This window comes from Stegodyphus dumicola, chromosome 3, assembly GCF_044657685.1.
Source record: "Stegodyphus dumicola isolate Sdum_Otavi_A_Nest chromosome 3, ASM4465768v1".
NCBI classification, from domain to species: Eukaryota; Metazoa; Arthropoda; class Arachnida; order Araneae; family Eresidae; genus Stegodyphus; species Stegodyphus dumicola.
Genome location: NC_140770.1, coordinates 233524020 through 233626279, shown reverse-complemented (window position 1 = coordinate 233626279; position 102260 = coordinate 233524020). Strand labels below are relative to the sequence as shown.

General features: G+C 34.9%; 1 protein-coding gene across 4 annotated transcripts; it reads right to left on the bottom strand.

Annotated features, from left to right (window-relative positions):
* Positions 1 to 349: 349 nt before the first annotated feature.
* Positions 350 to 82269, bottom strand: LOC118193092 (clavesin-2-like). 4 transcript variants are annotated; one of them, XM_085813911.1, is made up of 6 exons: positions 82244 to 82269; positions 40349 to 40441; positions 37223 to 37465; positions 15751 to 15947; positions 13503 to 13613; positions 350 to 810 (listed from the first exon to the last, which is right to left on the bottom strand). In XM_085813911.1, the coding sequence occupies exons 2-6, from the start codon at positions 40383 to 40385 to the stop codon at positions 634 to 636; spliced, it is 765 nt and encodes a 254-aa protein (XP_085670037.1). In that variant the 5' UTR covers positions 40386 to 40441; positions 82244 to 82269; the 3' UTR covers positions 350 to 633. The 4 variants fall into 4 exon arrangements, with proteins under 4 accessions (XP_085670037.1, XP_085670038.1, XP_035220021.2 ...); XM_085813912.1 differs by lacking the exon at positions 37223 to 37465 and having other exon boundaries at positions 82244 to 82262; XM_035364130.2 differs by lacking the exon at positions 82244 to 82269 and having other exon boundaries at positions 40349 to 40498.
* Between the last annotated feature and the right edge of the window lie 19991 nt (positions 82270 to 102260).

Here is a 102260-nt window from a genome sequence, read left to right as displayed (position 1 = left end):
CGAACTTCTGCAGTTCATGGTATATTAACTAAAGCATAAGGCTTACGGACTTGATGAGAAAAATTTATTTTAAGGTTAATTTTTCGACTGCTATGTCGAAAATCACCTGTTATTTTAAGGTCTATGCATGTTTGAATGTTAAATGATTTTCTTCAGACCTTTCTACTAAAACAATTATTTTAGTGCATTTCATAAACGACTACACTGATTTTCATAAAATAACGTGTTGCAATGAAGCAGAATGAGTAGAGAATTAGTATTCATAACATTTGATTTATTGTTGTTACTATCCTTACTATTACAGTTATTATTAATATTACAAATTACTTTTAATACATTAAACGTTAAATTTTGTTGGAGACAAATTAAATTTTTATTTATGAATCAGAGGTACAGATTTAAAAATATGATTTTTTAAAAAAATAATTCTAATTTCCTGAAAAATCACTCATCTTTCCAATTTTCCTGAAAAGGGCATCCAGAATTTTTCAGATAAAGAAACCCATTAAAATTATCTGGAAACTGCACCATGCTAATTTCTTCAAAACTAGCAACAGGATTTAAGATGAGTAGTAATCAGAAAAATGATAAATACAGAATTATAGTAAGCTTTAAAGCATTTCAACGTAGATTTCAGTTATCGCTGAAGCCATACTGATTCAGTTTTTGTATGTAAGCTTCTTGACTGAGGATGAAAGCCTGATACTTAGAGGGATTGATAGGTTCTGCTGTTCCACCGAGTTCTTCAGGAAGGACCTCTGGATTAATATATCGATGCAGAGATTTTACATCATCCCCGTGAATATGAAACTGAAATATAAAAACAATCACAATTAAATTCAAAATTACTGCCTTTAAAATGCTGAGTTAAAAGTTTAAATACCTTAAGAGTCACTATTAAACTTTAAATTTTGTTAAATATTATTATTTTGTAAAATGATTGTTGTTTTGCTTAATATTATTATAGCTGTTGATATTAGAAATTGAAGTTACAATAAGATACTTTATTTAAACCACGGATAAAAGGTCATACTTTTAAATTATTTACATTAATAATTACGTATTTATTACTAAAAATTGTCTATGTTAATACATAATTATGAACACATGTTGCTGAAACAATTAAAAATTACATTACCAGTATTAGATTTATCGATTTTTAATATTATTATGTACAGTCATTAGGTTATTTTGAAACAAGAGATGTGAAAAATGTGCAGTGCTCTCGCAGGGACTCGAACCTGGACCTTTCGAATACACTGCGAACATTACACCACGAAGGCACACGGAAGCGAGGGAGAAAATCCCCTTTTAAACGGCTACTGAGGATTAGGGAACGCAATCGCCAAATCCTGGTGGTGACGAATTATCGTCCACCATCTTTTAGTTCGGGCGCCAGTGTAGAGTCATTAGTTTCCATGAAGCAGGAGACATGAAAAATGAGAAATGCCTTCGCCGAGGCTTGAACCTAGACCTCTCGAATGCGCCCCGAGTGTGCTACCGTTACACTACGAAGGCATGTGGAAAGGAGGGAGAACTTACCTTGTAATTAAATTAAAAGTAAATTAATATTTGAGTTTTAGAAAAATCTAACCATCATCATTAAAATGAATACACTTTTACTATGAAAATGCAAAGCGAATAATTAGACATTTTCGAGAAGACTAATGTTTAAAGTATTCCGTATTAGCCTACCTGCCCAATAAAATCAACAAAATATGTAAGGAGTAAAATCAATAACCACACATTTAAGTGAAATGTTTATCCCACTGCTAAACAACATTTATAAATGTAAACAATGTTTTTTTCAAAGTTATTGTTGAAAACTCTTGACAGAAATTTAAATTTCAAAATTATCAATCTTAATTTTATAAATATCATAAAATACACTTATAACTTCATAAAATATACCCTTATAACTTCATAAAATACCCTTATCCAAAAAATTATTATTCATATATAACAATGTGCTCAAATATTCGTTTACTGCTCATCAAACATAAATGAATGTCTTATCATAAGCTTTTCTTTAAACTGAATTCTTCTAATTTTAATCTTAACACAACATTAAACAATACTCATAACACTTAACTCCTTCCTTTCAGTTAAATAATCATTCTATTTTATTCATATTTATTTCTTTTATTTCAAGAATAATCTTTCAAAACATTCATTAAAGCAAATAAATTAGTGAAATTTCGTTAATGCACAAAAACAAAAACAAAAAAAAAAAGTAAAAGATAACAAAGAAAGAAAAGAAGGAAAAACAAAATCTGAAAGGTTTCAGATTTTAAATTACGCCCAAAAGGGCGTTTTTTTAACGTTTTATGTGTTACTTTATTTATTAAATATCATGTTCTTTGCACTTAAACCATAAAATTCAGTTCAACAGCAATGTCGCAAAATAATTTTAAAATGAGCCTATCTTTAGACTTTCCAATACACAGTTCCGCGCTGGAGATAAGAAGGTTTGCCATTGCTCGCTTTTAAATCGTTGCGTTTGTTAATTAAAAATTCGTTAAAGCTTTACAAAATATGAAATCGATAATGAAGCAAATTCCACAATTCAAATTAGGGCTTTCTGATGCCCATATTCGCAATAGGATTACGTCATTCAAAATTGGATGGCTCTACAAGTAGGTACCGTTGTTTTATAACAATGAGAGAAACATACATACATTTATGCAGATTCTTCAAATATAATACAGGGCGATAGTATTTGGTGGCAACGATTTGAAAAGTAATACGCCGTTTATAGGGTTCCGACGCAAAATCGCAAAACGAAAACAATAGTCCTTCAGGCACAAAAGCCCCTTTGGACTTAAATAACAATAATAATAATAAAACTGAAAAGTTTCAGATTTTAAATTACGTCCAAAGGGGCATTTTTTTAACGTTTTGTGTGTTACCTTTATTTATTAAATATCATGCTCTTTGCACTTCAACCATAAAATTCAGTTCAGTAGCAATGTCGCAAAATAATTTTAAAATGAGCCTGTCTTTAGAATTTCCGATACACAGTTCCACGCCCGCTGGAGATAAAAAAGGTTTCTTTTTTACCCGTAGAGTGTTGCCATTGCTCGCTTTTAAATCGCTGAGTTTGTTACTCAAAAATTCGTTAAAGTTTTACAAAATATGAAACCGATAATAAAACAAATTCTAAATTTCAAATTTGGTCTTCCGCATGCCCATATTCGTAGGGAGATAACGTCATTCAAAATTCGATGGCTCTATGTACCGTTGTTTTATCACAATGAGAGAAATATACATACATGTATGCAGATTTTTCATTATTTACTTTCTTCAAATATAATGCAGGACTTTAACATTTGGTGGCAACAGTTTGAAAAGTGAAACGGACATTTACAGTGATTCAACGCAAAATCTCAAAACGAAAAAAATAGTCCCTTAAGAAAAAAAAAAAAAAAAAAAAAGGGGGGGAAGAAAGAAAAGTGGGACTGTTCCTATATCTCCTGTTACACTCAGCGGATTGACGAAATTTAACTTGCATTTATCATGTCTCGAAAGCGCGCCTTAGGGTATGTAATAGATTTATATATAACATTGTTCTAACACTGGTATTTTAACACAAAATCAGAATGTTTCTATCATCACATATTTGATTCACATCACATATAGATATTTTGATTCTACAACTCAAATTATGCCTAAATATTAAATTTTGTAAAATTTGATGAAAAACGTAACGAGAATTTTAAAATTTTATCTAGGCGCACTTTTTCCAGATTGTGCGAAGAACAACTAATTCATTTGACGAAATTCTTGATTTACATTAACCTATTTTTCTTTTCCTTTTTTTCATTGTGCAAGAGCGGGAAAAAATGCATCGTTCAATCTTCAAACAATTTTAACAAAGTGTGTAAAACACATTTGGCGTCATTATCGCCTATAACAAATATGTCAAATTTCAGAACGCGTCAGTGTATAAATTTACGATATCTTTGGAAATTTTGAAAAAAGTTTTTGCAGGTATACTTAGAAATACATCTACATCTACACTGGTGTGCAAAAATTAAGGACGAGACGGTTTTTTTCAATATAACTTTGTACAAAAGCTTTCCAAATCAACACATTAATACCGTAAGATCCCCAATACGTAAGGACATGAGTAATGTAAGCAACACTTACTAAAAGAGAAATCAGAGGGATAAAAAGAAGCTTTATTGAAAAAGTAGCATGGAGCGCAATGCGACTGAAGGCCGAAACATCCCTGTGATGGGTGTCCAGCAAGAAACATCCGATCTTTAATAGGGGATATGATCTCCCCTGACTGCTAGGCAGGTTTCACAGCGTCTGCCCATGCTGAGAATGAGGGTGTCAATGAGTTGTTGAGGCATTGCTGCCCATTCGTCTTGCAGCACCAATCGAAGCTCCGGAATCGTTACTGGTGGTAAGGTACGAGCTGCCAAGCGTCTGCCTAGAAAATCCCATACATGCTCGATGGGATTGAGATCCGGAGATCGTGCCGGCCAATCCATACGTTCAATATCCTCACTCTCTAAGAGCTGTTCGGCAGCTACTGTGCGATGACATGGTGCATTGTCGTCCATGAAAAGGAACTGCGGTTCCATAGCGCCTCTAAAAAGACGCACATATGGAAGAAGAATCACATTACAATAACGGGTCCCGTTGACTGAACCTGCGTCGAAGATGTGAAGGTCTGTACGACTACCAAGCATGATGCCTCCCCAAACGAGAACACCGCCACCTCCATACCTGTCCCTTTCAATGATGTTCGAGGGATGATTGCGGTTTCCCCGCTCTCTCCAGATGAGTATGCGATCAGAATCGCTACTCAGACTGAATCTGCTCTCATCTGTAAAGAGTACTCGTCCCCATTCATTGTCTCTCCAATTCCGGTGTTCCCGGCACCACAGAGAACGCCTGTCTCCGATGGGCAGGCGTTAGAGGTACACACCGTACAGGGCGTCGTGCAAACAGACCACCACCGTGTAGTCTTCTGGCCACGGTAAAACGCGATATCAGTTGTCCAGTCGCCTGTGTCGTGTGTCTAGCGATTTCTCCTGCTGTCTGCCGCCTGTTTCTTCTGGCCTGTAAGGCAATATACCAGTCATCTGCGGGTGTGGTTCCTCGTGAACGACCACTACTAAACTCCCGGATAGCTGTTCCTGTAGTTTGAAATTGTCTCCAAAGTCGTGAAACGATGCTGTGAGCAATTCCGAACTCTGCAGCCACACTTGTCACACTGCGGCCTTCCTCCAACTTCCCAATGATTCGACCTCGGGTAAAAGCATCCAGATGTCGTCTAACAGATTGATTATTCGCCATTTCTCGCTGAGGCAGCAACTCGGTGTGATTTTAACTGCTATACGGCGTGCAATCTCTTTGCCAGAAATACTGATCTTACACCGACAACATGCTTTATACTACTCAGACACTCCCCCATTACGTCTACCTGCATATCTGCGCATGTGCTACCGTACATCACCTTACTTAATCTCCTGATTGGTCTTTCTGTCCGCTCTGCCTCTTTTCAGCTGATATGCTAATTTTTCGACTTCGTCCTTAATTTTTGCACACCAGTGTACATCAAGATAATAGCAAAAATTTTACAGGATTTATTTTAGCAAAAATTATTAAATCCAAAACTGTTCCGAAAAATTTATAAATTTTTTTAAAAATACAAATTTAAAAAACAAATTAGAAAGTATCTGCGAATTTTATTCGAATTGAATCTAAATTTCGGATTGTGAAAGAAGGAATCAAGTACGTTTAATAAGAAAAGAGATATTAATAAATATATACTTAATTCAATTAACACTGAAGAGCTAAAATTTTGAGAGCTAATATTTTTAAAAACTACTCTCGCGATTTTTACGAATTTTGGCATTTTGGTATAATGAGTCGTAGAATCGTTAGACAGGAAAAAAAAAAAAAAAAAACTCGGTATGTAACTTCAGAAGTAAAAAAAAACAACATGTAAGGAGTAAAATATAGGTTCTCTTGAGCCAAAAGAGCTTTGACTCGAGAAGACAACGAGATGTTATTTAGAGTATCCCATATCTAATGCCTTAACTACACCGAACATTCTTTCGTTTCTGTAAACTTCGTTGTTGGGGAGATATTGTGCATACCTTTCCTAAAAGTGTAAAACACACGCGCTCGTTTGGATCCAATGTTCGGTGAACTTGTGTTGCTTTCAAAATGAACAGCAGTTGTTTGGGTTTTCTTTAGATCATTTCTTCTTAAAAATGTAAACACAAGTCTTATTGAAAGCATTTTCTATTTAATAAACACCTTTACTAAAGCATATACTTTTCATAAATATATCACATTTGATCATGTAGGACCATATGTGATCATAATGTAATATTCAAGTTAGAACCCCTATTATCTTGAATATTATTATCAATAATATTCAAGATGTTAGAACCCCTTTAAGCATTTAAGATAATATTACCCAAACCAACATACACCCTCAGTCCCTCTAGTGCTGCCTACAACATACTTGGTGAAGGGAAATCCTTGGATTTGCATTGCCTGTCCAATTCTTTGCGTCCAAAATCTGGATTCTTCTAACAGTGACATCAGTGACAGAATTAAATGTGACAACTATAGTCTAATATTTAACCGCTAACAGCATAAGCGCAGGAATAGATTTGTGCTTGCAGAGATGTATGCAACATGAATATGATTAACCTGTGTTAGGACATGTTGAATCCATCATCAGGATTGAAATTATTGGCAATATCAATCACAATATCCCTTCTGGAGCTGCAAACGACTTGAAATAACCTTCTGCGTCCTTCAGCATCAAGGAGATGTGGTAAGTTTTCAGCTTGTCAACTGACTTCTGTCTTGACACTGTCTTTGATAATTTGGGTTGCTACAGGGTAGGCTTACAGGGTACGCTTGAATGCTTACAGTGTCTCTGTATAGAGAATGCACTTGCTAAGATATTTTGTCATGATGATTTGGTGTTTCCCGAAATGAAATAAATCCTTCATTTTTCCATGTGTGGACAAAAAGCTTCGATCCAAGAGCTAAACACATTATTCGTGAAATTCTCACATGCGTTTTTCAATTGTGAGATTAGATAAAAGGAATTTTTGTAATGTTTGGATAAATGTCTGGTTAGAGGAAACTTTTCTTTATATGAACTAGGTCTCCAGCTACTAAATAATGAAATGCTAATTACTTACCTCTTCAATATTCATTTATGAAACAAAAAGAAACTGGAGGCATTTCTAAACGTATATAATTTTATATATCTCTAACAGCTGCTTTTTGTGTCCAATAAGAAGATTTCCTGTCTTGGTAAAACAAAAATAATACTGTCATTTGAATGAAATATTTTTTTCAAACTTTGTGTGCAAGTGATCTACTGAAATTAAATGCGCAGTTAGTGTCATAAGTCTTTTCATTATTAAACAGGAAGTCTCTAAAACGCGTTAATTTATGAGGAATTATGTACATAGTTTAACTGTTTTCATACCACTTTGCATTACCGTTTTTAACAGCTCGTTCCTGAATATACGATTTTAATGGTATATTCTATAATCTTAATCTGAAAGATTTATTCTTAAACTAGAAGGCTGTATCTGCAAAAAGAGGTGCAACCCCGGAGTACCTAGCTGGATCAACTCACCTCCATTAAAAACACTATTCTTCCGAATCTATTACCTAGAACTGAGATAAGGTGCTGAACAAGTAAACAGTTCTTTTATAAGATTTTAGGTATTGACAAAAAATACATTATATGCAGATTTACAACATAGGTTTCGACATGCCGAGCATAAAGAGACACAGCTAAACTAAGTGCTGAATATACTACTAAAAATGCAGGTGAAAGGAGGTATGAAAATAATCCCGCAATACGTTTGCAAGAATTAAAAAAAAAAAAAATCTGAAATGTTTCAGATTTTAAATTACGTCCAAAGGGGCGTTTTTTAACATTTTGTGTGTTACCTTTCTTTATTAAATATCATGTTCCTCGCACTTAAACCATAAGATCCAGTGCAACAGCAATATCGCAAAATAGTTTTAAAACGAGCATATCTTTAGAATTTCCGATACAGAGACTCACGCCCTGGAGATAAAAATGTTTTTTCTGCACAACGTTGCCATTGCTCGCTTTGAAATCCTTGAGTTTGTTAATCAAAAATTCGTCAAAGTTTTCAAAAATAGGAAATCGATCATAAAACAAATTTCAAATTTCAAATTTCAAATTTGGTCTTCCACATGCTCATATTCGTTGGAGGATTACGTTATTCAAAATTCGATGACTCTATGTACCGTTGTTTTATCACAATACGAGAAATATACATACATTTATGCAGATTTTTCATTATTTAATTTCTTCAAATATAATGCAGGACTCTAACATTTTGTGGCAACAGTTTGAAAAGTGAACCGACATTTATGAGTCTGACGCAAAATGCCAAAACGAAACTAATAGTCCTTCGGGATTCAAATCCCTTTGGACTAAAAAAAACCAACATGGGGAAAAAATACAAGAAACCGATTACACACTTAAATAGAAGTATTACATATTATTCGAAGCTAGCAGATTAATTAATCACACGTGGAAAAGCACACAAATCTCAACAATTCTGATATCGATTTCCATGTAAGTTGTTGTTATTTGAAATGTCGTCGAAAATAGTGAACACAACAAAAGGTGTGGTAGTGAAGGTGGCTCACTGCGAATTTCATTGGCACTTCCCGAGAAAGTCCAAATAATATCAAGGATGGAAAAATTTGCGATAGTATTATTTATTTCTTTGAAAATCTCTGAAAAGTTTTTCTTATGAACTCATTATTTTCCCCCATAATCAGTTTCGAACATTTTCGAAACTGACTTAGAGGGACTTCTAAAGATCTAAACATTTTAAACCATAACTAGCAATCTTAAACAATAAGGCGATATCTTTATCATCAGAATTATTACTAAATGGTTTCGCAGCAGTAAGACAAGAATTTCCAAAAGAAGCATGATTTGCCCGAACATCAATTTACAAAACTTATTAGAATCTTCAGTAGGTTTTACGCAGAAGCAATCTGTTTTTCTTACAGCTTCAGGTGAATCTCTCGGTCTACGGTTACGTATAGTTGTTATTGACGTATTGTTAAGAGGATTCCTGAAGATTCGCCGAGAGTTCCAACTTGTGAGCGAAATCAGTCTCGTCATATTTTTTTCTCTGAAGCAGTCCATCAATAATTCCATCCAGTTTGAAATTCAAAATCCACTTCCGAATCATATTCACAATTCTAAATGCACACGAGATTATAAGCCATAGAACAAAACCACCAGTCACCAAGTATACATCAAAGAGCCAACAATATTCAAGAGCACGTTTTCGGAAGTAGAGTGCAGATTACACGCGGGTGAGGGGAAAATTCAGCCTTTGCAGTCTTTCACGACTTTATGTGTTGTTTGAACTTTTAGTATTATTATTTATATTGTAGAGACATTAGGTATTTTTTGAAAGCAGGAGGAGGGGAAAATGAGCAAGCCCTCGTCGGGAATCGTACAACGGACATCTGGAATACGCGCCCAGCGTGCAGACCACTACACTACGAAAGCATGCTAGAAGGAGGGAGAAATATCTTATATACTCCCCCTTTTAAAGGGCGACTGGGGTTTTAAGGGACCCAGTCGCCAAATCTAGGAGTGGAGAATCATCACCCACCAACCTTTTAGCTCGGGCGCCACTGTAGAGATATTAGGTATTTTTTTAAAGCAGAAGATGAGAAAAATTAGCATTGCCCTCGCCGGAAATCGAGCCACGGACCTCTGGAATACGCGCCCAGAGTGCTAACCACTACACTACGAAGGCATGCTAAGGAAGCAGGAGAAATACCTTATAATATGACTGCATTTTAATCTTTTATATGTTATTGTATTATTCTTCGTATCGTCTATGTATGATTATATTACATATTGATGTATCATTTTTCCTTTGCATCAATATTATTTTTAAGTATCATTTCATTTTTATTATTATTGTATTATTATTAAGTTGGTTTATTTTATTTTGAAGGAGTAGTAACATAGTTTAATTATTCGTGGTACATTTTAGTATTTTTTTATATATTTTTCTTGGATATCTCCAGGCATAGATATTATGCTTTTATTGTTGAATTGTATCTTCTTGTGTTACGAGTTATTTACTTAAATCTGTAAGCCTCCTGGAATACTTCGTGGAACACGCGGAGTTTTATATTTGCTTTCTTAAAAACAAAGCCTGGAGTTAATAACAAAGCAAAATGAAAATAAAAAAAAGAGCACAAAGGAAGTATGTCATCAAGGCAGCATCCGTATGGAGAAATGTGAAAAACTAGAAGATGTTTAGTAACTGCTTAACATAAAATACTTTCAGGTATTATACTGAAATCTGCCTACCTAATTCAGATTTTAATTTCTTTTTAATCTTATAATTTTTATATTTTCATTTATTGAAGTATATTTTGAATTTTTTAATATGAATATTAAATTTTTCGAACTGCTAGAATGTTTAGGTTTAAATTTTCCGACTGCATATTTCACTTTTATCCTTTAAAAATTCGTTGGCCATATAAAAAGAGGTATTATTTCATACTCATAGTAATAATTATTCACGCATAATTTCACTGCAAATTTATTCACTTACACCTGTGCCTAAAGCATTTCTTTCTATTTAAGTTTAAACCATATTTTAATATCTTGTACACTTGAAACTATCATAATGATTGTAAAAAATATTCTTTCTTATATTTATAAATTTTGGAACTAAAGATTTAAATTGATTTTAAGTGCAAGAATGATTCGTTTTGCGATTTTGCATTGAATCACTATAAATGTCCGTTTCAGTTTTCAAACTGTTGCCACCAAATGTTAGAGTCTTGCATTATATTTGAAGAAATTAAATAATGAAAAATCTGCATAAATGTATGCATATTTCTTACAGTGTGATAAAACAGCGGTACATAGAGACATCGAATTTGGAATGATGTAATCCTACTGCGAATATGGACATGTGGAAGCACAAATTGAAATTTGGAACTTGTTTAATTATTAATTTCATACTTTAACGATTTTTCGGTTCACAAACTCAAGAATTTCAAAGCGAGCAATCGCAACGTTGCACAGAAAAAATATTTTTATCTCTCGAGCGTGAGACCGTGTATCGGAAATTCTAAAGGATATGCTCAATTTAAAGCTATTTTGCGATATTGCTCTTGAACTTAATTTTATAGTTTAAGTGAGAAGAACGTGATTTTTAATAAATAAAGATAATAGACAAAATGTTTAAAAAACGCCCTGTACTATTCGGTTTCGAGGACCGTAAAAAATCGCCAAACTATTTGTTGATGCCAATGCTGCCAAAAATAATTGCGGCAAGAAAGGAAGTATAATAGTAAATAACTATCTAAGATTGATGTTTTAATTTAGATGAAAGGTTAATTTCATATAATACTTTTTTATTATTATAATTTATATGAAAAAGGCTAAACATGACTGAATGGAAGCATAAGAGTAAATAATTATTTCAGATCATTATTATAATTTATATAAAAATTGCTAAATATAACTGAATGGATGCCTGCATCGCTATTTCCCTACCGACTTATCGCTAAAGCATAATTTCATCTCGTTGGTTGTTCAAACGTAATTTTCCATAATGAATGATGTCTTTTCTTTGAAAATATTCTCGGTAAAGTGCAGAATCGCTCACGTATTTGTTTGCCGCTTTTTACAAGGGTAAAAACAATTGAATTTTTGTCAATTTTCTTTTACTTTTTGAGTGAAAATAGGTCGATGTGTACATAGATAAAGTCAAGGGTGTGCGCAGTGCCATTTTTGTGCAATTCTAGGATTTTTTTTAAGTGAAAATAGGTCGATGTGCACATGGATACCGAGTATGTGGAATTCTTAAAAACGCGTCAAGCAGTGGATGATTCTGCAGTTTACCCAAAATTCTACTGCCGACGTTTCGTCATGGGCAATTCCCAAATTGTTAAATCCATAGGATATCAAAAAAGGATTTAAAATTAAAAAAAGGATTTAAAAATTAAACTAGTTTGTCAATGGCGTCTTAAGAAATATAGAACTAATATAAACTTACACAATTTGAAATCAACGCTTACGCTAGATTTGGGCCGCTGTTTAAATGCGCGCGTTTGCTAGATTTGGCGCTTTTGCGCATACATTTTCGCTGCAATTTTTTTACGGCCCTCAAAACCGAATAGTACCAACGCCCCTTTGAATGTAATTTAAATATTAAAATTGAACGTAATAAAATAAAAAAGATAAAAGTCTGAAAGGTTTCAGATTTTATCTTTTTTATTTTATAATTTTTATACATACATTATTTTATCACATTAGCTTTTATTTACTCACATTATTTTAGGTACTTTTCCGTTTCGCCGGCGCAAATCTCGCCAAGCAGACTTTATTGGCGACAACACACATACGCTTAACACAAGTTAGTTCTAAGATATTTTTATTTTGAAGGTATGAACATTTTAATATGGCTTAAAATTTTGTAAAAAGACATTAATTTAAGAATTTTCTACGCTTTCATGGAGCAACGCCCTGATTAGCAGTTTCTTATCATGTGACTCTAAGGGATCTCATCTCACGTAAACTCCGCTACAAAAAATCTAATTCTCTCAGTAATTATCTACATTAATTTCAAGTTATATCTTAATTTGGAATACAAGTTTAAATTGAAGAATTATTTCAATTCGTACGAATAGCTTACTCCGAAATTATGTAGGGCCCACCAGCGGCCGAGCGGTAAAGTCGCTGAACACTGGTAGTTCGGTCCGAGGTTCGAATCCCGCGAACGGGCTGGCTGCATGGGCGTTTTCGTGGTTTTCCCCATGTGTAACGTGTATACGAGCCAGTTTCCCTTAGAAAGTCCTCCACGAAAGGCATCCCTCCCCTTAGGCAGATAGCCCTCGTGTGCTTTGCCATAATTAAATACACACCGAAATTATGTAACACCGCAGTGCTTTACTTCGCTAGTGCAATCTCATTAGAATGGATGAATTTAACCCTTAACTTTGCCTTTTCTATATTTTCGCCTTCTGGTGAGTGGTGTGATTGCATCCTAATTGACTTAATTACCGCGAATGGCCTTAGGGTATAAAATTGAACTATCTGGGTTAAAATTCTATGTAATTGTATGCCAGTATTGAAAGAAACAATCAATCTGATAAGAAATTGCTGCGAATTGTTTTGAAAATGAGGCGTAAAAGATTACCAGCGAGGATATTTCGTTTGGTAACGGTTGTATCATTTTTGGCGACTTTATTGCTTGCGCCGGCAAAATGGAAAAGTACCTTATTTTATTGCATTATCTTTTTTTCACCTACATTATTTCGTTGTGCATGATTATCGCGCCTTCAAAATCATAAAGGTCATAAAATTATTTTCCATTTACTGCTATTATAAGCAATGGAGGAAAATTCAATAAATAAGCAAATCGCTGTTAACAGGAAGGTGTTTTCATTTTGCACATAAAACCACTTACCCTTTGCTTCATCTTCTTCGATAAGAAAGTGCACATAATGAAGCATAAATAGTGCACAGATGATGGCTCATTAATTACATGCAAGCCTTTGACCCTGCATGGCCAACATTCCTAAATATAGGAAAAAAGGAATTTGATTAAAATATGTATGAAAATCTGCTTATATGTTTTAAATAAATAAAAAACTGAAGTTACGAATTTGGTTCTCATTATACTTTGGAGATAATCTTTCAAACAAAACAAAAAATATTGTTATTTTTTATCTGTAAATTTATACCAGAGAGTATTTAAAAAAAGTTAAAATTACCTAAGAAGCGTTTTTCAACAATCGATTGCATCTCGGTCCGAGATATCAGGAATGAAATTTTGGTTTTTCCTCTCAGTATATTGGGAATGTTTTTTATTTTCTTTGACATCAGGATCGAGGCAGCGACTTGATATAAATCGAGACATTTAAAATTGTTCCGTTGTAATAAGGAATAATAGAGAAGTTAGTAAAACTTTGATTTAAAGGAATAATTACGGTTCAGTAATATCGGAAGTCTATTAATTCGTGAATTATATTATGAGCAATATTTAAAATAGAGTATTAAACTTGAAATGTTTTTGTATAATCTAAATGTAAAATATTTTAAGTATATATTTAGTAACAAATGTGTTCTTATAGTTTCATTTTAAAAGCTGGAAAAGATCCTCAAACATCAGTTTCTTGACAGTTTAATGTTATTTCTAATTAATGAAAGATCTAAACTGCCTCTTAAAGATCTAATTTGTGATCTTCAGATTCTAAATTGTTGGCTGATTTTATGACCTAAGTTCTTCAGAATACCAGTCAACACTTCCGGATCTGAAGCTCCTTCGATATGTGCAAAGCTCTTGTCTGTATCGCTTCATAGCCCTAAAAATTAGGACGAGACATCGATTATTCTTCCTTGTCATCAGTGTCGTCCTTTCCATTATCCTTCATAACATTTTCCATGATCTCCTTCTGATTAGGAATCTGGCAACATGAATCACCCTCATTTTTAGGATACTGTTCAATAACATCTTCACTGCCATTTTTTCCAGACTTCAATGCAGTTTCATGACGATTAGGGATTACAAAACTCTTGAAATCAACTTCTCCTTTCTGGAGAAAAATGGGGCGAAAGGAAGTCTGTCGAAAAAAACCACCTTCGTATAAATTTTCGCAATTGTTCTGAATTTCGTGTGTTTCCTATCTTCGACTTCAGAATCACTCTTCGAGCTATCTTCGAGCTCTTAGTTAACCAAAAGCTGATGAAAGTTTTGTTTTTTTATTATTATTATTATTATTTTTATTCTTATAAATCCGAAATAGTTCGTTTCTTCCCACGACAGAGTTTACAAGTATCAGCAGCTGGCGCGTCTTCTTCTAACTTAAAAATTAGCTTTAGTTTGTTTGTGAGTTATTGCTCAAGGTCTCACGCTTTTTTAACTCTAGACATTATCAGCTTCAAATCTAGATATTATTAGCTCAGATTCTGTTATTCTCATGTTAAAATAATATTTTATTACCCTGTAAATAAGTATATGTATTCAAATGCATTAGAATACTTCAGATATCTATAACATACGGTAACGCATCAACGCACGCGAAAAATCTGATCGGAATGGATAATTAAAGCTGCATATGTGCACAAATCATCACAAATGGAACCGAAATTCGGATTCGAACAACCAGCAGTGGTGGCACTCTTGTTCTATGCACGAAGACTATGATACTACAATCACATTCGTCGCGCATCTTATAAATATCTGGTCAAAGTTTTTGCTTAAGCATTTTTCCTAACTTCAGTACATTTGCTAGATTAACCAAATTCTATCCATTAAATCGGAAGTCTGTTGATTCGAGATAAATCAAAAGTTTATTATCTTGGACTTAAGACAAGAAACAACAGACTATTCTTCCTCGTCATCATCGTCGCCCTTTTCATCATCCTTCATAACATTAACTGTACTGATAATTAAGGATTTAAAAAATTATTATTTATTATTATTATTATTTATTTTAAAGAAAAGGATATATGTAAACTTAAAAATTTTGTGGATCAAGTTACAAAATGTCTAGTTACCATGTTGAAACCTAAAATAATTATTTACAGCTAATTTTTAATAGCAATAATTATTTACATCGTTTTGAATATACCAGTATTTGATTAGATATACAATATTATAATAATGTTTTAAGAGAGGCATATTTAGAATTTTTCTTTTTCTTTGTCCTTACCTGTAAGTATCTGCTATACCTTTTTACAAATCGTATGGATGAAAGGTGATACAATTGCTGAAAAGTACAATCTTTAAAGTCGAAAATAGCGTGAGCTCCGTGAATTTGTGCAGATTCCAGCTGCAAATCTATTTCTCCACTGATTAATGCAAAAGCACCAATATCATCAATTGTGCTTTTTGATGAGTCGAACTGGCCTGAATAATAAAGAGCAGAAATTTAAAAATTCATTTTAAAAATCAAATTAAATTCATTTAAAAATCAAATGAATAAATTTCCATTTTACGAATGCAGTAGAAATCTGTCTAATTGGTACCAGAGGCCATTCTGATAATTGAGATATCTTCTTTACAAAACATGTATTTAGCATCACGCGATAATGAAAGTTAAAGATTTATAACTTTTATTGCGTTTTTTAAAATAAATATTATATTTAAAATAATGCAATGAAATTATTTTTTTTCAAAAGGATTCGAAAATCAAACATAAAATATGACACTTTATGCTGTGAAAATGGCAATTGTTTCTCAAAGATTAAAATGTCACATACACAGAATAATGAGATATACGCCAAAAGGCTAATTAAAAGTAACTGACTGTAATTCAGCTTCATATTGCTTCTTAAAAAATATTGATGAAACATAACAACATCCGCTTAATCTATTTTTAGGAAAGAAGCACTTATTCTCCGTGAGCAATGGCTCACTAAGTAAACACGGAACAGTTAAGGGTTATTGTCCAGTTGCCTTTTCGGAAGAATTTTCTAGTTTACATACTTGCCGAACAATGGAGCTCAATTTACATTTCGGTGACATTCCTATAATTTAAATGAATTCTTTCTTTACTTTTGCATGCTACGAATTCGTAGAGATCTCTTTAAGTCGGGTAGATGAATAGTAAAATTCAGCCTGAAGTTTGGTTACGGTTATAAAGATAATTCTTATTAAGAAGGTGAAGTGCTATGAATAGCTCAAGGATAACACAGAGACATTCCGGAGTGCACTTTTACATTTAAGGAATATCGCAAGCTACCAAAGTCACTCTCAAGTAAGTCTCCACCAGTGTGCTTTCACCAAGAGTATGTTTCGTCGTAGCGCAGTTGACTCTGAACTAAACTAAGGCTCACTTTTACAATGAAATAAAAATAGCATTGCCAAACATTAAATATATTATTTCCGATTGCAAAAATTCGTGGGAAGGCATTCGAACTATTCCAAACTTCGTACGACTTTAATCCGCCGAGGTATTAATCAAAAACTCTAAAAAGACTAATTTTCGCAATCATTTTTCCGAGTGGCAACAGTCTCGCGCGTTGGAGACAAAAATGCTTTAGTTCGATAAGTGTTGCTACTGTTGGCTTCCAAATCGTAGAGTTTGGTAATCAAAAATTTATTAGTTTTACAAAATCTATATATAGAGAGAATACCTGTTTGTGCATTTGTTTGTTCGCGTTATTGATTTCTGATGAATTATGATAAATATTTTGCCACATTTAATCAATTAAAATTGAATATAGGTGAAATATTGGACGGAACTTGAGCTTCTACGACTATTTGATTAGGAAGACGAAAATCATTAAAAACTGCGTGCCATTGTTCTGATATAATGAGAGAGAATTAGTTTATTTTTCTATCGAAATGTTTTATGCGGGTTCCATATCGCATCAGCCTGAAAAATGTATGATTATGAATCGTAGTTTTCGCATTTGATATTGAAGAAGGATTATAAGCGGTATCGGTCTCTCTGTTGTTAAATACATTACTCTCTATCTAATTTAACTGGCATCGGGTACTTCCGCTAATCTTAAATAAAATACTAAATAAACTGACTTGAAGTTACCACACAAAATGCACCAAATAACTAAATAATTAAATAAAACAAATGCACAACATATTAGAAATACATAAAGTTCAATTGTCAAAAAAGCTTTATAAATATTTATAAAAATTTCCAGGATGTATATTTTCTTATCAAAAAATTTTAAAACGTATAAATAATTCAATAAGAAGCTTCATTTAACTTGGACTAGAAAGAGAAACAAGTCACCATATTCTCTGGAATCTAGGGTAACTGGAAACAGTTATCGTAAGAGTATATGTGTAATATAATCAGGAGGAATTTTGATTGCGTAAAAGTGTTGATACATAATGACAAGGAATTTGGAGGCGAAGGCAGATTAAATCTTCAGTTTTATTTTCAGCAACATGTTACGCTACACATAAGTCGGCTCATTAAATGGGCCTGTTCCAAAAGGCTTACACTTTTTATAACTCCGTAGCAAGAAAGCAGCAGCAGACAGATAGCAGTGTAGCTAGGCCAAAGCGTGGAAAGCAAGTGCGTTATGTTCAGGATGAAATCTTAAATCAGACTGAATTAGTTTTGGTTCTCAAAGCATTCTGAATGGACAATTAATATTGCTGTAAAATTACTATTGGCTGGTTGAGTTTTAGTTCCATTTACATCATCATGATTACGTAAGAATCATAATACATAGAATAGTCTCGAAATGAAGCAGTGCAGAGAGGGGTTACTATTTTTAGAATAGAGAAGGGAAATTAATTTACGCTGCTAATTTAATATTTTGCGTATTCTTTATTTTTCTTACATACATACATATAGAAGTCGTAAAACAGTAGTTCACTATTTGAATGCTAGACATTTTATGAATTTACACGATGTAAAGTTGTAATTTTGACCAATGATTTCATGAGACTTAGCATACTAGCTAAAGGCATTTATAAGCTAATAAGAATTTATACAGTTTCTTACAAATTACGAAATGTTTTGTAAGGTATATTTTAATCTAATAACAGTTATTTTAATTTTAAAGTCTTTTTCCTATCCTTGTTTCCATTTACAACTCCCTATAAGAATGAGTTTTTAGATTCGCATCGAATGCAAATGAGTTAGGAGAAGTATTTGAGGACGATTCAACTTACTTCGTGAAAGAAACTGAACAAGAAGGGACTCATTTACCTCTCCGTTATCAGACCAGTCATGACTTACACTTCACCGGTGTGCACAATTATCTCCGATAAGGGTCTTAAAAAACTTCACACGGTGCAAAGCAGATACCTCCGCATCATTACAAATGCCCATTTCTATGTACGTAACAAATGCATTCACGACGCCCTCAAGATCGAACCGTCGGCGAAGTTTCTCCAGAAAATGAATGCTTTTTATCAGGAAGCACAGTAATGTAATATGATTAACTTCTCTGAACTTTTCAGCTTCGAGATTCTTCAAGAGGATCGCCATCTGCGCCCATTTTCGGCTTTCATGCCCAGCGATAACCAAAATTGTTCTACATAAAGCTTAAATGTGCTTTCACATCTGCAATGTCCAAAATCTCAGCTGGACCTGTGCATATAGCATGATTGTGTTCTCATTTTATGAAAAGCAAATGGTTGTAAAATAGTGTGTATATAGTTTTCCAGTTTATGAGAAAAATTTGTATTTTTATGTATTATATCTTGTTTCCAGGACTCTCTTAGTCATTTCTGTCCTAGCATCGCTCCATGAAGCAGCCAACTGAAAGTAGCCGGTATACAGCTTGTACCTTTAACAAGCTAAACGCGGCCGACAATGGCAAACGGAACGGAACTTCGGGAAAGAGAGCTAGGAATTCTGAATATTGCGTGTTTGCCTTCGCGCTAACCCTCTTTTGAAGCTGTAACGCTCGGCCGTATTGTTACGTGTCTTTTGATATTCGCCGGCCAGTTTAAATTAAGGAACAATTAAATATGTTAAATACTTGTGTTTAGCTTCGTCTAAGTCTCCTTTAGCTAGTTATAGTTCTGTAGCTAATTTAGTTCCTTATTTCTTATTCTGAGTTCAAGCCGGAGCAGAGGCTTTGTTGTAAGCCCGAGAAAGGAGCCGACTGTAAATTTTATTTTGAGTAAATAAAAGAGTATTTATCTCTCCTTGAGTCTACATCTTTAGTTGTTTGAACTCAGCGATAAGTCGCTAAACAGTTCACTGGGTTCCTCAAAGTTCATTTGAGATAAAAATGAGTGAAGAATTCTACTCTTAATTATTCATGTCATTTACAGTGATTACGCGCTTTGCTGAAAATCGTGTTCTACACAGAATCCTCTATTATCCATGATAAGGATGGATACACTGCTTGCAGATATGATGGTACTGCAGTACATGCTAATTTAAGACATTTTTCTTAACGAAATAATTTTGGTTCCTCAGTAAAAATGCCCAATACGAAAATTTTGTAATCTGATTAGAAATCAGCAGGGTAAAAAAAAAATCTAATGTTTCGCATTTGAAGTCTATGTCATGTGAATTAGATAACTTTTAATCCACCAGCCGAACACACACACATTCGTCATTCAAGCGTCTCATCACGAAAACGCTTTCTAAAATGTATTACAGAAAGTTACCGATATTGTACTCGCGGAGAAGAAAGAGACAACATGCACAAAACTAAGCCTCAGACAAAAGTATAGCCTACAACTTTATTTTTGAGCTCACAGTCAACCTTCGTTAACGATTATACCGTTCATAGCGGTCGTGAAATGTTGTTGTTCAATGTTATCAGTAGAGTGAAATCTGGAGAGAGAAGTTTGGAGAGCACACTGTAGTAATTTGTTCTTCATCTAGATGAGAATTAGGCTTTATGAGGTACGAAACAGCAATTCTGTTTCTATTTGAATGCAATACTTTAGATTGAAACATGATTCTTGTTAATATTTGATCTTTAAAAAAAAAATAACAGATGCGAAATTCCGCGATATTTGAGGTGCAGTGAATAACAGCAAGTTAAAGTCATCCGAATGAGAATGGTTTCATAAATGCTCTAATTTTTTTCCGCAACTGATACAATAACGAGGCATGAAGTTAACAGTTATATCTGCTACCAGTTATTTTCTTAATGTTACCTTTTAGCGAGTCTTTTCTAGTTACTACGTGCAGGGCGGCAATTTCGAAGTGAGACTGTTAAATAAAAATGGTGCAATAATGAAATAAATTTGAAGAATATATCTTTTGTAATCTGTATATTGCTTTTCATGATAGTATCCAAGAATGATTGTTGGCAAGCAGTTAGAGGAAAGCTATTTGAAAGCTATTTAAATTCCTGCTTGCAGTTTACTGGATGTATACAAGATCACAGAATATCATATTTTAAATGATGCTTTGAATTTCGGAATTAGAAACAAGGTTAAGCTTAGCAAATGTGTAGGGCATGCAAAATAAAAATAAAAAAAAGTGTTTTAAGGCTCAAAGTATTTAAGGCATTAGACCGAAACAACTATAATGCACTTTGTCATAAGTGTATTAGAGTAAAAAAAAAAAAAAAATTGTAGTCTTACGATATTCTAGTCGCATATGATGTATCCACTGACACAGACATTTCAGATAATCTGTACAAAATAAGTAATTAACACTTGTAGACTACATCCATACGCAAGTAGTGTAAAAGTGGGGGTTCTGCCCCAGAGGACCTGTATAGTTGTGAACGTGATAGTGATGTCACACAACCGGCTAGATTAACGACGTCACAGGCGCAACATCATGGACCTTATAAGAAATAGACCAACTCAAATGGGTTTTCTTCCTTGCACTGCCAGATTCTCGGCTGTCACCTTGACCACATCTGGAGGAGTAACTTGCAGAAATTTGACAATAGTTGGCTATTGCAGCGCGTATAATTTTCAAGAAAAAGCTAGTGATAGCGCCTCATTTCACAAATTAGAATTTTTAGATATTTTTATTTTTGAAACTGAGATTAATTTTTAAAAATTTAGCATGTTTATCAAGCATAATTAATTTTCAGGTCTGGATTATTTTCTTAGATTTTCCTATGCTGTAAGGAAATTTTTATCGACTTCTTTAAAAATACTCTTTTAAATCTGAACTAATAGAAAAATTCAAACAAACAATTTTCTCTTACAATTTTTATACTTTCTATTGGTGTAAATAAGTAGAAAATACAAAAATGCTAAAAATGGATTTTTAAAAGTTTTTGTTTAAAATTCTTAATTGTACTGCTTTTTTAACATTATATCTGAATATTATAGCATAATATTCTATAAAGGAGCTTTATTTTAATAATATGTCGTAATACATCATAGTGATAAATACTTTAATAATTTTTATGCATTTATTCTAATGTTAAAAATTTTATTAACTGTAATAACTAATTGTGCTAGTATTTTATAGTGATTATTTTTTTTAAATTTATTTCTAGTTCTGCATTCGTTTTCTTATTTATTATGAATTTATTTTATTGGCCCAAAGGGGCGGCAGCTCAGAAAAACTATTAGTTTCGAAACAGCATTTTGCTTTGTTTCACTTACATCTTTAAAAATGTAAGTTTCACTTTGCAAACTGTTGGCACCAAATATTATCGCCTTGTGTTATATTTAAGGAAATTAAATAATGAAGAATCTGCATGAATGCATGTATGTTTCTTTCGCATCGTGAAAAAAACAACGGAATTTAGAGACATCAAATTTTGAATAACGTAATCCTCCACCCGAACATGGGCATCTGGACGGCCTAATTTCGAATTTGTTTTAATCCATTTCATATTTTGTAACTCTAACGAAGTTTTGATTAACAAACTCAACGAGTTCAAAACAATCAATGGCAACCCTGTACATAAAATAACATTTTTATCTCCAGCGCGGAAATTCTAAAGATATGCCATTTTCAAATATTTTGTGATATTGCTCTTGAATTGAATTTTATGTGGTTTACTTACGAAGAACAACATATTTAATAAATAAAGTTAACACACAAAACGTTACAAAAAACGCTTCTTTGGGCGTAATATAAAATCAAATCTGAGTGCTTCCAGAGTTTATCTACTGCCTGGAAATGGTTATAAAATCAAAGAAAATTATCAGATCTTGTTTAATTTTACCTTATTTGTTTCAAAGCATCATGTGCTATCAATAAAATTTAATTTTACTTTATTTGTACACAAAAATAAGTTCATAAGTTTCGCGTTTAGAATTTTTACCGTTTTACTAAAGTAAAGAAATTTATGCAAGAATTAGCTTGAAAAAAAATGCGCAAAATGCAGTAAAAAGTTCTTTTATGAGATATATTAAATCTTATTTGCAAAACATGTGACTTTCGTAATCTTATCAATTATACAACGTATCACATTTAACAATTGAAAACAGTTATGTGATACAAAAGCTATGGTTTCCGTGTTAAAGTAAGCCAGATCGTCGATACTCTTTCTTGTGGACATGTGGGTGATGCACGCTCCGCCCACTGCTGGGTTAGTCTATATCTTATAAGGTTCATGCGCACAGAACGGAGGGCGTATCCAATGACGTCACGAGTGAGGCGAGTTGTTTTAGGTTGCTGATTTAGTTGTATGTCTTCATTGAATTTAGGTTTTTCAAAATAGGCAACGATCGGAATTTCGCTGCATCTTAATTCTATGGATATGCTCATGCTGCCCTCTGTTGACGGAAAAAAAATTGTACATTTTAGTATTTTTTAAGTCTCTCATTAAACCCACTAATTGGAGGTCTCTGAAAACAATGTACATTATGAGATAAAAAAGTAATAAAAAGAATTTGCTGCTAAAGGCAATTCATCATCTCAACAATGAAACTGCATCATTTATTTTTTTAATTTATTATTCTGCTAAATTTTATTTTCAAATTTTTCTTCTTTCTAGTTTCCCATGAACTTTTAATTTAACTTATTTCTTACATAATAACATATTTATTAGCTGTACTTTTTTTAATACCTAACGTTTCAAATTTATAGTATTTTATTTAATTTTACACAGTTTTTTTTTTCATATCTTACATGATTTTCAACATACTCTGAATATACCATACATAATTTTAAGCATAGTCTGATTTTTAACTTATATTTTATAAACGTAATTGTTCACAGATATGCTGTTTATTTGTTATATTGCTTCATTTTATATGCAATTTTGCATCTTTGTATTTTTAACGTTGTAGTTTTCAACATATTCTAAACTTATATTTTGCATTTTCCCGTCATATATACGTGCTGCCATTATGTTGTTCATCGCAAATTCTTGCTTTAAAAAAATGATTACTATTTATTGTAAGGTTTACCTTAGTTTGAATAACCAATTATTTTAATTTTGTTAGCTTTTCTGAGCGTATTTCCCCTCGCATTTTCTCGCCCAGGATGCAAATTAAGTTAAGTGAAAAGAGAATTTAAAAAAACACTAAACGAGTACGTTAGACAGAGCGTGATTAGGCTAGTGTAGAGCCCGTTTGCTATTTTTTCCTCCAGCTGTTAATCTCAATTGCAGCTACGCATTCTGGCTGTTTATTAAGTCTATAGCCGGTGTAGGTTGCTGAGTCAGCCAGTTAGCCTTAAGTAAATTGTATAGTCTAGCGCTACTATTTATCTTTTTTTTTTTTTTTTTTTTGAATTTATTGTTAAATTATCCTTAAGTTCCCCCCCCCCTCCTTTGCAAGAAGTCGGTGTTATTGTGAGCACGAAATACGTCCCTTTTCGTTAAAGAATTTGAGTTAAAGAGTTTCAATGACAGCAGATTAAACTACTGATGCGTTATCCATTTCACAAATGTTTGTCGTTTTTCTATACATTTTAAATAACGGGAAACCGGTTGAGAGATTCTGGGAAATCACAAATCCACCTGTCCATGATACAAAATCTTTATCTGAATGTATCCAAGCAAGTTTGGGAAAATATAATAGACAAATTCGAGAAACTACTATCGCAGAGCTACGACGGTGCAAGCCTCATGAGTGGTCGTGACGCTGGTGCTCAAGCTTTTATTCAACATGCCTACAAGCATGCACACTTTAAGCAATGCTACGCACAGCAGCTCAGTTTGATTGTTGGGCAAGCAACCAGTCAGAATCACCACGCTCGAGTATTGTTTTCCAACCTGAGTAATATAACTAAATTTTTCAATAACTCTCTACAGAGAATTGATTCAAAATGGAACTGTTAGAAAAAAGAATACCTCATGGTTCAGCAACTAGACAAAATTTTAAGAGGTCGAAATATCAATAAAGTGCATGAATATACGGAACAGTTGATTGAATGCATGGAAAATAAATAGATTCAACATCTAAACAAGCTGTAGCAATAAATTAAGCAGGGGCTATTCGCCATACGTTAGAAGACTCGGAATTTGTGCTTTGGCTTACATAGTTTCACAATATTATGCCACATGTCCATGTGCTATATATCCAGCTTCCGATAATTCTAATTAATGCCATATCTCGTTAGAAAGCAAGTAAACATTTTCCAGCAATCTTTAGAGAAAGAAAGGAAGATAGTGAACACACGGACAGAGGCGATATTCGAATCATATGAAACTTCAAGGAAAAGGAAAGGAGAAAATATTCATATAAATAGAACTGTAGCAGCTAAAGATAGATGTGATGTTATCACGAATTAAGTAAAAGATAGATTTTGTTTTATTTCTCATTCTGCTGCTTCTTTCCTGGAAGTTCCAAAATTCCAGAAGTACGAGAAAAGGTTTCCAACTCGGATTCTTGACCAAATTAGAACCACCATTCCATTTATTTTCAGTTCTGTTGCAAAACGTCAGCCTCCGAATTTCACCAAATCATGTATACAGTTGTAGGACTAATCTTGTATTATATGACACGGCGAAGGTTTGGTACCGAAAGTTCAAAATCTCGACATTCAAGAAGCAAAGCTCTCTGGCCGATTTACTAATGTTGATGAGGCCCGCTTGCAAGATATTTTGGAAGATCAGTGTGCAATCACTCCAGAGCTAAGGAGTTAGACGTTAGTGCCATGTTCATTAGTCCCACTATGCATAAGATAAGCTTGAAATACAAATTATGGGTGTATTTAATTGCTGGGTGCCGCATTAGTTGACTCAAGCAAATAAGGACAGGCGTGTTCAAGCCTGCACTAATTTGCTCGAATACCAAAGCAAGGACAAAATTCTGGACCAGAGCGTCTCTTGTGATGAAACGTGGACTTATTTCAACAACACAGGCCGAAAAAGGGGTTGGTCTGCGCCCGGTGTGCCCTTCGGCAGCGTCGCAAAGCATAATTTCACTAACAAAAAGATTATATTTTTTAATCTGGTGGGATTGCCGTTGATCTGTTTTTGAAACTTCTTTATCGTAATTTCTTCCCCTTTTTTTTTTTTTTTTTTTTTTAATTTTTAAAGTCTTAATGAACTTTTGGCTCAACTGGATATATATATATGTACCTGGAATGTGAAGATACTTTAGAGCTATAGCAACTGTCTTATTGAAGGCAAAAGTAGTCATTAAATAGGTCATTAAATAGTTTAATTACGAAAACACACGAACACAACAGATGTTATTATCAAAAAGATGATACATAAAAATAAAAAGGAATAAAAACAGTACGCAGAAAGGGAATAAGAAATGGAATATCATCATAATAATCATTCAGTATTTTTCCTTCAAACTTTATCATTGCTGATGTCTGGCGTTGCTCCGGGAAGTGATCACGTGATTTTGCGTTTCTTCGCTGGTGAGCACGTTACCATTATTTTAGGTTAAAAGAAGCATATCACCTCACACACACACACACACACACACAGATTGTAAAATTTTCTCACTTAACAAATATATGTATTTATTATCCCTGTCATTGGAGTGGCAACGCCATATTTTTGTATCGTGTAACCGTTCAGCAACGTCAGAAAATGTTATTCCGGAAGATTACCATTTTGCAGATGAGCGTAAATTTATTAAGAAAATGTAGTAGTGAGCTGGAGTGTGATGCTGTAGCGGAAAGAATTGTATTTTAAATTATCTACCTCCGTGAACTGAGAATAAAATCTATATTTTACTTAGAAGCTCATCGGTTATTTTCGTTAAATGCTGCAGGAAACGTTACAATTTAATATATAATTATTAGTTAAATCTTTGCAGCTAAGACGCAGGATTACAAAATAGTCCTACTTTCCTTTTCTTTATGTTATTATATATATATATAATTACAAAACAATTTTTTGAAACAAAACATAAATATGCCTAGTATTTTGGCGCTTTAAGCTGATGAAAATTATCAATAAAGACATAAAGTAACTAAATTTAGAACTAATGTTTCACAAAGGCTAATTTTTTTTTAAATCGTAATAAATAAATTTCAAATAACCCTCTAAATGCAACAAAGATTTTAATAAATGCTAAAAAGAAAACTTTTAAACAAGCAATACCCCAATTCAAAAAAATTTTAATGAAATTTAAAGGTAAAAGAACAAAACAGAAGGGGAATTCAATCAACTTTAGTGCTACTGCATCAGGGATAAGGAACATTGAAATCAATTGAAATCTCTCTTCTACAAAAATCCTTGCTTTTCTGTATCCAGAATTAGCCGATGATCCATATCAATGCATTTTAATTATAATAGTTAGTTCACTCGAAAATTTTGTTCCTTCTCCAAAGCAAGGAAAAAGCACAGTAAATTAATTCTAATTAGAATTTTGTGCCATAAATAAAGAGAATTCTGTTTTGTTAAAAGAATTGAAACCGAAAGTGAAAAATTAAAATACTTCAGTAAAAAATATAAATCAAAATTTTTACCTTTAAACAATAGCATATAATCCAAAGAATTTAAAACTTTAGTAAAACTATAAAACTTATGTGAAAAGACTTTTTTTAAAAAATTGGTCTTTGTAAAACATTAGTTCTAAATTTCTTTACTTAATATTGTTACGAATTTGGTATTTAAAAAGCTAATGTTAGTTCAATTATAAATTAAATGGTTTTATTTCTCGCGCAGTGCAGCGCGTGACGAATATTAAAAGAAAGCTAAGCCGGAAAATTGAAAATACAAGAGCGCGTGCATTAAATAAATAAATATCTCTCTTTGATTTCGAGAAAGTACTGGAAAATTCTAGCGCGTGATTTTAAAATCTTATAAAAGGAGGAAAACATCTCAGTTTGTAGTAGTTGCTTAGTTTGTTGTTGTTTAGAAAACTGCTCTTGTTGATTGTATCGAATTCGCGGATTAGCGTTCTTTAGCTGTTTTGAATTACGTTCTATTGGACATTTGAGTAGTTAAAAGATAACTACTGTGAGATATTGTAATACTGCATGATAATTTGAGAAAATTTAAGCATTTATTGTTGTGATAATAATAAATTTTTGTTCATTTTTCATCGGACTTGTGCATTCATTTCCTAACGAACCCGTACGCACGCAATTTTGGTGTCAGAAGTGGGATTTGTATGACAATAACAAGAGCGATGGAAGAACAATTCAGGCAAATGATGACTGCATTTGCTGCTTTCGAAGAAAAGATGCAAGGAGCCGTCAACTCCGTTAAAGAAGAAACGAAATTTCGCCAGGAATCCCTTAAGGAAGAAATGAAAACGGCACAGGAACAGATGAAATTGGGCCAGGAATCCGTTAAGGAAGAAATGAAAACGGGACAAGAAGAAATGAAAGAAAAGATGGAAGCTAGTCAGAAAAAAATGGAAGAATCCGTTAGAAGAGAGATGAAATCTATTAAAGAGGAAATGAAAGTAGGTCAGGAGGAACTGAAGAGAGAAATTACTTGCATAATAGAAAACAAGTTCGAAGCTATGGAAGGAAGAATGGATACAGTTGAAGACAAAGTTGGAGAAATTCAAGAAAGAGTTTTTGCGGTAGAGCAACAAATTGAGGAAAGGGTTTCTGCTGCTGTTGCCAAAGAAGTTGACATTTTAAAGAAGAGCATAGCGACAGAAGGAAGCAATTCTGAGGGTTTTAAATTCTTACCAATGCCTGCTCGTCCATCTATGAAGTTATCCACATATGATGGAAAGACATCCTGGCAAGTGTATAAGACCCAGTTTTCTATCGTTGCGGATGCGAATGGATGGGACTCCCAAGCTAAGGCCTGTCATCTCGCCACTTCTCTGAGAGCAGACGCAGCGGATATCCTGCAGACGCTTCCCGAAAATCAAAGGCTAGATTTCGAAGCTCTATCCGGCGCTTTGGAGCTGCGCTTCGGCGAGAAATGTTTAAAAGACTACAGCAATATCCAATTAAAATCCCGTCAACAGAAGCTCACCGAAACACTTCAGGAGCTCGCCACGGATGTTGAAAGGCTGTCACATCACGCCTTTTCGGAGTGCCCGACAGAAACAAGGGAAATCCTGTTCCTGCAATATTTCATCGATGGCATCCGAGACCATGAAATATAGAAAGCACTGCGAATGGCGGATGTTAAAGATCTGAAAAGCGCTCTGTTGTACGCCATGAAGTTCGAGGCAGCCCAGCAAGCAACTAGTAGAGATCGCTACCCAGTTAGAGCTGTGCGAGTCCATGAGCCAGTAGATCAACTGATGGCTCGTTTAGATGATTTAGCCAGACAAGTCGACGCTTTGATACGGAGTAGGAGCGAGAAGAAAGTGGCTCTAAGGTGTTGGATATGTGGTAGTGAAGGTCACCTAAGACGGAATTGCAGAACACCCCAGGGTACGGAATATAAAGCAGATGATTTTACCAGACAAGTCAGTGGCTTGAGACGGAACAGAAGTGAAAAGAAACTAATTCTAAAGTGCTGGAACTGTGGAGTTGAAGGTCACATACGAAGAAATTGCAATACACCCCGAGGTACGGAAAATAAGACCATTTCCCAGCAACGACGCAGTAAACAAATTAGTGATCATATCGAGGAACGGAGGTTGCCAGATAATGAAAAACCTTGTTTTAAAGCGCTTAAAATTTATACAGTGAGTGGCAACAGTAACGGAATGTCCATTAATGGGAATATCGATGGAGTTCCTTGCAATATGATCATTGACACAGGAGCTAATGTTACCATCATTAGGAAAGATTTAGCTGAACAGTTTAAAGATAAACTTATTTGGACGCCATCCTGTGTTACCCTTCAGACTGCGTCTGGTGATAAGATCGACATAACTGGGAAGTTAAACGTAAGCATCACGTTTGGAAGTGCCGCCTACCATCACACGGCTTATGTGGCGGATATCACAGATCCATGCATACTCGGATTGGACTTTTTAAGGAAATACAATTTTTCCTTAGACTTGAAAAACAACAAACTGCTTTCAACATCTGATGGCATGACTATCCATCCTCAAAAGGGATCCTCGCATGGAAATGTCGACGCTAGGGTTGAAAAGAAAAGCAAGACTACTAGCTATTCTCCATCTCGGATTCTCTTCGGTCGAGACCTTGTGACCGCCTTGGTCGGCCTTGTGACCGCCTGTTTGATCGCCATACGGATGCGCCTTCATCGCCTGAGGAACACATCCAAGATGTCCAGGCCCGTTTTGAAGTGATGCACCGTTCCGTACTAAAGCGAGTGAACTTGGTCACGGAGAAAGTGAAGACCAGATACAACACGAGAGCTACTGGACATAGATCCAACAAAGGAGACAAGGTGTGGTTGTGGAACCCGATTCAACGAAAAGGACTCAGGTCGAAATTACAGTCACCTTGGGATGGTCACCACTCAGTCCTAAACAGGCTGAATGACCTCGTAGTTCGGATCAGTAAGTCTTCTAACTCTGATCCTAGAGTCGTTCTCTACGACAGGTTAGGTTAGCTCATTACTATAGCCATAGTACGTAATGTAAATAATTGTAAATAGTATAAGACCATGGTCCTTTTTATTTTTAAATGTGTATTTGATTTGATTTGTATTTAGTAGTTGATTTGCATTTAGTATTTGATTTGTATTTAGTATTTGTTTTATATTTAGTATTTGCTAGCATTTGATTTGTTTAAGTTAGTTATTGCATTTATTTTTCATGTTGTTTGATATTGTAATGTAATGTTTATGCCTCAGTTGCATTTATGCCACAGTTGTAAGTTTAGCTTCCTGTCCAGGGATTGTACTGCCCGGGACGTGCAGTCCTTGGGAAGGGGGCAGTGTTACGAATTTGGTATTTAAAAAGCTAATGTTAGTTCAATTATAAATTAAATGGTTTTATTTCTCGCGCAGTGCAGCGCGTGACGAATATTAAAAGAAAGCTAAGCCGGAAAATTGAAAATACAAGAGCGCGTGCATTAAATAAATAAATATCTCTTTTTGATTTCGAGAAAGTACTGGAAAATTCTAGCGCGTGATTTTAAAATCTTATAAAAGGAGGAAAACATCTCAGTTTGTACGAGTTGCTTAGTTTGTTGTTGTTTAGAAAACTGCTCTTGTTGATTGTAGCGAATTCGCGGATTAACGTTCTTTAGCTGTTTTGAATTACGTTCTATTGGACATTTGAGTAGTTAAAAGATAACTACTGTGAGATATAGTAATACTGCATGATAATTTGAGAAAATTTAAGCATTTTTTGTTGTGATAATAATAAATTTTTGTTCATTTTTCATCGGACTTGTGCATTCATTTCCTAACGAACCCGTACGCACGCAACAATATATATATATATATATGTGTGTGTGTGTGTGTGTGTCTGTAGTACCTATATCCTCTTGAGACCCAAGCTCATATTTGTTAACGGAGTTTTACCAAACTTGAGATTAACTACTTTATTAGAACTGCTAAACACCACATATAGTCAATTTTCAAGAAAATTAAAAACATATATATATTTTGGAATGTCCAATATACGTTTGGTGCAGCCAATTGCAACCAAAAACGCAGGTGCACGACTAGATGTTAGAGCAGTCTCACATACAAAATTTCAACATTCTAAGGCTACTCGCTTTTCGGGTCATGCGAAATACATATATACCTAGGTACGTACGTACAAGACGCCACGAAAAAAATCTCTTCTGAATACATTTCACTATCCCTTTCAGAAAAAAGAGTCCTTTATTGTGTCCGTACGTACAAATGTTACGCAAAAACATCGTTTAAATGAATTCGGAAAAGGTCAAAATCGATATTTAAGGTGAAATTTGATATCCGAAGTTTTTCGCGATTGCACTCTTCTTTTACTTCATACAAGGATGTAAAAAGGGGTTCGGTTTATTTAAACATGGAAAAACACTCCAGGGCTATCTGCATGAGGAATGCCTTCGTAGAGGATAAGGAAAACTGGCTTGTTTACACATTAGCCATGGGGAAAACCACTAAAACACCCATGCAGCCAGCCCATTCACCAGCATTCGAAACCCGCCTCGAACTGCCAGTGTTCAGCGACTTTACCGCTCGGCCTATGGAGAGACTTCCTCAGGGAAGCTCGGGGCGGAATCTATAGGTTCATAAAAATGACAACACTAGGTGAAAGTTTGTTTCAAAACTGAATAATTCTGTTCGAATTTTTGATTTAAAAAAAAAAAATAGACGTATGAGCAATGCTCGTGCCAGAACTCGAACCACGGACCTCTCGTACGTCGAGCGTGCTGACCACTGCATCACGAAGGCATACTAAGAAGGCAGGAGATATACCTTATATACTCCCCCTCTTAAAGGGCAAATCCTGGTGGCGGATAATCATCATCCACCACTATTTTTAGTTCGGGCGCCACTGTCGAGACATCAGGATTTTTTTGGAAGCAGGAAATTGAAGAAACTAGCAATACCGTCACCGGGACTCGAACCACAGACCTCTTAAATACGCGTCAAGCATGCTGACCACTGCACAGTGAAGGCATCCTAAGTAGGCGGGAGAAATACCTTATAACCCTAGGAGGTTTCATTGCACCCCTGTGTACATTAAGAATGAAATGTTAGTTCCTAGGTAACCCGCTTTGGAGGGGGATGATTAGTATTTCTTAAAGCGTTACTTTTCTAAGACCTTCCACAAGATAAAATTTTTCGAAACAATGGATGATCGTCGTAGCAGGATTTCAGTATATTTATCGACATTTAAATTTAATACCACATATTTGTGATATGTGTATATGTAATAAGGTTTTTTCAATCTTTTCGGAAACGATTCAATTCATTTTGGGAGAAAACTGGGGACGAAAGCGCCCCATGTTTCTTTTTCAATGCGCAAGCTTCTTTTTCAGTGTACCTTATTTCGAAACTCAGTTTCATAACTGTTGTGTAATTTTGCTAAATATCATTCATGCTCATTTATCTATTCAATTAAGATCTGGATTTAGATCTTTAATTTTAATGTTAATACGGTAATTATAACACATCCATAATGGATACATTAAGGCTGTTCCTTGCTCCATAGCGGTTCATAAGAGCCCCGAACCGTTTTACTGCCATTATGAAACTTCTATCTTACCTTGCGGTTCCTCTCACTTTTAGAAGGCAGCAGTTTTCTAGCAATGTGACCTTGAAATTCATGCTTCTAAAATATGTTCCTAATCTTTACAGATTTTGACTCTAACAGAGGTAGTTTTCAACTACAAGAGCTGATTGGACAATTCTAATCTTGGGATTCATAGCGATATTCTTTATTAATCATATTTGTTCACAGTAAGTCCAAGCAATTGGTTACCCAAGCAGATCTCTCTCTCTCTCTCTCTATTTTCTTCTCATAGAACTCGTTTTATGATACCTAAAAATTATAATAAACGCAGTTAATTTCCTAAATTTTCAGATTTACTTAGTTTGCGAAGCAATGTTCTATTTTTAAAGTAACCCTCCATCAGTTGTTTCAGGCCGCTGTAAATCTGCAGTGCCTTCCCACAGGTCCTGAATTAAAATGAAAAAAAAAAAAAAAAATACGAAATTTAATGTATAAGCTTCTTTAATTTTAATAACACCCTCCGATCTTTGAATTTTTTTCTATTCTTCTAAGTACCTTAATGCATTTTGTATTAAGAGTTTGTTTCATTAAAGGATGAAATAATCATGCACTTTTACAGTGTACAGACACTAAGATCTTTTAAATTCATTTAGTATGCTATACACTGAAAGTGTTGCCTAAAAATGAGGAAACGCTAACCATTTGCTGAAAAGGACACCCATTGCACCTTTGTTCGCAACAGGAAGATTTATCATGTATGCACGTTAGTTGTATCCGATAAAACTTCAGAATGCTCTTCTTATAAAAAATCAAAACAATGTATACCATTTCTATCTTAATTTCTAATAATCTATTCAAATTAAGGTCTGATATGATAATCTTTTCTTTTAAAAAAAAACTGCTTAATGCAGATGCCCAGATGCCTCTCAAACTTCTCGGAAATGGGTGTTTATTGTCATTGACCGAGATCGTCTATGCAATGATGAAACTGAAAGCAGCCTGCGTAGAAATCCTAAAGAAGTCGTGAGAAATTATCTTTTCCGACCTTGAAATTACGATGACGCAAACTTGTTCTGTTCATGAAGTTTCTTTCTATTTGATGTTTTGTTGAGTCAGAAAGAAATAACATTTTAAAACTTTCAAGGATGATAATTTTGCTGTGTACATTTTGCCTGAAGGGAAAACTGAATTTATTAGATAAGACATTCTCTGTTTTTTGGAATGAAAAAGTTATTAGAAAGCGATATTCAGATTGCATATTAGATCTACAGATCTTTAACCGATGGGAAAATACTTGAGCATTATCAGCCACAGCGGATAGGGCAGTCTCATTGAAAACTTTCCAGGGGAAAACTGTTTCCTAGATAGTATGTTATCAAGGGAAAAAAAACTAAAAAAAAAAAAAAAAAAGTTTCATTGATTTCAGATTTTAACGGTCGCCCAGAAGGGTTTGTTATGTTTCTTTACTCTCTCGCTGAGCTGGCCAGTCTGCAGTTATACTAACTCCTACTAACCCTTTGTTTTTTGTCTTTTTAGCTTTATTATCAAGCATCATGTTCTTCGCACTTATGCCATATAAAATTGAACAAAAAAATTACAAAAATTCTAAAAGCAGCATAGCAGTATATGTTTAGAATTCCCGATGTTGCATTAAGTGTTGGCATACATTTTTCTCTTTTCTTCAGTGTTTTCTCAGCTCATCATACTGTTAAAGATTGTCAAAAGGTGTGTGTTTCTCTTTCATTCTGCAGGATGGTTCGTTGTATTTAATAAATTTGTTTATTACTACACTAAATACATAAATATTTACGTATAGCTGTAAGTTGAGAAATCCTGGTCATATTGCTCGCATTTTCTAGACTTTAGATTACTTTTTTTACTATCGTGCGCCCTCTAACCGTGTCTTTTCTACAACGCCATTTATCGGCGGATTACAATACCAATGTTCAGTTTTCTTACTATGATGACTTATTTTCGTCTTTTTATTATTAAAATTTTGAGTGTTTGCTTTATTTATTAAATATCATGTTATTGACACTTAGGCCACATAAAATTCGATTCAACAGCAAAATCACAAAATATTTAAAAACAGCGTATACTTAGAATTTACGACAGACAGTCTCTCGCGCTGCAGATAAATTTCTTTTTCTGTACAGTGTTACCACTGCTCGCCCCGAAATCATTGAGATTGTTAACCAAAAATTCGTTAAAATTTTACAAAATGTGAAACAGATAATAAAATAAATTAGAAATTCAAAATTAGGGCTTTCAGGTGCCCATGCTCGAATGGAGGACTATGTTATTCAAAATTTAATTGCTCTAGGTACCTTTTTTTTTTTTTTTTTTTTTTTTTTTTTACAATGCGAGAAACATACATATATTCTTGCAGATTCTTCATTATTTTGTTGTTTCTTTAAATGTAGACACTTAAATAAATAAATAAATAAATAAATATAAAAGCTTTAAATATAGAAGAGAAGGAATTAAATAAAATTTGACGTGGACACCACATGACTTCTTTGTACATCCTATTAAATTATACACATTTTTTGCTGCATTTCGTTTAAACCAATTTCCCCGAATTTAATTAGAGATATGGTTCTCACTCAATTAATTCATTTGTCACTTCACGGCAAAACAAAAATAAATAAAATTTTAAAACATCTTCATTAAAAATTGTAAAATGCAGAGAAAAATAAAAAAACAAATACAGTCTGAAACAGTTAAAAAAATTATTTTTTCAATTAAAATTAAAGTTTCTTAGCAAAAAGGCACTGAAGGTGCACAAACTTATTTAATTCACTATTCTACTAAAGAGTTTTAAATGTGAGCAAATCGCAGCTACGTTTTGCTTAGTAGCCTTTAAAAAAACTTTTAAATTGTTGATAATTCTACAACTATTGCATGCACATTAACTAAAGGCATAAACAACTTAACCGGAATATAGAAACAACATAATTTAATCACTTTTAAAGGGGAAAAAATGAACAATTTAACAACATAGAAGCATTAAAAACTCAGCACAGAGCGGGTAACAGAGTGAGTATACATATATATTGTAACCGATTGTAACCAAAAGAGAGATGCGCAACTACATGTTATAGCAGACCCCATGTACAAAATGTTAACGTTCTGGAGCTACTCGTTTTTGAGTTATGCGAGATATATACATACGTACGTACGTACAGACGTTACGAAAAAGTCCCTCTTCAATCCATTTTAAATCCATTTTACAATCTGTTTGTGGAAAAAAAGTCCTTTATTACCGTATGTACTGTATTTACCGTACGTACTGGTGTTACTCAAAAACATTGCTCAAATGCATTCAGAAGCGGTCAAAATGGATATTTTCGTTGAACTATGATACTCGAAAGTTTTTTCGATTACATTACTTCCTTTACTTCGTACAAGGAAGGGAAAAAAAAAAAAAAAAATTGAAGAAATTTCATTGTCATGACATCATGAATTGCCATTAGCTGCAAGTTCTTTTTGTTACTTTTTTCTCTCGTACTGTACATTATTCTCAGAAAAGCCCATTTAATTGTTTTAACGACAGATTTAAAAATGAAATTCTAAACTATACAATTATCTTTTTTACCAACATAGGGCAGTATGAGCATATCTATAAAATTAAAATGCAAGGAAATTCCCATTCGTTGCCATACTAAATTCACCGAAGATAACCAGCAATCTAAAACAACTCACCTCCGCTCTTGATGCCATTGGATACGCCCTCTGTTGTGATATCATTGGTGACGCTGCACATTGCACCTGCTACGTCACTGGTGTCACTTGTCACGTCCTTTGTGGGATGTGACTACCACGCCCTCATCTACATAACTCCTTTTTGAGGCAGAACCTCCAATTCATACTACTTATGCATAAACCTTTGGCAGGCTTAAAACATAATGATGTTTGTTTGATTTTCGATTTAAAAAGATAAATGATTTTAGTTTTCAGAAAATTTTCCTATTTCTAGTCAGCATTTTTTCGCTTTTATTCATGTTCATATTAGGATATCCACGTCTTAACTCCTGTAGTGATATTATTAAAGAACTATGGGCTCTTGTAATGGCAGCATTCATACATTCATGCCATTTGAGGACTCAACACTGTCCATATCAGTTTTAGCTTCAAAATCGTTGATTACAAATATGATCCTAGAATCAAATGTTTATGATAAAAGCCTCTTTTAAATTCTTAGCTGATTATGAGAGCGTCTTATATAATAAATCTTGTTTTCAAATTGCTACGCTATACATTACATTACATTTACGCTAAAATTTCTTATAAAAGAAAAGCTTTACTTAAAATTGAAAAAACAACAATGAATAGTTAAAGAAAGTATGCATGCATAGTGAAATATATAAAAAATAATATTTTTAAAAATTTACTCAATCTCGCCCAGTATATTGTGGGTCCAAAGGAAGGTGTTTTCGGCAAAATATATATCATGTTCATTTCCAGGATCGCTTTCTTTTCCGATGGCAAGAAATCTGTATATAATTTGGAATACTGCTTCTTGACTGTATAATACTTTATTATTCTCTTTAATGTTTTCTGCACATCAAATTTTCGAACTCGAAGAAATTTGATCAAAAAATCATCTTCCAGCAGTGGATGCAATTTAGGAACTCCTGAAAAGATGATGAACTGATGAATATATCGATAAACACAAAATCTTCTGGATCATGAGATATTTCCAGGAAACGAAAACTTGTGGAAAAGAATTATATCATTCATATAATTTGAAACACAAATCATCTTATTTTCAAATGACGGTGAATTCTCGAAGTCGACGAAAGTTCCAAAATCTTCACTCAGTTTAAAATTAAGGAACTTCAAAGGAAAGGAGCTGTGTTAATGATTCCACAGTTCCGAACGCAAAGAAATTTCAATTCTAAAATTCCAGAAATTTGAAAACTTTTTGCACATAGCTTTTTTTTAATAATGGATAAGCACTCGGTAGTTATTGAATTAAGGGAGGCCGCCATGATGGATTTTATAAGCATATTGCCTTCAGATTACACACGTGAAACACAATTAAGAGACTCCTACAAACAGCCTCCTTGTTGCGAATGGAATCCAGATTCAAGTACTGGTATTTGTCAATGGTTTTATCCATTCAGAAAATAGCAAGCTGTCGCGAAATACAGGAATCTTATATAGTAGGCTTTTGCATAAAATGCCTACACGCTTTATTTTTTTAAATATTGAATGAAATAAATATATTGAATAATCATGTTTCTCCAAATAGGGTATAGAATTTTATGCAATCAGTTTCAGGATTGAACTAGCAGAGACCTTTAACTCTAATTACTAAATATTCATTTCATCGTTATGAGTCAAAATTCCACTTATTCTGATGCTCATTGTTTGTTAATGCATTAAACATAAAATCTTGGATTCGTATACTCATGAAATTCAATAATATAACAATAAGTAATAGTTTAATCAAGCCAACTGCAAAGTTAATAGCACGTGACCTTTTAACCAATATAGAACATTTAATAGCGAACACAGCAACTTATGTTTTGTAACTATTTTCTAAACTTAATTAAATGCCGCAGTATTTCGATCTGTGATAGACACTTAAAGTAATCTGAGTCAGTAATCGTTATGGAATGCTTAAGCATCCCTTTTTTAAGTTAAGAAATATTTTGTATTTGGCTAATTAAAGCAATATGCATATTGTTATAGGCAATATGCAATTAGAATCTGTTTCATGAAGACCATAAAAATTAGATCTTCTAATTTCAGAACCTTTCCTAGCGTTGAAATTTTTATATAAAAACTATCTATCTTATTTTCAAGAGCTTTTTATCTGACAACGCATGTCATTCATATTTAAATAACGAATGAGTGTTTTTTAGACATCCTAAATTAGGAGTGTTTCCAGAAATGTAATATACCTAGTAAACTTTAAAAATACGTGGTTTGTCAACAATAAAAGATGACGATTCTGATTCAAGACAGCAATTATTTGTAAAATGATTCATCCAATTATAACCTTCTTTTAATAAATGAGTTTTATGCTATAGAAATTAAAATAAAAACGGATCAGTGCGTCTTTGTTCTTAAAACTAAACTAATATCTATCGATGAAGTTTCCTCGGAGACCAAAGTATTACATAAAATAAAAAATCTGATGTGTACACCACATGACTTCCTTGTACGGAATATTAAATTATACGCATTTTTTCTTGCATTTCATTTAAACTTATTGAATTGAATTAAATCTACTTCATCGACAGCGCATAAACCACAATAGAATAAATGCACTCTTTAAAATTCACTATATATTTTTATCACAGCGACGCTCTGGCGCTAGGTTCATTTAACAGCGTTATATTTCGTTCATACTATAATTCACAATGCATAAAATTTATATCATTTGAAGAATTATCTAATCGTTGCCACATGTTCTATTCAAATACCATAATAAAGCTAGAACGAAGTATAAAAGAAATTAAGTAAACAAAACAAAAAAGAAACAGTTTTTTACAGACGATTTGGTATTTCTCATTCAATTACTTCAGTTCACACTTCGCAACAAGGCAAAAACACTTTAAAACTCAAAATATCTATATTAAAAATTACGAAGTAAATTTTAAACACTCATTTCCTCGAAAAAATTCTAGAAAGTATTGAGCATGATTTAATTCGCAATAATAAAGGAAGGCGTTATCTTTGTTGTTGCGAAGCTTAGCCCACCATGTTATGTAAAGATTAGGTAGGCTTAACCGCACTTAAACAGCCTTTAAATTGTTGATTAATTGTACAAATATTGCTTCCATATTTACGAAAGGCATAAAAACCTTAACCGGAAGATAAGAACAACATAATTCAATCATTTTTAAAGCAAAAAATGTACAATTTACAAACATATAAGAGTAAAGAAACTGAGATAACTGAGCCGGGTAACAGAGTGGATATATATAAATATATTTATATACATTTGGTGCGGCCGATTGCAACCAACCAAAATACGAGGTGCACATCTAAATGTTATAGGAGTCCTACATACAAAATTTCAACGTTCTGAGGCTACTCGTTTTTGAGTTATGCGAGATACGTAGGTACATACGTACAGACGCCACAAAAAATTCTCTTCAGTATTAATTTTAAAGCAGCTTTATAATTATTTGGGAGGAAAAGAGTCTTTTATTCTGTCCTTACGTACTGATGTCACGCAAAAATATCGTTAAATTGCATTCGATAGCGGTCAAAATGGTTATTTTCGTTGAAATATGCTGCCTGAAACTTTTCGCGATTACAATACTTCCTTTTTACTTCGTACAAGGAAGTAAAAAGAAGAAATCTGGATCTATTTTCTATCGCATAGCACTTTTTAGAATAGCTATTAAGTCAAAAAAATTTTTATTTATTGCAAAATTCTAATTACACGTCTATTAATTTTATATTACAAATGATATAAAATTTTAATTATTTTTTTTATTCAATCATAAATCATATTCTAATACTTAATGGGCCCTACAATACTGAAAGTTTTTACTAACTTCCAATCAATATCTTTAGTTCTTCCAATGACTTCATTTTGATATCAGCCGTCTCCCCAAGCTCTAATCTGGCTTCTATCTCCGGGCTAAGATCTGCAGAAGAGAGAGAAAAGAATTGCATGTTGCTTCAAACTCTCAGCACAAACTATATAAAACTGGTTATAGCCTTCCTCCTTAGCAAGCGTCACTTAACAAAAAATGTGCGCACGAATTAACTCAGAATTTATGTCACGTTTCTCGCAAGAAATAAAGCAGCAGCTGGATCGAATGAATAATTTGATTCTTTGCACAATCAAAAATGGGGTTTAAAAAATAACTTCTGTTTCTGATTACTACTGATTTCGATAAATGGTCATAAGGAAGTGCTTCAACAGTAATGGCACTGAAGTAATGATCGGATCAACAGAAAAAACTTTCTTCACAATTGCTAATTTTTCTTCCTTCGCTTCCTCATCTTCTAATACGAGACGGAGAGTATTTTACACTGATCACATATTGAATAGCCAAAGTAGCCGAAGCTAACATATTTCTAAACTAGTTGGCCCGTAATATTAACTTAGCCAGCGAAGCTAGAGGCACGTAATACGGCCGAACGTTGTAACAGTTAGAGAGACGTAGCCGAACGGCAACCACGCACTATTTAGGAATCTTAACTCTCTCTCTCCTGAAGTTGGTGGAACTTAAATACTTTCTACTTTTCATTTGCATTTAACGCGATTCTAAAACCTCATTCTAGTAAGGAATTGTAAGCTGAAGCTAGAAAAGATAGGAAAGGTGAACTAAATTAAAATAACAGTTATAAAATTAGAATTTACCTTACAATGTGATAGCTCATATTTTTTCTCAGCAATGGTTTAAGATGTACTCAGTTTTTCAGAAGTAAGGTAAAATATTTCAAACACTGAAATACTTTCCGAGTGTTTTACGCAATAGTTCTTGTGCGTAGTAAGCATAAGCATAATAAGAAACGAGATATGCGTTTATTACTGATAGCGTTTAATTATTTATTCTAAAAAAAAAATAAACAGTTATTATAGCTAGTGCATTTTATAAAGAAGAATTCTTCGCGGCTTGGAATATGCCAATCGCGAATTATCAAAAACTAAACTTTTACATTATTTTCATGTTGCGAGATTTTACATCTAATAGATTAAGATAATAAATCCACAATAACAAAAATGCGACGGGAAAATCTTCCGTTGGCCGAAAGATAATGTTACAAGCACGGAACATCCCGCCCCGAGTTAAATATTACATTATTTCAAATTTAAATTAAAAAAAGTATGGATAAAAACTTATCATGTTACAACTTATAACAAATATACCAATTAATAATTCAATAAGAAAATAAATTATCATACATTAAAAATACCGTTATCCATAATGGGTTGTAAAGTTGCGCACTTCCAACCTGCACGCAACAAAGTGGTGACTGCTGAAAACTGGAAATTAGACAGAGTCTTGAGAAGGGTTTAAGTCTCTTTTTATTCAACTTTACAAGTTACAAATGCGTGCTCTTGACGCTCACAAACTACGCCGACCCGGCGGTAAAATAAAAATAAGAAACTAAAAAGAGATACTAACAAGTAACTAACTACGAGGCTCTCTAAACGTAACTAACCTCACCGCGTTTTACAATATCGCTGATAATTCAGCAAACTCTGAATATTACGTTGAAAGATTAACAATTTGCCGAGGCAAGCACACAGGCCGAAACGCGTGGTTCTTCAATTTCTAACTAGCCACTTCCCCACTCGTGAAGCAAGAAAGCGCACTTCGAACTCGTTTCCTTTCTATTTAACTCAGAATACTTCCGCTGATAATTTGAATCCTTGCGCGTTCTACTAAAATTTACATACTCTGGCATTGGCAGTTCCAGGGAAAAGTAAGGCTTGACAGGAAAGATAGTTTAAACTTAAAATAAATGTTAGTTAAAATAAATATAAACCCTACAGGGTAAAATACAAAATTTTAGTCCTCTTTGGCGTGCTTACATCTGCAACTCTGACATTTCCGTCAGAGCCTGAAATCACCTTAATAATTCGAGCCAAAACCAATTGAAGATGGTAAGTTGAGAGTGCTTCAATAAAATTAGCATGCCAGGAGTTATATTTGGCCTTTTAACAACCTACTTAGAGCCCTGTTTTGCCAGTGTTGCTAAATGTTTTGAACTAATTTTTGAGTCCTCTGCCACCTGCTTAGAAGATTACCTCTTTTATCAATTAAGTCTGCTTCTCGGATGGCATTTATCGGTTTTCCTATCAGAAAATTTCCAGGAGTTAATGCTTCAAAATCATCTGTATCAGTAGATAAGGGTGAGAGTGGCCGCGGATTGAAGATGCACTCGATTTGAATTATTACGGTCAAAAATTCTTCTAGATTTAGCTTGGAAGAGCCTACCACTCTCTTTAAGTGGTACTTGAAGGTCTTTACACCCGCCTCCCAAAGGCCGCCGAAAGTGGGTGCCCTATGAGGCAAAAATTTCTACCTGATACATTCTGAGACTAACCGGTTCAAAATGTCTTCCCTGTCTAACATTAATTTACGCAAACGTGCAGAAACTCTGCAGAAAACTTTGCCTCTGGATGACCTCCTTACTTCGGAATATAACAAAAGCGTTTCATGTTCACTGCCCATCTTTTGGCATAAAACAGTAAATATTCTTCAATTTAAAGCTCGGCTTTTTAATAATATTAACAATTTTCACAACTTGATTTAAAACGATTTTCAAACTTTCAGGGATTGTTTTGGCTACTAAAGCTTTACGACGTATGGAGCAGTGAGTAAATTTAGTTTCAGGTACGACTTTCTTTATTTGAGAAATCACTCCTAAATGTTTTCCTGTTAAAGCCCGAATTACTTTGAAAATTTTACTAGCAGTTGCTCTATCATGAAGAGATGCACAAAATAAATACTCTTCAGCAATTAGTTTATCTTCTTCGAAACGTATGTAAACTAATAATTGAGTTCGTTATATCAATTCTTACATCCAATTGCAATGCGAAATACTCACTGTGTTTCATTTTTTGAATAAGTTTCTCTTTTATGGAATTTGCCATTTCATGAATTCGTCGACTTACTGTATCATTTGATAACGGAATATTGTTAAGTTCAATAGCCGCTTTGTCTTTGAATAATGACAATATCTTTAGCTGTTGGTAATATAAGGTTTTCTCCAATAGTGTGAGCCTGTTCAGTCTTAGCAATTTTTAGGCTTACCGGGCTTATTCTTAGGCTTACCAGTGAAAAAGATTCGGAAGCTTTTTCACTTGAAGTAACAAAACCTTTCATTACTTGTCTATTATTTTTGAATTTCGATAATTTCCTTTTAAAATATTCTTCAGATTTATCCTTTAAATTGGCTTGCTTAGGTTCAAGGTTCAAAAAACGATGTTTTCATACATTGATTGGATAATAATTCACCGCAAATAACACTGTAGGGTTTATATTTATTTTAACTAACATTTATTTTAAGTTTAAACTATCTTTCCTGTCAAGCCTTACTTTCCCCTGGAACTGCCAATGCCAGAATATGTAAATTTGAGTAGAACGCGCAAGCATTCAAATTATCAGCGGAAGTATTCTGATTTAAATAGAAGGAAACGAGTTCGGTGTGTGATATTCTTACTTAGCGAGCGCGGAGGTAGTTAGCGAGAATTTGAAGGACCCCGCGTTGCGGCCTATGTGCTTGGCGGGAAGTAGTGTTAATCGTTCCAGTGAGCTTCAAGTCTGCTGAATTAGCAGCGGTATTGTAAAACGCGGTGAGTTAGTTATTTTAGGGAGCCTCGTAGTTAGAATCTTGTCTTTAGTTTCTTTTCAGGTTATTATTTTTATTTGACTGCCGAGTTGGCACCGTCTGTAAGCGTCAAGAGGACGCAATTGTAATTTATTACGTTGAATAAAAAGGGACTTAAACCCTTTACAAGACTCTGTGTTTTATACAGCTTTCACAGTCACCTCTTGGTTGCGTGCAAGTTGGAGGCGCGCAACGTTATAACACATTGAGGTTGAGGGTCCATTTTTTCTCTATTCCAAGTAAATCCAAATGATAAATAACTTTCATTATATTTTCTGGAAACAATTTTTTTTTTCCTTTCAATATTCTTAGTACTAATAGATTTTCCTGGATCCATGAACTGTGAAACGTCACTTTTACGCTTAATCCATTTTTCCTAACCATTTCATCCTAGCCATTTTTCCATTTTGAAAAATCTACGTTTGTTTTATTATTTTTTCACAAATATTTAAATGCACAATATTTTACGAGTGCTTCAAAAACAGACGACGATATTCTCAAATCGCGTAGAAAAGTAAGGAATAGAAAGCAACAAGAAGACAAAATACCTATTGTTAGAGACAGCAAACCGATGTAAAAAAAATGATTCTCATTGAAAAGGGAGAAATAAGGCGTCATAAAATTGCTGACATGCTAATAAATCGATAAACTCTAAGAGAATTAATGAGATACTCTACGGCTACGGCTAAACCACTACGGCTAAAAGCTGTGGAAATGTTGTGTAGTGGTGGGTGATGGAGTGCTCAATTAGTATAATTAGGCCCCCTCCTGGCACTGGCTGGTTCTTGCTCGATCAAGTCCGTACGAACAGTAATTAGCAACACTGAAGGTGTTATGTAAACTAAACTTGTGTTCCCGTAAGAGAAGAATATCGAAATGAAGCTCATTTATAAAGATACGAAGTTCATCAATTTTATGGAGTAAGCCGTTGGCGTTCCATGTCACAATTTTAAGACCATTATCCATAAATTAATTCTTATTAGATAACCCGTGAATTTCCTCAAGAATGAGGTGTAACATTTGTATTTTATCAATTATGTTATCACATTTTCTTAACTCAGGAATTTTGCTTTTGTATATATATGTAATGAAACTGTGGTTCGATGACACGACATTAATGATTTGATCGTGAATGTGGTACAAACTTGCTTTAAAATTTCCGATGGAACAGGACTTTTCCCATGATTCACTGTGAACATAGCTTAACAAACTCGTGTATAATTTTTCAGAATCGTGTTGAACTGGCCGAAGAATGTAATGACAGAACACCTTTGGAGGCACTGACATACGAACGCTGAGACGTAGATGAGTAGAAATACTAATTGCGTAGATACTTGATGCTTAGAGCGTCCATTCATTTTTGAAGAAGAAGCAGTCGAGCCGGATTAAATTCCTTTTATTTAAATTCCCATTTTGTGGCCACAATTCACTTGGCACTCTACTCGTGTCTATTAAAGAAAATTTACTGTTTTATTATTGCCATAGAAGCGAATATAGCAGGACACACATGATTGCAGAAAGACGTCTGGCCAAGAGGAAAATACAAGGAAAAAGTGACGCATCAGTTCATAGAAAGAAGGGAGGGAGTCAAAAGTTTCAGTTTTTAATTTTGGTTTACAATTTGGTGATTGGTCAAGAGGCATCTGCATTAAGGATTACGCAAGATCGCATGATTAATTACAATGATGCAGTTGTGACTTACAACGCTATTTTTAGGACAGATGGATAAAGTTCCCAAATGAAATAAAAAATAAAAGACATTATAGTGAATTAAATTTAAAAGTTTGCTTTTACATTTTTTATCTTACATATATATATATATAATTTTATGGCAGTAATCTGCCGCACTCTTATTAAATACATTGTAAATATTTCAGTATGTTTACAGAAGATGTAAAATTTAATCTGCATGGAATACAACGTATTACAATAAGACTCTAGATACAAAATTTAAACTTTTTTATTTTCCTATTGTCTAAAATTTTGCATGCAGCTGCGAAGCGTACATATATAGGACGTTCGAAGCATCATGGGATATAGAGGTGCAAGCTGAACTGATTTTCAACCGATTAACAGTCTTTTCTAATTCTTCTGTTATCTCTAAAACTTCACACTACTTTTATATAGCTTAATGTTTCGTTATTTGCATATCCTACCGAAAAAAGATGTTTGGATTTTGGAATCATTTCTCCAAAACCGTATAAGGATACTCTGTGCAAGTATTATCATTTACTACATTATTATTATAACTTATAAGCGACTGAATCAAAATCTCTTTCAAAATAGCTTTATGAAACTGATTAAAAACTTATTTTATAATTGTTCGCATAACTGAGACAACAGTAGTGAACATCTATGTGGCAAATCATGATTAATTTGAATAAGGCAGTTTAGACTACAGCGCTGTTTTTAGGACAGGTAAATTAAGTTCCCAAATGAAACAAAAAATAAAAGAGGTGTTTTAAATTTAGAAGTTTTATGATTCTTTCATATTTTTTATCTTACACATAAAAAATAAAAGAAGTTATAGTGAATTAAATTTATAAGTTTACTTTCATATTTTTTATCTTACACACACACACACACACACACACATATATATATATATATATATATAACACGGATAATATTACAGCCAAAAATATTCTCTATCTCCTTCATAACTTTTAGTAGCTCAAAAAAATCATTGGTATTACTATTATTAGAATTTTTATGAGAATTTTGATTAACATTAGATATACTGTAGTTACTATTAGAAACATTTTACATATTTAAGTTCGCGGCAGCAGCAGGGACTTTGGGGGCAAACGCAAGATTTTGCGCGACTTTGTTTACATTGGTAGTTGGTTGCAGAGCTTGAGCAAAACTGATTCCTGACTTGATGGCTGAATATTTTTTGTACGTCGGGAATTTCGGACAACCCCTGTATGATGCTACATGAGCCCCGAAGCAGTTGGCACATTTTGGAGTGTCTATGTGACCTTGATGGTATTTGGTTAACTGAACTACGTTGTGAACATTATATCCCAGTGCACGTAAAGATTCCGTGATGATTTAACGTCTGTATCAGATAGTAAACCTCTTAATAATACTTTTACTGGTTTCTTGTGACGTGAATTTACTATATAATGTTCAATAGAATTATTTAAGAAGAAGTTGCTCAGAATTCTATGATCGTCATAGATCGTCTTTTGGCTTTACTTTTAAGATTTCGACGTTAAGGCGGCCGAAGAACTTGCTATCAGGTAGTTTGTCCGTTAAGGACTTTAGAAATCCATGGGAAGAAATGCCCTCCCTGGGCCTGATCATGATTGGGGGAGGTTTGATTGTCGAACAGCGGGTGCCTCATACCTCCACCTTGGGGGTTTGCACGCTGGACCTTTTTCCATCATTTCAACTCGTTTTGTATGTATGCCTCACTCCTGCTTTCCCCCTTCTTGTTTTGAACCAAGTCGTTTTATTCAAGGTAAGTATTTCTTATCATAGATCATTTATATGTATTCGATGTTATTATTTAGTCTATTTTTATTATATGTTTATATTTAGTTTATTTTTATTAGATGTTTATATTTAGTTTACTTTTATTAAATGTTAATGTAGTTTATTTGTTTTTATTAGATATTAATATTCACTTTTATTACAGTAGAATATTGTCTATTTCTTGCATGGTTTTATAATTTTCTTCTTTATTTTTGTTTCACATTTTTCTTATGGATCACTTACTTGAACTCATTTCGTTTTAAAGTAAGTAAGTAATTTTTTATACCTTTCATACATGAATTTGATTATATATATTTTTCGCTATTCTTTATCGATTACATTTATCGAGATTTTAACCTAGCAAAATAGGATACCTAATGCAAATAATTCCTAGTTAAGCAATTTTAACTTACCGATAGTCTATGGTTTCATGTAAATATTATCGTATATCTTAAATTATCTGGAGCATGTTTTCTTTCTTCAATTGATTTTTATTTCATATTTTACTGTTATCGATCGCGCATTTCTTAAATTATTTGTAGCATGCTTTCTTTTTACTGATGTAAATTTTCTTAGATAAATATTTTCCCAATAGTTTTGTTTTAATATTACCCATCGCACATTTCTAGGCTGTTCCCTTTTTACTAGATAAAATCTTCTTAATTAACTATTGTTTTTTAATATTTCGTGTTTTGATGCTACTGGTCGCGCATTTCTTAAATTATCTGTAGCATGCTTTCTAATGTAAATTTTCTTAGTTAATGTTTTTTCACTATTTTGTGTTTTAATATTACCGTCGCACATTTCTTAAATTCTCTCAGGCATGTTTCCTTTTTACTAATGTAAATCTTCTTAGTACTTAAATATTTTTTCAGTTGATCAAAATATGAAAATTTGCATATTTCTTGCATAGTTTTTAGCTTGAATTTATATTTTTCAGATGGATTTGGAGCACCAAAGGATTTTTCAGCAAAATGAGATACTCCAAATACCCGAGGAAAGTATGTTTCAAAAATTCATCGGTTGAATACCAAGAACGCATTTAAGGTAAACAGCAAAGCAGGTGAGAAAATTCTTTAAGGAGATCTGATTTAAAATTTGTGATAGTCAAGCAGAAGCAATGACAAAGAAAAAACTCGAAATTGATTAGAAATGTGAACCTGAAGTACGCAAAAGTAGAAGAAATGGAAAAGAGAAAATTAAATTAGAAGAGTGCTAGCAGGATAAGAGTATTTTTTCCAGTGAGAAAGGACTGTGTTTTTGATTGCAGATAATTGGATTTTGATGATGTTTGCCTGAAAGGTAGAACTTAATGGCGCTGTTTCTAATTAAGTCATTGATATATTGAATTTTAAGTTCGTGATGGATGTCAGATTTCCTCATATAACAAAGGGCGTTAACAATCATTCGGAGAGTCTTGGCTTGAAGAATCCGCAGGCCTCAAAAAGATGCGTAGAGGAGAGCAGGACGAAGGAGAGACTTGTACATTATAGCATTGTTTTTGATGGAAAGCTTGCTGTGGCGTCCAGGAAGATGGAACATGTTACAAATAGTATAATTAAACTTTTCATGAACTTTCTTGAAATGATTTTTGAAAATAAGCTTGCTCTTGAGATTTACTCCAACGTAGCTAATGTTGCAAATCCATTCTATTGGTTCACTAGAGAGGATGATAGCATCTAGAGTTCTACTGGAATTTCCTTTTCGGAAGATAACTGCGACAGATTTTTCTGTGTTAACAGCAATGCGCCATTTGGTATACCAGTGGTCAAGAGTAAGAAGGTAGCTTTGGAAGAGATTTCTAACGTATTTGAAATTGGCAGTTTGTGTCGAGATGGTAGTATCAGCCACAAAAAGAGCGAGTTGAATCATGAGATATTGTGAGGGATGTCAGGAGTGTATGGATTGAAAAGGATGGGCCCAAGCACACTTCCCTGTGGAATAATAGCTTGAATGCGGCGGTTAGGAGAGAAGGTACTCCTCATTTGTACCTTGAAACTCCGGCTGGTGAAGAAGGAGGCGATGAAGCGGATGAATTAAGTTGGATAAGTTTATTAAAGAGACCCTGGTGCCAGACCCGTCAAACGCCTTTGCGATGTCAAGGAAGACGGCCCAGTGTAGATCTTGGCATTCAAACCCTCGGTGATAGTTTTGACCACTCTAAGGAGTTAAATGATAGGAAAAGGTTCAACGTCTCTCTATATCTTGGTCGCGATCCCCGTGAACTGATCAGATAGCATTGTGGGTATCTGATCAGTTCACGGGGTTTACAAATTCTAGCTTACAAATGCATGGCATTTCTATTCTAGCAGCCGTTGCTGACCTATAAAGAATGCACCAGAGAACTGTAGCATGTGTCTGCATGTTGCAATCACGTTGCGGGTTTGGCATGACGTCTGAGCAGCAGGCAGTCCTGCGTCAATAGATAAGCATGGACATGAAACCGTATTAAGTCACAAACAGGATGAAACCTGTAGTTGAGGTAGCAACAGCAACATAACCCGGGAGGATAATGCCTAATGACGTGAACCCTTCTAAACAGGATGTAACGCGTCCGTGGTTGAAGGCGTATAACATCACGTGCTCCTCAGAAGATTACCCCTATTGCCCAGCGTCACATGTTCCAGAATCAACGATCACCTACATATGCTTATTATAGGCAACGCATGGGAAGTGGTCTTCCAAAATACTATTAGAATTGCTTTAGAAAATGTGGTTTTTTGCTTAGAAGCCACAGAGAAATTGCAAGCTGTTTCTGATATTTCGGACATCATTGAGGAAAATTAAAAAAATTCATTTTTAGAATAAGTTGCAATTAATGATAATATTGAGACCGCATGTGAAAATACTAAATACGATATTATATAACAGGGGTCGGTAAACTATTGATTATCAACGGCACAAAATAAAATTTTAAATTATTATAGGGTGTCAACCGTTCAGATTTCATTATCAAACATCAAACGTCATATTGCAAACTAGTTTTGTTTAAAAGATGTAATTTGAACTAAATAACAAATATTTATAATTTATACTCTTTAAATAATTTTTATATGCCATTGTGAAATTCTTCCGTTAACTTATTATAATTGGAAACATAATTTGAGTTGTATGCTCTTAAACAATTATCTAAGTGTTAATCAGTAAGTTTTGAACACACTTCAAATAACTCATATTTGAAAACAACGTCTCACAATTATACGTACTTGAACAATACGTACATGACTTTAAGATAGGACTCTAATTTCTGTTTACCAAGCTTCAAAATATGTTATTATTTTCCTATGATATTAAAATAACATCATTTTGCTAGCTTACTATTTCTAAGTTTTCTATATTGTTAAGATGAAAATACATAGACAACAATTGCTGTAGCCGTGTTTTCTCATGGGTAATATTAAAGGACTTTATGAAGAGTTTTAAAATATGCTCTAAATTCGCAAAATCAACAAATAAAATTCAGTTTGCAATAGAGACCAAATTTAATTCATTAAGTTTCAATGTTAAATCGGTCCAAAAAGGCCAAAGTTGTTAACCACTTTTTGTGTCCCAGCTGTTCGTAGGTTTTTCCTTGGGATGTTAAAAATTCTTTTATTTATGGTAACAAATTGATAAATCGCTCAAGCATGTTTCCCTTTCTGAGCCAGCGAATCTCTGTGCGCAAAAGAAAATCGGTAAACTGTGTATCTTCTTCTTTTTCCAAAAGCAGTTTAAAAATAGCCTGTGTTGCCTTGTCTTCATTATTGAACTGATTATATTTGTAACAACACCAATTACATTTGGAATTCAATGAATTTTGCGCAAAATGATTGATGATGTGTAATGTAGTTATATGCAGTAAATTTTGGGAAAAAAGAATCTTGTTGGAATTAAACAATGAATCCAATATTCTTCCCTGTCATGGCTTGCGCACTGTCAGTTATTATTGATGATAATTTCTCAATCGGTATCTTAGCGTCAATCAAAAACGTTTTTATAGCACACAATAAAACCTTTCCTCGTGTGCGCTCTTTAAGCGATTTAGAAACTCTCCTTTTATTGTAAACTCGTTAAAGGCTATCTTGAAATTTATTGCCAATTGTGCTATATCTGTTATATCTTTCGATTCGTCCATTTGTAAGGAAAAAATGCACGTATCTTTTATCAACGGAGTTTCTAAGTGGCCTGCGATTGTTTCAATATTCTCCTTGTAACAGTTCTATCTTACACATGCATGGCATTTTATGGCCGAAAAAGTTTCTTTTTTATTTCTAAAATCTGCAAAACATACGTCTGCAGATTTCAACATTCCTTCTTTTATTATTGCTTCATCCGTATATGGCCTTTTTTTTCCTTAGTAACTATATGCAGAACTAATCAATGCGATTGTTGCTGCCTTCGATTTCCAAAGGTTTGGTAAAAGTAGATTGTTCTTCGAAATCAGTGACTTTAATGATAAAATATAAAATTTTATATTCTTCGAAGTTCTTCGAAGTTCAGAAAGTTCAGGATACTCTAAGTCAAACTTCGGATGCACTGTTTTTGTTGATGCCAATGCCAATGATTATAAGTTACGGAGTGCCTATGGTTCAAAACCATGCACCTCCACATCAGAAAAATATCTAAGTAGTGAGCAGAAATAGGAAAATTGGATAATTGGTTATCATGATGCACACTAGAGGGAGCTACATTAGGTCGAGAAAGTTCAGGGATAGAAAAAATTAAGTTTTGATTTTTTTGGAAGTTTTATGATTTAAAACTTTTTTTTTTTTGTATTTTTTAATTATATATATATATTTGGGTATTTTTTTTATAAATTTTATAACACATAAATACGACACTAAAGCAAAAAGCGGAAAGGAACGATTTTACAGATTAATAGGCTCATTGGCATATGATACAAATCATAGTGAAATAAAGATTAAATCTTCGCGACGAAATATCCAGGTAAAAATTTATTTCTGCGGGCATGATGTGATTAAATAGTGAACAGATTGATAAGAATGCAGAGGTGGCCACTTTTCAGTAATATTGGAGTAGGAGAAAGCAATTATGGCAGAGCAATTACATGGCCGTTTTTGTTGAGATATTTGTAATCGCATTTTAATTGGTTAAAAAAAGAATTATATGATTTGTTAAAACATGATCTGCTGTAAAGTTATATATATAACCTCTGTAAACTTTTTCTCAGCGCATCTGGCATGAGGGGCTCATCTTCAAGCTGATCAATTTTGGACTTCCTAGAGAACTTATTCTTCTTACAGAACCGCACTTTTTTCGTCGCTCAAGAAAATGTAAAATCTACTTCAAGACCATAAGATCCACGTCCCACAAGGGAGTACCCCTCGGTCCAGTGCTATATCTTTTCTATATCTCGGACTTTCCGCACCCTGGTTTGGACAATTATTCTGTGTTTGCGTATTATGCCAATGATACGGCGATTGCAATTAAATCTAGCAAAGCAAATCACGCTATCGACAAAATGCAAAATTATGTATATGCTGTTGAAGATTGGTGCACCAATTGGCGTGTAAAAATCAATGCTAGCTAGTCACGACTTTTAATCCTCTGCAAAACTAAGAAGCGCATTGTTTTTAAAGAACTCTTCCTTTTCCAAGAACCTATTCCTTTGGTCACAAAAGCTAAATATTTAGGAATCATTTTAAATCAAAGACTCACATCGTCCAACTATATTAAAAGTCTCAAGAGCAAGGCCATTGGTATCATGTGTAGATTTCTCCGTCATTGGAAAATAATCTAATCTTACCTTGCGTATCAAAAGACATATCTATACCACCTGCATTCGACCAATACTACTATGATATGCTGCTCCTGCTTGGAACACGGTTACTCAAACTCAGCTTCATCAATTACAAGTTGTACAGAACAAATTTCTGCGCATTATTACTGACTCCCCCTATGTCATTCGTAATGAACTTTTACATAGAGATTTAAAGCTTGAGACAATTCCAGATTATATCAGATGATCCAATGAAACATTCTTCAACAAAGCCGTGCAATGTGACTTCGTAAATTACTCTCAAGTTTTTAATTATGAAATTCTCTTCGAAGATCGAAGCTTCAGGCCACTGGCAGCACACACCTTCATGGGAGGAGATGATAACTTTATCACTTAGCTCCTCAATCGGTAGCTGTTTATACTTCTAATGCATCTGATCTTGATAGAAGTATTTATGCTGTTTGAATATTGTTCTTAGTAAATTGTGGTAGCTGTTGCTGTGTTGTAGTTTGTATTGTTGTGATGAAATTATTGTGTTGTAACTTTGTAGCCTAGGTTGTTGTAAAATTGCTGTATTGAATTCTGTTGTATTGCTGTATTCAATTGTGTAGTATTTAGTTGTATTGATTGAGGTTGTTTTGAAGAATTTGAGTTTGTCATTGAAGCCATTACTGTATTGTATTTTTCTGATATTGTTGTCATTGAACCTGCATTGTCTTGGATTCTTCTGGAAAACTGATCGCTCGTCATGTTTTGAGAACTTGTCTGATTAGATTGTCTTATTCCTTTTGGCACTTCTCTTCTTCCCATTTTCTCCGTTTTCTCTTCTGAGATTGCTTCCATGTCCGGATTTCATTATGTCATGCGTCCTAGGACTTTATTTCTGGAACCGGCAACCTTGCTCTTCGCAATAGTTCGCTCAATTATCCAGTCTAAGTCTTTTTCTCAGCTCTGCGTGTATCTCTGCGTATAACGCTTTAATAAATGTTTGTTTTTCGAACCACAGCATTTTAAATATTCTACAGCACAGCGTGGTTCGTCAAAAGTTAGAATGCGCTGATCTTTTTTTTTTTTTTTTTTTTTTTTCCATCGGACCTTCTATGACAGTGTCATATTTTATCGTTCGCGTGATTTTGATTTTGTTTCCGTTTTTCGTCAATGATGGCTTTTTTAAGAGGAACTCAAAAAGACGTTTTTGGTGTTGCGCCATTTGATGGTGTTAATAACTTTACTGTTTGGTGTCGAAAAGTTCAAGCAGTATTTACTGCAAAGGAATTGGATACATTTTTAAAAACAGAAGAAAGTGCGAACAGAGCTGCAGATGTTTTGGAATCAAAAAAAGGCTTACGCCTTAATTCTAGCGCTTTTAAAAGTGAAGACACGACATGTAAAATATGGAAGAAACTGCAAGCTACGTACAGTGTTAAAGGAGCAATGAGTTAAATTTTAACGCGTAAACGTTTAGCTACCATAAGAAAATCTAAAGTTGTGTCAATGAGACAACATATCGACAACATAATGAACTTGGTTAGTAATCTACGCGTCTCTGGATCTGAAGTAAGAGACTTTGTGATGACCTGAAGTAAGAGACTTTGTGAAGATCTGAAGTAAGAGACTTACACCCAATTAAGATTCTTCCAACACTTTAGTCTAACTTCTCCTGTCAATTTTCTATTTTCCCCTTTTTATTCTTTTTTTTTTTTTTTTTTTTTTTTTTTTTTTTTTTTTTTAATTAACCTTTTATTTCTCCTCTAACTCCTGTTCTAATGTACTTAGACCTATTTTTCCTTCAGTTTCTGTCTCAGCCCACCTTAAGGATTCCAACTACATAACTACTTAATACCCTCTCTTCAACCTTTATTTCTCTCCCCCCCTTTTAATTGCCTTTAATTAACATTTTATTTCTCCTCTAGCTCCTCAACTAACAGTCGTAGCTTCATCGGACCACTTTTTATAACCAACTCACAAACTCTTTGCTGTCCTCTGCCACCATCCCCCAACTCTACACTAATTATTTAATTCTTAATTAAACTAATTAGCTCTTTATTCACTTTATTTCCCTTATAATTTTCCATGAACCTTCCTATCAACTACCGCTAACTTATTAACAGACCTAAATCTACCCTGTAGTTCCAACGCTCTTTTTTATCCCTCCCTAACACTCACTTTATTAAATTTCGCACATTCTTCCCCTTTTTCTTCATCTAGCAACTAATAACCCCGGTTTTCCCTCTTCCTGTTAATTTTCCAAGCCTCTGGTACCTCACAACAACCACTAAGAATACTAGTGCTATTATTTTAATTGCTATTTAAGCACACCAGTGCTCTACAACATTTTTCTGTGTAATTATTGCTGTTTTACTGTTATTTATATTTTTGAGTGAATTTCTGTGCTAGAGCTATTATTTAATTGCTGTTTTAGTACACTAATGCGTTATAGCATTTTTCTGTGTCACTATTAGTGTATTACTGTGATTATATTATTGCGTCAGATTCTGTGTCTGCACTACTGTAGTCTTTTGAACTGCATCTTCGGACTACCAACTAAAGTACTTTATTTCCTGTGCTCACGCACTTGGTAATTACTATGTTTAAGGTATTCTAGTGATTAGTATTTGCTAAATTCTCTATGCTCATAGCACCCTCTACTCTTCTACTAGTAAAAGCAGCATAGTTTACTACTAAAACAGCATATTTAGTGCAACATTTCATGCAATGACGAACGCAGACACCTCTACAAATCACAACTTGCTAAATACTGCCTCAGTTCCAGCGTCAGCCTCTCCCACACACGCTGACAAAGTCAACAGCCTCGTCGAAGAAGCAGAGCGAATTAGTACCTGCTGCCGCGGCGGCAGACGCATTCTACCAACTGGTCTAAGGGAGCAAATGCTGCGTACAGTACAAGCCCTCCGAATTTTAGCTCTAAACGGCCCGGTACACCCGATTGCAACAGAGGAAGTAGGTGTGTAAGGATCTTAAATTTTACTAACGTTTATTTTATTTTAAATCTTTACTATCACTTCTTATTTTCTACTTCCGGCCATAATTAAAAGCTTTAACTTATTTATGCAAATTTGTCTGGCGAACGCCAAGTACTTAAGTTGTGGCTTTTTGCCAAGCGAGAGAGAGGAAGGAGTTAGTCGAAGCAGGCCGCTTGCCTTAGCAGTTTTTCCTCGGTTGCTGGTTGCCTTTCAGGCCAGAGGTTTAATCCTCTTAATAATTTTAAACGTATTGTAGTGTTAACAGTTCTCTGTACTACATACGGCTTCCTGTTGATATACGGCCAATCTTCCACGTCGGCCCTTGTTTATTATTCCAAAGTTAAGTTAGAGTTTAGTTAATATTTTTATATTCTTACGTTCAGACCACAAGTGGTTGGTCTCTGTATTCCGAAGTTCGGAAATCATTGTAAAGAGTGAAAAATAAAGGGTTTCGTATACCCTTCCTGTGTATCTTGTCTACTTCCCACATTTATTGAACATAGCTTTAGTAAGCTCCCTGTTCCGAGTCAGGTCTTTGCATGTTCCCAAAGAAAGTAAGGAGAAACACTGAACCTGATAGGTGTAAATACTGAAATCGACACGATTGCCATAGTACCTTCAGCACCTTTCCCAGCATCAACTGCCCTTACTTACGCACAAGTAGCGAAGCCCATAGCCAAGCAAACACTCCTGACCTATCCCAAAGAGGACACCATCAGCTCTAGGAAGGAGCTAAAAGAAAAATTAAGCGCGGAATTTCCCCTCTCCCAACTGGGAGTAAAGGTCTCCTCTGTAAGATCCATTTCAAAAGAAGGACTAGAGGTTGATTGTCACTCCAAAGAAGATCTCACCAAGCTCGTGAGCTCCCTCCAAAGTAAAAAGGCCTCTGAAATAATTAAGACAAGGTTACCTAGCACAAGACTCCCCAGAGTCGCTGTGCATAGCGTCTCTCCGGACATAACAAAAGAGGACTTAGAGAAAGTCCTAGGGTCCGAATTCCATCTTTCCAAACAACAGGCAAAGGTCCTATATCGCCTACAGGAAAAATCCAATGGCGTCAAATGAGTTATCGAATGCAGCCCAGCGGCCTTCGTACAACTCATGCAGTCTTCAAGAATTTTCATTGGCTGGCGAGAGCATCGGATTGCAGAGTTCTTTAACACAAGACGCTGCTTCCGATGTTAAAAATTCGGCCATACGCAACAGGAGTGCAGGGACAAGATGTACTGCGGCTACTGTTCAGGAAGTCACCTCACAAGAAACTGCACAGCAAGAGCCCCCACCTGCATCAACTGTGCAGATTTTAACCATCGTACCAACGGCAGACTGTACAGTGGACACCCAGCCTACGACACAAAATGTCCTACATATGCCAAATGCGTTGAGCGTATCAGGCGCAGCACGACCTACGTCCAACCAGATTAAATTTACGGCAGATTTACGACAGATGTCTACCCAGATTGAATTTGAAGATGAGCCACTGCCTCCAACAAGCACCAGTGCACATCATGGGCTGATCGTTTCCTCTTCAGTTAATGTACCTCCTACACAACAAGTCTCTATCAAATGTGTCCAAATTAACCTCCAAAGGACGGAGGCTGCTACCGCAAAAGTCATACAACATGCCATAGATCACAATATAGATTTTTGTCTCATACAAGAGCCCTACACTATGAAAGGTCGTATAGCTGCACTTCCTTATGCGTTTTATTATGATAAAACTATATTAAGAAACAATATTTCGGACTTATTTAACTATGATGAAATCCCAGTTTTTGCTGACTCATTTTCTGTCTTTAATTTACATCTGATCCATCCGGCAAACCGTATTTCTATCAATTATAATATTTATGATCCTTGTTTAACGGAATACCAAATTTTTTCTGAGGGCGGGGTGGGTTCGGCTTTTGTTGTATATTATTTTGATACTGAGATATATCACTATAAATTGGGCCTTGAAAAATATAACTCTGTTTATCAAGCCGAGCTCATCGCCGTCCTTTATGCCCTTAAATGTATATTGAAAAGTAATTTTGCAAGAAATTCTAACTTCTATATTTTTACAGATTGCATGCCTTGTTTAAATGCACTTTATAATGCAGAAAATAATAATGGTCTGATTATCGATATTAAAGACCTTTACCAAAAACTATCCTTATCCTTTAATATTAAGTTTGGTTGGGTTAAAGCCCATATCGGAATATACGGTAATGAGAGAGCGGATTGTGCTCGCAAAAGGGGCTGCCATAGGGAGTGTTTCGGGGACGCCCTATGTTCAGGGTTAAAAAAAATAAGTTATTTATTCGTATTATTTTAAGCAATGGCAGTTACAATGGAATTCTTCTTAAAGGAAAAGTCGCTATTTGAAACATTTAAAACTGATTAGGAAAAAAAAATTATCTTTAATGATTTTGAAGTTAACCAGTTTCTGTCCGGACATGGGCGTTTCAAGGGATACTTCGCTAGGTTTAAGATACAGAACGACGATAAATGTAAACTATGTGATCTGTTTGGTGACGCTAAGCATTTCCTCGAGGTCTGTCCCTACTTTGATGGCTTAAGAAACAATAAAAATATTGATTTTGAAAATCCCTTTTTATGCTATAAAGATTTCGCACAATTATGTAAATCTGTGATGAAATTTATTGACGGTGAGTGCCGGGCAGTGGGAATCAGTGTATGATATTTGCATTTTATTGCCATCACTATTTGGTATATTTTAATAATTTGTTGTTACCATTGTTTGTGTTTGTTACTCGCTTTTTTGTTTTTGTCTTTAGTGTCTGCTCTTGTCTAAATGTTTGTATTTGTTCCTTTTCTTCACTTTTATGCTTATAATTATTATTTACACATGATTATTCTCATTTAGATATTTTATGTTTCATTTTTTCATTTGTTGAAATGGGCGTGGCCTGTCATGACCATAAGATCAACTTGTTAGGTTAGGAGGGTCGGGCTGCGCCCGCTACTGATACTGATACTGATACTTCCTTATGCATGGAAAATCTTTAAACTCTGCAGCACTGGAAGAGATCAAGCCCCACGTGCTGCCATTGTCTGCTGTAATCCTCTCTGGACGCCACAAGTGGTTCATCTGCATCGAGGCTATGTAGTCATCCTGGTTATCTTCAATAACTCTCAATTCCTGCTCACTTCACTGTATTCGTCACCACAAGAAGACATTCCCTAAACTCCCTCAAATAATATGTGGCGATTTTAACGCCCATAATGTCAACTGGGGCTACTCCACCACAAACCCAAAAGGGCAGCACCTAGAAGACTTTCTTGCAACCAATCATTTGCATCTGCACAATACTCCCAATGCCCCACCAACATTCGATAATTCATATAATATCGGGTGGCCAGACCTTACCATCTCCACCGAAGACATGAGCAATTACTTGCAATTCTGGTCAGTTTTAAATGAAGAAAGCTGCTCTTACCATAATTACATCCGCTTTGAAATTAATTTGGATACCACTATCTCAATCATAAGACGGTTTAAACTTCTAGCATGCAAGATCCGTACTCTCTCGCGAGTTTTTTCTAATCGCCTCACTCAGGAAGAACAACGCTTACATCAATGCAATACCCCAGATGATCTGGAAACCTTCACGGAGCAACTGATCATTTGCACCATGACTGCCATCAAATCCTGCCTTTTCGCACAGCGGAAAAAATACAGGGCATTTCATGGTGGAACAGGAGCCTTCGCCAATAAAGGCAAAAATGTAGAGCTCTTCGCCGACGCCTTCGCACTAACCTTGACGAAAACAACAGAGCTCACACTCTTGCAGCCTACTGAAGGGAACGTGCAAATTATAAACGTAGTATTCTGCAAGCGAAAGTATCCAGCTGGAGGGCTTATTGTACCAGCAACAATAACCCATTTGGCATTTTGCACAAAATCGCAACCCAGAAGGTATTCCAACCGGCTCAAATTCATGCTGTCCCTTCACCACAAAGCGCATCGGACAACCTTGCAGCAGATACTGATCGTGCTCTTCTGGATTCCATTTTTATAGCTGATTGTCCGGAAGATGACACACCAGAGCAGCGGCCCATGCGCAATGACGAAAGCGTCCCAGACACCTCTTATGACGACCTTTTTAACAACAGAGAAGTGCAACAAATCTTTAAACACCTGCCTGTCAAAAAGGCCCCGGACCAGACGGCCTTGATTACGCACTCAATAAAGTGGCTTACAAAGCTCGACCCGGTTTTTTCACCCTTCTTTTCAACAAGCTCTTGCAGGCGGAAATCTTCCGCGCAGTCTTCAAAAAGGGACAGGTTGTCCTGTTCCTTAAAAAGAACAAGGACCCGGCCAACCCCAGATCTTACGGGCCAATCTGCCTATTGTCATCCTTAGGAAAAATTTATGGGAAGCTGCTGATCAACCGCCTTAGCCACCATTTGCATCGCAACCACTACCTGAGTCACCGTCAGTTTGGATTTCGCGCAGGCTACTCTACAACGCATGCACTGCACACCATCCTTGAATGTGTTCAGAACAATAGATCTCTTAAACTTCATATGGCATTTATTTCAATAGACTTGGAGAGTGCCTTTGACACCCTCTGGTGGCCTGAAATTAAGCAGCCCCTCAGAGAGGTCAAATGCCCTGCGAACATCTATAAAGTTCTCAACAACTATCTGCAAGATCGGACCCTGCTTATCTCCAACAACAATGGTATCAAAGTCGCAAGTTAGAGGTTGCCCTCAGGGCTCTTGTGCTGGACCATCGTTATGGAACCTAACATTTAATGCTGTTTTAAACACCACCTGGCCGCTGCACACTACTATAGTGGCTTATGCTGACGACGCAGCTCTTATTGTTCAAGGCCGGACCCGCGACGAACTGGAAAGGCATGGTACGGAAGTCTGCCAAATCTTCACCGACCTTTGCCAGAAGCTCAGACTAAATGTATCCTACGATAAGACATCAGCCCTCATAATTCCCAGACCTGGAGTTAATCCCACCAGACGCAGCCTGTATTAAATTAGGTGAAAGAGAAATATCAAGATCGCGCGCAGCCTCAAGTACCTCTGTCTCACCTAGGACCCGGGGTTAACGTGGATACCGCACCTTCAAGAAATCCGGCGCCACACAACGGCTATAGCCACAAAGACCAGGCAATTTCAAGGTCATAATTGGGGCCAGAATGCTCATATTTTGAAGATACTCTATGAGAGAGTTACCCTTTACGCTGCTGCCATCTGGGCCCACCCTATGGGGGCAAGAAAAATCAGGCAACTTTGTGCCATACAACGACCTTTCGCGCTCAACATCTGTAGAGCATACCGGACTACAGCAACGAGTTCTGCATTGATCCTGGCAGGCCTTCTACCCCTACATATCAAGGCACAGGCAGAAGCCGCCTACACCAGGCTAATTCACTTACGACGGGACGCCACCTTGAATGGCAGGACTCTGTCCGATCACTTTTGAACACCCTGGAGATGTCCTTCAAACACACCCAGCCCTTAAAGGCAAGGAAGTTCGAGTGACTATTTCTACAGAGCCTCCAGCAATCATGGCTAATGACAACAAAGCCTATATTTTCACTGATGGCTCCAAGTTCGAAAATGGAGTCGGATGCGCTTTTGTGCAATTTGAGAATCACATTACGACTCATGAATGGAAGGGCCACCTGGCTGACTCCAACAGCGTCTTCCAGGCAGAAGCGCTGGCTCTCACAGCGTCAGTTCAGCATATAATAGAAGACACCGTTATTAATAATGCAACCATCTTCTCTGATAGCGCATCTACATTGTACGCCATCCAGAACCATATGCACACGTCGCAAATTATTATGAATTTGCAACAGATGCTAAGGTCCAACAGCTCCCGCTAGATCTCCATAAAATGGGTCAAAGCCCACGCAGGCATCCTTGGTAACGAGGCAGCAGACCAGCTTGCGAAGGAGGCATCTAACAACATTGTAGCTCAAGAGCTGTACGTTCCATCCCCTCCCTCTTACCTCAAACGTCTATTTAAGGATGAAGCTGCCCGCATATGGCAAACAGAGTGGGACCAAAGTGACACAGGCAGGATAGGACAGGACTAAGCGTGGGAAGCACTAACACATCGCCATTGGCAGAACTGGTGTCGCTCCTTCACACTAATCGTCTTGAGATGAACACCTGCACAGGGCGTACTTACGCCAGGCATTGGTGTTAATTGAAACGTTAATCATTAGGGCATAGAGAACTTGTGGTACGGAAGATACAGTTGCTGATGACAATGACATTACAAATACAATACCATACATTACAGTTGATGGTGAAATTATAAATATAAATATATGTACATAAATAAACACAAATAAACAAAAAGAAATGAATGGAAAAACATTAAACAGTATTATCTTGGCTAAGTTATTGTGATATTAATGTGATGTTATTGGGACAGTGTAGCAGTTCATAGATGGTTCACAGTTCATTGACAGTTCATGAATTGGGTCAGAGTTCATACATACAGTAGAGTTCACCAGTTCCTGTTATGCCATTTTTAATGTGCATAACTGTGGTCGTATTGTCTAGGTGCTAAATCTGTACTGACATTGATACACTAAGACAAACTATTGCAATTACTATAAAGGCACCCCTATTGGAAAATTGGCGTTCGTACCAGAGAAGAAGAAGCACTTAAAACAGTTATGGAGCACACAGTTCCAAGCCATGACGGTTGAGTGTGTCAATTATGTTTTTGATACTACTGTGGATTTTTCGGTGCTTTAGCAAGAAACGTTTGAAGTCTGTTCCTGGTGCAGTGGGATGGCGTATATGATAGTCTTCTGTTATTGGGCAGTGAAATAAATAACGGTCTGTATCACCTGGATTGCCACAGACGCATATTTCAGTCTCTGAAAGGTTTCGTTCATAGAAGTACTTTGGATACGGTCCATGACCAGAGATATATTGAGAGAGATAATAATTATAAATAGTGCGCTCAGTATCGACACATGGGAGAAGTGAATGCGTCCTTCTGCCTTGCGGTCCTTGATCCCATTGTCTCTGCCACTCTTCTTTGGCCATCACTTTTAGAGTAAACTTCACTGTGGAGCGTGGCCATGGGATGTGGATGGTAGTGCCTGACTGTTCGAAGGCTGCGTGCTTTAAGTGACACAGGCAGGAGAACTTGTATGTTCTTCCCAAAAGTGTCCACTGACCGCACTATAGGAATTGCACCATTGTCACACTACATTTCCGGACATGGCCCTTTCTCTACTTACTTCTGTTGGCACGGAATCTCAACTACAAATGTATGTGTGTGTGGCAACGAAGGCACACCCGACCATTATGTCTACCAATGCCCACTTACGTCGCAGTACCACCTGCCTACACCATCCAACAATGAAGAGGCAGTCTACTGCTTCACTATCAAAAATAAGACCACGACAAATAAAATCTGCCGCATTCTGAAAGCAATAACGACATTAGGGCAAGACCTTTGTCAGCCTACTTAATATGCAGCCGCTCTCTGAGTCTGCAGCATGCATTTGTCAGCAACATGAATACTTGCATGTCTTGTCGCTCTCTGAGTCTGCAGCAAGCATTTGTCAGCAACATGTATACTTGCATGTCTTGTCAAGTGTTCTGTTCTCAACAATTCTTCATGTACTTTTTTCAGCAATTCATCATGTACTTTAGTCAGCCAATTGCATCATGTGTATCTATGCTTTACTGTGTGTACAATCAGTGTCACAGATGTCATATCTTGAGCCATCTATCATCAACCATATGCTATTATACGTCTTTGTGTGTACCTTGTACCACGAGTGACATATCTTCAGCTATCTATCATCAACCATGTGCTATTATGCATCTTTAATATCATCAAGTTTATCATACTAATGTTTATCTGCATCATTTAATTGTTTGCATCTTGTCTACACGCAAGTTTTGTTTGTGCACTATTGTCGTTTTAGCATCATGTGGTCAGTACACCACAACATATATATTTGTATGTCTTATGGTGTGCACTATTAACCGCTCAGTGTACTATTAGTATCTTCGCATCATGTATCATCATTATCACATTACATCGCGTATATATGAACGGACAATATAATAATAATAACAATATAATATAATGTGTGGACAATATAATATAATGTGTGTACTATCAAGTCACGCGTGCCGTATCATCAACTGTATGCTACTATGAGTCTCATAATTTTTATGTGCACCATATTAATGTTTATTTTCTTCATGTGTCTGCATCATTTAATCGTTTGCATCGTTTATATGTGTACTATTTGTCATCGAGTATACGTTCTGCATCTGTGTGTACTGCATCGTACAGTGTGAACTATTAGCCCCATTACGTCAAGTACTCTTGTCACTATGCTGTAACACGTATATTTATATGCTCACATGTGTGCATTATTACCTGTTATGTGAATTACTAACTTTATTGCATCATGAACTATTACCATTATATTGCATCATGTATATCATTATATCATGTACCTTAGTCCTTACATTGCATCTTGTATATTTGCGCGTTTTCTTGCGCGTACTATTGTTATCATTGCTTCATGAACTACTGTCATCACATTGCTTCACGTATATATGCGTGCCCTATTGAGTGTCCTCTCAGTATCACACGCGCTGTTTAAATAATTACGTGCTATTATGCGTCTCATATCATCAAGTGTTTCGTTTTTATGTGTCCACATTATATAATTGTCTGCATCGTGTTTATCTATGTGTGTTCGGTGTTTATTTAGTTACGTGTATTTTAGTGTATCTTAGTGTACCTTTTTGTGTTTTTAGTACTTTATGTGTTTCTTTATGTTTTTTTATATGTTTCCATTTATGTTTTATGTTTATGTCTTATTTTGTTCTACCTCTGTAACCATAATCTTCAGTTGTCTCACGTTCTTAAATTGTACTACATGTAGTCTAGCCCTTGCATGGCCACGTTAACTTTTTTTTTTTTTTTAAGATCTTAATAAATTCCCGGGGCGGCCTCATGGGGCTCCAGGGAGTTGTTGCCTCTAGATAGTGGAGGACGCAGGGCATATGCCTGTTTACCTATGTTAGACACCAGGCGCCCCCGTCCTCCGTCAACTGTGCATGCAGTTATGTTTGGTATGGGTACTGCTTCGGGCCATTTAGTAAACCTATCTATCATAGTTAAACAGTAATAATTATTTTGAGGAGGTAGCGGACCAACGAGGTCAAGGCGGACTTGATCAAATCCCTGTGATTGGTCTGGAAACTTCATTAACGGGGTTCTAATATGTCTGCTTACTTTTGCTTTCTGACATGGAATGCGCTGTCGTGCTCATTGTGCGCAATCTTTACGGGTGGAAGACCAAACAAACCGAGAACATATTAACTTTGTTGATGCACGAATGCCGGGGTGAGACAAATTGTGCAATGTGGAAAAACTTTCTCACGGAATGCCGGAGGAATGTAAGGGCGGGCGGTACCTGTTGACAAATCACAATATATTGGTAAACTACAATTAGGTAAGGTAACTTTTTTGAGTTGTAGAACTTTTGAATCTTTAAGTAAAGTTTGTAATTCTGGATCAATTTGTTGCATTTTAGCAATTTCCTCATAGTCGATAGGGTTAGGCATGCTTATCGCTTCTATGCGCGAAAGTGCGTCCGCGGCGATATTCTCCGAACCTTTTATATGGTATATTTCACTGGTGAATTGTGAGATAAAGTCTAGCTGCCTAGCCTGACGAGGTGAACACTTATCCACACGCTGTCGGAATGCATACGTCAGCGGTTTGTGATCGGTGATTAAAGAAACGTTCCGTGCTTCCAACCTATGCTTAAAATGCCTAATAGCAGCATAAGCTGCCAATAGCTCCCGATCATACGGACTATAGTTCCTTTCTGCTTGCGAAAGCTTTCGTGAGAAAAATGCAAGCGGTTGTAAATTTCCATCAACTATTTGTGATAGCGTTCCGCCTATAGCGAAGTCTGACGCATCAACCTGTAAAACCAACTGGGCATCTTTCTTCGGGTGTGCTAAAAGAACCGCCTTCGAGATTAACTGTTTACACTTTTGAAATTCATTACGCGTTTCCTCAGACAAATTCAGGGTTGTCTTATCATTTTTCTTACCCCTTTTAAATACGAAGTTAAATGTATTTGATTCTGGGCTACATTGGGTAAAAATCGACGGTAAAAATTTAAAAATCCTAAAAATCTCTGCAAATCTTTTACCGTTTTAGAAAGTGGGAAGTTAAGTATCGGTTCAACTTTGTTCGTCAGAGGTTCGGTACCATCTTTATTAATTAAATGTCCTAAGAAATATATTTCGGGAACGCCAAAAACACATTTCGAAGCGTTTATTGTCAATCCATATGTAGTTAATCTTTGAAAAACAGTACGTAAGTGAGATTTATGATCATCTTCTGTATCACTAAATATCAAAATATCATCTAAGTAGACATAGGCAAATTTTAGATCTCCAAGAATTTCGTTCATAAACCTTTGAAAGGTTTGAGCTGCCTCGCACAGTCCGAAATTTAAAAATTTGGGCAGAAATTTCACTCCTTAAGGCCTTAACCCATTAACCGCCAAAACTAGAAGAAATGTTTCTTTTCTCATGAAAATAATAACAAATATTAAATTAAGCATTTATAACATAAATTTACATTAAAAATTTAAAAAATGCTCTTACCTGTGGAAAACGCGAGTGTTGCGTTCGCGCAACGTCAGCGGAATAAGACTACGGATGTTTAGTGAGTAGGATTGTACTCGTGTGATGTTTCTTTTGAGTGGAACGCAGGATTACTTTTTAGCTGTATAACGTTTTATAAATCTACAAATCTCTTTACTTGTAATTAATTTAATATTAAAATATACATTGCATTTCTTTTACAAATACAGATTATTTCAATTGAAAGATTCAAGCATTACAATCATGATGTAAAGCTACATTACATACTTTGCATCTATAAACAGTCTGGCTATGGTACTCTTTATAACAAAGTCTTTTGTTATCAACGGACTTTACGATAAAATGTCTACCATCTCCATGCAATGGTTTTTGAATGCTGAATTTACTAGGTCTTCCTGTTGCTGACTTATTTCTGGCTGATTCTACACTCTCAATAGGAGTTTGCAAAAGGAATAATGCATTCTCGCGTCTGAAATTTAAAACAGACTTTATATTTCTAGTAGTAAAAAGTGGTGATATTTAGTAAGTTTAGATACGGTCTCACCTCATATAATTTATCAGTATTGTCAATTTGACTATTGTCAAATGCAAATTCTGTTTCATATTCCTGTACTGCAAACGTGATATCGATTCTCGCTCGTACAACAGGAACAGAAATGTCCTTATCAAAAGATCAATACATTTTCTTATGAAGTAAAGAATGGTATCCCGTAAGCAATAATATTCCAATAAATCTTCTCATATAGGCTTCAGATGCAATAAATTCTGCGCTTTTTTTTTCCTGAGCGTATATATTTGTCTGTTCAACGAGAAGGGAGTAAATGTCTAAACCAAAACGAAAATCGAAAATCCGTGCACTAGTTTTACCTTGTATTTTGTCTTTTATAATTTCTCTTCTATCTCTTTCGTCATGTTCTTCCTGAGACATAACTAACAGTTCCTTTTTTATCCACTTCAAGATTTCAGTCTTCTGCTTTTTAAACTTTTTAGTATGACTATAACTGCTTTTAGAAGGCTGAAACTTACTTCTTACGTGAATTTCAACTTACCCAGCAGTATCATTTGGTAAAATATCATTATCATTATTTAAAACACTGCCATTCCTTTCTTCTTCGTCACTAGATTCTGCAATTTCTGGGGGAACAACAACAATATCAGTTTCATTCTGATCATTATTAACATTATCATCATCTGTTTCTTCATCAAAAAATCTTTGAAGGGCTTCTTCTAATGTAAGATACCTCGTTCTAGGCATTTTTGAACAACCAGAACATGAACCAGAACATCGAAAGGAATGAGTGAAAAAGGAGATTGACTACCCGTTTCCTGCTGACGTTGCGTCAGCGCAACACCTGTTTTTCCTTCGTTCTCAACACAAATATAAACATCTGACTGATGTAATGTTCTGATAAACGGTGACCTTGACAAAAAATATATCACTCATAAAAACGGCAATTCTTTCGTTAAATATTTTCAGCAAAAATACCCGGTAGAAAATTTTGCTTAAAGTATGAGATTAATTATTATAAACAAAATGATTGTTGAAGATAAATATTTTTTTACAGATATAATCTTCATAATATTCCCTACACAAAATCATCTGCTGGTATAAAATATCTTAGGTAGTTATATTCATATACGCATTTATTTTGACCGTTGCGTCAACGCAACACCAGCGGCTGATGAGTTAAGCTCTTCGAGGGGACCACAAGAATCGTTCGGATCGCTGGGGGAACTCGCCGAAGCTGCCTGAACAGCAAACACGCTATTGCTCGTTGGCGTGCGCACTTCAGCTATCTTGTCAGACATTTTTGCTAAATTATCTAAGGATTCAGAGCTTATTGATAAAATGGCATGCACCTCGGAAGGTAACCTTTGCAGTCATAATGATTTTAAAAATTCATCAGTTATACATTTTCCACCGAATTCTCTCATTTTTCTCAATAAGTGAGATGGTTTGTCATCCCCTAAATGCAATTCAGAAATAAGTCTGCGTATTTGTTCGTTTTCCGATTCCGAAAATTCCGCTATTAACCTAGCTTTTAGGGCATTATATTCTTCCGTCGCGGGGGGGGGGGGTTAAATAAAATTTCTGATACTGCAGAAAGAGTTTCAGGGTCTATGGAAGAAATCACGTGGTTATATTTCGTAATATCGCTACTAATCTTTGCTAGAGCAAAGTTACTTTTAACTTGAATAAACCAAAGTTTAACATTATTTTTCCATAAAGGGGGAATTTTAACCGCCACATGTGAGATTTGTGGCTCCTGTGCCACCACATTCGATTCGTAGTTGGTTTGGCCTTCCGATCCTGGCATGGTTAACAATTATAAATATATCGTAAATCGTTAATTTAATGTTTTGCCCTATGCTTTAGGACTTACATATCAGTTTAGAATAAAATAATTAAGTCATTCAATATCTCAATAAAATTGGGAGCATCAATATTACACAAAGATCAATTTTAAACAATGAATAATTAAGTTTGAATTAAAACTATAATTTTAGAGCAAAATATATCACAAAAGCACATTAAGACCAATCACAGATAAGGAAAAAAATTTGACCACGTACCTGTAAATCCTTCTTGTATACAGAGCAATATAAGCTTTCCCAGTTTCATCCTTTGTACTCATAGGACCAGCAAAATCAAGTCCTACAACTTCGAAGGGATTTGCCTTTGTTATTCTTTCGGGTGGTAAAGGAGCGATATCCTAAATTAGTGGCTTAGCTTTAAATCTGTAGCAAATCACACACTTGTTAATATTACAATTTACACGCTGTCGACCTTTAAATATCCAAAATTTTTCCCTAATTTGAGTTAAAGTTTCAGCTACACCAGCGTGTGCTTGCGTTTTGTGACAATCTTTAATGATATGATCTGTGAAATGAGACTTCTCAGGTAGTATCGCTGGTTATGTTTGATTATAGCTTAACCCAGCATTTTGAAGCTTTCCTCCTACTCTGAGTATTCCATTTGAGTCTACAAATGGATTTAATGTAAATATTTTCGAACTATGTATGCTTTGTTTCATCTTTAATTTCCTTATTTCTTCTCTAAAATTTTCTTCCTGAGTTTTCTTGATCCAGAAATTCTCTACTTCATTCATCTCTTCAGCCTTAACAGGTCCAATTCTTCTTAGTTTTGGGTTTTTCACATTATTGATAAATCTGAAAACATAAGATGTTATTCTATATACTTTCTTTATGTCACTAAAGTTCTCGATAGGAATGATATTTTCAACAATACAGTTTGCTGTTAAAATTTCTTGCTTCTTTCCTTTTCGTTTCTCAGAATTTGTTATTTTATCATCTTAATTAAAATTTCTCAAAGATCTGGGCCCAACGTTGTTATCTTTGACAAGCCAAGGTGGGCCATACCACCACAGTTCATTTTTTGAAAGGGTTTCTACCTTCTGCCCTCTCGTCAATAAGTCCGAAGGATTCTCATGGCTGGGACAATAATTCCACCAATCTGGATCAGTTTTCTCTTGGATTTCTAGACATCTATTTCGTACAAATTGTTTCCATTTTGTCGGATCAGCCTTGACGCAATGTAATACAATTTCTGAATCTGTCCACATATAAATCTTCATTTCTATGTTTTTCAACGAATGTCGGATGTATGTGATGAGTCGAGCTCCTATAAGCTCTAGTCGAGGTAATGTAACCCTTTTTATGGGAGCAACTCTTGCTTTGGACATAACAAATGAGGACATAACAAATGATGTTTCTGTTAACTCATTTTCACTGCATCTCAAATATACAACGGCACCATATCCCTTTTGGCTACTATCTGTAAAACAGTGCATTTGAATGTTCGACAGATTACCTTTTGACAGATTGTTGAAATAATGTCTTGGAATTTCAACATTTTTTAATTTAGGAATTTCATTATACCAGGTTTTAAATCGGTTCTGCAATTCTTGATCAAGTGGTGCATCCCATTGGTATCCTCTTTGCCAACATTCTTGCATCATCATTTTAGCTGCAACAACAAAGAGAGATATGAAACCGATAGGATCGTATAGTTCGCCCGCAACTTGAAGAATCTTCCGTTTTGTTATTTCCTCAGCCGGATCCTTGAGTAATTCATCTTTGATTCGAAATTTCAGTTTATCTGCTTCATGATTCAAATATATCCTAACAAAGTGCTATTCATTCCGTCTCCATTAAACTTCGTATTTTCAGCTGCATTCCAAATCGCATCTAATTGGGCGTTATTGCTCCTCCACTTTCTCATATTGAAAGTAGCAAGCATCATAATCCTTTTCACATCTTCATAAATTTCTGCAGGTTCTTCTCCATCATCTGTACCATGAATCAAATCATCTACGTAAAAGTTTTCTTCAAGAAGCTGACAAATCTTCGAATATTGTGCTTTCAACTTTCTTGCGTGATGCTTTATAATTGCTGCTAGTAAAAAGGGGCTACAGGTTGCTCCGAATATTACACACGTCATTCTTGAAATCGTCGGTTGCTCCTTTTCCTTTGAAGTCCAAAGAAATCTTACTGCATTTCTGTCCTCAGGCTTCAACAGAATTTGTAGAAAAGCAGCTTCAATAATCTGCAGCAAATGCTATTTTGTGTTGACGAAATTTAATTAGTAAATCTAATAATTCAGGGTTTAAATTTGGTCCTGAATGTAAGCAATCATTTAAAGATAGACTGACATGAGTATGCGAGGAAGCATCAAATATGACCCTTAATTTCGTAGAATCGTGATCTTCTCTAATTACACAATGGTGTGGCAAATAATAGATGTTTTCTTCAGAATTCTTCGGAGCCTTTTCAGCTATTCCTTTATTTAGATAATCTTCAATTACCCTTGAATACTTGTCATAAATTTCAGGATTTTTCTTAAACCTTCTAAGTAAACTGTTTCATCTGTTTAAGGCGATGTTATAATTACTACCTATTTTGTTCATATTGTCCTTGATAAGGTTTCAGAGGCAACAAGACCCTTTGATAATCTTTTAACCTTCCCCGTCACTATTTTACAGTAATAATCATTACCAATTAATACTGATATTTGAGACTTATGGACACCTATATCTGTAGCATCAGCAAGTCTTATCGAATTTTCCTTACAATAATTAAGTATTTCCTTTCCTGGCATACCAGTAACAACTTGATTAATTTCTGGAGTTTCAAGAGCTTCAATTATTATTTTCCCAGGTCCACATATATCTTTAAGAATAACCTTAACCCTTTTTTAGCCTTTTAACTGTAGGCTCAGTAGAGCCGAAGGTGTAAATCTGAAGTTCTTCTTCCCCCACAACACTTAATTTTAATTGTTTTGATACTTCTGTCAGGATGAAAGATTTATGAGAGGCAGAATCGAAAATGAGTCTTACATTTTTTCTTCTATTCTGACCTAAAGCTATTGCATTTGCAGTTTGTAAATATACCCTATTTTTGTTATCTCTTTCCTAAACTGACGCCACCACTGTGTCTGTTTTAAGCTCACATTTATTTTCCCTTTTATTTTCAAATTTATTATCATGTAAAATAGTATTATGCCTTAATTAACATAAATCACAGCGTATATCCGAGCTGCAACGGGCAGACGTATGAGACTTACGAAAGCATAAATAGCATCTGTTAGCCAATTTTAATTTTTTTTCTTTTTTCCTCAATTGGAATTGCGCAATTTGAAGTAGAATGTTTCAAAGATTAATTTTCTATCTTCCCACAAAATATACAATCGTCTGTTGAGGTATTCGTATTCAACGACGCAACTGCTGGAACAAAAATGTTTGTTTTTGAAGGCAGTATGATATTTCTCACTTTTAATCAGGTCTCGCGATTGATGTTTATGTTGTTCGGTTCTGATGTTAAACTCGGAATAGTTTGGCGATGTTTGGAAAAACGCACGCTCTCTGCTTTCAACTTCCTTCTTCAGAAATTCCAAAATGTTAGTAACTGTGGTTTCTGTGTCAGGAGTTAAAGATCGATTAAACTCTAAAACTAATTCGCTAGGAAGTATCCTCATTAACAGTGGGCATAACAAATAGCTGTAAGAATTCGAAGTAACGTTAAGCGAATCAAGGCTTCTAATTTCAATTTCTAAGCTATCATATAAGTTACGTAATGTTTCAATATCATCCATTTTTTTTACTGGCTTTAAATTCAGCAGACGAATCATATGTGTGTTTATTAAAATGTCCTTTCTACCAAAACTTTCTTTCAGAATATTTATTGATTCAGCATAATTTTCGCCAACTAACGGTAATCCCTTTATTGACATTAAAGCTGTGTCCGTTAGTAAAGATGTGAGGTAATTAAATTTGTCTACATCCTTTAAAGCAGGGCTATTATGTATAACAGATTCGTATTGAGCCCAAAAACTTTGAAATTCACATATTTCGCCTTTAAATTTATTTATGGTTAGTTTCGGAAGTTTAGCGCCATTTGTATTTGTGTTCTCTACCGTATCTATAGTGGCAGAATTAGATGGCATCTCATTTAATTTAACCCATTTTCTATTTCTAAATATTCTACTGATCTTCGATTTACACAAGGTAATTTTATTTTTATATTCAGTTTCGTACTCTTTTTCATCTGTTAGGATAGATTCGATTTTAGTATTAGTATATCGAAACAAAATATTAGTATATCGTTTTCATTTTTATTTAAGATGGATAAATCATCTTCTAATAAATCAAATTTAATATTATCCAATTCTATTTCCTTTTCCATTTTAGCTATCAGTCTTGTTACTGATGCTCTTAACATTCCTCGCTTCTTTTTTAGTGCTTTTAACTTATCCATCTTAATAATCAATATTCAATCACTAATCGAACAATAATAAATACTTAAATCACAATATATCTAAAGGTCCCTGGTTCGATCCCGGGTTTCGGCACCATGTTGTAACTTATGATCTTTTTTTTATTCTTATTATTTACATTTAACAACATCGATTAGTGAATTTTTGCTTACCTTTCTTGATGAATATCCACAGGAACGCTTGGAATTCCTTTTCATTTTTATCACACAGAAGCTTTATTTACAGCTATGTACAACAATTGTCCGCTTACATTAGAACATTCATCTTTTTTTTTTTTTTTTTTTTTTTTTTTTTTTTTTTTTTTTTGGGGGGGTTGCCACTACATCTATCTCAAAAATCCGCAATGCGGTAAGAAAAATATAACAAGCTAAAAGTAAAAAACGCTGCGCCCTCTCGTGGCCAGCTACATAAACTGTAACACTTCTTAACAGTGTGACAAACCTCGTGTAATCCGTACCATAAAATGAGAAAGATATTAAGGAAAATAAAAAGGATGGAGCAGTTATCACTCAGAAAAAAGAGCTTGCTCATCAAAATAAGGCATATTTTTAGCTTTATAAGAAAGATTGAAACAGATAGCCATTAGGAATCTGAAATAGAAGGAGCGAGAGACAGGGTCACCAGTGAGGTACGCGCGAGTAACGCGTGCCTACAAAAGTATAGATAACCTTACCTAGAAAAATATCAATCTTAATTGAGATAGGCATTTAACATTAAGAATGAGATTTAATAAGGAGAAGTAATATAGATATATAATAATGGCTTAAGGAAGCGTACAGTCCCAGATCGAAGTTACATATCACGTGGAAGGCGCAAGACGAGTTGTTTCACAGACGCACACACACACACTGAAATCGTTACCCAGAACTGCCGCGGAAAATTCTTCTCTTCCCGTCAGCCCGTAGGGTTGTCAAGCAGATAAGCGGATTTACTGTTTCGCCAGTTGGGGCTTTATTCCAGAGTTTTTGAGTCTGTATCGCCTGTTTAGCGCTGCCGCTACAAAGGTTTACAAACTTTTACTTTAGATGTCAAGACAGCTTTCTGAACGGTAAGGTAGATGAAACTATTTACATGGACCAGCCCAAAGAATATGATGATATAAGTGGTAAGAAATGTAAACTTAAAAAGAGTTCATATTGTCTTAAACAGTGTCCTCGACAATGGTATCAGAAATTTCTTAATTTTGTTATTAAATTAAATTATAAGCAACTGGACTCTGAAACATGTATTTTCATGAGAAATCTAAATTGTAAGAAAGTAATGATGGCTCTTAATGGAGAGGATTTATTAATTGCAGGTTCGGGTGTAAAGGAAATAAGTAGTATAATATCATTGTTATCTAGAGAATTTCAAATGTCAAAATCTGAAAGTGTCTCAGAAATTTTAGACATTAAACTGAAGTTCGAGTTCAGTTGTTTATATTTACATCAGTATTGAAAAACTACTTGATAAATTTAAAATGTCTGATTGTAAAACTGCCCAAACTCCCATTGAACCAAAACCTACAGCAGCTGATTTTCGGAAAGGAAATGTATTTCATGACCCAAACGAAGATTTAATTGGATCTTTACTTGGCATATATTACAAGGCCAGATAGTTTATTTGCAGTAAATTGCTTAAGCCAACTGCAGGAGCATCCTACTGATTTTGCCTGGTGTGCTCTAAAGAGAATTCTTAGGTACTTGAAAAACACCTTAAATTTAAAACTGATATACAAAAAGGGTGATTTGGAAAGGGCAAACGTATGTTTGTATGTAGATGCAGATTGAGGGGGGAGATACTCAAGATAGGAAATCAATTACTGGTTACTTTATAATGTTTTCAAACTGTCCTATTATGTGGTGCTATCCTATTATGGCTATCCTATTATGGCTGTAACAAGAAAAGTGTATTGCACTTTCATCAACAGAAGCTGAAAAAATTGCTTTATGCAAAGGTATTCAAGATGTTTTATGAATAAAAAATGTAGTAAATGAAATGTCCAGTGTTAAAAATGTTTATATTTTTGCAGATAACCAGTCATGTATTAAAAGTATTGTTAATGAAAACTTTTCAGGTAAGTTGAAATACATTGAAATAAAATTAAAGTTCACTCGTAAGACTGTTAAAGGAAATAATATTAAATTAAAACTGAATATGTACAATTAAGTTTACAAACCGCAGATTTGTTAACTAAGGCTCTGTCCAAAACAAAATTATATGAACTATTGTCATTGAGCTGTTTACAAATTGTGTAATTCTATCTTTTCTATAATGTGCGATTAAGGAGGAGTGTTGAGATATTTGTAATCGCATTTTTATTGGCTTAAAAAGAATTATAGCTTTCTGTCACGTCCGATGTATTCTGAAACTTAATCCTATTTTATTTGTTTATATTTTCTTTATGTTATTTTTTATTGGTTGTTTTATGTATTTTGTTTATTATTTGTTAAAACAGGATCTGCTGTAAAGTTATATATATAACCTCTGCAAACCTTTTGCCACATCCAGCAAATTTCTCTCAGTGCCCAGCAAGACCTCAACAAAATAGATCTAAATTTGCTCCCAGCAAACCTCCTATCAGAAATCCGTTGAATCTGCATAAAGATAATTTCCCTCCTCTCAACACAAATCCAGAAAATAATCAAAATGCGCCAAACTCTGAACCTCAAGAAGCAAATAATTCGCTCTCAGAAATTTTCAATCTTGGATCTTTAAAAACTATATGGACTACAATAACCAGAGCCTAAAAGAAATGAAAAAACAAAAACCGGATATTGACAAAATCGGCATCATAGTTAACATCATTGACAAAGTCTGCAGTTACATTTAATATGCCTAAAAATGTCAATATGAAAAGCTTTAAAATTATTTCCTGGAATGCAAATGGCTTAAACAACAAAAAGGATGAATTGGGTGATCTTATTCTTGAATTGGAACCGGATGTTCTGTTAATAAAGAAACTCACTTACAACCTGCAAACAAAGTACTTTATGCAAATTATGCTACTTTCAGATCTGATAGAACTACAGGGCGAGGAGGTGGAATTATTACTTTCGTTAAAGGGAGTATACAGCGTCAACTTAAACAAAACCAAGCTACTTCTTTTGAGAGTAATTCTATTGAAATTGAAATTGAATTTAACAAATTCATAATTACCAATATTTATATTCCACCGAACCATAGACCAATTATGGCTGAAATTGAACATCTTTTGGGCTCTAATTATCCCTCTCTTGTAGGTGGTGATTTCAATGCGAAACATCAGTGTTGGAATCCTGGTGCAAGCAATAGAAAAGGTACTGAAATTTTCAATTTCATCCTAGATAAAAATATATGTTATACATGCTCCTTATGAACCAACACATTTTGGTTACCATGTAAGGATCTCAAGTTTTACTAACGTTTATTTTATTTTAAATCTTTACTATCAATTCTTATTTTCTACTTCCGGCCAGAATTAAAAGCTTTAACTTATTTATGCAAATTTGTCTGGCGAACGCAAAGTACTTAAGTTGTGGCTTTTTGCCAAGCAAGAGAGGAAGGAGTTAGTCGAAGCAGGCCGCTTGCCTTAGCAGTTTTACTCGGTTGCTGGTTGCCTTCCAGGCCAGAGGTTTAATCCTCTTGATAATTTTAAACGTATTGTAGTGTTAACAGTTCTCTGTACTACATACGGCTTCCTGTTAATATACGGCCAATCTTCCACGTAGGCCCTTGTTTATTATTCCAAGTTAAGTTAGAGTTTAGTTAATATTTTTATATTCTTACGTTCAGACCACAAGTGGTTGGTCTCTGTATTCCGAAGTACGGAAATTATTGTAAAGAGTGAAAAATAAAGGGTTTCGTATACCCTTCCTATGTATCTTGTCTACTTCCCACATTTATTGTACATAGCTTTAGTAAGCTCCCTGTTCCGAGTCAGGTTCTTGAATGTTCCCCAAGCAAGTAAGGAAAAACACTGAACCTGATAACCATAGCTCCTCCATCATTGATTTTTTTTCTTTCAAATAACCTCAGTTACAATAGTCAAACTTCTATTATTCCTGCTTTATCTTCTGATCATAATCCTACCTTGCTTGAAATTAATATCAACTGCTACATTCCTGCATTCGGTCGCAGCATTGGAATTACCAGTTGGAATGAATATTCTCAAATTCTGGCTGAAACTATACCAGGAAATCTTTGCATTAGCAGTAAAGAAGCCTTAGACACGGAAATTCAAAATTTTACCAACAGTGTCGAACAAGCTTTAAGTTCTGCTACCAATAAACTAATCAGTAATCACCATTTTCTTCCTCTTCCGAATAATATCAGACGAAATATTAAATATAAAAATCGCATTTGGAAATTATGGCAATCTACTAGAGACCCAAGAATTAAAGCTCACCCAAACGCTCTTCAAAGGACCATTAATGATCAGATCAGACAAGTGACTTGGCAACAAAACTGGATGTGTTTCTTGTTGCGAAATATTAGCATACTGAAGACGCCCTCCTTCTTTCATCTAGAATATGGTTAAATTGCCTAATGTTTGAATTTGCTGGCAATGGTCTTCCTTTAGTTAAAGCCAAATATTCTTGCGGAAAGTACTCCATCTATGTTCTTTTGATCCAATACTTTTCAGCCAGTTGAAGTTCTTCTTTTAGTTAAACACCAATTTTTCTTATTGTGTAAATTCTTCACATTATATATAAATCTCTGAATCCAAGCTGTGATTCGTAAGACGTTGCTAAGTTTGCTGAATTTCCGTATGTCAAAAAGTGTTTCTGATTCAGTTCCTACAAAAAACGTAATAGAATTTTCTATTCAGCTTCAAACGAAGCAGCAATTTCATTTCTCGATTGTGGCCAGTGGTCTTCGTCTTTCCTTATCCAAGGTGGTCCAATCCACCACAGTTCCTTGTCCTTAAGAGCAACTAAGTTGTCTCCTCTAGACAGCAAATCTGCTTAGTGTTTCTTTCCGGAACAGAGATTCCACCAATCTGAATTAGAAACAGTCCTTATTTCTTCGACTCTGTTTTTTTACAAACACCTTCAATTTTCGAGAATTTCCTTTGATCCAATGAAGAACAATCATTGAATCGGACCAGAAATAAAATTTAGTATCCTTCAGAAGTTCCAAGTTGTTTCAAATGTACTGAAATAATCTAGCTCCTACAAGCGCTGCAAGAAGTTCCAGCCCAGGTAATGTAATTTCATGCCCTGGTGCAACTCTTGATTTTGAAACTATTAAAACTGAACTAGAGGTTCGAACTAAATCGCTGTAACGTAAATAAATTACAGCTCCATAGGCTGTTTTGCTTGCATCTACAAAACAATGAAATTGCCAATTAGTTAATTCGTCATTTTCTTTCAGTTCAAATAAATGCCGTGGTGACGTCACTTCGTTCAAGTATTGCAATTCTTCACAGCAATCTTGATATGTTTTCGCCAAATCTGGTGGTAAGGGTCACATTTCAGTCTTCAATTCCATATTTCTTGAAGTATTATTTTCGCCCTAACTGTGAACGGAGAAATAAGTCCAATTGGATCAAACACCTTTCCAACAGTTCTTATTACACCTCTTTCGACGACTTGAATTCATATACATTGTTCGCATGCAACAGTTTTTCGTTGCTTATACAATCTTCCTCAGAATTCCAGCAATAGCCGAGTACCTTACAGGGCGAAGTATCATAAGCAGTTTTCTCATTGAATCGATCCTGAAGTAGAGTGTTTGTTCGCCATTTCCTCATGGTAAATCCAGCTCCTCCTAAAACGAACTTCCCCTGTCGATGTACTTTAAAGGCAGTTCCTTCATCTTGCAAACTATGGATAAGATCATCAACATATAATTTGTTACTTATGATTTGGAACGCAATTGGGTAGTCTTTTTCATACTCACTTACGTGGTGTTTCAATGTTGCATTTAGCAAGAATGTACTTGACCTTAGTCCAAAACTAACCCGCGTCATTCTCAGCTTTTCTGGTTCCATGTTCGTATCATCTTTAATCCACAGAAATCTGACAGCATCTCTGTCTTCCGGTGCTAATGCCATCTGCAAGAATGCACTTTCAATATCAGCTGTCAAGGTAACCCTGTTCAATCTGAACTGCAGAAATAACGCCAACAAATCTGACGTTAAATTCGGATCGGGGTTCAGATAGTCAAAAAGGAAAACGGAGTTTATTACACTTGAAGATGCATCAAAAACAATTCTCATTTTTGTAGTTAATTGATCTTCACGAATTACTGCTTGGTGAGGCATATAATAAACTTTAGATTTACTTTCAGACATACTGGAATCAACCTTTTCGGCTATTCCTTCAGCAACATGCTTCGAAATGATTTCCTTATATTGATTAAGAAAGAAAGGATTTCTATTAAATTTATTAACCAATTTTTTAAAACGCTCTTCGGCAATGGCATAGTTATCGGATAAAAATTCAACATTTTCATTCCACGGAAGACTGACTTCATAGCGACTATTAACCATTTTTATAGAGCTTTCGAATTCCCTTAAAACTTCATCATCTTTAAAATTTTCATTGCACGCGATTCCCAAACTTTTTAAATCAAATATTTTCTTCCACGTTTTCATTTCGAACAATAGTTTTTCATTACTTTGACTTCCTTAGAATTCGATCTGATTGATGCGTTAGATCCGTTGAACCAAGTTTCGTTTCCATTCCTGCTAATGATCCTAGCGTTCGTTTTATTTTCCCAGTAACGATACTTCAAAAATAATCTGAACCAACTAAAAACAATATTCTTAAGGTTTCAGAATCTAATTCATCTGCCATTTATATTTTCATCTGCTTACAATAACCACTAATCTCTCTACCAGGTGCTTTAACTATAACACGAAGTTTCGATACCTTATTACTTTCTTCGAATAGGAAATTTATAGGTTATTACTTCCTTCGAATTATAAACACTTCTCAAGTTTACCTTCACACGGTTACTCATTATTATTTTTTCTGCTTTGGAACTAAAAACAAAAATACTTAAACGTTCCTGACATATCACTTCCAACTTTAATTTACGAGATATCTGTTTATCAATAAAAGTTCTTTCATTCCCTGTATCGAATAAACATTTAATTTTCATATGTTGCAACCCTCTCGACTTGAAACGGAATAATTTGATGTATGATTTATATCGCTGTCATCAATCCTTATTTTGTTTATTTCATTCCCCGTTAAGCCTTTTGTCACTGATCTCTCCTCGCAAATATAATGACTATGTTTTCTACCCCACCTCTTGCAACGTATTCGATCGAGGCAAAATCTAAAAACATGAGATTTTTTTAACATTTAAAACAATATCCGAGACGTAATAAATAGCTTTTCGTTCACTTATAAGTAAAGGACATTTATCGATCGTATGTTCATCTGTAGAACAAAATATACACAAATTTTTAATTGCAGTATTTTTTAACGCTGCTGCTGTCGGTAGACGTTTAGAATTCTCACTGCGAAATTTTCATTTTATCGGCTTCGTCTGTCTTGCGAAATAAAAATGTTTTCTCGCGTGTTTCTATTTCCCTTTTAAGAAACTGAAGTAATTTTGAACAATTCCACGAGTCTTCTTCGTTAACAGAACGATTATATTCTAATACGATATCTTCAAGAATTAATTTTACTAAAATGGCGAAAAGAATGCTCCCGTAATTATTTAGTTCTATTCCTGCTGTTTCGAGACTTCGAATCTGAATAGTAATTGTATCATGTAATTGTCTCAGTTCCTTTAAGTTCGAACAAGATTTCACAGGAGTTAAGCCTAAACGTTTGTTTATATGTGAACGTACAAAAATTTCGTTTTTACCAAGTCGATCTTTTAATAGCTCAACAGCTAAATCGTAATTATTTTGCGTTAATGTCAATCCTTGTATATATTTTAATGCGAAATCCTTTAAGAAGGATTTTAAATAGTTAAATTTATCAATTTTTATTAATTGTTTATTCTCATGAATTGCACCTTTAAACTGTCCCCAAAATCCCTGCTAATTTTCGTATTTGCCGTCAAACGGTTCTATTTTTAATTTCGGCAGTTTAACATTATGATAATTAATAATTACCCCTTCTTCAGAAATTCTAGATGATTCATTTGTGTGCATCAATTTTACTTTCCTTTTCACGTTTACGCTTAAAGTGTCTTTCTAGTTTCGATTTGGAACTCGTAATCTTTTCGCGATATTCCTGGCTTGTCAGAACATTAGCTTCAAGCATTTCTTAATCACTTATAATGTTTTCGAAAGTAGAATCTAGCTGATAGATCTGATTACCTTTTTCTTCTAACTGACATTTTAAATCATCCAAATCATCATAATCAACATTGTCCCCTTTTAATGTGTCATTTATTTTATTCACAATTTTAGTTAAAGAAGTTCTTATAGTTTTTCATTTACTCTTAACTTCTCTAATTTACTAGGCTCTTCCATTTTTAATTACTATAGCTCTCGGTAGCTCGGCACCATAAAACAAAATCGGATATAAATAATAGCTCTTACCTGGTTCTTGATCTTCTCAGCTTCTAAAGAAGAGTAATTGAAAATTACTTAGCATTTAATCCTTTATTGACACATTATACGAGGAAGAATTCACTTGACAAGTAACATCTTACACATTTAGCTACATTCTAAAGATAAAAGTCAACAAATCAGTTTTAAATTCAAGGGCTCACTAACGCCCCCTATCGGCTGAGTTTGCAACAGTGCAAACGTTGTTTTTGTCATATAAAAGTGTTTGAGTCAATATCAGACCAATAAACTTTTAGATTTATACAGTGAAATAACACATACTATCCAAACTGCTCTATTTCAAAATGTGTTACCACATGTGATAAGAAAACGGCGATCAAAATGCCAGCAGCTGGAACTAGCGAGCAATGCATGCAGAAAGTTAACAATGGTATTTACCAGAGTACATAACGAGTCTCAATGAGATATTTATATGTGAGGGATGTGCAGTCGATTATCAAAGTCAGCGTCGTCACCCCTGTATCATGGAGACGACTTGGGAAAAAGCTATGAATAATACTGACAAAGCAATATTGTCAATGAACATTAAAAGACTTGCTCAAAACTTTATGTAGACACTTGCTGTTGTATTTATGACAATGATGACATTTTAAAGAATATTTCATTGTCACATTTACGTGATAGAATTGAAAATTTGTGTGAACAAATTATTTTAGTAAATATGTATTTTAATACAAAATGTTTTAAATCCAAAGGGGCTTTGTCCCTGAAAGGACTATTGTTTTCGTTTTGCGATTTTGCCTTGGTTCACTATAAATGTCCGTTTCACTTTTCAAACTGTTGCCACCAAATGTTAGATTCCTGCACTATATTTTAAGAAATTAAATAAGGAAAAATCTGCATAAATGTATGTATATTTCTCGCATTGTGATAAAACAAATGTACATAGAGCCATCGAATTTTGAATGACGCAATCCTACTGCGAATATGAGCATCTAGAAACCCAAATTTAAAATCTGGAATTTGTTTTATTACGGATTTCATATTTTGTAAAACTTTTACGAATGTTTGAGTAACAAACTCAACGATAAAAAGGGGTTATTATTCATTAAATGGGCATTAGTAAGGAATATTTAACTGATATAAGGAGTATTTTAAGAAGGAATTTCTGTATTCGGGATTAGAAAGGTTAAAATATTCGAAATGTAGCGCAGAATTTGGTAAAATGTCTCTTAATGTTTCTTTCTTTGGTTGGTTCTGCAAATATAATTATATTGGTAATGATGTATGTTGTGTGAAGTTATGGTAGTTTTTCACAAGATTTCGTTCATAAGAAGATAAATTCGTAAATAAATGAATGAAAACTGACATTCAAGATAGAAAATCCTAGTATAAGAAATTTAAAAAATAGACTATATATGAACTTGTCTAATGAATTAAATCAGAACTGAACTAAGTTAAAAATATGTGTTAACATTTTGCGCTAGAAATAAAAGTATATCAATAAAACAAAATTTCAAGGGATGAAATGATAAGCAATGGGTGAAATCGATGGTCATTCACCTCTGATTCGATACTGGAAATGCTTACCTTAGGACTTTCTTTTGTATACGTAACATAAATAATCGTTGATTTCACATGAAAGTTGTCCATGAAATATCCGTACTTAGTGTAGGAGAAAGGTAATAAACTGAAAATTAGCATAGTCGGGACATTTGAAGTGATTTAAGATGTAGTCAATTAGCAAAAAATACTGAATTAAAAGGTATTAAGAGTTCAAAATAATAAGAAAGATTTCTATATGAGTACACGAAACAACGAACATGGTTCTAAAATTACGAACAAAAGTTGATATTTCATTCTAAAAATTTGGAATCTATCAAACTAAGTTAATGAGAATCGAGATTCAAAACCGAGAAGAGCTTAAAAGCGTGCATTCAGATATAAATGATGTAAAAAATATAAGGAAATACCAGAATATGCAAGAAATATTAAAGCTTGAAAATTAAAATGAGATTAATAATGACGTAAAATCAGTGAATCAGTCATAGTAAGAATACTGCAGAATGATAAATTGTAGAATTGGCAAATTAAAATAGTACTATGTAATATAGACTAAGTAAGGACTATTCAACGAATTGGATATGAATAATAGTTATCGGTTGTAAAATAAAATGCTTAATTCTAAACTATCTCTATGTTTAAGACATTTAAACATGTAAATTTAGCTGAAATAGTAAAATCAAAAGAGTGATTACAATCGAAAATTATAAAAAAAAAAGAGCTAACATTTAGAGTATGTTGGATACTAGAAAGGAAAAAAGTGTCAGTAAAGTATAAAAATTACATCCAAAATTAATTAAAGTTCATGTATATAATAGGAAAATGCAATAAACAAGTTCAAAATTAGACTACTTTAAAAATTACGAAGGTTTGAAATGTACGAAACAAGTTAAAAATAGCGTTTAAAATTAAATAAAGCTCATATATATGGTTAGAAACGGAGGTTAAAACGTATGAAAGTAGTTAAAAATTAAATGAAAGTCATGTAGATAGTGTGAAAATATGGGAAATTAAGTTAAAATTCAGAGTATGTTGGAAACTTAAAACATGAACAAATAGAAAAGAAGTTAAACTTTAGATCTAAAATTAATAAAAGTCGGGTATAGGATCTGAAAATGTACGAATGATGTTAAAATTAGGACTATATTGTAATCATGAAGGTTGAAACGTATGAAAGAAATCAAGTAAAAGTCATGTATATAGACGAGCCAGTTTTCCTTAGAAAGTCCTCCACGAAGGCATCCCTCCCCTTAGGCAGATAGCCCTCGAGGTTTTGCCATAATCACACACACACACACACACACACACATGCATATAGTGTGAAAATGTAAATTAGTTAGTAATAAGAGTAAGTTAATATTAAGAAGGTAAAAATGTATAAAACAAGCTAAAAATGTTAAATGGCCGTGCCGATTAAATATCCTGTCGGCTAGATGTCCGGTTCGGCTAAATGTCCTGTCGGCTACCTGTTCGTGTCGGCTAAATGCACGTATCGGTTAAATGTCCTGTCGGTTAACTGCTGTCGCCCAAGTGTCTCGTCGGCTAAGTGGTTGTCAGCTAAATGTCTGCGACCGATTTAGCTCGGCCAGAGTCGTTGGGAATCAAGTGGGAACGACCCTTAACCCTTTAACCTACGATTTAGATTCAAAGATGTTGGGCCGAAATTGTATACAAGCTCGCGCAGCATTCGGGACATTTGCACGACTTGTGTAACACGCTAATCCGGGCAATCGTAAACATGACGAATTATGTAATTTTCGAAGAAAGTATAGGCGAATAATTATTGATGATACATCCGATGACGATCAACTACCAGAGTTCTGGCTTTGAAAAGAAATAAGAAATAGTCCAAAAATCTGGGATTATACGATGACTCCTCGCATAAGAGAGGAAGCCTTATGTCAATTAAGAGGAAGTAGAGAAGAATTTGGTATCTTTAATCTAATATTTGATGAAATATTTTGGAACAATATTGTAACCGAAACGAATCAGTATGCAGATGAAATACGAGAAAATCCACATAGAACACGAGTGTAAAAAGTATAAAGTTCCGTTACATGCACCAGAAATGCTTTGAAATATATCATATCGTTATAGATTACTAATTTTGTATTTTGGAGTTTTGTATAAATAAACATTTTGTAATACTTGCGTCTACCACAATTACTGCATCAGACTGTAATTGCGTATCAAATATTCCACGTAATACTCACTTCTGGCCCGACCATCGTACGCGGGCCTCTGAATGCGTGATATTCGTTGATGCTTTTCGTGATTCCGTTTGCATCGTTCTCTACAGATTCTTACACACTTATCATCTGATTCTAGAGAAAATCTTTCGTGAATAGGATCAATCTGATACAGTCAAATTAAGATATTGAAGACACCATTTTCATATTGCGCTTGCGGATTAATAAGTTAGAGGGAAACAAGTACTTGATATTCGGGAGTACAGGTCTTTTTATGTGAAGTCTTTCGTGTACAGTAGTAGTAAAATATTGTCTTACCAAGTGATGTTACAACCAATGGAATAACAGTAGTAAAGGTTTCTTTTCGAATCAACTTGGCTACAACAGCCAATATATCGGGTTTCAGAAGGGGTGTAATCCTTGATCGACTGAGCACAAATCATCGGATAACTATCTGACTAGTCCGAAATCTTTTTTACCTTTGAGAAATTGCAGAATGATCAACACTAAAGAAAAAAGCATCATCTTCGACTGACTGTCCGGCTTCAATGCGTCTGACAGCAAGCCAGCGCTCACTATCTGCCATTTATCTTCTTTCAGCTATAGGGACACGAATATCATCAAAAATTATCCTACAAAAATTTTAAACATTTCGTATTAGCAATTAAATAAACCTCAAATCCTTCAGAATGCTGGCGTCTTCTACGACTGATTAATTAGAATTTGTTCGAACAACCAGTCGTCATTGACTGTAATGTACGATATTTGCATACTGCCATCTGAATCCGCAGCCGTTTTTTAGTCACTGAAATTCAACTACTCTCTCGAAAATTGTTAATTTGCATTATGTACTTCTCTTTTGGAACACATTGAGTGTAATATTGACTGCAGATGACAGTTGCCGGTATAAAAATGGCGTTATTTTATATTCAAAACTATCTTCCTTAATTAATGTGCAAATTGCAACTTGCGACAATGCTAGTAACAATTAATTAGATTTTTATTAACTGCAATGCATATTTGCATCAAATAGTTAAACTTCGCCACAGTCAGCTTGCTTAACAAGAAATGTTTCGAATAAAAATAAACATGCGTAAATTTGTTAAGCAAAAGTATGAGTTGATTTTTTTTTAAATTTAATTCGTGGAAGCATCTAAGGAAAGGGATGTTTTAGTGCAGGCCTTTTTAAGGGAAAGAGGTTGTATATTTCTGAAACATAAAGAGACAACAAATATATACAAACATTCAGATTGTTCACCAGGATTCCTGGCCTTATTTTCCTGGCCACTGATGAACCCAAATTTAATTGCTTTTGCATTTATATTGCTACTATAATTGCCATTGTATTCTAGCAGCCGTTATATTTGCTTTAACAATAGTTTTAAATACAAATTAACTTTTGTGAGTTACTAATTTTGTTCAGTCAGTAAGACTTAAATAAAAAAATATAAAGATAAATTAAAGATATTATACTTTATACTGAATGGCAATATTCTGAGAAACTGCTTTGGGCTTGAACACGTATAAGATTAATTAAGTTCATAGTTCGCTTTAGTGGCAGCATTTGGCGATGGCTGCTTCTAGATTATTTCCGTTCATCTCGTCTGTCAATTTCCAAGGCATAATCGAATCTACAAATGCTATTTTCCTAGGACAATACTTTTTAGCATAAGTGAAAATAATGCTCCTCCCTCAAAGTGTAATAAACCGTGTACACTAATAAATTTAATTATAAGTACTTTGTAACGTTATCTAATGTACATGCAGCATAATTATAATAGAGGTTATAGTTATATTGTAGTTATAATTATAATGTAACTGTAATTATCAATTACAATTACATTGTTATTAAATTAATTGCAATTATGTTATAATGTGCAATTTATAATTACAGTTAGATTAAATGGGATTCATCGTAATTGGAGGATTTATAATTAGATTTACATTGCAGTTGAAAGATTCCAAATTACTATTGCATGGTAACTGTCTTAATTTTAATTGTAGCCGCAATTATATTGTAATTACAAATAATTCAGTTGAAATATAGCTGGCATTATATTTTACATCGCAGTTTAATTATTATGCCCAACTGTGATTTCATGTTTAATTTATGACTTATGACTTACTTTTTTCTGGTCATTAACTACTAAAGAGTTTTTGCCAGTAGATCGCATTAAAGTGCACTAGGCAAAGATATTTTCAAATAAATGGTACTAGGGAAGTACCAACACCCGTGGGCGAAGAAAATTCAGCTGCGTGAGCAGGCATATCTTAATACTTACGAAAGTAGGCGTTCATCATAAAAATTGTGCAGTGGTAAGCAATCGCATTAAATTGAAGCATGTAGGCAGGTTCAGTGAGTTGTATGGCAAATGCAGGTGGTGAGCTCAACTAGTAAGAGTGCAGGATAAGCAATAGTGAGACATCATGAAAATGGCGCGAAGACAGTTTGAAGCTGTGAATGGCATAAGAGTTCAAAGTCCTTCAGAAGTATGCAGAAGTTAGATAGGCCGTAAAAAGTTCAAAAGTTCGTAGAATCATACGATAAAGTAAAAATTCATACAAAATAATTTTAAAAAATGAAATAGTAACATAAAAATCTTGAATAAAAAATTTTCTTGATTAACATAAGTATAAGATGCAACACAAATAATAGGATAGAGTCCAATTAGAGTTCAAGTAAATTTTAAAATTAAATTTTACAAGTTACCACCATAACGAATTGTGATGAATTGTCCTTGGGCGTTTGACAGTATATTCAATGGTTGGATCATAATCCAACATTTGTTTAATTGCGTTATACTGACTATGCTTCATCTTCTCGAAGAAGTTGTGAGCTGTCATGAGTATAAAGTTATGCACAGATGGAATATCCAGGTCGTTATGAATTATAGAGTTTCTCACGTACCAAGATGCATTCACAATGCTACGTAGAATTTTATTTTGAAGTATATCGAATTTTTTGCGCTCAGTTTTATTGGCGATTGCCCATGCCGGCGCTGCATATAGCATGATCGGTCGAATTAGAGATATGTAAAGCATTTTCTTTATTTTTAGACTGAGCTTCCATTTTTTGCCGATAATAGGATAAATTGCCATATAGGCTGCATTTGCTTTGTTTAAGATATAAGAAATATGATCTTTGAGTTGAGAGATTTATCTATGTAAACACCTAAATATTTATAGGAATTAGCTACAGGGATTAGAGTTCTATCTAAGTAGATATCAGTATTAACTCTTAATCTTGTTTTGTATCTCCGATAGAGCACAATACAACATTTAGAGGCGTTGAGCTTAATTTTCCAAGTCTTGCACCAGTGATTGATCATATTGAGATGCATTTGTAAATTACTTAGAGCGAGCTGGGGACTTCTGGATTCAGTCAGTACTACAGTGTCGTCAGCATATTTGAGTATTTTCGTGTTGAATGGGTGCGGGAAATCATTGATATACACATTATAGAGCCGGGGGAAAGAACGGATCTTTGCGGCACCCCGCTATGAATTCTTTTTCTGACAGATAAGGCGTCACCGCAGCGAAGTCCTGTTTTTCAGATAGGAACTAATGAGTTTTACGAAACTGTTTGGAAGCATAAAATTATTCAATTTATGCAGGAGGCCTGCATGCCACACTCTATCAAAGGCCTTTTCAAAATCGAGATAGCATGCAGCCACCCCGTTTTTCTTAGTAAAGGCTTGCGAAACAAATTCCACCAAATTGAGAATTTGATGAGTCGTGCAGTGTCCACTGCGGAAGCCGAATTGCAGATCATCTATTAAATTGAGTCTTTCGAGATGGTTAGTGAGCCTTGAGCAGAGGATTTTCTCAAATACTTTTCCTAATGAAGGTAAAAGACTGATAGGTCTGTAGGAAGTGACGAGTTTAGGATCTTTCTTTGGTTTTAAGATATTGACTATTATGGAGTGTTTCCATTGCTGAGGGAAATAATTATTTCGGATGCAAGCATTAAAAATATTGACTATGTTAGTAATACAACGTCTAGGAAGAGCTTTAAGTGCTTCATTGCTAATCTGATCATAGCCTTTGTGTTTCCTTGGCTTGAGTTTGTGAATAATTTCTCTTATTTCTCTTGGTGAAGTAAAGGGAATGAAATTTGTTATAGGATAATTGTTAATACTGTCAATGGTAAAATTAACTTCTTCTTGGGAGTTATTCTCAGGCGGGTGAGGTTGAAATATTTTCTCTAATTCATTAGCCATTATATTAGCAATCTCGTCCTCAGATTGATAGGAGATTCCCATGTGATGAATTGCATGAGTTTGATTTGGTCTGCTATTTCTTAGAGATTTAGCAATTTTCCATACTGCTTGATCTTGAGGATCCAGGTTTGATAGAAGAAAGTCCCATTTTTTGTTTCTGAATTCCATAATTTCTTGCTTGATTTTCCTGTTTAAAAAGTTGATGTGCCTTTTGGCACGAGGGTCTGCGGACCGCTGCCATTCCTTATGTTTTCTATTCTTCTCTGTAATAATATCTTTTATATATTTAGGAAGGGAGAGAAAATTAGTGCTTTTGCAGGGATAAGTCGCATTATTGATTGCATCTTTCATTTTAGTGGTGAATTTATAAATTTCATCTTCGATATCACCGCAATGATTATAATTATTTCTGAAATTATAATCTTTCATAGTATCAGAGAATTGGGTCCAATTTATCTTAGTTCTGTGTTTCTTTAACGGGGGATAAAAGCCATAAAAGTCGAAGTTCACTGGAAGATGATGAGAATTTAAGTCCGTTATTACTTCTAAGAGAGGGGTATGAGGAATATTTTTAAGAAGTACAATGTCCAAAACTTCGCCGTTTCCGTTAGCACCAAATCTTGTTGGAGAAGTGGGAGCAGCAAAATTGAGGTCATTGCTAATTAACTAGTTATGTAAAATGTTTCCATTGCTATTAGATCCTCTAGAATTCCAAGCATTATGCTTTGCATTCAAGTCCCCTGCGATGATAGTCGGGAAGCTGGTGGAGGTTAAGATATCCAGGTCATTATTAGTCATCAGATTATTAGGAGGATTGTAAATAGAAATAAATAGGTAGGCTTCATTTAAAGCAGTATAAATGATAGCTGAAGTAAATTCGAGCAGACTATTGTGAGGAAGATCATATTCAGTATGCTTTAAGTGATTTTTAATGATAATTGCAGTACCACCCCATCTACTTCGGGTTCTGTCTTTCCTTATAATATTGTAGCCGTTTATTTTAAATTTATCGCAAGCTTTAAGGTGAGTTTCACCTATCATCATGACATCAATGTTGTACTTATCCAATTAATCTTTAATTTCTTGATATTGTTTTATGACACCGTTCGCATTGAAATAGGAAATTTTTAAGAAGCTATTGGTAGCTGAAATCATCGCGTTTATATTGCTATGAGGTCTAAGAGTCATAGTCTAAAGAAGTGAAATATTCAATTGCGGCCATTCCGACCTCGAGTTTACCCATGATGTTTTTTGCTTTTTTAAATTCTGTAAAGAATTCTTTCGCTTTTAGGAGTTGGGTTTTTATCCACTCAAAAAATGAAACTTCTTTAGCTTCGCTTTCTTGTTTATTTTTGTTTTCCTTTTGAGTTGTCCAGCTTGGTTGATTTTTAGTATTTTCGTTTTCCGTAGCTCCAGGGAGAGTAGGAAAATCTTCTTTATTTAATTGAAATTGTTTCTGTTCATGCTTTTTCTCGTTTTGATTGCTCTTATTGAAGACTCTTTTGGGTAGGTTATCCGGATGGTATTTACATTCCTTCGAGTTGCTCGGGTGGCAATCGCCGCACAGAACGCAGAGCGCTGGTAGTTTGTCCTTGTTCTTCTTACAGGTGTAAGAACGTGCGGTTCGGCACATTTAAGACACCTAGGTTTGTAATGACATAGATCTCGAGTGTGTCCGTATCTCTGGCACCTGTGGCATTGCACAGGGCCAGGTCTGGATTTGTAAGCACGGACTATGACGTCTAATCCACGAAGTTGCTTTATTTGGTAGATTTGTTTACCCTTTTCGTTTCTTTTGACCTCGACTAAGAATATAGGTAGTTTAACAATTTTTCCTTCTCGGAATCTTTCGAGCTGGCGTATCTTTTCTACAGGAATTCCGTGTTCAGTGAGTTCTTTGTGAATTATTTCCACGTTTGAGTTTCTAGGCAGTTTCTTAATTACTACTTTGATTGGTTTTTTGGAATTAATTTTGTATGTGTGGAATTGCACACCTCGTTTATGTTTAATTGAAAGAAATCTGAAGTATTATACAAATATTATTTGCCAAATTATAGGTATACAAGTAATGAATCACAAGATTTTAGAGTATTAGTTATATGTAGCATTTATTGAATTTAATTTATATCTCTTTAATAAAGATAGTCGTGTTTTTAAAATTTGCTTTCCATTAAACGCTATTCTGAAATTTAGCTTTAATTAGTGAAGTAAATTCCTTTTCTAACTATTATAATTTTTAACTGAATGATTCGAGAAGCCTTTAGTGTTCGTCCTTCGTGCAATTCTGATTTTCACCATCTGCTTGCAGTTATTTGTGACGTTCCCCAGATGGCAGCACATGACGGGTGTTTTATAAACTGAAATTCGGAAATTAATCAACTACCGCGCGCTTAACAAACAAGTTCAGTACATGCGATGAACAACAGTGATTAATAAAATACTTGTAAATTCATGAGTTAGCATAAGCTGAAAAAAATTCTTAATTTGTACTGGAAGATAAATAGGAGCATTGGACGATAAAGTTAATAAAAACCAATTGTATAAATTTTTATTAATGGTTGAACACTTAATATAGATCCGAATTTTTGTAAAAAAGCAAAGATGAGTAATTTTCGACATTTTCATCTTATGCAATATACTATGGTAATTTGCGGTTATGTTTTTACCACCAATCCTCAAATTCCATATCACAGATTATGTTCTTACTGCATTAATATAAATATTAACAAGACATAGTGCACAATAAAAATTAAACTTTATTTAGGAACTTCGTGCACACTGCCCGACGGCCTGCCTGTTTCGCTCTGCTCGCTACTCGTAAGAAATTTCTCCTCTAGGGTTGCCACACTTATCGGAGGGCGCAAGGCGCGCTCCTTATCGCCATCACCACAGAGTTTCCCCCCAGTTCCTTTAATGGCTATTCAAAGGAACGACATAGGTTATGAAATTATCTCAGAGTATCCGTGCTGTCGGGTATTTTTTTTATGATTACAAAATTAGAATATAAAATTAGAAAAGATCAAAATGCAATTCAATATATAACAAGGTATTGACACATATAATAAACATGAAATAACAAGAAATATGTTAAGATATGAATTTTAAAAAAAATGTTTTAAATTGTTATGTAAGAAGCAAGTTTCTTAGGGAAGTGAACATGTCTTCCCGATCTGGTGACAGTTTGTGTCTTAGAGAGTTCGTTTGCAGATTTATTCTGCTGAACTGTCTTTAAGTCTTTATTTGTTTTCAGTTCAGGCAAATTAGAGTCCGAAAGCAAATAGGCTGGTTTCACACGGTCTATAGACACAGTAGATTTCAGACCGTTAATATCAATTGTGAAAGTTTTGTCCGTTCTAGAAAGAACTTTATGCGGACCTGTATATGGTTGGCACAGAGGTGGCTTTACTCGATCGGCACGTAAGTATACATGCGTACACGACTTTAAGGTAGCACTTACGTAACATTTTTCTTGGCAATGTGCAGATGTTGCTATTGGATTCAATTGTTGCATTCTATGCCTAAGATTCGTGATAAATTGTCTGTCATATGGAGATATCTTAGATGACGTTATCATATCACTAGGCAGCTTGAGAGTTGTGCCGTACACCAGTTCAGCACAAGATGACTGTAGATCTTCCTTTACGGCTGTCCGAATACCAAGCATAACAACTGGTAGTGTTTCAGTCCAGTTATTGGTCTCGTGAGCCTTGAGAGAAGATTTTAAATGTCGATGAAATCGTTCAACAATGCCGTTGGACATTGGATGATAGGCTGTTGTTGTGATTCTGTTCGTACCTAAAATGCGCGTAAATTCTGCAAAAAGTGCGGATCTCATTTGAGAACCTTGGTCTGTTGTTATGATCGATGGGCAGCCAAAACGAGATATCCAACAGTTGAAGATGGCTCTGCAAATGGTTTCCGTTTTCATATCCGGGATGGGAATGGCTTCAGGCCATCTGGAGAATCTATCTATTAGAGTCAAAAGGTACACATTGCCTTCTGATGGAGGTAACGGTCCGACGATATCCATATGGATTTCTGAAAAACGTGCATCAGGAAGAGAGAATGTGCCCAGTGGTGCTTTAGTATGCCTAGTAATTTTCGATTTTTGGCAAGATTCACAGGATTTCACCCAATTTTTGATATGACGTTTCATATCGGGCCATACATAACGAGAACAAATAAGCTTCGTAGTAGCTGCAATTCCTGGATGTGACAGATTATGCAGATGATTAAAGATGAGTCTGCGAAAGGAATTCGGAACAAATGGACGAGGAATGTCTGTTGATATGTCACAAAGAATATTACCATCAGAATATTGGCACGGTTTAAATTCCAGTTTCAAAGATGATGTGTTGTTTTTGAGAAGGTTTTGTACCTCCGGATCATGCCTTTGAGCTTCCGAAAATTTTTTAAAATCCAAAAATGGAGATTTTGTTATGGAATCAATTTCGATTCTTGAAAGAGCGTCAGCAACGACGTTTTTTGAACCTTGTACATGCCTAATATCAGTAGAGTACTGAGAAATAAAATCTAAATGTCGCAATTGTCGAGGTGAACATTTATGAGGGTTCTGTTTAAAAGCGTATATTAACGGTTTTTGATCCGTATAAATTATAAAATTTCTGCCCTCTAACATGTGTCGGAATTTCTTAATTGCAGAATAAATAGAAAATAATTCCCTATCGTACGCGGACCATTTCTGTTGACTTTTACTGAGTTTCATAGAGAAAAATGCTATAGGTTCCCATGTTTGTTGAGACAACTGCATAAGTGTGCCGCCTATTGCGACGTCTGAGGCATCTACCCAGATGCTTAGCTGGGCTCCGGGAATAGGGTGTCTCAAAAGGGTAGCCTGAGCAATGGCATTTTTGGCAGCAATAAAGGCTTGTTCAGCATTCTCGTTCCAATTTAATTGTGGGGATGAATCCTGAACTCGAGAACGAGATTTCTTTTTATTAATATAGCCTTCTAACAATTTTATTAAAGGAGAAAGAATATGTGCTGCTTTAGGTATGAAACATCTGTAAAAGTTAAACATGCCTAAAAATCGGCGAAGCTGAGTGAGAGTGGTAGGTTGAGGAAAATCTAAAATACATTTGACTTTGTCAGGAAGAGGTTCAATTCCGTTTTCACTAAGGTGAAAACCTAAGAAATCAATAGATGTTTGACCAAAGGTGCATTTTGAAACATTTATGCAAAGTCCATATTCCTGAAGTTTGGAAAATAAAGCTTTCAAATGCCTGCAATGTTCCTCAGAATCTTTAGAGGCTATGAGCAAGTCATCGACGAAAGCGTAAACACCTTCTAAATCCCGCGTGACTTCATCTATAAAACGTTGAAAAGTCGCGGATGCATTGCATAAGCCGAATTGCATACGGGTACTTTCGAATAAAAAGAATGGTGTGCATATGGCGGTTTTGTGGATGTCGGCTGGGTTAATTGGTATTTGATGGTATGCCTTAATCAGGTCGACATGACTAAAAATTTTAGTACCGTGCAATGCAGCAGTAAAATCGGCTAAGCATGGAATAGGGTATTTGTCTTTTATTGTTTGAGCGTTCAATGCTCGATAATCTCCTACAGGTCTCCATTCCAGACTTCCCTTTTTTGGAACCATGTGAAGTGGGGATGCATAATTGCTGCTCGAAGGTCTCAAATGCCCCAATTGCATCATAGTTTGAAATTCTTGTTTTGCTATTTTTAAGCGATCTGGAGCTAACCGACGAGGTTTTGCAACCACAGGTGGACCTTTAGTTATGATATAATGAACGGTGTTATGTTTAACAGGTTGGTTAGGATCTGGTAATCTAGTAACTGAAGGAAATTCTTTTAAAATTTTGTGATATGGTGTATCACTAAATACAGTTTTTACTGAATAAATGCTTGCATTTTTCACGCAACCGACGGTTTTAAAATGCGTTTTTAAATCTTTGAGACATTTGTTTCTGAGATCAGGCACCAATTCAAAGAAATGGAGAAAATCTGCTCCAAGAATGGGTGTACTAACATTTGCTATAAGAAAAGTCCATGTAAACTGTCGTCTTAATTTGAAATCCAAAGAAAGTGTTTTTTGACCATAAACATGAATAGTAGAAGAATTAGCAGCGAAAAGTGTTTGTTGGGACGAATTCCGTTTTTGAGAATTATTTGCTGGAAGTAAGGACACGTCAGAGCCGGTATCGACCAAGAATGAAAGGTTTGTTCTACGGTCACGAACGAACGGGCGACGTGAAACTTGAGGCAAAGAATAAGTCGCCTCTATTCTTTGCTGGTTTCGTTTCCCTGCCATGAACAAGGTTTTGTACATTTGTCATCTCTACACTTTTTCCCAAAACGTCTATGATACCAGCAAACAGAATAATCTCTCCTTTTGGAATTGCTTCTTTCCTTATTGCGATCTCCGCGATTTGGCGAGCGACCACGAGAAAGAGAAATGCGATCAATACGTTTGTTTAATTTTTCTATTTGTTTAAATAATTTATCCTCAAGAGACTGATCGACTGTGCGAGAAACGACACAAGTCCCTGGGGTTGGATTTACTTCTAAAATTCTGTCGGCAATTTCTGCAGCTTTATCTACAGTTAAATTGGAAACCGCTGCCAAAATAGACTGAACAGTCGAAGGCAAACGTTGAAGGAATAATTCTAACATTAAGTTATCAGGAACATTTAAAGATTCTGCTCGACGTTTCATATTTCTAAGCAAATCGGAAGGTTTTCGAGAACCTAATTCTTCTCCAGATAATAATTGGCGAATTTCTTGCTGAGAAGATTCTCCTGAACGATTTATTAACTCAGTTTTAAGCTTTGCATATGGATCAATAGGGTCTGGTTTCATAAGTAAATCCCGTACTAGTGATGCGATATCTGGAGGAAGATGAGAAACTACATAATTATATTTAGTAATGGATTCTGTGATAGGTTTGGAGGTGGCAAGAGCAAAAGTACTTTCACACATAATAAACCATAAAGATGGGTCTGATCGGTTATAAACCGGAATTTGGACGGCATGAACATCAGACATTGTGCAAGGTTTTTAAGCCAAAATAAAAGCAAAAATTTAACTATAGAAAATGAAATTAAATGATAAGTAGAAAACAGAATTATAAAATGATCTATAATTAGTACTCATCTGTGATTCGGAGGACGAAAACCGATGTAATCCATTACTTCTGGTTTGGAGATCTTGAGTGATGGCTTGTAGTCAAAACCGAAAGTGCTTGAGAACTGTTCATACGATTTAACACAGTCCGGGTCACCATTATGGTAATTTGCGGTTATGTTTTTACCACCAATCCTCAAATTCCATATCACAGATTATGTTCTTATTAATATAAATATTAACAAGACATAGTGCACAATAAAAATTAAACTTTATTTAGGAACTTCGCGCACACTGCCCGACAGCCTGCCTGTTTCGCTCTGCTCGCTACTCGTAAGAAATTTCTCCTCTAGGGTTGCCACACTTATCGGAGGGCGCAAGGCGCGCTCCTTATCGCCATCACCACAATACAATAGGTGATGATATGAAATTTTTGCAGAGCGCATTCAATATCAGGATCAGCATCAAGTAAACTATCTTCGCATTATCAGTGTGATGAAAAAGGCTAACTCAGGTTCCTCCCACATTTTTTTTCTTTTCAACTACATTTAAGTCAACTGCTAAAAGTTGAGCATTATTTGATAAACCTCAAATTTAAGTGACCACTTTTAAAGTACTTTTACGAGGGTTTCCCTCACACGCTAGCACAGAAAAAATAGCAAATGCAATTGCCAGTAGGGGTTTTGCCGAGTACAGAGTAACCCAAATTATCAGAACAAGAGCAACGATTTCACTGTTTCTAGTGCAGATTTTCACACGGAACGGAAGAGAACTAATCTATGACGTGAAGGACCTAATGTTATTCTCAGTCCAGATTGAGAAGTATATCTCCAAGAATTAAGTCCCTCAATGTCACAACTGTCAGCTGCGGCATCACTCTTCGGAAAACTGCAGACACAGACTCAGGAGGGTTAAATGCTCTCTGGCACGTAGAACACAAACTTCCCTAAGTCCAGAAAGACGGAAAGACACCTGTTTGCTGCAACTGTGGAGAAGTCGGACATACAGCAGTCCAGCTGACATCGAATACATGGGGCAGGGCACAAAGCCCTACCCGATGAAGAATATATTAACTTTCCTAATTATTACAAAAGGAGCTAAAAAGGAGGTATTAGCTGAATGAGTTTACCGATATGTAAAAATATTTAGATTATTGAGCATAGTAAAATAATAGAGCTCATTTTTTAATATTTTATAAGTTAATTATATTTCATAACTGCTAATCGAGTTAAAATGTCAAAAAAAAAAAAAAAAAAAAAAAAAAAAAACTAAAAAAGATTATGCAAAACAGACTAGAGACGACCCTAAACATTCGAGGACCAGAAAAGCCAATTCGAAACATACAATAAAAGGACACTGGCAGTTAAGAATCAATCGGCGCATAGTTAACTACATAAACAAGGCAGAGGCAGTAGCGTAAATAAGGGTATGCAAGGAATGCAATCGCATAGGGACCCGAAGGCTTAGGGGGCCCATGAATGTCCTGTTGCACTACATTTACATATTTAAACTCAAAACACGTATAAAAATCATGTATTCAAGTAGTTTAGTGTACCAAAAATTTTCTTAAAAGAAAGGGGGAACTTTACCATACATATTTTCTACAAAACTTGTATTTTCAAATAGTTTTCTTTGTGAAATTTATGATAAATATGTTTTATATTTAACAAATGTACCATTTACATTATAAAAGTTCTTATTTATGACTTGTATATTATTCCATAAGTCATGTTCGTAAGCTCAGTTAATCACAGAGCGCTATATATTAGTGCAATTTCTTTTTTGTACGCTTACCTATCATGCTGTCTGTCAGTTCATAACATAACTAGCTATTTATAGCCTGTTAAATTAAGCGAAAAAAAACTTGGATTGGCACAGATTTTATATAAAAACTCGAAATATATTTGCATGTAAAATCTACTGGATTTTATTTAAAAATATCCGCAAATCTAGACTTTCTTCCCTTCTTTCTTTTTTAAGCACAGTAAATTTATTGTGAGGGGGGCAGGAAAATTTTTTGCACGGGGGCCCAAGAGTTCTAGCTACGCCACTGGGCAGAGATGACGAGCAACACTGCATAAGTGAGATATACAAACAAATAATATATAGATACATGAGTATTGTTCCTGTTTGAATAGAAACTTTTCTCTGCTTCGGAATGGCAACAGTCTGAACTTGAGAACTCGATTTTCGACTTATTTTGAAGCAGCTTGAATGCTGCCGATGAGATGTTAGATTAGTTATTAGAATTTTCGATAGTCAATTGAATTTATTTTTAAACTAGATTGTGTATTTTGAATACAGAGTTATCACTGAGCCACTACTTGTAGAATTTTAGATGTTGCTTGTCTCAAATAGAATTATTACAGAACCATGGAAATACACAGTGGCATTTGTCTATTTGTCTAGCGTACAAGTACAACAAATACAAAAGAATACATTTTTACATTATATAGTTGTTGAGGACAGCCATTGGCCTATTGCTATTTTGCTAAATCATTGTAATCATACGAACAGATTTTAATAACCGGGACTTTTATAGACCCCTGTCTCTCGTGGAATCGTTTTTAAGAAAATAGTAATGAGTCCTGGGCTGAACAATATTTAGTTCCTTATCGATCCGGTTATTACAAAGGTACCACGGGGCATCTACAATCTGACTCAGAACACAGTTCTGCGAGGTCTGCAATCTTTTTCTATTACTTTTATAAGCATACGTCTAGACTGGATACGCATAGCAAAGCATGGGAAGCAATATGGATCTGTAGATAAGTAACTTGTTATCTACAGATAGAACGCTGTTTCCAGAAATTAAGGGGTAGATTTTAGCTTTACGAGCTTGAAACTTAATAGATGTAATGTGTGGAGTCCATGTGAGCAGATTATTGAGGATCCCACCAAGATAAGAGACTTGTTTGGCCGAGGGGATCGAGGGTCCATAGAAATTGAGATTTTTCAAAATATCAGAAAATTTTTCTGAAGTTTTTCTTGAAGGAACATTTAGCAAGAACTGTTAACCAATTTGCGGACCTATATGGGTAAACTTCTTATACTAGTACGTATATTAGTTAACCCAGAGCTAGATTAACGAAATAAACGCGAGCTTAGGGTATCAAGGACGAGGGGCACCATAAAAGCGTCCTTGGAAGCGCAGAAAAAGGCACACCACCAAAATTTCCCATTGCCGATTTTTATTATAGAATATGCAGTATAAGAAAACGAAGACTGAGAGAGCAGGAAGAAAAAAAAAAAAAAAAAAAAAGGCGTAAATTTATGTTGGGGGATTATGCCCAAACTCTTTTAAATGTTTAGGGCATAAAAGTCTTAGTCTAGGCCTGAAATTAGGTATCTCTATAAAAAAATGCCCATTTATGAAATTTTGTGATACAGGAATTCAAAACGATTTCTCCCTCAAAGATAAATTCAAAGAAAGATATTATTTCCCCAAATTAACAAGTGCTCCTTTTCTCATTCAGAATTTTTCTTTCCTTGTCAGAGTTATCAGAAGTTTATTTGTTAAAAGTATCATTATTCGTTTCAAAGTACTATATATTAATGCTAAACAATGTTTTCAAAATTTTATCTTCTTCCGCTATTATGAGCGCCATTAAAATACAGCGTATATTTTAATTTGCTTGCGTCTTCTTAATAGATCTCATACACAGGAAAGAGCTTTTGTGTTTCTATTAATTAAATAAATTAGCTTGTCAGGACTTTTGTGTCTTTTGATCTGCTTTGAAAATATTACGTGTCCTGAAAATATTACTCAAGCTATGTTCAAATGTGTGGAATGGACAACACCAGCAGAAAGGGAGCCCTTTATTCTCTATAAGATTACAGATGTTCCCGTACTTCGGGATACAGAGACCAACCACTTGTGGTCTGAACTTCATATTATCCGAATCATATATTCTATATTTACCAGAGTATTTCCTAAAAAAATCTTCTGCCACACAGAAACACTACGCGCCTGTGTCCAGGAGTGCGGTGGCTGGAATATTTTTCACCAGTACTTCAATCTTCGGAAGAACCAAATTTTTCACAATCACTGTATTGAGCTTGAAAGAAGAGGGATTTTCTTGGCCTTCGGACTTCCGCACCCTCCCGTCAGCAGAAATCCGTTTTCAGCTTAATTCTTCTTTCTTCTTTTCAGGGCCTTCCTTCTTTTTCCGCTGGCCATCAAACTTTTTTCTGGCTTATTATTGAACTGTCGACGTTCGCCGGTTGTTTTTGAATACTCAGGTTTCTTTAACCACTGATTCGACTTGCTTCCGTAGCCGTGATCTTGTCTCTGCTGTGGTCTCGGCCCACCAAATTGGCTTCGTTGCTCGTACCGGCGTCTTCTTTCAATGTCCGCTGTTCATCTACTTTCAAACTGGACTGCGAGCTCAAATAACTTCCGGCCGATTCCGTACAAAAGCTTAAATACTTTTATTTTTCTTAAAATAAAACTAGAGAGGTCTTCAACTCTTTGCTGGTATGTACTGAAAAGTTCCGCCTCCAATTTTGCACGATTCCTTACGACAGAGAAGGCCTTTACCAAGGCAGTCTTGAAGTTTTCGTAAGTGTAGGTGGGACTTCCCAATTGGCCCAAGAGATTTTTTTCCGATGCACTTGAACCAATTAAGCGCTTGACCCCTCAAAGCGCTGGTAGCTAAGGTGACTTTCTGGAACTCATGGACTGGATACAGCATGAAGTGGTCATCTAACTTTTCCAAAAAGTGATTCACAGGTGAGTTTCTATCAAAGCTTGCAGCTGGTTTCATCGATGCCCGCATGGTCTGGACGATGTATCCGAATCCTTTTAGGGTGGCAGCTGGCATTTCTGGACTCTGAGCGCTGCTGCAGGTACCTCAGATTCTTCTTGAAACTCTGCCATGGTTATTATTATTCTTCGAGCGCCACTGTCAGGACTTGTATTTTTTTTATCTGCTTTGAAAATATTACGTGTCCTGAATAGGAACAGGGAGC

Bases quoted from the DNA above. Each gene is read 5' to 3' on its own strand.
- LOC118193092 (XM_035364130.2), bottom strand. From the start codon at position 40,469: ATGCAATTCTTTTCTCTCTCTTCTGCAGATCTTAGCCCGGAGATAGAA. The intron at 15,948-37,222 runs GTAAATTTTTAA...TTTATTATTCAG, and splicing joins AATATACTGGGCGAGATTGA to GCCAGTTCGACTCATCAAAA. The intron at 811-13,502 runs GTAAGTGGTTTT...TTTATATTTCAG, and splicing joins CGAAGAAGATGAAGCAAAGG to TTTCATATTCACGGGGATGA.